We start from the raw sequence: 144,179 nt of genomic DNA on the forward strand, positions 1-144,179 counted from the left end.
TTTTTCAAGCTATACACTTAAATGAAGATGTTGTTCAAGATCAACGAACTCTCTAAATAGTATATCGTCTTTTAATAAGACATGAGATTCTCTTTTTGATATTGTTTTATTGAAATCTCCTGATCACAACGGGTTTTCTGTGAAATTATTTCAAAACTAGTGGAACGTGATAGAAGATTCCATTATTAAGATAATACTATGAACAACTCTTTGACGTTGGTTTCACTTCAGGCAACACCCATGTTATTATGCATCATATCATAATGCCAATGAAATATGTTCAAGGGATTGATAATTATTCTACTCCTTTTATACATAAGGGATTTCATTATTTTCTAAAAGTTTCAATGAAACAAATGCAAGGGAACATATTAGTGCAATAAAGTTACTGTTTCTTTTATTAGTATACTTAGCCGAAAGCCTGTCAGTATGAAGAAGCCAATCAGAAATTTTCAGAAATAATAGCATCGGAGATGACCAATCAATAACAAGTTTAATCAAAATCTAACACAAGGCCCCAGAAAAGATAGCTGATGTCCCACACTATTTAACCACTTTTAGATGTTAATTTTTTTTTACACCATTACTCTCACATTTTGGTTCACAAATGTGACTTGAAATAAGGTGTTGTCCCACGTTGAAAAAGAACCCTCTTTCAGCCGAGGAATGGTTAGAAAAACACACCATCCATTTGTGTTTATGTTGCTTTCAATGAGAAGAAAATAGCACAAGAATGATCCTGTTGGAGATTGTTGGGGGCGGGGGGCGGGGGGCGGAAGAAAACACATTTAAGAGATACCCATCTACCCTTTTCTATATCTCATCTTCTGTTCTTAGCTTGTCTCCAACCATGTAAAGCCAAGAAAAATAGTTGGAGTTTAAGAGCAAACAAATATGTATTTACTTAGTAATTGTTACAGAGGAATTTAATTCATTTTGACCATACATTGTCCTATCTAGAATAGCACTAATTTGAGCCTATTTTGTTTAGTGTTATTAAGCCTTTGATTCTTCTTCCTCCTTGTCCCAATGTGACCCCACTATCTTTGTTTTCATTTTTTAATTAATCAAAACTGTACTGCCAATGCCAGACTCTTCCTTCATTTACACCTTGTCCCGTTGCTTTCTCTCACAAGTCACAAATCACACACCACCATTTATACACTCCCAATCATTCCACCTTCCCCCCCTGAAACTTTCTTTTGCTTTCATTTTTCACCATGACTGTCTTCCTCTCATTTCTTCTCACTCTATTGTTTCCTTCAGCCAATGCTGGCTGGCCACCTTCTCCTGGTTACTGGCCAAGCTCTAAGTTTAGGCCTATGAGCTTTTATAAAGGGTTTCGAAATCTTTGGGGTCCTGGTCATCAAAGTGTAGACCAAAGTGCATTAACAATCTGGCTTGACAGAACTTCAGGTCCTTACTTTATACTAGTTGCTCATATCAATCTGGTATTTTGTTCCCTTATTTGATTGCTTTGTGTTTGGCTTTTTCAGGGAGTGGGTTCAAGTCAGTTAAGCCTTTTCGTTCTGGTTACTTTGGGGCATCCATTAAAGTGCAACCTGGTTATACTGCAGGAGTCATAACAGCTTTCTATGTGAGAAATTGAAGTAACTTATCTAATTTCTAGCTTCAAATTATTTGTTAAAGCACAGTTATTTAATTAGAAATCAAACAAATGGCAGCTATCAAACAATGAAGCTCATCCAGGGTTCCATGATGAAGTGGACATAGAGTTCCTTGGAACTACATTTGGGAAGCCTTACACTTTACAAACAAATGTGTATATCAGAGGGAGTGGGGATGGAAAAATCATTGGCAGGGAAATGAAGTTTCTTCTTTGGTTTGATCCTACCAAAGACTTCCACCACTATGCCATTCTTTGGAGTCCTAGAGAGATCATGTAAGTATATTGAAATAAGAATGAACATGAATAGTATTTGTATTCATTTGCACATTTCATTTTGTCTAAAATGTATTCTGTGTATTGATTCATATGATATTTGTATCAGATTCTTAGTAGATGATGTGCCCATAAGGAGGTATCCGAGGAAGAGTGCTGCAACATTTCCTTTAAGGCCAATGTGGGTGTATGGTTCAATATGGGATGCCTCATCATGGGCAACTGAAGATGGAAAATACAAAGCTGATTACAGATACCAACCATTTGTTGCAAAGTACACCAACTTCAAAGCAGGAGGTTGCAGCGCCTATGCGCCCACTTGGTGCCGGCCTGTCTCAGCCTCGCCTTTCCGATCCGGTGGGCTAACAATACAGCAACGTAGAGCAATGAGATGGGTTCAAAGATACCATATGGTCTATAACTATTGCATGGACCCCAAAAGGAACCATGCCTTAACCCCAGAGTGTTGGACCAAGTGAATGAACTTAATAACAGTTCAATCAAAATTCTTCTTTTTTTCCTTTTTACATCTCCATGTCAAAGAATTTTACTATTTGTCCGCTTGTTTTCTCGGTTTTGAGAGATGGATCCCACTTTGCCAACAATACTAATGCAAGGTTCCAAAAGAGAAAAAAGATGAAATAAATATGTATCTTTGTTTTGGTTGCTCTAATAAAATGGGAGAATGGGATGATGAAGCCATTGATATGGGGTCATGGGAGTATTGAATGTGTTGTTTCAGTAATCATTTCTTAATAAAAAGTAGAATTTAACTATATATTTTTTGTTATTTTTTATTTTTGATCAAATATGGATGACCATCACTCAACAAGTCATGGGCGTTTTTACCGAAATATCACCCGTACCACTAATAATTACCTGTCAGACACCATTTCCCCTAATATTACCGATCTAGCACCCTTTTTGACACGGTAGTAATAAAGCGTGGATCGTCATCCGCGCCTTCAAGGGGTTCTGTCCGAGTTGGCACCATGTAAGGAAAGGCGTGAATCGTAATCCGTGCCTTCGCGGAGTTCTATCCGAGCTGACGTCACGTAAAGAAAGGAGCGGATGACGATCCGCACCTTCGCGGGGTTTCTGACACGTACGGAAGGCGCAAATCATGATTCGCGCCTTTCCTTCAATATCCAACCATCCGCCTCCCACATTTATGGGAGCTCGTCTCCCTCCCTCCTCTTCCTATAAGTACCACACCCAAACACAACCTTCAAGCCACACCCAAACTACACTAAAATCTCAAATTCTCTCATTCTTCCGAGCATCAATATTTCTATTAAGAAGGTAAAATATTTTTGTTGTATTATAATTATTCAATAATTTATTATTTTATTCAATTTTATTATACTAATTTTCATTACTTTTGCAGTTATAAAATGGAAGGTGGTTTGCTACGTTTTTGATGGGAATCATATCTCGAGGCATTTCACCGATACGGTAACAATTTTAAATTCTGTTGTAATTTTAATTATTGTGAATTTTTTATTTATTTAATTTTTTAGTATTAGTTTATATTTTAATTTGTATAATATTTATTAAATTGGGAGAGAGACCGTATATTAGATCCATTCATTCGCAACCTTAAGTTAGAGATACCTACTAGTGTGTGGCCGTATTTAGTCAAGGTTGGATTCGGTTACGTAGCGAAATATGAAAGGCAATATAACCTTGAATCCAACCTTATTTCTACATTTGCTGAGAGGTGGAAACCAGAGACACACACATTCCATCTTTCGTGTGGAGAGTGCACAATTACGTTGGAGGATATTTCTATATATTTGGGGTTTTCGGTAGATGGAGATGTGATTTCTGGGGTGGCGGATGGTGACTGACATTCCTTGTGCGAGGAGTATCTTAGAGGTGTCCCGCCTAATTTCAATGGTGGTCGAATATCGTTAAATTGGTTGGATATAAATTTTAGACATTTGAGTTACGACGCCTCCGAGGAGTAGGCTAAAATTATGCACGAGCTTGCATATTACAGCTCATAGGAGGGATCCTGATGCCCAACAAATCGTGCAACCAAGTTCATTGTATGTGGATGCGTCACCTCGCAGATTTTCATCATGCTAGCACACTAATTTGGGGCTCGATAGTTTTGGCATTTCCGTATAGGGAAATGTGTCAAGCTACTAACTATTGAAAAAAAATGCTATTAGTGGATGTCCCCTTTTTCTTCAGTCTTGGGTGTGGTATTGCATGGTTTTCCCACTATTATTGAGGTAATTTCAATATTGATTTCGTATATAAATAATTTTGTTGAGTATATAATGAATTTTTTCATTTAATAGGTGGTCAAGTGCAAGAAAAGATCATCGTGATTTACTTGATGAATTGGAAGAAATTAGGCTACTCATTGATCAGAAGGTTGGTACAGAGGTATGTATTTAAATATTATTATCTACTTTTAATTATCGTTATATAATTAGAATGGTATTTTCATAAGAATTATATATATTTGTTTTAGTTTTAATGGGCTCCTTATTCTACTGAAGAAATGATGATTTGCATCCTACATCACTTGAGAGGCCTATTAAATGTCTGGATAGTGGTGGTCCCTTTGATATGTTATGTTATTTTTTAGTGGTATCCTATTAATTGCATGCTCCACCAATTTGGTTTTATACAATATATTTCGGAAGCACCTAAGAATCTTGACATGTGCATATCATCGATAGACGGGGCAAAAAAGAAGTCGACTGGCTGCTGAAGTACATTGAGTGGGTAATGTTATGAGAGGATCGACGTAAGCGCATTCCCCATTCGAAACCCATTTATGTGGATCATTACTCGATTATAGATGATTATTATGAGTAATTCAATACAAATGGGAAGCCGTTCTTACTTTTCGAGGAAGCACGAGGTGAGAGCATTCATCTAAGTTGACAAAGACATCCACCGTCACATAATCATCATCCCCCGAATAGTGGATAGAGAGCAGACGCTTCCGGTTCGTCCTCAGCTGTAGTAGCCAAACTATCATAGCAGCCATCGTCTACACCGATATATATTTTGCAACCATTTCAGATGGCACCACAGCCGTATCAGATGACATCGTAGCCATTTCATATGCCACTGCATCTGGGTTAGATGCCACCGCTTCCATACCAAATGTCACCACCATCGTAGAGTTTTATGACCCCTCATTGCAGATATTATACTTCCATGCTTGTAGATATAGTTTGGGGTTCATATTTTATGGGTGAAGGTTCACCACATACACATACACCTCTGGTGCATTTTTTGCACTCATCTATGTCAGTGTTTTCGTAATTTTCATAGTTTTTTGTGAGCAGTGGGATAGTGAGCCATACACTTCCAGGGTCCTTATTATTAAAAGGTGTTACATCATCATTTGTCCCTCACAACAAAATGTATCTTCTCTTGATTATGATGAGAGTGAGGAGGAAAAAAGTTATATGAAGAAATCCTCATCGACATAGACAACCACCACCCTATGGAACACATTCAAGGTACATGCATCCATAGAGTTTTTTAGTTTATCATATTTTTATTTAATTTTGTTTGTTTACCAGAAATTGTAAAGTTTTTATTTAATTATGGACTTTTTTATTTATTTGGTTTGTTAGTGTTTTTATTATTTAATTGTTTGAATTATTTTTATTATTTAGTTGTTTTTATTATTTGAGTTGTTTTTTTTCTTGTATTTAGTTTGTAATGTTTTTATTTAATTTCCACTTGAGTAGCCCATTACTCGGTGATGCTTAAATGACATTAACGGAAAGTAAATGAAAATTAAATAACAAAAACTTAGATTTCATAAACAACTACATCATCACAACATCAACGGTTACTTGATAACAAAAGAGATGAACATTTTTTCCTATTGTGTCCTACGTTTCTACAATGCCCACATCTTTTGTTTTCTCTGGACGTCTCCCAAATATCCATATCACAATGAATTCGAGTGGATTTTGGACGACCGACATCCCTTAATAAGGACAAATATGGTACAATCAGAAGCCAATACTGAACCTCATCAGGGTCTTTCTAATTACCCATGTCATAGTAGTTTGCTCTCATACCCATATGGGATTCCATAAAATGGTTATAGTCCTTATGGGTATGAGAGCAAACTACTATGACATGGGAGCATGGATACTTCATAGCATGAAAAAACCCACAATCACACCATCTGTCTTGTAGATTAACTCTAAATGAGTTAGCTTGAATCCCTTGAAGAGGTTGCAACATCTCTGTGACACGAAATAATTCATGGGTTCTAGAGAATATTGTTACAGATATTCTATTTGATGCAGTAGTTCTTTTTTGTAGATTTGTAACTAATCTTGAGTAATAGTCATGACCGTTTTGCATCCAAGTTTGAGCATGTCCCCCGAGATTGGAAAAAACGCTCCCAAATGAAAATAAGTCATTTTGACCAAAGTTGTTACTGGTAAATGGTGTGCCCCCTTTATGGTCGAATTGATAGCCTCAGCCAAGTTGGTCATCATGTGTCCATATCAATATCCACTATCATATGCATTTCTCCACATTTCTTTGTTGATAAGGCTGATGTAATTATATCATTCCTTGTTCTTTCATCGCAAATCTTGAATCATGTATTCAAATGTTTCAGGTAATAGTTCGTAACCTGAGCATCAAATGTAGAACTTACTGTTAATTTTCCATAAAAAATGAAAATGATTGAGAAATAAAAAGCAGTATTTTGACATACATGCGCACAAGTAATTGGCGCTCATCATTCTTCTTGAACTTTCCATGATAGTTAGAAGCAATGTGTCGGATACAGTGCCGATCTTGGACATTGGATGGTTTCCACATTGGACCCAAATAATCCATTTCTTCTTTGATACCAACTCCACGATATGAAATGACGTATGTCTTTTCCCTCGTGACAACATGTAAGCGTAAATTTCTAAGGAAAAAAGCTCAAGAATTTGTATCTTCTCCTTCAACAAGGCCAAAATCAGCATGAAGAATGTTACAATTACCATCTTGGACAATTTTCAATAGTAAAATTGCTTGTATTTTCCATACAAGAATGTCCCATCAATTTGGACCACGGGCTTGCAGTATTTCATAGCATTAATGCAATGTGGGTAAGTCCAAAAAAGCCTGTAGAATTGGTATCGATCGCGAAGAACTCGATCATTATGGTATGCATGACAAGTTTTGAAGTCAACAATTATCTCTGGATTCAATTTGTGCACTATCCTAAACCAACTTTGTATTTCGTTGTAATGCATCCCACTCGCCTTGAAGTTTTTAATGGCATTCTGCTTTGTCTTCCATGTTTTCATGTATGGGGCAGTATACCCATATTACAACTGTATAGCTAAAACCAGCACCACAATAGCTATATTAGAGCTTGCTTTGACCATGGGCATGATGGCTTGAAAAATAATGCCAGAGTCCAAGTTGGGATGATACTGGTTGATTCCACTAGCACGGCATGTGTGAGGACCGTTGTTTACTGTTAGATCCTATATTGTTTTTCCTCTTCTTTTTTGATACACAAACCATCCAGTTGCATCTGTTATCACATTGGACACAGCGAAACACATACTTTTCAGTGGTGGAACAGTCCACTCTTAATTGTCATATTTATTTCTTCTTTGCATGGAAACTCCATTCCTTTATATAACTCACTATCATTGACTGCTGAGTTAAATACGTAGTCACCGATATTAAGCATATCCTCAAATTCTAGCCCATACATTGCACCATAGTTAGCTTCATACATGTGTGCTAGAGGTTTGGTGTGTACCGTATTTATGGGAACTTCATCTACATCATCATTATTGGAGTCTATGTTGAATTGTGGTGATTCTAGTTGAACGAATAGTCTAGTCTCAACACCATCTGCACCTGGCTCATGAAGAGGTTCTTCTAATAGAGATGAGGGTTCCTTCACGATGCCGACATTTAGATCGAACAAGATAGTAGTTGAATGTCTTCCCCTTGAACTTGAAGGCATCTCGATATTGAGGTCGAATAATCTTGTAGTTGAATGCCTCCTCCCGGAACTTAAAGGCATCTTGTCAAATGGATACTGCACAGATTGATGCGTCGAGGGCATCTCCATATTCAGGTCAAAGAAATTGGCAGATGAATGCCTTTCCCTTGAACTGGAAGTGATGTTGTCACACAAATTGTTTGTGGAGCCACCTCGATACAGTTTATAACAAGTTGCTAATGAATATCCTCATTGAACTTGATAGGATTGCACCATGATGTGGATTTCCTATTAACGAGTTAAAATCATTACACATTACTTGAGTTCGGTTGTCAACTTGATCAACTTGTTGAGCCGACCCATAGTGGGAGCATAATGGCATACCATAAATAGAATACACTTCAATAAATGTCATATACATTTATGTATCGTCATCTGAATATTGATTCTAAGAATCAACCATCATAGCAGCATCATCATTGTTGGAGAGTTCGAATGTTGTATAATTTAACGGAAATAATGCTGTTGAAAATCTGTACTGAAGTGAAGATAGTCTTCTAGTATTTTCAGCATGAACCTTCCTTGAAATTTTAGTTATCAGCTTATCAAGAATGATGTTTCTCTTGAAGGATATTCTGACAGAATAATTTGACGGGAAGACGACGCCAGTTTCATCTTCCCAAATTTCTCGATCATAGTAAACAATAGTTGAAATATGCGTCATTTTGAGAGTTTTAAAGACTGTGAGTCTTATATCTGTAAAAAAAAATAGTTGAAATACGCCTAAATAAATAAATAATATATGAATTAATCTAAATAAATTTAAAATTTTCCACAATAATTTAAATAACATAATATTATATTGTTACTGTATCGACAAAATGTCTCGAGGTATTATCTTGTTTTCCAATTTTACAACTGCAAAAAATTATTTAAATAATTAGTACAATAAAATTTATTCAAATAATTAAATATAAAATAAATATAATATATTAAAAAATAATTTTACCTTATAAAAATAATAACAAAATCTACTTAGATTGATAAAAAAGGAATTGATAGAAGCGATAATAACAAGTCATTTTGGTTTGTTGAAGTTTGTATTCAGAGGGGTTCTTATTTATAGAGGAGAGGGAGGGTTTAAAAGTCGAGCTTTCAAGTTCGGGTAATTATGGATTATCAATAATTCAACGTGCATACATGATATGCACCTTTCGTACGTGTCAGAAACCCCGCGAATGCGCGGATCGCCATCCGTGCCTTTCCTTATGTGGCTAGCTCGGACTAAACCCAGCGAAGCATGAATGATAATCCGCTCCTTTCTTTACTTGCACCAGCTCAGATACAACCCTCGAAGGCATGGATGGCGATTCGTGCTTTATTTCCACCATGTCAGAAAGGGTGCTAGACCTGTAATATTAGGGGTGAAGGTGCCTGATAGGTAATATTGGTGGTACGAGTGATATTTTGGTAAAAATGCCACAAGTCATGTGGTATCCAAGAAGTTGATGTAAGAAGAAAAATTTTCCACAAAATAAATTTTTGGTTGTAATAATGCAGGCGCACATGATAAATGGATGAACATCAAGTCAAATCTTATTTAGACTTTTAGTTCCATCAACCTGACTGTTTCTTTTCTCCACTTAGTCCATTTCATTGGGTGGGAAAAGTAGTGATATCCAGAGCTTGTTTATGAAAACTGCAATTGCCAGAATCACATATGTCATAGTTTACCTTTTATTACAACAACTTCAATGCCAGTAAGGATTATGTTTATGGATACTTGTTACCATTCTTTTTTTATTCCTTTTCGAATTCTAATTCTGATGATTAAACACAAGCTTCTTATATCTATTTTCACGGACCACCAACCCATGACTGAGCCTAATTTGTTCAAGGTTGCCAAAGACTATCTTTGCCATGTTTCGGGCCTTCTAGAGGACTTTACAAAAGACTTTCCAGAAGACCTAGGAGATTTGGCCCATCCACCTTGGAGAATAAGATTAGGCATGATAATTATCAGTAATTATTTGTAGATAAATCCTACAATTATCACTTGTTTTTATCTTATAGATAAAGTAGGGCTCAAATCTTGGACATTGATGTAATTAAATCTTAACAATTGATTGTAGGGACTCCAACTATAAAAGAAGGCTCACTCCCACCTCATTTACATACTTCAGATTGAGGAATACAAGTTAGCATTCACTCAAAACTCTCTTTTCCTTTGAACGCCCATCTCATTTTTCCTTTGAGAGCCTATCTCATTGTTCTTCATTACTTTCTTTGTTTTTGCAATGTTCTAAACTTTCTTGTTTAGAGAATGTTTGGGAAAGCCTTGTGTGACATCCCTAAGCAGGATAAGTTCAAAAGGATAAAGTTCATCCATGATGTAGAGAATTTTCTTTGGGGGTTAGACCAATACTTTACAGCCATGGGCATCACGGAGGATGCCAAGAAAGTAAGCATCACTAGTGTTTATGATGTGATCTAGTTTAGCATCATGTTATTCCTTGCATCTCTAACCTTTCATAAGATTCAAGGAAGGAAACTTCCTATTTTTCTACACAATGATTCATATTTCGTTTATTATAACATAGTTATATTATATATATATATATATATATTACATTTATAGCTATAATGATAATAACTTACTCATTACTATGTGAGGCATAAGTTATCATTATATTCTATAGTCCACATCTTTATCATATACACATTTTTATTACTTTATAATAATTCATATACTTAGTTTTTATGTTTTGAATGTAGGTACATTCGGCCACAACTATGGGAGCTATTTTGAGCTAAATGGTGAAAACAACAATGAAACTTATATGAGGACACTTAGTAGAGCATAAGGAACATTTAGTGAAAATTTTTCTGGAGACCAATGAGCTCATAGCTGGGTTGAGCTGAAGATTTGAGCTAGAATATGACTTCAATTCAGTTGGGGAGCTGCACCAACATCATCACCATACAGGACACTTCAAATAAGTCCTAAGTCAATTTTTGTGAAATCGTACCTTTTCGTGAGTAGTTGTCATTCCAAGAGGTGCCTTTCGACAAGGAGCTACCATAACGTTCATCATGTTGCAACTCACCTATGGCCAACTCACCTCTAGCTCATTCACCTTAGAACTAGAACAAACATGAAAGGTTACCTTCCAATAATTGTGACCTTTCCTGAATGTTATTGTCCATGAAGATGCCATTTCATCAAGGTGCACGTTGGTGAAGACATCTCATCAAATGGAGGCTTAAATCATGAAGAGACATGAGGCAAGCAACATGTCTATTTGTCCACCACACACATTTCTTGCACATGAAAACTTTGGAGTCAAGATGAACAAACACATCATTATTCGGCCAAGGAATATAACTTTGGAGCCAAGATGAACAAACATATCACCTTCGCCAAGGGGATCTTAATTCATGCATGGTCGAAACATCATGACTCATTTGAAGAGATAGTCAAACCATCACCATGCCAAGTACTCATCCTTGAATTGAAGTATTATGTACTTTTATTAAAATTTTGTACTTAGTCGAAACATTAGGTGCCTATTCGGCCAAGCCCTCTCATTTCTATAAATTGAGAGGTTGCTTTCAATTTTACTCATCTCATTCATAATTATAAACAACTTGTTTGTGAGTTAATCTCTCTTCCAAGTTCCTTAAGAACTTTATCGATTAAGCAAGTATATTTTTATACTTGTGCGTCAACCTTTTCATCTTGATTCTTATAATTCCTAGATTTCATATCTAGTGGGTTTAAGACACCATTACCATCCCTCAAGCAAGTTTGTGAAGACCAGGGTTGTGCTCTAGCATAGCTTCTTCTTTGGTGTGTTTGGGATACACTTTCATCAACACTATCAACCATCTTCCATTGAAGACCATCAACATCATCATACTCAATTCCGTAACCAACTCTTTCTTATCTTTATTTTATCTTTTATTTTACTTATCCATTCCTTTATATCATTACTAATCCTCTTTATTTAATTTCATTGTTGCAGCCATACTTACAATTCAAGGGCATTATTTTTTTTCATTCTTAGATCGGGACAACAGTAAGGCTATCTATTCACTTCCATTGAAGAGTGTAGATTTGTCTTACATCAAGCGGTATTTAGAGCATAGTTGGATTGACACAAAAGTGCCATTGGCGTGCAACAAACAAAAATAAAAGAGAAAGAAGTTTAAAAGGAAATCAAAAACTCCTACATCAAACAAAGGAGTGCAAAACAAAAAGAAATATCAAAATGGAATAAAAGAAATTTCTAGAAAAAAAGTTAAAGCCAAGGAAAGTGCATTACCATTTCAAGTCAATCAAGGAGGCATATGTATAATGAGGAAGATAACGTTATTGTGTCTCGTGAAAGAGTACAATAAGTGTTTTTCTTGGGTTATAGTCACCCATTCCTTCTTCGCTTTCATTTTCTTGTTCTTAAATCATTTCATTCTTTTTATTTCCTTAAATCATTTATTCTATCTTTCCAAATCTTCTTTTCCTTTCTACCTTAACCTATATTGCATCCGACGCAAAAAGAGGAATAACTTGCTTTAATCTTGAGTTAGTTCTTAAAATGACCTAACAAGAGAGATAGAGTGGAAAAAAGGCATATTGAGTGAGTGAGATCAGAAGGGGAATCGTTAAAAGCCAAATTATATTCCCGAGTGTAAACACGAGCGTTGAGTTGAGTGACTTCTTATCTTTTCTTTGGAGTGAAGATTATGAGGCTTTCTGAGTGTGCTAGTAAGGTTTATTTTTTGTTTAGTAACCATATTTCAAATCATAGAGAAAATACAGGTCAACCAAACTTGCAAATGCAAGAATTAATTAGAAAAATGATGAGAATGTTTCGTGAAGAGTTTGATGCACTTCATGACAAGATAGATCAATGTCGAGATCTACCACCAGCTCGAAACAATGATACCCCTCAGAGATAACAACCTCTCCAAGAAGATGATGTCTTAGAAAATTATGATGGAGTAGAACCAGCAATGTTACAAGGACCTTGACGTGCCAATGTTGATGATAACATGAGTAACATAAAGATCAAGATTCCTCAATTCCAAGGGAAAACTGATCCCGAAGCCTATCTTGAATGGGAAATCAAGGTAGAACATGTTTTTAGTTGCCACAACTATTCCAAACTTAAGAAACTAAGATTGGCGGCCATGGAGTTAATAGATAATGCTTTGATATGGCGGGATTAACTTACTCTACCAAAAGGAGGAATGGAGAAAGGCCAATCTCAACTTGGCCTGAAATGAAAGGTATTATGCGAAAATGTTTCATTCATGTTCATTATCACTAAGACTTGTTTCAAATTTACAGAATCTTAAACAAGGCCAACGGAGTGTGGAGGATTACTATAAGGAGATGGAAGTGGCAATGATCCGAGTCAATATTGAGGAGGATCATGAAACAAGCATGCTAGATTTCTTGCCGGACTAAATCCAAAAATTGCCAACACTTTGGAGTTATACCCTTACATTGAAATAAATGAAATGGTGTAAATGGAGATGAAGATAGAAAGCCAACTACAGAGAAGATCTACATCTCGCAATACCATGCCTACACCTTCAAAATGGAGTCTAAACAACTTGAAGAAATCTTCTCCTACTCTTAGAAAAGAGCAAGCCGAACCTTTCAAGGCTCAACAATTGAACAAAGATAACCGAAGAAAGCAAACAACTGAATAATCAAGGGACATTTGGTGCTTTCAATATCTTGGGATGGGGCATGTCTCTATACATTGTCTCCACCGGAACACAATGCTTTTACTGGAAATGGTGACATTGAATTCGAGCCTGAAGAATAAGAAGAAGTACCAGCAGATGTCAATGAAGAAGAAAAAATTGAGGCTCTCGTTGAAGGAAAGATTCTGGTGGTTAAAAGAAGTTTGAGTACATAAGTAACAAAGGACAATGCATAACAAGAAAATATCTTTCATACATGATGCCATGTGAATGACAAGGTATGTTTCATGATCATAGATGGCGGGAGTTGTACCAACGTAGCTAGTTCAATCATGGTAGAAACATGGGGTTAAAAACCATAAAGCATCCAAGTTCATATAAGCTACAATGGCTCAACGAACGAGGAGAACTCAACGTCAACAAATAGCTGATAGTTCTTTTTCGATTGGCAAATACAAGGATGAGGTTATGTGTGATGTCGTTCATATGCATGCTAGTCATCTACTTCTTGGAGGCCATGGCAATATACAAAATGACTATCCATGATTGTTTCACAAACTAATACTCGTTTAACCATGGAGGAAAAGGAAATCGTCATCAAGCACGGAGGAAACTATTCAGAAACAAGTGCTTATGCATCTAAGTTCTTGATACAAAAATGCTTATTGTCAAACGCAAGATCGAAGAAGATTTTTCTAACTTTGAAAATGCAAAAAATTTCTTTGATTTGCAGGATGTTACAAGAGGCACAACTTGTGAAATTGGAAGACTAGGAGATACGACCTTTAAATATCCAAGAGATACGTCTAATGAAGGGTAAAAGAATCCATTTGATCATTCAAATGACGTGACTTATGAGGATTCAGGAAACATTTCCATTCCAAGAGTGATAACCATTAATGATTCATTGAACATATCTAATGGAAAGCCATGGAACATAACTTTTGGGATGCCAAAGGAAAATGTTCGAAGTAATATGTTTTCAACAGACATGACCTTTGACCATCCATAAAAACAAACAAGAGTACATTTTGCTTTTAATTATGTTTAATCATATTTTTACTTATGAAAGTTTTTTTCCTTTCAGATCATGGACATTCAAAGCATTTATTCAAAGGACATGAACCTTTTATAAAGGTATTTGTTGCATCTATTAGATGGAAGGAAACTAGGAAGAGACCACCTTTCGATTTGAGGAAAAAATGCTTAAAAGAAGGGGATGATGTGATCCAATTCAGTATCATGTTCTTCCTTACATCTCCAACCTTTCATAAGATTCAAGGGAGGAAACTTTCTATGTTTCTACATATTTATTTATTATCGTTATTATAACATATATATACATTTATAGCTATAATGATAATAACTCACTCATTACTATGTGAGGCATAAGTTATCATTATATTCTATAGTCCACATCTTTATCATATACACATCTTCATTACTTTATATAGTTCATATACTTATCTTAGTTTTTATGTTTTGAATGTAAGTACATTCGGCCATAATTATGGGAGCTATTTTAAGCTAAATGGTGAAAGTAACAATAAGGAAACTTATATGGGGACGCTAGGAGAGCATAAGGAACATTTTGATGAAAAAGTTGTCCGGAGACCAGTGAGCTCATAGCTGGGTTGAGCTGAAGATCGAGCTAGAAGATGAATTCAATTTAACTAAGGAGCTGCAAAACATCACCACTCAGGACACTTCAAATAAGTCCTAAGTCAATTTTTGTGAAATCGTACCTTTTCATGAATAGTTATTATTCCAAGGTGCCTTTCCACAAGGAGCTACCATAACGTTCATCATGTTGCACTCAACTATGGCCAGTTCACCTCCAGCTTATTTACCTTAGAACTAGTTAAACATGAAAGGTTACCTTTCAACAATTGTGACCTTTCATGAATGTTACTGGCCATGAAGATGCCCTTTCATCAAGGTGCACGTTAGTGTAGAGATCTCATCAAATGGAGGATTAAATCATGAGATATGAGGCAAGCATCATGCCTATTCGCCACCACACACATGCCTTGCACATGAAGACTTTGGCGCCAAGATGAACAAACACATCATCATTCGGCCAAGGAAGATAACTTTGGCGCTAGATGAACAAATATATCATCATTCGGCCAAGGGGAGGTTGATTCATGCATGGCCGAAACATTATGACTCCCTTAAGAGATAGTCGATCCATCCATACTAAGGGACTCATCCTTTAATTGAAGCATTCTATACTTTTATTAAAATTATGTACTTAGCCGAAACATTAGCCTATTCGACCAAGCCCTCTCATTTCCTATAAATTGAGAGGTTGCTTTCATTTGTACTCATCTCATTCATAATTATAAACAACTTCTTTGTGAGTTAATCTATCTTTCAACTTCTTAAGAACTTTATTGATTCAGCAAGTATATTTCTATACTTGTGGCGTCAACCTTTTCATCTTGATTCCTATATTCCTAGATTTCATATCTAGCGGGTTTAAGACACCATTATCATCCCCCAAGCAAGTTTGTGAAGACCGGGGTTGTTCTCTCTAGTATAGCTTCTTCTTTACATGTTTGGGATATACTTTGATCACCATCAAAACCATCAACCATCTTCCATTGAAGACCATCAACATCATCATACTCAATTCTGCATCCAAGTCTATCTTATCTTTATTTCATCTTTTATTTTACTTATCCATTCCTTTATCATTACTAATCCTCTTTATTTATTTTTTTTGTTTTAACCATACTTACAATTCAAGGTTATTGCTTTTGTCATTCCTAGATTGGGACAACAATATCTATTCACTTCCATTGAAGAGTGTAGATTCGTCTTACATCAGTTTACTTGTCTGAATTGCACTCATGTGGTCGCGACGTAGGTGCAATGATGTAAAGCATGAGAATGTGCTATCGAGACCTGGACATAGTATTAAGTTGAGTTCAAAGAATAGTTCTACCCGGAGTATACTGAAGAGGGCGCTGTCTAAGTTAAGGTCTCACGCCGGAAGGGTCATTAAGGGATCATGTTCGAAAGTTTGTCAAACTAAGTCTCTAAGTCCAAGTTTGAGTGAATATGATTGGTTCTTCATCTTCATGGATGGATTAAGCCATGGGTAAAGAATAAGCTAAGTAGACCAAGTGTCAATGAGTTCTTAGTTTCATTGACAACACCCAAGTCAATCATTGAGCTTGGTGTCAAATAGGTGGACTCCAACCCAAGCCAAAATTCAGGGCGATGGTGGTGATAGGAAAGGCATCCAAATCTGATAATGATTCGAGTGGCACCAATAATCCATTGAATGGTAAACACTTGGATAAGAAATACAATCAGACTATCCAACGTTACAACTGCAAAGGCTAAGGGCACTTGGTGAGAGAGTGTCTACAAAATAATAAACTCTCGGCCATCGAGGAGAAAGATTGGAGGACAGTAAGACTCTTAAGCTTGGCTCCATTCTCAACTATAAGGTAATGAAGGATCAAAGAAGGGTTGTTCGTGGACACTAACGTTGTTGGCCAAAAGTTAGTGCACTAGTGGACACATGTGCCTCAAGTTATTCATGTTATATAAGTTGTCAAGAAACTTGGCCTTTATGTGGAAAAGGCAAGTGGTTCCATCAAAACTGTGAATGCTAAAGAAGTTTTTGATTACGGGGATCACAAAGGAAGTTGAGTTAAACTTTGGTGGTTGGTCCAGTAATGAAGCTATCAAGGTGATTCCTCTTGATGACTTTGATTTTGTGCTTCAGTTCAGTTTCTTGGACCGAATCAACATTTTCCCTATTTCTTTTGCTGATTGTCTGTGAATTTTGGATCCAAAGTAGCAGTTCATTGTTATAGTGAATCGAGGTTGTAGAGTAGGGGCCAAAGTTTTATTCGTAATTCAGTTCTCAAAGACGATGTGTAAAGAGGAGCTAACCTTCTTAGCTATCTTGGTGTGCGATGAGCCAGCCACAACCGAGGAAGTTCCCAACGTAGTGAGTTGAGTTTTGACATAATTCAAAGATGTGATGTTTGCTGAGTTGCTTAAGAAGTTGCCTCTAAAAAAAGAGCTAGATCATAATATTAAGTTTGTGTCGAATACGGAGCCACCTGCTCAAGCCCCGTACCGAATGGCTCGTCAGAGTTAGAGGAGATCCGCAGATGTTGAAGGATCTCCTTAATGCTGATACATCCAACCATCCAATTCCCCTATGGTGCACTAATAACTCTGTAAAAATGCTACTTTTAAGGCCTTTTAACTTAAGTTATTATTTTTTAAGGGTTTATATAGTTCATTTAAATTCATGTAGCTGCATATAATTACATTTGTGGTGGTTGTTATTTATTTTATTAAGGTGTTGTATGAGGAGGAAGGTTTGGTTTTTAGTGATGTGCAGGAAATAACAAGCAAAAAGGGTGAGCTGGGAAGGAATATCATGACATCACACGTTACTGAAGCATATTGAAATGCCTTGGCATTTCTTGCACAAAAAATGACAAAAAGATATTTTCACAATAGGACAACTGGCACATCACGTGCTGATGTTGTAACTGCTGTTGGGGACCACTACCTGTAAAGATATACCTCACACACAAAAGATGACTCTAAGGGTATGATGGGTATTTGAGTGCAAAATCCCAAGAATACCTTAGATATTTTTATTATTAAAGGACACCTCACAAGAGAGAAAGAGGGATACGCACTCCAGCAGAAAAATCTTCATATTCTTCATCTTATTCAATTTTTCCTTCCTCCATTTTTATTGGTGTTCCTCCATTAACGAGCTCTAAGGATGGCGAGCTAGACGTCCGAGATGAGCTAACGAGCTAAGGTGGTTTGTGGTGGTCGAGATGAGCTCCGGCACACATTGAAAGCTTTTTTCTCCTTTCCCTTTGTTGGTATTTCTCATTTGATTTCAATTGAAAAGAAGAATGGATTTATTGATTTATTTCATGGATTATTCGAACCACCATTAACTGGCTTTATTTGGTGGGAGTTCACAATTGATGCTTAAGTTTTTTCTTTAATGGATGATTGTTCTTTTCTATGATTTTATTTGTTTTATTTATGTGTTTAATGTCTTAAGGTTGTAGGAGCTATGAGAGCAGCCATTCCTTAGGAACTTAGTGTTCGAGAGAAACTAAGTAGCTCATCTTTAGTATTCGAGAGAAACTAAGGATGATCAACATAAGCATGAGTTTTATAGTAACTAAGCTTAATCCACTTTTAAAATAAGGCTAGAATTTTAATTAACTAAAGGAGTGCTCGGTCGAGAGGGTAGACGTTAGTGCGAATACTTAATGGTATTGTCATGACATATTATGTTAGACTGATGAGATCATACATGCTAGCCAATAGGTATTGTATGGCATTCTCAACCTGTCAGTCCCTTGACTAGAAAATAGATGGGGCATATTTAGTAAACTATGTTAGGAAAGTAAAATATAGTGAAATCATCTTCAGAAGTTAGACTTAAGTTTCCTAAGCGATTCCTACCATTCATTCCCATAGTAGCTTGTTGTGCGAGGATTATCAAATCATTCTAGTCAAATCCAGTATTTACCTTTTTTTTCTTTTACATTTTTCATTTGATTTCACTACCAGTCCGTTCTCGGTGGGTTAGGGGAACATCTGAATGATTGCCTTCGTATATCACACTATCATTCCAATCCCCACAATAAGTATTGCCTTGACATTTTTATTGGTACATACCATTACACTAACTATACTTAGATAAAGTAATCATTTTCTTTGGTTAAACTCATAAAATTCCACCAATCCCTATGGAGATGATCTCACTCATCATTATATTACTTGTTTTGATTGGTATACTTGCACATTAATTACGTATAATTTTATAGGCCTCACAACATGAAACAAGTTTTTGGCGTCATTGTCGGGGATTGGCAACGTGAAGTTAATTAGTTTTACCTGAGCATTTTGTTTTTTCTTCTTTATTTTTGTATAGTTTACTTTTATTTTACTTTATTCTTTTTCAACTTATTTAGTGTATGCCTAGAAAATTTGATGATCCATTGGAGCCAATTGAACTTGAGATTGATAGCTTTTAGGCAAAGGAGATGTACTCAACGTACTCAAGAAAATATGTATCAAATTGGGAAAGCTCAAATCAATCATCTTTAACTTGATGAATTCTATAGGGTAGTTTGGGGTCATGCTAATTGAAGATGCTAGGCAACATATTCATAACTTTTGGTTTGTGATTCTTTCCTCCAACAAGGAGTGCATGAGGATGTGCTGAAAGTTATTTCCATACTATTTGCGTGACTGAGCAAGGGCTTGATTGAGTGGTGTTCCATCTGGTTCGATGGAATCATGGGCTTATCTTTACAAAAGTTTCTATTATGCTATAACCCACTAAACATGAACATTCAACTAAGGAATGACATAGCATCCTTTCTCTAGGGCGATGATGAATCTATTATGAAATTGGGATCGTTAAAAGAGTTTGCTTCGAAAGTGTTCAATCATTTTTAATACTATACTCAAGCAGTTATGTTTTATAATGGAATCAATGCACCCACGAGGATAATGATTGATGACTCGGTAAATGGGATATTATGGATAAATCACATACTAAGGCATTTTCAATTGGATAGAATTGCCAACAATGACTATCAATTCCCTTCCTCAAGGCTTAAAACTGGGAGAAAAACACCTGGGCATTCGAGTTAGACCATGGACTCGTTGCTTAACTCTCTATCACTAATATGTTGAAAAATTCCAACACTCCATTGAGGTAAAGGAAGTGAAAGTAGCTAGCTCGGCATGTCTGTTATGCCAAGGCAATCATCACGAGAACGAATGCCCAACCAATCATGAGTCCATAAACTTGTAGGTAATTTCAATAGAAATAATAGCAATCCCTATCTAACACTTATAATACAGGAACATCAATACCCTAACTTCTCATGGGGTAATCAAGGAACCCATAATGCTAGTCAACTACTCGTCAGCAGAATTACACTAAATCTCAAGGCTACCAAAATACTATGCCATGGCAAAATGCTAACAAGGGAGCCTCATCTTAAGCAGGCATTAGTCTTTGAAGCTACGATTCAAGATTTCATATACCACAAAGATAATACTACAAGACCATTCTACTTCAATTAGAAATCAAGGAGCTTTGCTTCATAGTCAAGGCGCCTTACTTTAAAGCCATAACTCATCTTTGAGAGCTTTGAAGGACAAGTTGGTCAGTTTTTGTGGCATTGCAAGAGCATCAGCAAGGACAATTGCCAAGTGATAGTGAAGTCACTAAATCTCTTGGAAATGAGCAATGTAACGTATTGAATCTTAGGAGTGGAATGAAACTTAATCAACAAGTCAAGTTTGGGGGAATAGAACTTGATGATCTTACCCCCACTGCTGAACAAGTTAATATGAATTACATGATAAAATCATTACCGAGAAGGTTAAGGAGAAGGGTTCCACTATTGAGACTATCAAAGCACTAAATTCTAATGCCAAGGCAAAATAATTATGACTCCCGCAGTTAAGGAAGTTAGACCCCACCACCCTTCCCGCAAAGACTAAAAAAGCACAACGATGAAATTCAATTCAAAAAGTTCGTGGACATTCTTGATTGGCTCCATATTAATGTACATTTCCTAGAAGCTATTGAAAAATGTCGACTTATGCCAAATTTCTTAAGGAAATTTGCACCAAGAATATGATAGTTGAGAAGTATGAGACAGTTTCCATGACAAAGAATATTGCTCCTCATTAAATAAGTTTCCAAAGCAAAATGATACGGACATCTTCATTATTCCTGTTCTATAGGAGCTAATTTTGTTTAAAAGGAACTATGTGATCTTGGTTCAAGTGTGAACATAATGTCGAAATCTATATTCTTGAGCTTGACATAGAAGATGCGAGACCCACCTCTGTGATTCTATAACTTGTCGACTGATCCCATGTTAGACCTGAAGGAAGAGTCGAAGATGTTATAGCGAAGGTGGATAAATTCGTGTTTCCAGTCGACTTCCTTATCCTTGATTGTGAAGTTGATTCCAAGGCACCAATAGTTCAAGGTAGGCCCCTACTAGCCACTGGTTGTATTCTAATTTATTACGAAAATGGTGAACTTACCATGAGACTGTGACTGTCAATGTTTTTTTTACTCTCAAGTATGTTTTTGACCCTGAAGAATGTCAAGGTATTTTTTAAATGAACTAATTGCTTGAAGAAGAAATCGAACAGCTTTTCCAGAACAATTTTATTCAGCTAGCAGACAAGGAATGTTCAATTGATGATGAAAGCATTAAGGAGAATGAAAAAAATCCAGCTGTGGTTGAACAATCTAACTACTACTAGATCAGGTATGAACTTCAAACCTCCTGAATTTGATGGATTTATTCCTCCTAAACCATCGTTATTGCATGCACCTACCCTATAGTTTAAACCTTTTCTAGGGCATCTTAAACATGTTTATTTGGGTAGTGATAATACTTTACCTGTGATTATTTTCTCTAACCTTACTACTAACTAGAGAAAAGTTTGTTAAGTGTGTTTGTCGCGACATAAGAAAGTGCTTGGTTGGACTATGATTGATTTAAAGGGGATTAGTCCTACAATTTGCATCATAAGATCATGCTAGAAGAATGCCATGGAAACTCAATAGAACCACAACGAAGACTCAAGCCCGTTATGAAAAAAAAATAGTAATGAAATAAATTCTTACATGGCTTGATGCTGGAGTGATTTACCCTATATCTAATAGCTCAAGGGTGAGCCCTATCCAATATGTGCCAAAGAAAGATGGCACGATATAGTTACCAATGAGGATAATGAGCTATTACCCGCGTACTGTCACTGGATGAAGATATGTATGGATTATCATAAGCTCAACAAAGCTACAAAGACTGACTATTTTATACTATTTATCGATCAAATGTTGAATGGCAGGTAAAGCATTCTATTGTGTCATAGATGGATATTCTAGGTACAATTAAATTGTCATAGCAACAGAGAACGGGGAATACTACATTTACTTGTCCCTATGGCACTTTACCTTCAGGATGATGCCTTTTGACTTGTAATGCTCAATAACTTTTCAGAGTTACATGCATGCTATGTTTTCTCCTTGAGATATTCATGGATGATTTCTCTGTTTCTGGGGATGTCGAGCAATGCCTTGGAAATTTGGCAAAAGTCTCAAGAGATGTGAGAAGGTTGATTTGGTTTTAAACTAGGAGAAATGTTACTTCACGGTGACTGAAAGCATTGTTTTAGGGCACAAGATATCTCACAATGGCATTGAGGTAATAAATAAAAAATTAAAGTAATTAAAAAATTGCTACCGCCTACCTGTCAAGGGCATAAGAGTTTTCTTGGACATGCTGGCTTTTATAGAAGATTATCAAGGACTTCTCTAAATCACTAAGCCCTTATACACCTTGCTTCAACAAAAAAACCCTTTGTGTTTGAGGAGTTATGCCTTAGGCGCATTCACTGAGCTAAAGCAACAATTGATCTCAGCACCCATTTTAGTTCCTCCCAACTGGACATCACATTTGAGCTAATGTGTGATGTAAGCGTTATGCCATAGGAGTTGTTTTGGGGCAACGCCAATGTAAAACGTTTCATGTTATATATTATGCAAGCGTACATTGAATGAGGCACAAATGAATTACACAACCACCGAGGAAAGATTACTTTCCTTTGCTTTTGCATTTGATAATTTAGACTATACCTAATAGGCACTAAAGTTATTACTCACACTGGTCACTCGGCTATAAAATACTTAGTTAACAAAAAGGATTCCAAGCCTAGACTAATTAGGTGGATCTTACTTTTGCATAATTCGATTTAGAGGTTGTAGATAGAAAAGGAACTGAAAACCAATTTACCAATCATTTATCTAGGCTAGAGAACAATTCTGAATGCCATGACACTTAGATATGCAAAAGGAATTCCCTGATGAGAAATTTTTATATGCCACAGTAATTACGTGGTACGCTTACCTTGTTAATTTTCTTGTTAGTTGTATACTGCCTTTTGATTTGAACAACCAGGGCAATAAAAAATTCAAGCACGATGCAAGGTTCTACTTTTGGGATGAGCCATATTTATTTAAACATTTTGTGCTGACCAACTCATTTGATGATGCATACCTGAAGAAGAGCAACGAGACATTCTATATCATTATCATACGACCCCAAGTGGAGGCCATTTTAGAGGAGAAAGGACCGTTGCGAAGGTTCTGCAGTCAGGTTTTCATTAGCCAACTCTGTTAAAAGATGCTCAAGCATTTACAAGTTCTATCGATATCATGCACTGGGAAAATATCCAGGCGACATGAAATGCCACTGCAAGGCATTTTGTAAATTGAGATGTTGACATTTGGGGTCGTTCCCATCTTCAGGTGGTGATTATACATTTTTCTTGTCGTGGATTACGTATCCAAGTGGAATGAGGTAATTGCGACATCAAAGAATGATTCCAAAATCGTGCTTAAGTTTTTGCATAAACACATCTTCACTCAATTTAAAGTATCTCGAGCCATCATTAGCGACGAAGGAACCCAATTTGATAACAACTTTGAGAAGATATGGAGTCTGTCACAAGATTGCCATGGTATACCTCCACATACGAATGCCCAAGCTGAAATATCAACCGCGAGATAATAGAACCTAGAAAAGGGTGAATCCGGGGTGGAAGGATTTGTCAACAAAGTTAGATGAGCACTTTGAGCATATGGAAAAAACTTTTAAGACTCTTCTGGGCAAGTTGGTGTATGGGAAGGCCTGTAAACCTCCTTGTTGAGCTATAACATAAAGCATATTGGGCCATTAAGAGGTTAAATTTGATGCTCAATTAATGGAGAGTAAGGATATACAAGGAAAAAAACTAAAAGTGGCATGAACCAAAAGCCGATAACAACATTTTCATGTGGCCAACAAGTATTACTTTATCCAGACTTAAGCTTTTCCCTGTAAAGTTCAAATCTCGATGGTCAAGACCATTTGAGGTGCATCATGTTTTCCCCATGGAGCAGTTGATTGATAAAAAATGTAGACGATGGGACAATCTTTAAGGTCAAGTAGCGGTTGAAATTTTACAACGGAGCTCTGATGTTATGTGACAAGTTGGTGTTATATATGCACGACGTCTGAGTGTGCCTGAACCATGAACAAAACTTCAATGCCATGGTATTGATCTGTTGATTGTGCATAAATAACAAATTTATTTTTCTTTTATATTTATATTTATTTTATTTTTATTATTCGTGGATATTGACAATTTGTTTTGTACTATAGGGACCCACCAGTATCCAAGGATATAAGAAGGAGCGGTTACCAAGAGGGAAAGGAAAAAGACAAAGCAATTAAAGGGGAAAATATTCTTTTATACCTTCTTCTTTAAATTATTTTATTTTATCTTTATTTCTCTCTCTGTCATTTCATTTCACGTCACATTTATTTTTACAGTTTACTTTTTTTTTTCTCACCTACTCATGTACCCATTCCACTCATTTTTAAACCATGCACTCACTCCATCTCTCCCATTATTCTTTTAACTTTTCCTTTTTGTATTCCTCTATCTCATTTTCATCCATAACTGACGCCATTGAGCAAAACAAGCTCTCAACGTTTGTTTTTTTCCTTCAAATGGTACAAAAATTCATATCTTTATTTCTCTCTCTGCATTGTCATTTCACGTCACATTTATTTTTACAGTTTACTTTTTTTTTTCTCACCTACTCATTTACCCATTCCACTCATTTTTTTCAACCATGCACTCACTCCATCTCTCCCATTATTTCTTTTAACTTTTCCTTTTTGTATTCCTCTTATCTCATTTTCATCCATAACTGACGCCATTGAAGCAAAACAAGCTCTCAACGTTTTGTTTTTTTTCCTTCAAACTGGTACAAAAATAGTGCATATGAGATCCACAAAAGTTGAAACTACGATTCCTCAGCAATTTGTAGACGATATAGCAAATGAATGATTTTAAAAGTTCAAGAATTATAAGCTTATATTCGAGTTGGGGTTCATCTTCACCAATGAACAGGACGTCAGTTTTGGGCCAGATGTGATGGACATTGTTTAGCCACTGAAATGATACAAGTTTGCAAGGTGTTGAAGATCATCATACAAACTTTGCGAAAGATGGTGACAATGCAACTTACGATAGAGTCCTGGAGAATTTCTTGGAATGGGTGACAGACTAACCGTTACTCCGTTAATCGGGAACAACTTCAACGATACGCAAAGCCTTGGAACCATTTCATGAAGTATAAGCTCATGCCGACCGCCCATAATACAACAGTAACCCTTCCACATTTAATGCTTTTACACTTCATTATGGTTACGCGTCCTATTGATGTGGGGAGCATAATTGTTGAAAAAATATATGAATGCTTGAGTAAGAAAATTAGCGTTATGGTCTTTCTGAATCTTATTACCGCACTCTGTCGAAAAAAATGTTTCTGAAACTAGTTTTGATGAGGTCTTTTCTGGGGTCTCGGGGATAACAAGAACCCGGTTACCAATGTTATTGGGTTTTTTTAACCCTAAATCTAAGGCAGCTACAACTAAAGAGTCTAAGGATGACAAATCATCTAATAACGAGGCAAGAATGTCTGCTCTTGAGGAAACTATCCAACAGACATGGACCCTTTTTTATGCTCTACACGGTGATTTATAAAAAAAATTGGGTATGTAAAGCACAAGGATATTGTAGTGGAATTCATGTTTCAAGAAATACTTCCCCACATCGAACATAATTTCTCGGGTTTCCCGGATGAAATTCTATTGGCATTTGATACCGAGGAATCTCTTGAGCCCGATGATGCTGATCCTGCCATTGCTGAGCCAGTCCCAAATTCTTCCCACCAGTCCCCTACTCTGAAGTCTCCTGTGGAACCATCCAAACCAACCCCTAGTTCAATTGCTGCATATGCACCTCCTTCCGCCCGACCAGCTGTCGCACTAAGATATCGGTAGGGTGTGTTAATATTGCTCACTATCATTCAACTTCTTTCGATTCTAGCCCTGCACCCCTCTGAATGAAAACAAGACGTGGAGAGACAAGCACTTCCACCGCAACACCGCCACCACCATAAAAAAGTGGAGGTACCTCACTTTGCACTCATTTTGCATTCTATAGCATTGCATTTAGTTTCATTTCTTAATTTTTTTTTATTAAGCATTGAGGGCAATGCTTATTCAAGTTTGGGGAGGTAGTGATCTTTGTAGAATATATGCATGATAATGTTAACATAATATTTTTCCATGGCATTAGTAAATGGTAGGACAGTTAGGCAAATTTTTTTGGTGATACCAGATGATGATGAACTTTTTAGACTAGAATTTGAATGTAAATGACTGTTGAGAATGATAGAATTGACTCTAAGGTTTGATGCTTTGTGAATTATTGTTGCACGATTGTATGTCCTCTATACTTAAGGAATTTAGGAAATTTTTATGAAAGAACTCAAGTTAGCCTTAGGATTGAAATTTGGAATTATATTAAAATGATAAATCAATGAAAAATCTCTTATGTATAAAATTGTGAATAAATGTTTCGGCATAGCTGTAGAGGGACACTCCTCTTTTCCGTGGTAGTGCTTGGAAATTTTCTTTAATAAATGGCAGCCATATGCATACAAGGGAATGAAAGCAGTCACGGGATGCCTCTACTTGATTAGCTTGGGGGTGGAAGGTATGCACACTTTCAACTATAGTGTGGGATGAAAGGTGTGATTGGCTGACTCTTCTCGTAACAGCGTTAAAAAAAGTAAGTAAAAGTAAAAGGGAGTATAAATGTGCTTAATGAATAAGTAAATGTCAGGACAAAACTAAGGAGGTTAATTAGAAATTACTTAAATTTGTAAGTATAGATTAGATACACTTACGCACACATACAACTACAAGAATCTTGACCTAGGGAAAAGTGCTTATTTTTTATATGTCTAGCTTGTTGAAGCCAACTTTTCTGAGGGTTGAAATTCTATTTTTGTCTTGACTATCTTGTTGTTGAAAATTGTCATGACATTTTATTTGTGTTAATTGTTATCCATTGCTTGAGGATAAGCAATAACTTAAGTTTGGGAGTGTGATAACTCCTTAAAAAGGCTACTTTTAAGGCCTTTTTAACTTAAGTTATTATTTTTAAGGGCTCATATATTTCAATTTATATGCATGTAGCTGTATATAATTGCATTTGTGGTGGTTGTGTTATTTATTTTATTAAGGTGTTGTGTGAGGGGAAAGGTGTGGTTTTCAGTGATGTGCAGGAAATAACAAACAAAAAGGGTGAGCTAGGAAAGAATGCCACGACATCACACGTTGCTAAAGCATATTGAAATGCCTTGGCATTTCTGGCGTTGGAAGGGACAAAAAGATATTTTCACAATAAGACAGTTGGTAAGGCGCGTGTCTGATGGTTGTAACCGCCTGATGGGGACCACTGCCACCATTAAAGAAAGACCTCAAGCACAAAAGATACTCGAGGAGTATGATGGGTATTTTGTGTGCAAAATCCCAGAATATTTTCACAATAAGACAGTTGGTAAGGCGCGTGTCTGATGGTTGTAACCGCCTGATGGGGACCACTGCCACCATTAAAGAAAGACCTCAAGCACAAAAGATACTCGAGGAGTATGATGGGTATTTTGTGTGCAAAATCCCAAGAATACCCTTAGATATTTTTATTATTAAAGGACACCTCACAAAAGAGATAAAGGGGATACGTGGTCGAGGAAAACTTTGGCAGCACGCGTCGAATGATTTTTCCTCATTCCTCCTTGTTATTATTTCTCATTTGATTTGGGTTGCAAGGAATAAATGGATTTATTGATTTATTTCACGATTATTCAAACCCACCATGAACTAGCTTTATTTGGCGGGAGTTCACGATGGATGCTTACGTTCTTTCTTTAATGGATAATTGTTATTTTCGAGTCCTTTGACTAGAGATAACATAGGGCACATTTAGTAAACTATGTTGGGCAAGTAAAACATAGAAGTGAAATCATCTTGAGAAATTAGACTTAAGTTTCCTAAGTGATTCCTATCTTTCATTCCCTAGTTCATTGTGTGCGAGGATTATCAAATCATTCTAGTCAAATCCAGTATATTACCTTTTTGTTTGCCTTTACATTTTTCATTTGATTTCACTACACACACTTTATTTTGCCACAATATCTCAATTGCTACCACATCACACTATCATTTCATCCCCACCAATACTATTGCCTTGACATTTTTCATTGGTACATATCATCACACTAACTATACTTAAAGTAATCCTTTGCTTTGGTTTAAACTCATAAATTTCCACCAATCCCTATGAGATGATACTCACTTATCATTATATTACTTGTTCGATTGTGTATACTTGCACATTAATTGCGTATAATTTTATAGTACTCATAACACGCAATATGCACCAATGTTGTTTCAGAAAAAGTATGATGGTTCTTTGCAGATGTGCATCAATTAACAGACTTTGAATAAGCTCACATGTCGAACAAGTACCCAACTCCTCTCATTGCGGACTTGTTTGATCAGCTTAGAGGTGCAAGTGGTTCACCAAGTTGGATTTTTATCGGGCAATTACCAAGTCAAGATAGCCGATGGAGATAAATCAAAGATAGCCTGTATGACGAGGTATGATTCATATGAATATCTTGTGATTCCTTTCGGCCTTACAAATGCTCCTGCCACTTTCTAGACCATGATGAATAAGGTGCTACAACTCTTTCTGGATCGATTCATTGTAATATACCTCGACGACATCGTTATCTATAGCAAGACGTTAGAAGAGCATGTTGAAAACTTTTGGTAATTGTTCTTAGTTTTATGATAGAATGAACTCTTTGTTAAATAAGAGAAGTGTTCATTTACCCAGAAGGAGGTTCCTTTCATTGGCCACATTGTTGGAGGTGGCAGGATCTAGATGGACAGGGACAAGATTCGAGCCATTGAAGAATGGGAGGTGCCAACCAGGGTGAATGAGCTGAGGTCATTCTTGGGGTTGGCAAACTATTATAAGAGGTTTATCAAAGTTTTCTCAAAAATCACTGCCCCGTTGACCGAGTTATTTAAGAAAGACAAGGTGTGGGATTGGGACCCGAAGTGTCAAAGTATCTTTGACGAGATTAAGCCTTCTATGGTAAGTTAGCCAATTTTGGTGTTGCCATGTCACACCAAGCCATTTGAGGTATTCATCGATGCATCTGACGTTGCCATTGGTGGGTTCTTGATGCAAGAAGAACATCCGATTTCTTATGAAAATTGAAAGCTCAATGAAACGAGATGATATGAGATACACGAACCATGAGAAAGAGATGACTGCAGTTGTGCACTATTTATGCACATGTCAATATTATTTGCTTGGGTCCAAGTTTGTGGTGTTTATAGACAATGTTGCAAATAATTACTTCTTAACCCAGAAAAAGTTGTCACCGAAGCGTGCTCATTGGCAAGAGTTTCTTACTGAGTTTGATTTTTCCTTGGAGCACAAACTAGGTAAAGTGAATTTCGTGGATAATGCCTTAAGTCAAAGGTATGATATGGAACTTGTAAGTTTACCGACGGGACGGATACGGAAACGCATCTAGGAGGGGTTATCACATGATTCGATGGCCACTTAACTGATTGAACTTTCCAATGAGGGCAAGACTTGAAAGTTTTGGCTTGATAGGGGCTTGTTGTATGCTCGAGGGCACAACCTCTATGTTCCACAGTTTGAAGGATTACGAAAAGAACTCATGAAGGAATATCATGATTCCAAGTGGGCGGGACATCCGGGGATCCACCAAACTTTGGCCTTGATAACAGAGCACTATTATTAGCCACACATGGGCAATGATGTTGAGGCCTATATGAAGACTTATCTTGTGTGCCAACAAGACAAGGTAGAGCAGAGGAGACCTGTTGGGTTGTTGCAGCCTCTACCAATCCCAGAAAGACCATGGGAAAGTGTTTCCATGGATTTCATTATCAGTTTTCCTATTTCTGACAGATTTTCTAGCATCATGGTCGTGATTGATAGATTTTCCAAGTATGGAAAATTTATTCCAGCATCCAAAGTGTGCCCAGCTGAGGAGGCAGCCTGCCTTTTTCTCATGTACGTGGTGAAGTACTAGGGTATTTCAAAGACGATTATCAGTGATTGGGACACAAGGTTTACTGGAAGGTTTTGGAAGGATTTGTTCAAGTTGATGGGATCAAGCTTGAACTTCTTGATGAGTGTCCATTCATAGACTGATGGGCAAACAGGGATAGTGAATGTACTCGTAGAGATCTACTTGAGGCACTATGTGAGTGTCACGCAACATGACTGGTCAAAGTTGTTGGATATAGACAAGTTTTCCTACAATTTGTAGAGGAGTGAAGTGACAAATCAGAGTCCATTTGAGATTGTTATCGGGAAGAAGTTGCTCACACCAAATCCAGTTGTGATCGGGCACAAGGGGTTGAATCCAACAACATACCAATTTGCCAAGGAGTGGCAAGAACATCATGACTTAGCCGGAGCTTGTTTGCACAAGACGGGGAAGCTGACTAAGAAGTGGGCGAATCAAAAGCGTTGTGATGTAAATTTCGAGGTGACGACCTAGTCCTTTCCAAATTAAGTGAGATCTTGTGTAACCCATACCACAAAGGGCTTTCGAGAAGATACGAGGGGTCGTTTAAAGTTATAGAGCGAGTAGGCACTATGGCCTATAGATTGGAGTTACCATCAACCATCCGAGCTCATCATGTCTTCCATGTGAGTTTATTGAAACTCTACCATCAAGATGAGGAGGATCTAGATCGAGGCAAGTCACACCGAGCGTCAGACGGGGTAATGATCTCTTACGAGAAAGAAACAGAAGCCATCCAGGCCGAGAGAGTCGTTCACTGAGTGGGATATCAACCAAGGCATGAATACCTTGTTTAGTGGAAAGGACTTCCCGAGAGTGTGGGAAGTTGGGAACCTGCTAAAGCCCTATGGCAATTTCGAGATAAGATAGACTAGTTTCACTCTAGCCGCACAACGAGGGCGTTGCTAGAACTAGTGGGGGAGAATGTCACGGACCGCCAGCCCATGATCGAAAATTCATGAATGACATTTTATAATCAAATCAAAAGTTTAATGATCATTTTATAATTTGTAAAAGTTCAAAGACTAAAATTCATTTCAACATAATTTAATCATCATTTATTTAATTCAACCTTATTTTTTAAAAAGATTACATGAATGCATATATATTAATATTAAGCCTTGTCAAATGTAGCTGAATGCTCAGTGTTTTTAGATGAAGGAAAAAGATTCCATGATAGTTGTGACACTGTAATGAATGGTTTTAATATAATTTTGAACTCACTATCTAATCAAGAAATTTGAGTAGCAACCTCCTAGAAAAGAATCTAAAACATGCGTGAAGTAACACTTAAATAATAGCAAAGACTTCGTTGTGTAAGTTATGGCAATTATATTGATTGGAATAATGAAAGAGATTTAGGCAACAATAATTCAAAAGAAAAACCCCATGATGATGAATGAAAAGGAATGGGGTCGTTGGTAAGGAGCTTTACAACTCTTATAAGAAAACCTTTTTCTTTTTTTTCCAAAACCCAAATCTACTTTTTCTCTGGGTCTTGCTTCTTTTGACATTTCGTGATAATTTTAATTCACTGTGACTTCTATCTTTTGGAGGTCTAGCTTTGAGGATCAACGATGATGGCCTCAAAAATTGCTGAGAAATACTGTTTCTTCTACGACAGACGGATCAGAATCCAACGTCTCTTAGATGCTGGAATTTCAAGCTTAACCACATCTGGACGTTACCAGCTACATATTTATGAAAATTCATCCCATGTAAACCTTATTTTTATTAATATTCAACGTTTAGAAAGGAAAATTGAAATTATCAAAACTTGATAACAATTTTACCATTTCAACCGATACAATGCAAGGCAGCACTCCATATGAAAACTTTTGATTCCGCTACCAATTATGATAAGATGATAGCATCCCCTTCTATATATAAAATGGTTGTCCCTTGTTCCCATATGTAATGGGATAAGGGGGAGGTAAGATAGTAGACTACCACCAACACTAGGTTGAGAGCAGCTTCCGTAGGAGACCTCCAAATTATAAAATACTCTCCATAAAACTCGATCTCACGACCTCAAGGTTAAGAACCTTGTGCTCTACCATGTGTATTGTTAATAATTAAGAACGATTCTAAACAAATACTACATTATAATCACCACATACTATTATATATATATATATGCATGATACAATTTAACTAAATCAATCAAATAGATTGCAAACCATAGCTATAATACAATAGTAGCAAGTGGAGCCGACACAAAAAACAATGCTCACCCTTGCTCTATAGTCAATATCATCCTGAAAGATAAAATATAATAAGCTACTTAAAAACTGACATTAAATCCTATTATTCAGGGAACAAACAAGCAATCTAGGTTGATCTCCTCTGGGAACATTTAGAAGCCTGCAATAACGTTCAAGGCACTCGTACAATATCAACAAAAGTTAGTGCAACCTTCATTGCAATAACTCTCAACCATCAGATGGCCCTAAATCTGGTTAATATATATTCAGGATCATCATTGTTAGAAAAGGAATTTTTTCGGACAGATGTCCATGTAGAATCCAAATCTAGTTTAGAGCATGAATACTGTAAAGCAACAAAATACCCTCACTTAAACAACCTAGCAAACCTCCTTCACAGGCATGTGCATACTTTACATCATAAATAGGCTGCTTTGGTGATTTAAGGCGCTGAACAACAGTAAAAGATGGCAACTCTTGCAAGAAATTCAGGGAAGAAGCCCAGGTTGCTTAAACAGAGATGGCTTCGGCTTCGGCTTCAACTTCAAATCAGGTTACCTCACCTAACTAACTATAATGTGTTTTCTCTTTTTATTATTAAATACCCTTACAAGATCCAAGGATCAAGCTTGAACTTGTAAGAGCTTATGAAGGAGTACTTGACCCTTGCCCACATTAATGGTTTATAAGATAACATTTATGATATTTAGATAGAGGTGTAGATCAACCTAATGTTCGATTAATTGTTTGTATAATGTCCATTTATGTTTGTTTATTAAGTTAAATAAATGAGTATTAATAAAATATTTATATTCATTTAATAAACGAACAAACACGAACAAATGTATATTCGGTTCATTTTTATGTTCACGAACAAACTCGTTTATGAACTCGTTTATAAGCTCATTCACTTTATATATATTAAAATGAACAGATGGTGACATTTGGAGTTCAAATTGTGAAGCCTAAGAAGCTTAAGGATTAGTGGCGTAATTTCACAATTTTTCAGAGTATATGAACAAACATGTTCGCGGACACTAAACAAACATATTGGTGAATATATAAACGAACATATTGGTGAATATATAAACGAACATGTTCATAGACGTTAAACAAATCAAACACAAACACCTTAAAAATAAACAAACGAACATGAATCAAACATGAACTTAACCTTATTTGTTCAAGTCCCATTTACACTCCTATACTTAGATTCAAAATTTTACATTGAAATATTTATTTATCTTTATATATTTTCAAGAAGAGATCCTGATGTAATTTGCACAGTCGATCTCTAATAGGTTTTGCAAGAGTTAGAAAGCTAAAATATGTTAATTTTTTCATTGAGGTTTTATATTTTAACAAATATATTTATAGGATGTATGTATTGTTAATAATTAAAAAAATTCTAAACAAAAACTATCTTATAATCACTACGTACTAATAAAAAAAGGTATAATGCTAAAAATAGCCTCCAATGCTTATCAAAACGGTCATTTTGGCCAATATTCTTTTTATTAGAGCATTTTTGCCCCAAACGTTTCACTTTGGGACAAAAAGCTCCCTCTATAGATGAAAACTATTAATTAACACACGACTAATGCTTCAAAATAGGAGCCTTTTTAACATAAAATGAAACGTTGAGGGCTAAAATGCTTAAAAAATAATAAGAGACAAAGTGATTATTCTGTCAAATGTTAGGAGTCTTTTTGCCCTAAAATGAAATGTTGGGGGCCAAAATGCTCCAAAAAATTGAATAAGGGACAAAATAACCATTTTGAAAAATGTTGGAGACTAATTTTAGCATTATGCCTAATTTTAACAAATGACCAGATGTAAAACAAAACAAATACTTAGGACAAAATATAAGACAAGACAATAACTACATGGTATATCTTGCATTCCCCCCCCCCCAAAAAAAAACCCTTTGCATTTATTTTTGAAAATTAAGATTAATTTAACATTACTTGTTAAAAGGTTTTTTTCCTGAAAAATGTTTTTCGAAAAAGAGTTTAATAATGTTTAATATTGATATTAAAAAGTAAGGCCAGTGTTCAAATCCTGGCGTTTGCGAATGGAGCAAATTGGATTGGAATGGTCACCCTTGCTTATGCGTACTCGATCTGGATTAGTCAGTCAATAGATCGGATACCGATTATTAATTCAATATTGATATTAAAAAGTATTTCTAAATATATAAAATATTTATTTTAGACTTGATATTGTAAAATAAAAATAACATAATTTGAGTATGGTTCAAATTCATTAATATAATGATATAGGAAATAGATCAATCTAAATTACAATAAAAATTATAAAAATTTATGACAGCTCATTTGCAATAGTTTAGTATATAAAATATAAATTTTAATTTTTTAAATATTTAATATAAATTATTGGTAAAATTTAGTTTAAATATATAAATTATATTTTAGATATTAAAATTAGATATGAACATAATCATTGTAAACTAATATTATGTCAAAAATATATAGTTTGAGTATTTTTTTTATTAAACCAAAAATAAAAATAGAAATGGATATCATTACATCTATCTTAAATATATAAAAGATACTTATAATATTATGTCAAGCCAGATCGCATTAATTTTGTTACTTTAAATTTAAAACTGACTCGACCCTTAAAAATTTGACTTGAATAGATCCAAACCTGATTTTTAAAATAAAAAATTATTATGACCTAGTCAAGTCGAATTAAAGCATGTCGGTGTTGATGAAAATCCCATCCATAAGTATAGCAGGCCAACAATAGAGCCGCGATGAATTTGACATGATATGTCACCACCACTCCATTTTTTTTATAATAAGCTAAACGTAATTACAAAATAGTATCTGTTCTAGATACTCTCAACCATTTGACAATAAACACTCAATCACTCTTACAATCACTGGTGCTCGAACCCATGACCTCTAGGAATAACAATGATTCCTTTTAACCACTAAGATAAGTTGGTTCATGCACCATCACTCCATTGTTAAATGTTAGTTTTCAAACATTGTGACATTTTTTTAATAATATATGGTGTTTATAAGTAGTATATATTTATAATCTTACTTAGTTATTGACAATGTACATATACTCTGTAGATGTAGTTGTTCGTACTAAGAATTTCAAGCGAGAACAATACTCTTTTTACCCTTGAGCTCACTCAATGAATTTAAACATACTTCATTATTATAATACATTAGTTTTCAAACATAGTAACTTTAATAAGGTAGGAATGGGAAATTATTATATAGGTCCATTCATAGTTTTCCTTTGATAAATTTTAAATATAATCATAATCCTACTTGAGGAAGAGGAAAGGGGAAGGGTAGATTCTAGATAAAGGAATGAGAATATTTCTAACGAGTCTAAAACCCATGATATAAGGAAATATAAAAGAACAAAGAGGAATATCTTGCTACTTAAGTTTTCTCTCCTAGTTTTTTCTTCTAGTTTTCTCTCATTGGTAAGTCGTTCATCCTTTTTTCTTTTTGTCTTTGTTAATCAACGATGTCACCAACTTTAATTGTCACACCCCAAATTTCTAAATTAAAATTTATTTAAATTATTTAATTTAATTAAGGGACCAAAATGGATAATTCTGGAAATTTTTTTTATCAAGTTTGAATATATAGGAAGTTTGGGGACTAGCCCTATAAATAACCAATTTTTTTAGTCAGTTGAAAAAAAAGGTTTAGGTAAGGCTAAGGGGTGTTGAACACGTGGCCCTAAGGTCATGGGCACCCACACCTTAGCCATTAGGCTAGGGCATTGTTTGTGATTATTCTTATTAAATATATATTTTATAAGTTTGGCCCGGGTTATAATACCCCAAATCCCTAAACATTTCAACCCCATCCATCGCCTCTTCATCTCTGATCATTGTTCGATCAGACGTGGCTTACACCACCACCATCAGTGTGCTCGCCATCGTCCAGTGACCGTAACCCAACCCTTTCTTAGCCATGAAGATCAACCGTTTGTCTTGGAGGGAGCTATGAAGTCTCATCAAGAAACTAATTGACCCACTATTTTCCTCATTATTTGGTCGATTTCATCGCCGTTGCATTGCACGATCACCGCTGTTGGACTCCCTGGGTAGTTCCAATCAAAACCCCCTATCCTTTCACCGAGTGGTCATGACATTCGTGGGAATTGATCGGTTGAAGCTTTGATGAAAAGAACCTCAACCATTTGGTTATTCACAATTTTTGGCCGCCTCACTCTTCAGTTCGACTCACTGACACTACCATGGAACTCTTCATCATCGTGTAACACCCCCAACCCGTATCCGACCCGGATACGAATCCAAAGTGTTACATTAACTTTTCAAATCATTTACTTTTAAAAGATAGTTAAAAACTTAAACTTTTATTTACATAAACGTAATGGACCCTTGATCAAAGTAAACAAATAGAATTCAATTAAATTCGAAAAATAAAATTTATTAATGTGCATAAATATGGAAAGGTTTGTTTACAAAGCTGTTCAGAGCATATACGATTCAAACTTTGAATTACATGTCAACTAGTTTAATAATACAAAATAATATACTGTGTAAATTTTTTCTGATATGATCTTCTTGTATGTATATGATTTCTTGTCTGATCTTAGCTTTGCTCTTCCTACTTCTCTGAACCTACGTCTGAAACACTCACACGCTAAGTCGTTGACTTAGTGAGGCATATAAAATGTATAATCAAATATTACATTACTTAATCATACTCTAAACATTCTATGCAATCATGTAAAGAAACTATAAAACATATCATATTCAAAAGCATAAGTACATATATATACATATCCTCATCATCATCAACATCATTATCATTTTCACTATCATTATCATTATCACTGTTCAAAACCATTAAACCATTTAAAATATATAATCTTTTACTTAACAATTATAAAACATCATATAATATATTTCACAAAGCAAAACACATCATCACACACTGTTTATTTATGTTATCTCTTTTAATAGCCCATGGCACACTTCTGAGAACTTAAGGTATGAGAGTGCATTGAGGTTGTGCACAAATATTGTCACACAACTCGTATAAATTGCAACGAAGTACCGCGTAGAATTTGCACCGAAGTGCCACATAGAAATATCCCGAAGGACCACGTAGAACCCTCGACTCTTGGCATGCCAATTATACCTTCAGCTCTTATATCACATACTGTGGGCTTCACCTTTTATACCATTTCATATAGTTTATCACAAAGGCATGTATTCACATATACCATTTTCACATATTCATATAATCACGTAGTTCACTTACACGTAGGGCATTTTTATATGATTCATATTCACATAGACATATAATCACATAAATCCTTGTCAAGTAGCTTATATCACATTCTCATGTAATCACATAGGTCAATGTTATTTAGCTTATCTCACTTTTCCATTTAATCAAATAGGTTAATTATACCAGTTCACACAGGTTATCACATAAGTAAATGTCACATGACTTATTTTACCTTTTTATGAAATCACATAACTCATATCACATTTTCATATAGTCACATATATCATTACCATATAACTTACATCACAAATACATATCACATAACATATAATATCAACAATGCATATTCATATAATACAAAGTCATAACTATACTTTTATTCATGCATTCATATATTCAAAACAGTGAAAATAGACTTATCACATGTAGCACCCATAACCCGTATAATTATACCTATACAGATTATAGATGTCACTCAAATTTCTTAAAACCATTCCAATTTTACAAGTGATTTAAAATTTATTTTCTTAAAATGGTAATTGATATTATAAAAATATCATATCATATAAATTATGTTTCATTATAACAAATTTAATTCAAAAGAATTTTTTATGAATAGTGATGAACAGTACCGTGAACAGTGGTGAACAGTGCACCGATGAACCAAAATTTCGAATTATATTTGTGCATCGATGCACTGCTACAGTGACTGTTACAGTAAATTCAACATTATACATATAATTTCATTAAAATTAACCTTTCATCAATATCAATTTATCAATTTGTTTCCAAATTAATTCACCAAAACAAATTTAACATTTTCAAATTACATGCCACTATCTAAATCAAATTTCATCGTAGGATGTCTTACTGATATTGAAATATACTCCTCGATGCTTGATGTCAATTTGAACTCTTTATTCCACTACTGGCTTTTTACCTACGCATGAAAATCATCACAAGCTAAGTATATACTTAGTGAGACAATTAAAACAATAAACAATGCAATACAATTCATGCATGATTTTCAATGTCAAAATCAAATTTCCATAAAATCATTTTACTAATATATCCAATATTTACCATGATCAATATAATATAAAATCTTTTACCATTTATCCCATAAGCTCGTAAGCTTATTTTACCAAAATACTTACTATTTAAATTCCATAAGCTCGTAAGCTTATTTTATCAATATACTTTCCATTATTCATAAGCTCGTAAGCTTATTTACATACTTACCATTCATTAACCAATAAACCATAACTCATAGCCCATAGTATAATTGTATGAGGAACCCGATATAGGAGTCAAATATTACACCGAAGTGCTGAGGTCGAGCTTTGCTCACCTAATAATGCACCGTAGTGCTTGTACCGTGTCTTCGCTAGACACTTTGAGGCCTGCACTATGTGTCTTCTCTAGACACTCTAGTACTATCTAATATTGCAGCTGCTAGACTCTATGGCATGTCATTAATACCACTGATCCTCAATAACATACTTGGGCATATAGTCAATTTTATTTGATCCATCCATGGCAAAGTATAATATCAATATTTAACATTGGGCAGTTCATACCCGAAAACATTCATGATAAATATTACATTTTTCATAATCTATGCATTTTGATTTCATCCCGTGACATTTCAATGTCATGTCAAAGTTATAAAAATGACATATATCATGCTGATATAAATAAGGTCGACTTATCGCAAGTCTTCGTGATGATGTATAAAACATCTATGTATAGTTTCATGCATGTAATGCACTCACCTTGACACTTTATAAAATCCACAATATGTGCCTCACTATGTTCCACAATAAACCCTTTTTATACTTGACTTGCTTCAATCACAAATCAATCATGATCTGTATATAAATCACAAATTCACAATGATACATATGTTAGTATTATACTAACATAAACATATCACATAATAACTCCATAATATATTTGAAAATCGTTATCTATCAAAATACTTATATCTTAATAATTCCTTTAACATTGGAATCAATTATTCCAATTTATTCCAAAATGGTCCTTCACCATTTTATTACTTAGATTCTTAATACCAATATTCCAGCATTGAAATTATTTCCATTCAAATGCTTTTACAAAAGCATAATTACATTTAAGTACACCAACTATACAATTGTTATACTTAAATCACTAATCTTTTCAAACTTCAAAAATAATCATAGTTCACATCTAACACTCATTTCAATTCCCAAACAACCATTTCCAGCATAGTACATCAATTATATAACACTTACACAACAACCCATCAATTTTCCAGAATTCAGACAACTCACACTACCTTTAAGGAATCGGTATTTTGTATTGATATACACACTGGAATTTAACTCCGTTTATTCCATTGAAAACTAGACTTGAATATGAATCTATCCATATAAAGAACTCCTTCTAATTCATTCTGTACAACTTATGGTGAATTTTCAAAGTTGATCAACAGAATCTGTTTTGTAGAATCTGCTGTCTGAATTTTCTGACCTTTACTCGGTTAAAAATTCATATCTTTTTGTATATACCTTCAAATTGACCCCCGTTTGTTTTAAACGAAACTAGATCGATATATAAACAGAAAAATATAAAAATAACCTCGAAATTAATTTTATATAATTTCTAGTGAATTTTCGAACCTACTGCCAGATTCAAAATCCAAACTGTTTTCTTTAATTTTATTCTTAGGTTCTTCATCAATTCTTACAACCAATTCTTTCAAATCACTTAACTCTTAAAAACCCATAAAACACAAGAAATCAACCATTTAACATCTCTACAATCCAATCCTTAATTAACTCCCATCAAAACACAAATTTCTCCAACTTATAATTTGGCCGAATTTTGAAGAATTAATTCTAGGAAGATTGAACATGTTATAACCATCGATCAAACTTGAAAATGAATCTACAACCTCTAAAACATCAAGATTCGTCATCAATTTCATGATCACTTATATGAACACAAAGCCTTAGATTTAGGATCTTTGAAATCCAACAAAATTAGAAAGCAATATTGGTACCAAATGATAGCATTTTTCGCTTAGATAACTTTCCTATCTCACGACATAACTCAAATTCCAAAGGAATTAGCTCAAAAATTGAAAATGAAATATTCTCTTACCTTCAAGTTTTCGCGAGAAGATGAATATTTAGCATGATATTTTAGATTGATATCATGCTTATCATCTTTTAAAATCATATTTAAATCATTAACTTGAGAAAATACCAATATACCCTTAACATAACTTTATAATTACCAAAGTACCTAGACACTTATTCTTATCACCATCCAAATCAGAGAAATATCAGCCTTATCATCTTATAATAGTCAAATATTTAACAAATAATATCTTAGTTTACCGATTTACCCATGCAATTTTCCAAAAATTGCAATTCAATCACTTTAATCAACAATTCAAATTAAACATAGAATTTAAACCATAAAATATTATTTTCCAACATTTTAAAAATGTGAAAATAATATTTTTATTTCTTATTTTCGTGACAAATTTGTAATTTTTCCAAAATTAAATTTTGGTCCCTGAACTTTTTAAAGTTTATACTTTGGTCACCAAACTTGACCAAATATATAATTTGATCACTAAATAAATCCATTTATGAAATAACATTATTTTTTTGTAAAATCACCACTTAATTCCTTAAATTTTCCCCAAATTTTCTACTTTAACCTTCAAACTTTCAAAATTTTCATTTTGGTCATTATCTAAATTTTTGGGGTTTTACATCTCAAGTCTACTTTCCATATAGAAATATACATAGTAATAGTATGCACTCACCTTGGCCTCACTTAGTCAAAGCAAAACACTTATAACTCTTGTACGTTTTTATAATCTCGAATCATCTGGATCTTGTCTTCGTTCAAAATATACACAATAATACGATCTAAATGAATATCGGAGTTCATATTACTATTAATCAATTATCATTTACTTAGGCTAAACAAAGCTCTTAATTTAAAATTTTTGAACTGAATAGTATATGTACTCTAATTCCAGTACAAATACTTCCTCACTAGTATGATACTATACTTCAGTATCGATACCCATTCGGTATTATGGAATTTAGTTTCTAAAAATAGTAATGATATTTTCCCATTGGTATCGATACCCTTGAATTGATGCTACTCCTTCGGTATCGATATTGTTCTTTTAATTCATATAATTTCATCTTATGGTATCGATATTGTTCTTCCAGTATCGATACTCAAACCCAGAATTCACATATTTTTGCTTTGAAGTATCGGTACTGTTCATTCGATACCAATTCACATATTTTTGCTTTGGAGTATCGGTACTGTTCATCTGATAACAATACCCTTGCCCAGAACTTACTCTTTTCAACCCAAAAATTTACCATAACTTATTTAAATCTTTCACTTTAACCTCCTTTCAAGCTTTTAAACTCAACTACACTTATTAAAACCAACTTAAAATACTTTAATACTCATTAATATCCAAAATCTCACTAGAACACTTGAAACCAAAAATCATACCAATTAATCAACTTTGTTCTTAATCCTTTCTAACACTTTAGATTGCTTATTCCTACTTATGACAAGTCAAATATAATTCCTAAATCCACTTACTAACCCTTTCTCATCAATTTAATCAAAAACCCTTTTTACTTAATCATTCATAACTTGTTCATCTTTTTGTTTTTACTTCTCTTTCAGCTTCCTTAAGCTTTCCTAACACCACCCTCAATGACCTAGAATTAAGTGGATGACTTGGATAAGTCTGAAAAAGTTGATGAACTTATATGTTGTACCGTCTATAAGGGTTAGAAACCCCGAATCAAGCACGTCGACATTTCTTGATATCGTTGCAATACAAAAATGAAATAAATACCATTGGACTACTTGTTCGTCTCCCTAAGATCCATTCAACGATGATTATGAAGGTGATTAGTTCAAATAGAGCAATCAATATTAAGAAGTGAATAATGGTGAAGTACCTCAGTCTAAATGCTTGGCAAGTATCGCAGTGTTGGGATTGGATAATTTAATTGGACTCGAAATCCTGATAATTCGATATAAATCCTAAATACTATAAATTGTTGTTTCACTCTCATTGGTTTAAATTACTAAGAATTCTTCAAGAAACCAAAATGTCTAAAATGCCTCTGATTGCCTGAATAATGGAATCGTTCTTGTCATATCTGAAATCTCAAGTAACTCTGATGTAAAAGATTCTGAATACCTTCCTGATTACTTAGTGCATCCAATAAATATCTGAATACTATATGATCTTGATAAATCACTTCTCGAATGACTGATGAATCTGTTAGTTATCAAACCCCATTCTTATAGGGATATTTGTTTCTGAAATCCTATCAATTTACAAAAGTTTTGTGGTTCTATACCTTATAAATAGCAAGTGCCTCCGGAAAATAAATGGATCATCTAATGTGTTCCATATGTACTATATGATTGTTTTATCTATTCTGAAATGTGATTTACCAAAGTTTATGGTTTATTGTATCTTTTAACTATTGATATTTTGATTTACTGATGTATTGATTTACTGTTTACAAACTATGGCTACATGATATGTGTTATCTGGTTACCTGTTTTCGCTGGAAAATATAATCGTCCTTGATTTATGGATCATGAAATCTACTATTTACTGTACGAACCATTTATTTGGATATTGTTGGCAGGATTATGGAGTATGGAGGTTCAGCTCTGATCAAGCTGGTAATTCCTTATGGACCTAAGGTATTCCTTGGGTAGACTCTAAGGCCCCAAGGCACTCCCTTAGTATGGGGACTGTATTTTGGTGTACGGATGGAGGACATTCATGTGATTTAAATAACTACATTGTCATTTTTACAACATTCTATTGGATCATGATTTTGATATTAAAATTACTGCTCAATCTTATTTCTACTAGATAATGTACGGGTAGGAGTCTGAAGTACGGAGGTTCAACTCTGATCAAGCTGGTAAATCCTTATGGACCTAAGGAGACCCTTAGGTAAGCCATAGGCCCCAAGGTACTCCCTTAGGGTGGATCCTTTGCTGTGTGCTTAGGGTAAGTCCTTATGGATGCAGCTCTAGGGAAACTGCATATCGGTGTTCGATTAGATGGTATTATTGTGGTTTTAAAATATATTTTAAACTACTAATGGTTTTAAAGGATCTGTATACATTTCTCTATTTTGTTGGAACACACTAGGCTCTCCAATTCAATATTCTGAATATGTCTCTCTCTGAATACTTCCTTCAGACTGTAAATTCCTATTTTGTAACTGAAGGCTTAACTAATGGAATATGAATTCACCGCTAGATTCTGATGATGACTATCCCGCTAAGGAATTTATGTTTTACCTTACACCTGATGGCCTATTGCATTCATCTAGTAGTTCTGTATTACTGAGCTTCCAAAAGCTCACTCTTTACTCACCATTTCAGGTTAAAAGAATCACTCCAGTGCAGCTATCAACTTCATTTTTGGGAGTTCCTTCGGCTTTGCTTGTAGAGTACGATACAATGTGTATTTAGGGGGCATGTAGGTTACATTTGGTTTTTTATATACCAAGTCTGAAACTTGTATGATCTTAATTATGTTTGTAATATATGAATGATTTTCTGAACTTGTAATTTTTTTATAAATTGTTGTAGTCTGAAACTTGTATGATTTAGAGATTTTCTCGGATTTGAGGGGTTTAAGTAAGTTATTCATTCAAAAACTTGAATTATGAGAAGTATTTTTCCAAAAAAAAATACATCGAAATTAGGCTCAATAAACGATTGATGTAAGCTATCTGAGAATTAAAGGTCGAAGTTTTAGATTGATTCTTGTTAACTTTAAGTGGGTTTCGTGGAAAATCAATTCAATTAGAAGAAATGAATGGGAAAAACATTTTAATATTGTTATTACTATGAATAACGACCAATGACATACGCGATTAACCGCGATAGTTGTCAAAGGAGTTGACAGATTTTTACTGAAAATGAAAAAATAATGATCACATTATCACTTCATTAATGATTTAATAGTTCAATAATAAAAATAATTCAAAAATACTAGTGACAAAATTGAAATAAGATATAGTTTAGTGACCAAAATTTCAATGCCTAATATTAAATTTTACCCTTAAAGTTATAAAGAATATCTATTGTTAATTGATATATTTGATATCAAATTCCAATCTATGCGTGATACACTTGGCAATTATTAGGTTACATTTAACAACGAAAACAAAACAATCCCAAAAAGGACAAAAACCTTCCTCTTTCACTATAGTCATTGAGTCCATTCACTCTATCTATCTGAAAACAGACACCACTTTTTTTTCTTTATAATCATCTATATTTGATTTATTAATCTACTAATCAAATCAAATATTGCAGAAGCGAAGACGACCCTTCAAATCTAGATTACTCCATTCACAAATGTTAGAATTCGAACCTCTAATTTTATTTAAAAATATAATATTTTATCTTACCAGACAAACTGATTGTTAATAACTTACGTAATTTTCGTATAGAACTCCCACCCTCTTTACACCATTATTGAAAACCCTAGCCCCTCCAGGCCACTAACAAGAGTCCTAAATCTCTGTCATTTTGCTAAGGTTGGGTTTGATTCACAAATGGGTATTTGGAAAGCTATATTATTCCGACGCCAGAGAGTGTTAAATCCGTATACGCACGCAATAAAAGTATACCCAATAATTAGTAAGGTCCTTTTCCAGATCATCATTCTTTCCTGTTTGAATACTGAAATTTGAGGTCAGATTTCAAACCCCAAAAGATAATGGTGTTGGGGGCTTGCAGTGGGGAATCGAAAGATATGATTAAGAGGGGATAAAAAAATACACCAATCAATAACGAATCTAAAAATATTTTTTTAAAATGAGCACATATATATTGATAATATAAATTTTTTAAAAATAAAATATATGCAAATAAAATTTCGAATAGATATAATGATAATCTAAAATTATAATTTAAAAAAAAAAATCAAATCTTAGAATAGATACTTGCCTACTCTAAATAAGTAGTGGATCAGCCACTGATGCTAGTAGATATCAAACGGTTATGAGTTGAATTGGGTAGGTACATATTGTTCCACATTACACGTGAATACGTGTTTCATATTTTCCACCTTAGGCCATTTGATTCAATCTCTTTAACTTGCCATTCAATTTTGTCGGTCCAAAAGTCATTGATAATCCTCATCACCGTATATAATCGCCAGATTTCATATGCAAACTATCAATGTATGTGACTTCGATTGTTGTTGTGTTTTCTTATAATTTATTTGATTAAATATAATAACAATTAAATTAAAACTAATATTTACGTGAAATGTTTGAAAACTTATCAAATAAATATAAAAAATATATATATATATATATGTATTTTCAGAATATAAAAAAATATTATGAAAGAAAAACCAAAACCAAAGTAATCTAAACTAAAATTAATTATCTAAAAATTTCAACAACAAAAAGTTGATCGAAGGAACTGATATCAGCTCAAAATCCATGGTAAAGGTGACATTGAGGTTTTAAGTTTCAGCTTCAAGATTAAAGCCCAACAATGATATGGATTCAACCCCATTACTTTATTTTATTCAGAGTTCAGTTTAATTTCCTTTTCCTCTTAATCAAATAATAAATGATAAAGTTTCAAAATAATTACTAAATTATCTTAAACTATTTTTTTAGATATTAATAGATATTAGTTTTTCTTATTTTATTATAAAATAAGTATCATATCAGTATAATCATTAATTTGTATGATATGACAAATTAAAATAAATATTATATATGAATTATTTTATTATATCAAAATATTAAATTCAAGTTTAATAAAATTTTGATCATGAAGTTTTATATCTAAGTGTTATTGGTGAATCTTGTTAGTCATATGACATATCATTTGTTGTCAATATATTAGTAAAATTTTAACTCTCGTCTAACTCAAAAATATTGGAATGAGGTTAAACATATTTAGTTATATTCAAGGCACAAAAGACAAGAAGGACACTCTATGAAATAAACTATTGTTGTCACTTCTTCTAATCGTAGTAAGATTTTGGCTATTAATGAGTACTCGTGAATGTGTGCGGTTAAGATTTGTAATTCATCATATACAAAAAGATTATGATTTATACTATAAAAAGAAATTTCAAAAGTCTTATATGAAAATAATACAATTTTCATTACACATATTAAGGAAGGATGCATAGAGGGTGATAAAACAAAACAATCTCATTGAAAATTTTCTTCACTCATTATCTACAAAAAAATAATGAAAATATTAATGTTCAACATATTCGTTAAATGAGAATTTGACAAATCTTAAGTGATACCCGAAAATTACTTACATGTGCTCATATTTTGTGTGTAGGAAGACTAATCTGAGAAAATATTATTGGAGAATGCATACTTCTCTAGTCTTAGACATGGTATCATATGTCTTTTTCATGTTTACATGTTAATGAGTCATTTGTGTTCCCTCTCGTAATTAGATAATTTAATTTCTTATTTGACGCGTAAATATATAATTATTTGAATGACATATTTTCTTAAATTAAATCGATGGCCAACAACTTTAAGTTGTCACGATATTCTGGACAAGCTTTAAGATATCGAGTTATTGATTGAGTAGAAATGAGGATTAGGGGTATATTTTTAGTAATTAGAATTTTCATATTTTTAGCGTGATAACTAGAATTTTATTTATTAATTTGTGTTTTGGTAATAAAAATATTGTTTTTAGTTCTAATAGATATCCTATTTAAATATAAAATTGATAGCTTGCATCCCACCCAAGTTGAGTGGTTCACTAGATGTATGACATGCGATTGTGCCTCATATCTGTTACGCTATTGTTGAGTAATAGGTTTCACACAATATGTTCCAGTATCAATCATTTACTTAAACAATTTACAAAATGTTAACACATGGGGAAGTCAAATGTTGATTGAGGGAAGAAGTATAGCGAGTGGCTAGAGATGTGGGAGACACGATATGATCGTATTATCGATCACAATTTTTTTAAACCTTGATATGATAATTTTGAGCAACTACATAAGATGGGTCATGCAACACGAGAAGCCATATCTATTGTTTGATGAGTAACGAATTGAGTTTATTCATCATCGTAGGAATATACGTCCACCGACACAATATCATCTTCTCCTAACTAATCAGGGAATAACGAACTTTTCTGACTTGTCCTTAACAGTGCCTTTCAAAACAACACAACATACACCATCGTCGGCACTAATGCAATATTCATCATATTATGTTCCATTAATGCCTAGTTCACCACAAGATTATTATACACTCGTAATATTTGACTCGATATTTGCCTCACATGCATCGTATTTTAAGAGTGTTACTCCTTTATTGCCACCACATTCGGTCCAACCAATACAATCGATCACATCATTTTTCCCAATTTTTTGTAGCTCTCATTGAGTAATAGGATAGTTGATCATACACCTCTGCGATCGTTATTCTATACATATCATTCATCATCAGCAACACACATTGAAGATGCCAATATTAGACATAACACCAATCAAGATGATAAAAATAGTGAGGATGACAATCATGTTGAAGAACGACTAATACAAAAAGATCCCAAATAAAATAGACGACCACCGCCTTGTAAAATTCATTCGCAAAAACTCATTGCTAGACAATACAATTTTTTTCTTCAATTTTATAATTTATCAATATTATTATTATTTTCTTTTTATAATGTCATATTTTTTAGTTATTATAAATATCTTATCAATGTTATAAAGATTTTGGTTTTATTTTGTATCCCCTATTTTGATTTTTTTTAAATTTTATCCCTTATTTTAATTTTATGCTTTCGTCTTTCATTTAATACATGCAAGTTGTTGACTGATTTCCACATTAAGGGAAAGTGTGTTTTATGAAATGCACATTCCAAAACAGTGTTTTGAAAATTGGATCGGATCGGCCGGTTCAAACGTGAACCGCTGCTTTGTCCGATCAATTCTACCCCGGTTGAATCGATTCTAGTGAACCGTAAGGAACCGTTCGAACCGGCTTTGAACCGCTCGAATCGGACCGGACCGTGAACCGGTTCAACCTAATTTTTTTTTTATTAAATGTTTTTAGTATTTTTATTTAATATTTAAAATAATTATGACTTCGTCCGGTTCTTACGACCGGTCTGACCGGTTGAACCAGTGAACCGGTAGCACGGCCGGTTCGCTGCCCGGTCTGGTTCTGAAAACCATGTTCCAAAATATTTAAATATAAATATAATTTTTATGCTTAATTTTAACATGGATAAACAACATTGATAGTCTTTTATTTTATTGGTTCATTCGATTTTAGTCATCACTTTAAAGAAAGTTTAGTTTTAATCACTTGCGCTATTGATTCAATACAATTTGATCACTCAACCATTAACTCTCGTGATCCTAATAATTGATGTCGAAGTTGATATTAAAAATATATAAAATCTCAACAATGATCATATAGAAACATTATCCATGATATCACCACACGACTTTACTAGAAACTGAAGTTCATTGTGAATGCCAACAACTTGTCTTACACGGTTGGTCACATAGATGGATTTTATATCTTTTCCTAGTGTCAAGTGAGACTTTTGTACTAGGGTAAATGGAGTAAACGGTAGAAGAATAAAATCGTATTAAACCGATAACATAAAGGATTAGAATCCAACTTTTATTTTTAATTCACAACTAAAATCAAACGAATCAAAAACATAATGGATCACCAAAGTTGTTTACCCTTTTAACATTCATGTACTATATGATGTTAAATATATATATATATATATATATATATATATATATATATATATATATATATATACAATTAGGTATTTAATTTTTTTTCTAATGGTATAGTAAGATACTTAACTTTCTTTAATTTTACAATTATGAATCTAATTTATTTTTGGTTCATATTTGTATTCAATTTTTATTTTAAAATGCAATTAGGTCCTTACTATTTTTTAATTATGTGTCTATACTTAAATTTTAATATCCTTCTTTTGAATATATAACATATATTATATATTTAATAAAACATATTAAAATTACAAGTATAGGCCAATCAAAATTAAGCATATATAATTGAAAACATTTGATACCTAATTTTATCAAATAAAAAAATAATTACTTAATTACATAAAAAAAATTATATAGTTAATTACATTTAAAAAAATAAGTACCATATTACACATAAATATCAAAATTGATACCAAAAGTTATATTTACCCTTTATTTAAAGATACTGTTTATAAAGGAATTTATTGCAATAACTTCCTCTTATTTTTCTAGGCTTCTTTGTCACTCGCTTCTCTCGCTCTTTCTCTGTCTTTCGACTCTTATATTTTCCCCTTTGGATTGGTTCGTCCATTTGATCGCCGGAACTTCACCGCCGTTATACGAGCTGCCCGCATTCCGGCGATCTGCCTTTTCTGACGACTCTTTTCGAATTTTCGATCAATTAATGGTGACAAGAATCCAACCATTTCTCGAGAAACAAACAGAAGAATCTAATGGAAATCCCCATTTTTGAATTTAGTTTCTTAGGGGCAATTATGTCATGTATTCCGATCTATTGAAACCTCAAAATCACCGATGTCGACTTCCTAATCCCTAGCTCCATCAGTCAACCTGATCGTTGTTATGTTTTTATTTTTTGGGGGTCAAAATGTTCAAGAAAATTATCAAAGGAAGCAAGAAGTATTCCAAATCGAATTCAACGGTAACGGATACTGGTTCCCGTCCACCAGGTTCCGGTAATCTCGTGTCGGGTCCAATCACAAATGTTGTCGTCAACCATGCTTCCAGACCCGGCCAGGGAGCACCAACCACGAATTCCAGCAGCCCTGTGGTCCAACTCCCACCCCCAATGACCACCATCGAACCCTTGCCGTTATTACGAGACACCCCCGTTTCGGAAAGACAAACCCTATTCTTGCGAAAGCTACAGATTTGTTGCTTCCTATTCGATTTCAACGATGTCTTAAAATCGGCCCGAGAAAAAGAATTCAAGCGGCAAACGTTGCTGGAACTTGTCGATTTTATTCAATCTGGGTCTAGCAAAATCACGGAGATATGCCAGGAAGAGATGATTAAAATGATTGGAGTCAACATTTTTCGGTCCCTCCCTCCAGCGTCTCACGAAAATACGGGGCAAGTAGCCTCGGATCCTGAAGAAGAGGAACATTATTTGGATCCCTCGTGGCCACATTTACAGATTGTATACGAGCTTCTTTTGAGATATGTTGTGTGCACGGATACGGATACTAGGGTTGCAAAGAAATTCATTGGTCATTCGTTCGTTTTGAAGTTGCTTGATTTGTTTGAATCGGAGGATATCAGGGAAAGAGAGCTTTTGAAAACGATTCTTCATAGGATTTATGGTAAATTCATGGTGCATCGACCCTTCATTAGGAAGGCTATAAATAATATTTTCTATAGGTTTATATATGAAACAGAGAGGCATAGTGGGATCGGGGAGCTTTTGGAGATTCTAGGGAGTATTATTAATGGTTTCGCTTTGCCTATGAAAGAGGAACATAAGTTGTTCCTTGTGAGAGGGTTGATTCCTTTGCATAAGCCGAAACCTATTGTCATGTATCATCAGCAGTTGTCATATTGTATAACACAGTTTGTTGAGAAGGACTATAAGCTGGCTGATACGGTTATCAGAGGGTTGTTGAAGTATTGGCCTATGACTAATTGTCAGAAGGAAGTTCTCTTCCTCGGGGAACTTGAGGAAGTACTTGAAGCAACGCAGTCTGCAGAGTTCAAACGATGTATGGTTCCTCTTTTCAGACAGATTGCACGTTGCCTCAATAGCTTACATTTCCAGGTAACTTTTAAGGGCTTTTATCTTTTGAATACTTTGCTATGTGTCTGCAAATTCCAATAGCTTGAGTTGTCAATCACCTTTAGGAACCAATGGTATTTTGAATAGTTATATCTTGAATTGTTTCTAGGATGTGATGATAAATCGTATGAACTTTTAAGACCTTTTTCTTCTAAACATCACTCCGAGTATGCTAATTCCAATAGCTCAAGTAGTCAATCCCCTTTCGAAATCAGTACTATTCTGAATTGTGGATTGTTAAAATGTTGCTAGCATGTGAAAGATAAATCATATGAACTTTTAAGGGCTTTTGTCTTTTGGATGTCACTCTGAGTATGCTAATTCTCCAATAGCTTTAGTAGTCAATCACTTTTAGGTACCACTGATATTCTGAATTATGGAATGTTGAAATGTTGTTACTTGCTAGATGTGAAGTTAAATCATATGATAGTAATTAATTTCGATCCCAAGTTGGGAGCTTATGCTATTTCTCCTTTATAAATTTATCATCCTCCAATGTAATTTCTTCTAATTCTGAATGTTGAATGGATATTGATTCATGAAAATTAATCTTTGGTTTCTTGGGAAGGTGCTGCAATGTGATGCATATACCCTTTTTTCCCTCATTCCTGATTTCTTTTCGGAAAGTTGTGCAAACTGTTGCCTAGTTTTAAGCATTATATTTGCATCTGGTTGGTTTCATTCTTTCTGTACCCAGAAGAAATAACTGTAGAGTAGGTCAATTCCCAATTATGTAACCTAGTCTCTACTTTCTCCCACAGTGTAGTTTATCTCAGCTTGTTCGAGTGTGCTACTGTGTCCTGGATTTATGCTGGTTGAGATTCAATCAAGCATCAATTGTTTCTTCTTTGTGTAATGTCTTGCATCATTGATTTTTCTATCCTCTTTGTTTGTAGATAATGTTTTATTTCTATGCTTTCAATTATTTTTAGATCTTATGAATAAATGATGATCCAAATTTCAACTTGTGGTTGCTTAGAAGTTCTTTCTGTTGTTTCATTAAGTGCGTTCTTTATGCTGGTTTCCAGATATCATACTACTCATTGCTTGGTTCCATAAATTGCCTTGCAACCCATTGCCTGTGAATTCTAGATGTTGTGCCCTCTTCATAACTCTCTTTATTATAAATCTTCAGTCTGGTGTTCCTTTATTGATTTACCTACATCTTTTTGCTGATTCATTTCTCTTCCATAATATGTTTGGTAGGAGAGAAAAAGTAAGGAAAAACTACTTTTTTTCCATCTTTTCCTTTGGTAGGAGGCAGTAGAAAGGGAAGGAAAATGGTGCATGTGTACCTTTCTCTTCAAATCCGAGCTGTCAAATGAACAAGTTTATTTAAAACTTTGCTCTTTATCTATTTCTTTCCTTCTATTTTCCGCCCTTGACTTCAAACTCAGTGATGGTTAACTGTACTTCATCTGCAGTTTTCTCTCACCCATTTCCCTTTACTTTATAACCGTTCCTATCATACATATTAAGTCTTGTAGTCTGCATTTTGTCTCTAATACCATATGGTTGGATAATGGATAGTTCTTAATTGATAAGTTTCACCGGACACCTGTGAGGGATCACCTTTTGTCAAGAAGGATAGGGTAAAATATGCCATATGGTTGGATAGTTCAAAGTTGGTCTTGTTCAGCTAAGTTTCTCCTGTGATGGTTACCATCTGGTGAGGATAGAATTTTTGGACTCCTTTTGGTTCACTTTATTAATAAGCTTTCTACTGTGCTAGTTACAATTTAGAATTGTTGGAGGGAGCCGGTTATAAGTATATTGGTTTGTTAACTTGCTTTTGATCTTTGTAGTAAGATAGAACTTTCTTCAGAGTTTTTACTAAGACCCTGTTGTGTTGCAGGTTGCTGAGAGAGCTCTCTTCTTATGGAATAATGAACACATTGTGAGCTTAATTTCCCTGAACCGGCAGGTGATATTACCAATCATATTTGAGGCATTGGAGAGGAATACCCGAAGTCATTGGAATCAGGCAGTTCATGGGTTGACCCTGAATGTGCGGAAGATGTTCATGGAAATGGATGTTGAGTTGTTTGACGAGTGTCAGAGAGAGTTTGCAGAGAAAGAAGCCAGAGCACAAGAGGTGGAAGAGAAAAGACAAATGACATGGAAAAAACTGGCAGATTTGACAGCGGAGAGAGGATGACGTGACATGGTAACAGTCTAATATTACTGTTGGTTTCTTCAGTGTGAGAAGTGATTCGTTTCGTGACGATGGCTCTGCTGAATTTCTCCGTTTTGGTGGTATTATTTTCCTTTTGCCCCCAACTTTTCATCTTTTTAATTGTTATTGTCAATCTGATCAATGAAGATACATTTCAAATGCATGGAATTTGTTAGTATCACACTGAAGATTAAGAATGATATGTGAGGAACGACTTGTATTTTTTTTGTCACCTTATTTGTTCTTCCAACAAAAAGAAAAAGTATCGGATATTTTTGTTTGTATCCTTGGTTCATGAGATTTTCTATAGTTGAGATAAAATTAGGATCAAATCATTGGAATTCAGGCAGTTGGATATCTCAACATCCTTGCCTTGGTTGGTTCATTTATTATTGTTATTGAAAACAGACAGACAGTATTCCCATTGCAAGTGTGCGACCTATATTGCTCGGATTCGGTTGTGGATGCAAGTATTGTGTATGAATATATGTTTGAAGTTGGTATGTTTAATTCTTTTTAACTTTTTATGCAAGAAAGTCCTTAGAGGATCATATCTTCATATTTATGTTAAAATACATGTTGTACACAAGTACTTAAAGAAAAATTGAAGTATTTCAAGAAGGGTGTAATATTATTTAAGAACTGTTAATGTTATCATTTGGAAGACAGGTTGGATCGATTCAGAGATGTTAGATTTTTTATATGTTAGATATTCAGATTACATAATGTGAGAAAACTGTCTTCAAGCCTGATGGAGGTTTAAAGAAAAAGAAGACTTATATTTTAAAACAAGATGTAAAATAAAGAAATTTATTGTGAAGTCTAATTTTATTGAACTAATGATGATTTTAAATACAACTAAAAATTAATTTTTTTCTTGGTAAAGCTTTTGTAAGTATCACCTACGGTTCAAATCAATCAACCCTTCATTATGTCTTCTCTAAGAGAAAATAATTTGATATTGAACATTTTGTTTTTCATGAAAAACAGGAACACTAGCTGCAATAAATTCAGCTTCTACCATAGATTGTGCCATCATATATATATTTTGCAGCACCATAATGTGAATCTTTTAAATTCCTAATTTGTACAAAATATGATTTCATACTCCAGTGTCCCTCCCATACATCTAAGGACTTTTTTAGCATTTATAAGATGTGTTTCAATTGCACAATTCATAAATATGGATAATCTACTTTCATAATATAAGATATCAGGCTTCTATAGAAGGTTTGTTGACTTTTTCTCTGCTTCGTCTTCTTTGTTCAGGTTCTTTTGACACATTAGAGTGTCTATATTCTTGCATTCATCCATTCTGAGGTTTTTTTTTCTCTTCAAATTTTGTTTAACATACTTCTTGTAATATCCTTAACTTAGTCTAGTCGTAAATTGGATCGACAATATTATACAGCTCATCTAAAGGTTCAAAGAAAACAAATTTGCAACATAAAAAACAATTTAAAGTAGCTAGGCGAGAGAGGCATTACAATAATAGATGTGCCAATATCACACATGTCTCGTTTTATCTCAACCTTACCAATTTTTCAATGTATTACGAACATGCCTTGGTCTTTTAATTTAGGTGGAAGTCTTCGTTGGAAAACAGCTGAGACGTGTTCTCCCAAATTCACCTTCTCATTCCAACAAGTCTTCTTTTTGTCATGCAGAGGTCCTTTAAAATTTTAGCATACCTTGGTACTTTTCGGATTACTTCAAGGAGAGATATATTGATTTTCATCTTCTGAAATACTTTCAATATTTACTTTTCCTTGACTTGTTTATCTGTTTTTACTAACCTTTATGGAAAAGGAGGTGGAACAACATAGAGAGATGACACGAGATCGAATTGTGATTCATCTATTTTTTTCTTTAGGGTCATGTGTCAATTGTTTTTTCTTCTTTATGGGATCCCGACTCTTCTTTTTCTTCTAAATTTTCATGTCTTCATCCTCTAGGACTAGTTGTGTGACAACTGTACCACTCCAAAGAGTGACGGCGCTAACATTTTCCCGTGGGTTCACCTCGGTTTGTGATGGAAGTTTACCTTGTGATTCTAAGCGTCCTACGGTCTGAGCTAGTTGACCAATCTGCTTGTCTATTTCTTGTTAATGGACTTCAGTGCGATTCTGGAATTTTTCTTGAAAAAGAGCCAACCTCTCAACGATTGATTCCAATGATGCCTTATGCGGTTGATGGGGTGGTAGAGGTGGCCTTCATTTATATGCTTGCTTAGGCCTCGAGTTTTGTGCATAACTGAAGGTTGGGTGATCTCTCCACCCTGGGTTGTAAGGCCTTTGGGGAGGTCCCAGAAAATTGCCCATTGTGTTCATTTGTGCGCCAACTTCTTCCTATAACATCGGACAATAACTTGTTGGATGATATGGCACTATGCATATTCTGCATAGCCTTGTTGTTCCGATTTTTTCCATAACAAGTAAATTAACTGATCAGTTAATTTATCGATTTTACTTTCAAGAGAAATAAAACTTATCTCATGAACCCGTCAATGAGTTCATTAGAGGGGTGAAACTGTTGAGAATTGGAAGTCAATGTAGAAAATTAAGCTTTTAGCTGCATTAAGAGTCATGTTCACCAGATCTCATTCACTGGTAACATCTATCATCTTCATTTTTAGAGGAGTTAAACCTTCGTAGAAATATTGAAGAAGGGTTTTCTCAATCAACACATGTTGCGGGCAACTAGCACAGAGCTTTTTAAATATCTCCCAGTAGTCGTAGAGTGACTCTCCATCTTTCTGTATGATTCCAAGAATGCTTCTTCTTAGCTCACTCACCCTCATCGCAGGGAAGAATCTGTCAAGAAAAATGCGAGTCATGTTAGCCTATGTGGTAACAGAATATGGAGGTAAATAAAATAAAAATCACTTAGCCAAATCGACTAAGGAAAAAGGAAAAGCTCAAAGTTTGATATGATCCTCATATACTTCTTGTTGTTTCATGCTGGAGCAGACCATGTGAAATTCCGTGAGGTGTTTATGTGGATTTTCATTTGGTAATCCATGGAAGGTAGAGAGAAGATGAATGAGACCAGTTTTTAACTGAAACGAAGTTTCGCCATGAGGGAAGACGATGCAAAAAGGTTTGATGCAAAAATGGGATTGACAATTGGAATGGGTTTTGTGTTATCGAACTTGAAGTTTCTCTCAACATCTGAACTTGATTCTGAATTCGAGTCTGGATCTGTTTGTTGATAATGCTCTTTTTATTGTCTCATTCTTTTTCGAAGCATCTGTGCGTGAGTTCTACGAGCTCGTGCTTCGATCTCCTAGTCAAAATCTACTAATTGACCCGAGTTCTTCTTGGTCATAAATCAAACAAACTTAAATTAATAATTTTGGTTAAGTCCCCAACAATGATGTCAATTCAACAAGCGTCGTTTTACTGTCAAATAAAATTCTTTCTTCTCAAAAATAAATAAGGAAAGAGCATAGTAAAGAGAAATAAGGATAATCCACAAGGACTTAGAAAATTTCCAAATTCGAGTTTGTGTTAACTATTTATCTAGATAATTTGCAGTGAAATAAAACAAGGGGGATTTGGTGGAATAAGGATTAAATAAGAGAAATAGTAAAGAGTGAAAATAAAGAATATTAAAAGCGTAAAGTTAAAAATAGCAGTGGTAAAAACTAGTCTCAAACCTCGCTTTGACTCAATTCATTTATGATCATCAAAATGGATTTTACTTTGAGATTCACGCTGACTACAGTCTACAAGGCCCAACCCTTATAACTTGCTTTTCACTTTGGTAACCAATTTTCCCAAGGTCAATATTTAAATTTCGACTTTTAATTGAACCAACTACAACCATCTTCGTTAGCACAAAATAATTTTAAGTTTTAGAAAAGCCCGACTTAGATCATGTTGTCTCACTGAGTATCGAATCCGATCTCAGTTTCCCTTAGCGGACCGTCGCTAAGTGTGTTCACAGGAAGTTAGATGTGCTACGAGCCGATCCTTCCTCCCAACTTTAAATCAGAACAACATCCCGACCAACATCGATATTTTAAAATGAAAGAATTTTTATTTTCAAAGGTTAGGTCGATTACTTATCCAAATTTCCAGAAAAATGAGAATGACATCCTGAAGATGTTAAGTGCTTTTCAATTCTCACATTTTGAATTGAGTCATCGCTTAGCCTTTGACTTATGAGAAAATTAGCTAAGCATGACGGAAGTGATACTTAGCATGTTTTAAATAAAACTTAAAGTAAAATAGAAATGAAAGCAAAATAAAAAAACTTCTATAAAGCAAAGTAACCAAAACTAAAAAAATAAAGTCTAAGCAAGTGTGTTCAAAGCTTTACCCCAAGGGGTATTTATAGCTTTCTAAAACCCTAAAGATAATATGAAAATTAAAAGATAAATAAATCCTAAAAATAAATCCCAAAATTTTCAAATTCAAACTTAAATTTAAAAAATAACTCCTCCTAAGATAACTATGTTCGTCCTCCTTCTAGGAGGTACTGACTGGATCTTTTAGAAACTGTTGTTGATTGGATCTTCTAGAAACTGCCACGTCGGACCGTACCATGTCTAGTGTTGTGCCCATGCCTCCAACCATAATCGAAAAATAAAAAATGTAGATTGCGCCCTTCTTACTTCTAATTTTGGAAAACATGCTTCTATATGAACATAAGCACAATAAAACCAAATCAGTAGTAATAAATTCATAACACGAAAGAATTAACAAGTAAATATCTTCAATTTAGAACACTCATGGGTGAGCCCAAAGGCTCAAAACCCTTTGTAAATCTCTTTCCTATTTGGATTCAATCCTTCACAAATCAAACCCAAACTTGGTCCATCAATTCTAATTACTCAATTATTCCACTCCATAGATCTCTCGGGTCAATTCATCTTCGTTGACCCAAAATCTGAAAATATTACATATTGAGTCTCAGATCAAATAAATAGATTCAGGTAATTATATTATGATCAAATTTACCATATCTAATTACACTTTTAAAAATGCATATTAAAAATTCTAAAAAGAAAAAAGAGCATAGAAAAACAAGAAAAGAGCATAGGAAAGCAAAGAACAAATTTAAAGAGAAGAAATTCCGTTTATTTTGAAGTAAATCACCAAACAACTCCACAAATGCATGAAAAGAAAATGGATGTGAGTTGTTGTGATGCTTTACTTTAGGTCATAAACTGTGTATATACACAGTGCTGATGGTGGCGTTTGCTCAAACGTGACACTCACAATCCCACAATAATTCCTCACGCCAAGAATCTCTCCTCCAACTCCACCGCCGTCATCGGATTTTCCCTCACATTATTTCTTTTATAGATTATTGGTGCTCGGTCGGTTCATGCTTACAGGTTGCTTCCTTCACTCTTACATATACCAGCTGCTTTTATTCATTAATTAAATATGTTTCTTATCTGTTATTCAATTATTATACTCATTTTTAATTTCTCTACTATAAAGAAAAATTAATATAACTCTAAATTTTTTTTGGTTGTACTTCCGGCTATTAAGGTTTTGTTTTGATTATTCTGGATCGACTCGGGTCGTACACCTGATGTTGTGGGTGAGTCTCCCAATAGATATTTTTTACATACACAAAGACTCGAACTCAAAATTTTGTTTACCTCTTGAACTAACCCTCGTTGATAATATAACTCTAAATTTTAATTGAACAAAAAGAATTAACAAATGATGAATGCATAATGCATGATGTTTTATTCATATAAAGAATTCTGTTCATATATATTGCTGAAGTCAACTGGTCCGTTTTAGACAAATGAGTCATGCCGATTCACACTATATTATTGTATTACCAAAACAAATCTCAGGTTCTACACTAAACTCCAAAGCTGTTTAAATAACAAATAATGACTTTTTTTTTTTTTTACATTTTTAGAATGTAATGTTACTTTGCTTCTGCATGTGCTTCGATGGCAAGGCTTTACCCACTCCTAATTATTGGAGTCTAAAAAAACGAGTAATTCATCAAATTATTGGTTATGATATAACCGGTATGTTTTTGGGTGGTTTACGTAAACATGATATTATATTAGAGATGAACTTATAACATTTTAAAAAAATAAAAACATATTAATAATAAAAGATATAAAAGAATATTTAAATTATATGAAAATTTAAAATTTTAGAAACAATCGATTTATCTGTGAAGCTGCTTAACGCAATACCCTAATTAGTGTAAACCCTATACATAATGAACAAAATTCTTAGCGTAAACCCTATACATAATGAACAAAAATATTATTATTTGATCACTATTTGTGTTTTCTGAAGAAAGAAAAACTCATCTAAATCCAATATAGACTGAACTACGATTAAGCTTGATAGTAAAAACGTTTTTTTTTTTTTTTAAATTTCACAAAATAGATTAACCATAAGTTTACTTTTCAAAATATTATTGAACCTTATTTCTATAGATTTGCTTCCTAATGTTATTAAAAATATTGACCTTATACTAATTACCTTTTATTTTAGTAATACAAGATGTTAGACTCCTTAAAAAAATCAATAGTTTAAATCTTAATATTATGATGAAATAAATTTAGTTAAAAACGTCACCCTATAATAAATCTTTATAATAATGGATCCAAATTAACCGATCAATTAATTAGATATAATTGATCTATGAATTACTTAATGACTAATTTAAAGGGAGATCTAAATGGGTTAGACACCAATAATATATTAACATCAGGGATGGATTAGGGGAAAGCTAATAGGGGTGGTCGTCCTATGAAATTTTCAAATTCTCGTATAAAGTTTTTTTTATCTCCTATTGATAATTTATTTTTGCTCCCTAATTTTTTTTGGATAATTAAGCTTTATTAACCAAAATAACAGATCCTTGCTACAAAACGATACAATCAGAGTATCAAAAGAATGGGGAACCTATGTACAAACAAAATTAAACTATACCCCAATTGCTACATAAAACTAAATTTATGCTATCATTTCTATTAATGTTCCTATTACTTAGAACAGTCCTTACAATCATCTTAACGTTGTTGATGATTTCTTCAGCACTTCGGCTTTTCCCTGTAAAAATCCTTCGATTTCTTTCCTCCCAAATAGTGTAATTAAAATCGCACCACGAGAGCCTAAAAATAGTAGAAATCATGGACTTGCCCTTCCATGAATTTGCTGCTCACTCCAACAGACTGGACCAGGAGGTGAAATGCATGTTCAAACTGGACAGATGGAGCAGAGAACTCCAAATAGAAGCTGTATACCTGCAAGTGGCAAAAAGATGGTCTCTAGTTTCAATTTCATCATGGCATAATATACAAGCAGCATTAGAAATAATACTGAAATGTTGTAATTTGTCCTTGGTTGGGAGACGATCCAGTATGATCATCCAAGAAATTATGCTATGCTTCGGGACATGGAGAGAAAACCAGATCAGATTATGCCAAAAGACTTTGTTATTTTTGGGCCGAATCTCTTCCCAAATTATTTTAGTGTTAGTTGCAGAAGACAACATCAATGATCTGGCTATGGTTCGTATTTTCAAAATACGCTTAAAAATCTAGCTTGAATTATGTGGTTCTGTCATGGTCCAGAAATCCTGGTTCTTGATAATACTAATTTGAGTCCAGGATACCTAAAGTGAACCTTCACCAGCAAGAAGTTTTCTGGTAAAGTGAATCAAGCGCGCACTATTCCAGGATTTAATATCCATATGACCTAAACCACCTTCAAACTTTGGATTACAGATTTTCCCCCAACTCACTCTTGTTCCTACAGCTTTTGTGTCCGAGCCTTTCCGAAAGAATCTTGAACACAGTTGTTCAATTTTCTTGATAATAGAAAGAGGTAAGAAAGTTGCCTACACCAATAGTTTGCAACGCTACAAAGAACAGTCTTGATGAGCTCCACCCTTCCTGCATAACTCATCTTCTTTCTTGACCATTGGTGAAGCATGTTCTTGATGTTGTCTATAAGGGCTTGACAATCCTTTTCAGTTAGTTTCTTGGTGACCAAAGGGACACCCAAATAACGAACAAGAAGTCTTCCTTGTTTAAAGCCAATAGAACTTATGATAGTTTCAAGGGTGTGGAGAGAAATGCCAGCTGGTAACTCCATAAAAAGGTCATATTTGGGACCTTTTCACTTAAGTTATTGACTGTCTTAGAGCTCATATAGGATCATATAGAGGCATTTAGGAGCATATAGTTGCATGTGGTGAAATTCTGTTTGTCGCGGCATTTTATTTTGTAATCAGTGCTGCTTTATTGGGAAAGTGTTTGTCTGGTGATGTGAAGGATTTGGGAGTAAGGAAAAGCAAAAGGGAAATGCCATGACATAAGGAGACCGTTGAGCAGAATGCAAATTCCGAACTAGTTGGTATTTCGAGAGCGATCAGAACGAAAGAAGAATATTTTTAGTAAGAGCCAATTGTCATGGCATAAAAAGTGCTTTCTGCAATCAGCCATAATGGAGGGGCCAGTTACCATCTTTGCACCGACTCTCACATAAAAGGAATGAACTTTAGGGTACTAGTGTAATTTTAACACAAAACCCTAGGTTCATTCTCTCCTATAAATAGAAGATGAAGCCTGACTTTTTGCAGGGACTTTGGAGAATTTTAGACAGCCGCCAAGAGCCTAAAAATTCAGAGAAAAATATCTCTCTTTTTTCCGTCAATCGTTTTATTTGTGGCATTCCTCCGTTGACAAGCTATAGGGAGTGGCGAACTAGGTGTCCGAGAGGAGCTAGATCACTGGGACTATTCGTGGTGGTCGAGGGAACCTCCAAAAGTGCACGTCAAAGGCTTTTCCTCCTTCCCTTTGCTCTTTTCTTTCGTTATTTGTTATTTGGGTTGTAAGGAACGTATTAACTTGCTTTGTGTTTGGTTATTTCGAACCCCACCATGAAATGATCTTATTTGGTGGGAGTTTATTTTGGATATTTAAGTTTTGCTTTAATGAATGATTGTTTTTCTATGTTATAATCTGTTTTGCTTATGAATTTTAATGCCTTAAGGTTGTAGGAGCTATGAGAGTAGCCATTCCTTAGGTGATTACTTTACCTATGTAGTATATCCTTAGATTCGAGAGAAACTAGGAGGAACCACATAAGCAAGGGGTTCTAGATAGTAACTAGGCCTAATCCACATTAGAGATAAGACTAGGATTTCATTCGACTAAAAGGAGTTGTGCATGAGCGATAGGTTAGATGTTAATGCTGCCGCAAAAAGGTATTGCCAAGACATATCCTGTTATTGGACCAATAGGATCCCTGCAGTAGCTAACGCCAATCGGTTTTTCCAAGGCATCCTTAATTTGTCGAGTCCCTTGACTAGAGATAACATAGGGCACCCTTAGTAAACTCTGTCGGGCAGATAAAGCATAGAAGTAAAACCATTCTGAGAAGTGAACTTAGATTTTCCTAGGTAACTCCTATCATTCATTCCCATAGTAGCTTGTCGTGTGAGGAGTCTAAAGTCCTTATAATCAAATCCAATATTTACAGTTTATTTTGCCTTTACATTTTTATTTGATTGCAGTACACACAATTCCTTTGCCACAACATATCCATTTGCTACCACATTGTCATCGTTCCATTTCCATACCATCCATTCATTTTGACACAACATTATCATTTGTATATATACCATCTCTAACTTTACTTAGGTGACAGAGTAAAGTGTCGTGACAAACTTATTTGATTTCCTCCAATCCCTATGGAGAATAATACTCACTCATCACTTTATTACTTGTTCGATTGTGTATACTTGCACACATATCCGCACCATTTATAGTACTCACAAACAACAGACAAGTTTTTGGCGTCGTTGTCGGGGATTAGCATCTGGAAGTTAATTTGTTTTGTCATAGCATTATTATTTTACTTGTTTATTTATTTATTTTAGATAGTTTTACTTTTTATTTTCCTTATCTTTTTCAGGTTTTTCGCGGTGTATGACCCGAAGACATTCGGATGAGCCATTAGAACGGTTGAACCTGAGATCGAGAGGCTTTTTAGACAAAGAAGACGTGCTCAACGTGCATATATATCAAATCGGAAATCAAGGCATTGGTCATGAGGATGATCAAAATGCCGAGGTAAATCTAAATACTGAGAATGCAGCCCGACCTCATGCCATTCGTGATCACTTAAACCCGATCTTAGATGACTTAAATCCTAGAATAGTGGCACCAGAAATTCAGGCAGCCCACTTCGAGCTCAAACCTGTCATGTTCAATATGCTGAATTCCATAGGGCAATTCGGGGGCATGCCAAATGAATATGTCAAGCAGCATATTCATAACTTCATGGAGGTGTGCGATTCTTTTTGCCAACAAGGAGTGAACGAAGATGTTCTGAAATTAAAGCTATTTCCATATTCCTGTGTGACCGAGCAAGAGATTGGTTGAGTGGCGTTCCAACGGGTTCAATGGAGTCGTGGATTGATCTGTGCAAAAATATTTTGCTACGGTATAATCTTCCGAACATGAAAACCCAACTAAGGAACGACATTGCTTCTTTTCATCATTCGTCAAGCTGATGACGAGTCGATGTATGAGTGCTGGGATCGATACAAACCATTGCTTTGCAAATGTTTAAATCATGGTTTTGAAGATTGGACGCAAGTGGTGATGTTCTACAATGGAGTTAATGCACCCACGAGGATGATGTTAGATGCCTCGGCAAATGGGACATTACTTGATAAATCACCAGCATAAGCATTTGACATTTGGACAGGATTGCCACCTACGATTATTTGTTCCCATCCATAAGGCTTGGACTTGGGCATAAATCATATGGAGCTTTCGAGCTAGACTCTAAGGATAACGTGTCCACCCAACTTGCTACTATCACCAACATGTTGAAGAATCTGCAAAGGCCAAGTGAGGTGAGAGAAGTGAAGGTAGCTCATTTAGCATGTTTATTATGCCACGACAATCACAATAAGAGTGACCGCCCGACTAATCAAGAATCCATCAATTATGTAGACACTTCAGCCGAGGCAACAACAATCCTATTCTAACACATATAATCATGGATGGCGTCAACATCCAAACTTTTCGTGGGGAAACCAAGGAACCAACAATGCTCATCAACCAACTCGACATCAGAATTTCAATGACTCCCAGGGATTTCAATCGAATATGCCATGGCATAATTCCAACAAGGGAGGGCCATCTTCATCTAACACCAGTTCTTTGGAGGCCACAATGCAAGAGTTCATAGCAACAAAGACAATGCTGTAAGACCATGAAACTCCATAAAAAACCAAGGGCTCTGCTTCAGAGCTATAGTTCGTTGTTGAGGACATTGGAGAATCAGGTTGGTCAAATTGTCGTGGCATTACAAGAACGACGACCAAGACATCTATCGAGTGACACTGAAGTCACAAAACCTCATGGAAAAGAGCACTGTAGTGTGCTAACTCTACGAAGTGGTACATGAATTAATGTCGAAGACAAGTTTGGGGAAGATCGAAGGATAATTCACCCCCTAAGACTGTACAAGGTGATCAAGAAGTGCTAGAAGAAGCACCAGAGAAAGAGGATAAAGATGAGAGTTCATCAAGTAAAGTGACTGAGGGAGCAAACAAAAATGCCAAAGCAAATTTTGTTCCCACCCCGTCAGTACAGAAAGTCAGACCCTACCTCCTTTTCCGCAAAGACAAAAAAGCATAACGAGGATATTCAATTCAAAAAATTTGTTGACATTCTGAGTCAACTTCAAACCAATGTTCCTTTTCTAGAGGCTATGGAACAAATGCCTACATATGTTAAGTTCCTCAAGGAGATTGTGACAAGAAAAGAAAGGCTGAGTAGTGCGAGATAATTGCCACGACAAAAGAATTTTACTCATCCTTAAGCAAGCTGCCACCTAAGAGACATTATCTGGGCAGTTTTATCATCCCATGTTCGATAGGAGACAAATTTATTGGGAAGGCACTATGTGACCTTGGCTTAATCGTGAACTTGATGCCTAAGTAATTTTCATGAAGCTTGGGATAGGAAATGCGAGACCCACATCTGTCATCTTGTAATTAGCTGATCGATCACTTGTGCATCTTGAAGGGCGAATTGAAGATGTCATCGTGTGGGTCGACAAGTTCGTTTTTTCCTATTGATTTTCTGATTCTGGACTGTGAGGTAGATGCCACAGCACCCATCATCTTGGGGAGACCCTTCCTAGCTACCAGGCGTATTCTCATTGACTGCGAGAGGAGCGAGCTGACCATGAGAGTGGCCGATCAACATGTCACTGTGAATGTCTTTCGATCCCTCAAGTACATGGATGATTCTGAAGAACGCCAAAGCATTTTAGAAGTGGATACAGTAATCACGAAATAAGCAGATCAATTTTGTCAGGACAACTTCATTCAGCTGGGACCTGATGAGGGGTTATTCGAAGACTTAAAGGCTGGAGAGCCTAATGATTTTTCTATCGAGGAACAATAGGCTAGCTTCCTCAAAGCTAGCCTAGGTACGCATTTTGAACCTTTGAATTTTGAAGAGTTTGTTCCTCCTAAGCCCTCATTACAGCATGCTCCTACCCTAGAACTTAAGAATTTGCCACAACATCTTAAATGTGCTTATCTGGGTAGTAATGAAACTTTTCCTGTGATTATTTCCTCTGCCCTTACTCCTAACCAAGAATCTAGTTTGTTAAGTGTTTTGTCACAGCATAAAAGAGCGTTAGGATGGACGATGGCAGATCTGAAGGGAATAAGTCCAACTATCTGCATGCACAAAATCCTGTTGGAAGAATGACATGGCAAATCCATAGAGCCACAGCGAAGATTAAATCCAATCATGAAGCAAGTCGTGATGAAAGAGATTCTCAAATGGCTTGACACTGGAGTGATTTACCCCATTTCAGATAGTTCTTGGGTGAGTCCCATCTAATGTGTGCCAAAGAAGGGAGGCACGACCGTGGTGGCAAGCGAAGACAACGAGTTGCTACCTACACGCACAGTCACCGGGTGGCGAATGTGCATGGACTACCGCAAACTCAACAAGGCCACCAAGAAGGATCATTTACCTTTGTCGTTCATTGATAAAATGTTGTATCGACTTGCTGGCAAGGCATTTTATTGTTTCTTGGACGGATACTCGGGGTATAATAAAGTTTCCATCGCACTGGAAGACCAAGAGAAGACAGCGTTCACGTGTCCCTATGACATTTATGCTTTTCGAAGAATGCCTTTTGGACTCTGTAATGCCCCAAAAACTTTTCAGCGTTGCATGCAAGCCATATTTTCAGACATGGTTGAGGATTTTCTGGAAATTTTTATGGATGATTTTTCTGTTTCTGGAGATGATTTTCAAAAATGCCTCGGTAATTTGCCGAAGGTACTGAAGCGATACGAGGAGGCTGATCTCGTGTTGAACTGGGAAAAATGCCACTTTATGGTGACCGAAGGCATTGTTATAGGCCATAAGATTTCTGCAAAGGGCATTGAGGTTGACAAGGCCAAGATCGAGGTGATCGAGAAGCTACCGCCACCAACTTCTGTCAAGGGCATTCGGAGTTTCCTTGGACATGCTGGATTTTATAGACGATTCATCAAGGACTTCTCCATAATATCCAAGCCCTTGTGCACCTTGCTGCAATAGAACCAACCGTTTGTATTCGATCAGAAATGCCATGGCGCATTCGAAGAGCTGAAGCAAAGACTTATCTCTGCACCGATCATAGTTCCCCCAGATTAGACGACACCGTTCGAACTAATGTGTGATGCAAGTGATTTTGCCGTGGGAGCTGTGCTTGGGCAACGTAGAGGTAAAATCTTTCATGTTATATATTATGCCAGTCGTACCTTGAATGAGGCACAATTAAACTATACCACCACTAAGAAAGAATTACTTGTCGTGGTATTTGCATTTGACAAGTTTAGGCCATACTTGATAGGCACCAAAGTCATAGTTCACACTGATCACTCAGCTATAAAATACTTAGTGAACAAGAAAGATGCCAAGCCTAGACTCATTAGGTGGATATTACTATTGCAAGAGTTTGACTTAGAGGTAGTTGATAGGAAAGGTACAGAGAACCAGGTTACAGACCATTTATCTAGCTAGAAAACATTTATGAATGCCATGACATTTTTTATATTAAAGAATAATTCCCTGACGAGAAAATTTTATATGCCATGGCAATTCCAAGGTACGCTGACCTCGTTAATTTTCTTGTTAGTGGTCTTTTTCCATATGAATTGAACAGTCAGGGCAAAAGAGGTTTCTGCATGATGTCAAGTTCTATTTTTGGGACGAGCCGTACTTTTTCAAGCAATGTGCTGATCAAATGATTCGACGGTGTATCCCCGAAGAGGAGCAACGCGATATCTTACACCATTCCATATAATACCCTGTGAAGGGCATTTTGGAGGTGCGAGGACTGCTGCCAAGGTCCTCTAATCTGGCTTCTACTGGCCATCGCTATTTAATGATGCCTATGAATTTTGCAAGGCCTGCGACAGATGCCAGTGTACTGGAACATTTCCAGACGATATGAAATACCGCTACAAAATATTTAAAGATAGAGCTATTCGATGTTTGGGGCATCGATTTTATGGGATCGTTCCCATCTTCTTTTGGAAATTTATACATTTTACTCGCGGTGGACTACGTATCCAACTGGGTTTAAGCGATTGCAACACCAAGGAATGACTCGAAGACGGTGCTCAAGTTCCTTTACAAGAACATTTTACTCGATTTGGAGCACCAAGAGACATTATCAGTGACAAAGGCACCCACTTTGACAACAAGCTAATTACCAAGGCATTACAGAAATACGGAGTGCGGCATAAAATTGCCACGGCATATCACCCACAAACAATTAGGCAAGATGAAGTGTCTAATCGTAAAGTCAAGCAGATTTTTGAGAAGATGGTGAACCCCTAAAGGAAAGACTGGTCCCCAAAACTCGATGAAGCGCTCTAGGCATACCAGACGACATTTAAAACACCTTTGGGAATATCGCCCTTTAAGATGGTATATGGAAAAGCCTATCACCTGCCAGTTGAGCTAGAACATAAGGCATACTGGGCAATCAAGAAGCTGAACTTCGACGCACAACTAGCTGGGGAGAAACTATTGCTCGATCTGAATGAGATGGAAGAGTTTCGAGAACACGCATATGAAAATGCCAAGCTCTACAAGGAAAAAACGAAGAAGTGGCACGACAAAATTATTTTGCCACGACATTTTCATGTTGGACAGAAAGTGCTCCTGTTTAACTCTAGGCTCAAACTCTTCCCTGGCAAACTGAAGTCACGATGGTCGAGACCATTCGAAGTCCACCATGTTTACCCGTATGGCACTATGGATATCAAGAACATAGACAATGGGTCCGTCTTTAAAGTCAATGGCCAGCGCCTGAAGGCATACCAAAGAGTCCTACCATTGCATGACAGACTGCACTTTTCTTGCATGAAGTTGATACTGGCCCAACATCTTAAGATGCCGTGACATTTTTGATTTACTCTTGTTCATAAATAAATGTTTATTTTTTTACTGTTTATTCAGTTTCCTTTTATTTTACTATTTTATTTTTCTTTGCAAGGTTAGGGTCCATCCATATTTCAACTGTACCAGCATCATATTCTGAACATTCCAGCCCCACACAATTACAAAAGTGCACACCTCGCACGATCGCCGCACCACCACAAGCATGAAGTCAAGGTACCTTGCATTGCATTGAATTTCATAGCATGTAGTTTAGATTTTTTCTTAGTTTTTATTTAGCATTGAGGATAATGCTTCTCTCAAGTTTGGGGGAGGTAGGGTTCTTAAATCATTGCATGACAGTATTAGTAGAATGAACATGCCATGACATTAGTAAGTTGTTGAATTGGTTTTCTGGAATAAATTAAGGATGCCCGATGATGATGAACTCTTGATGGCTAGGATTAAATGTACATGACTGTTGAGGATAATAGAACCAACTCTATGGCTTGCTTCTTTGAAACCCTTGAATACATGATTGTATGCTTTTTCATGCTTAAGGAACTTAGAAATTTTTTATAAGAGAATTCTTTATGTCTTGTCATAAACGATGAAAACCCCACTTTGTAAAAAAAATTGAAGTTGTGAATAAATGCTTCGACATATCTGTAGAGGGACACTCCGCTATACATGGAATTTCCTAGAAACTCCAAATAAATAAATGGTAGCTATGGTATATGAGTGAATGAAAGTAGTCATGGATGACTCTACTTGACTAGCTCGGGGGTGAAAGGTATGCTCCCTTTCACCTAGAGTGTGGGATGGTAGGTGTGATGGGCTGACTCCCCTCGTAGCAGTGTTAAAAAAAGCAAAAAGGAAAAGAAAACAATGTGGGAGTAAAAATTGTAAATGTCGTGGCAAAACAAGAAAACTTGTGTAGAAAATTTTTAGGTTTGTTAAGCATGGACTTGATACAAACACGCATACACCCACACAAAGAATCTTGCCGTAGGGACAATACTTGATTTCTAAAACCAGTCTAGCATCTTGAAGACAAATGTTCTAAGGGCTAAAATTCTATCCCATATAACTATTATGCTTCTGAATTTGCTTAATACTATCCATTGCTTGAGGACAAACAATAGCTTAAGTTTAGGGGTGTGATAACTCCGTAAAAAGGTCATATTTGGGACCTTTTCACTTAAGTTATTGACTGTCTTAGAGCTCATATAGGATCATATAGATGCATTTAAGAGCATATAGTTGCATGTGGTAAAATTCTGTTTGTCACGACATTTTTTTTTGTAATCAGTATTGCTTTATGGGGAAGGTGTTTATCTGGTGATGTGCAGGATTTGGAAGCAAGGAAAAGCAAAAGGGAAATGCCATGACATAAGGAGACTGTTGAGCAGAATACAAATATCGAACCAGTTGGCATTTCGAGAGCGATTAGAACGAAAGAGGAATATTTTTAGTAAGAGCCAACTGTCATGGCATAAAAAGTACTTTCTGCAATCATCCATAATGGAGGGGCCAGTTACCATCTTTGCACCGACTCTCACATAAAAGGAATGAACTTTAGAGTGCTAGTGTAATTTTAACACAAAATCCTAGGTTAATTCTCTCATATAAATAGAAGATAAAGCCTAACTTTTTGCAGGGACTTTGGAGAATTTTAGACAGCCGCCAAGAGCTAAAATTCAGAGAAAAATATCTCTCTTTTTTCCATCAATCATTTTTGCCGCGGCATTCCTCTGTTGACAAGCTATACGGAGTGCTGAACTAGCCGTCCGAGAGGAGCTAGATCACTGGGACTGTTTGTGGTGGCCGAGGGAAGCTCCGGCAGTGCACGTCGAAGTCTTTTCCTCCTTCCCTTTTCTCTTTGCTTTCGTTATTTATTATTTGGGTTGTAAGGAACAGATTAACTTGCTTTGTGCTTGCTTATTTCGAACCCCACCATGAACTAATCCTATTTGGTGGGAGTTTATTTTGGATATTTAAGTTTTGCTTTAATGAATGATTGTTTTTCTATGTTATAATCTATTTTGCTTATGAATTTTAATGTCTTAAGGTTGTAGGAGCTATGAGAGTAGCCATTCCTTAGGTGATTACTTAGTGTTCTAGAGAATGCCTAAGTAGCATATCCTTAGTATTCGAGAGAAACTAGGGAGGAACCACATAATCAAGGGGTTCTAGATAGTAACTAGGCCTAATCCACATTAGATATAAGGCTAGGATTTCATTCGACTAAAAGGAGTTATGCATGAGCGATATGTTAGATGTTAATTCTGCTACAAAAAGGTATTGCCAAGACATATCATGTTATCTGGACCAATAGGATCCTGCAGTAGCTAACGCCAATCGATTTTTCCAAGGCATCTTCAATTTGTCAAGTCCCTTGACTAGAGATAGCATAGGCACCCTTAGTAAACTCTATCGGGCAGATAAAGCATAGAACTAAACCATTCTGATAAGTGGACTTAGATTTTCCTAGGTAACTTCTATCATTCATTCCCATAGTAGCTTGTCGTGTGAGGAGTCTAAAGTCCTTATAATCAAATAGTATTTATAGTTTATTTCATTACAGTACACACAATTCCTTTGCCACAACATATCCATTTGCTACCACATTGTCATCGTTCCATTTCCATACCATCCATTCATTTTGCCACAGCATTATCATTTGTATGTATACGATCTCTAACTTTACTTAGGTGACAGAGTAAAGTGTCGTGACAAACTTATTTGATTTCCCCCAATCCCTGTGGAGAACGATACTCACTCATCACTTTATTACTTGTTCGATTGTGTATACTTGCACACATATCCGCACCATTTATAGTACTTACAAACAGCGGACACCAACCGTGAAGAGTTCACATTTTCCTACATTAAGTTTCAGTCCAGAAAACTCGTAGAAGCAGTCCAAGACTGTAATGACACCCAAACAGACTGAAGGTTACCTTTGTAGAAGATTAGTAAGTTGTCAGCAAAAGACAAGTGAGTGAGTCCAAGATTCTTGAATTTAGGATGAAAAAAATATCCCTTTATAAGCAGCAGTGTTGAGAAGTTTGGACAGAACATTCATAATCAGAACAAATAAAATAGGGGAAGTGGATCTCCTTGTCTTATCCCCTTAGCACCCTTGAAATAACCAATCAAGCTTCCATTGAAGGCAATTGAGTATCGAGCATTCAAATAGCAAGCAGTAATCCAGTCAATGACTTTAGTTGGAATTTCCAGAGCTTTAAGAACTGCCGAAATGAAATCCAATTTATGGAGTCAAAAGCTTTTTGAAGATCAATTTTCAAAGCACACCTTGGTAAAATAGATTTCCTCCCATACCCTTTGACAATCTCTTGAGCAAGAAGGGTATTGTCAACTAAACTTGTTCCCTTGACAAATGCAGATTGATTTGGAGCTATAATCCCTGGAAGCAAAGGAGTTATCCTATTTACAAGGATCTTAGTAATTGCTTTGTAAATCACTGAACATCATGATATAGGATGGAAATCAGAAACTTTGCTTGGGTTTGGAATTTTAGGAATTAACGCAATAGTGGTCGAGTTAAAAGCTGGGTAAATAAAATATTCATGGAAGAAGTATTTGACAGCCTTAAGAACATCATTACCAACCACCAACCAAGTTTTTTTGAAGAATAAGGAGGATTACCCATCGGGGCCTGGAGCCTTGTCATTGCCTTGATTGAAGATGGCTTCTTTATCTCCTCATTGGTAACTTCTTTAGCAAGCATTTCTTTGTCTTCCAAGGAGGAAATTGGGTGGCCAAATCTTTAAGGAGAGAAGAAAGGCATACTTTGGTATTAGGATCTTGAGAGCCTAATAAATATTTGAAGTAATCGATAATTTCCACTGACATATCTTCAAAAAAATCAAGTCTATCCCCCTTATTGTTGACCAGGACTCTTATAGTCTGTCTTTTGTTCTTAGTAGCAATGATTGAATGAAAAAAATTTGTACATCTATCACCTTCTTTAATCCAATGTACTTTAGCTTTTTGTTTTAAAAACATCGATTCAACTACTTCTAACTAGTTGAATTCTCTCTGCAGTTCAAGTTCTTTCTCCAAGGGACCATCACCTTTTAAGGTAAGAAGTTGTTGCAATTCAAGTTCAACTCTATTTTGAATGACTCAAGCAGAAATGTTACTAAAACAGTCCTTGTTGAGATTTTTAAGACTAGTTTTGAGACGTTTAAGCTTTGTGAATAAGATCTTCATTGGGTTGCCTTCAGTCTCCAAATTCCAGAGTAACTCACAGTTTCAAGAAATTTTGGGTGGAGTGTCCAACAATTAAAAACTTTGAAAGGTTTGGGTCTATTAGCATGGACCTCCTTACTTAAGTTCACCAAAGCCATGCAGTGATCAGAAGGACCCGGAGCCATGAATTCTACATAAGAATGTGATACATGCACCAGAGTCCATAATACATGCTTCTTTGGACTAATGTTTCTACTCGAACCTATTAGAAGAACAAAGTCTCGAAGATTCAAAGCATATCTATTCGGTAAGTATAATGTGAATGAATCATTAAACTGTTCTAATGTTGCTCCCTTTAATGTTTTAGATTCGAGGTCGAATCTTTTTGAAGAAAGGGAGGATGATACATGCATCACAAGGCTCACATCAAAGGAAGAAGTAATAACTCTTCCAAATGATCCACTCGTCCAAGCATTGGAAAAGAAGATCAGAATAGAAACAGACTTACGACGACTTTTGAATGGGATCCTGATCTTATTTAGTCAAGATGTCTTCTGGAGATACGACCTTCTGTCTCTTATCTTTCCAACGGTTCTTGAATCGCATCAATCCAATATTGGTAACTCAATATATGGCTATTTTATTGAAGACGGTGCATGCAGAAAATCCTATACGGGATTAATACGGATTTTGTAAATATTACGAATTTTCAATATTTTTATTGATTATTTGTAATATAACTTAATATAGGATGATGCATTATCTTTTAGGATTAGATTTATTATTTTATTATGAATTAAGGTCGGGTTAAAAGTATTATCTTTAGTTATTATTATTTTATTAGGAATTAGAGTTAAGATATGTTTAGTTTATTATTATTTTATTCATTAGTTATTTAGGACCTTTAGAATTCAGCCCCTATATAAAGGAGACTTCATTAAACTTTGTAATTGAAGATTTCTTTGATTAATAATACAACGAGAGTTCGTTTTTGCAAGTGCTGATTGCCTTGTGCCTTCGAAGCTTCTTCTCCTGGAGTTCTTTCAAGTTCTTGTGAGGGAGATTAATCTTCACACTCCAATTTGCCTTTTCATCGCGACTAGGAGGGTTGGTTAGAGCCATTTATCGTGTTTTCCTTTTCATTGCGACTAGGAGGGCTCGATAGAACACTTATCCATCTATTTTTCCACAAATCCATCCACACCATCAATCATCTTTACCGTTCACCTTCATAAGGGAGATCTTTTGATTTCTTTATTATCTTATTTCATCTTTCATTTATTTATCTTTTGTTTATTTTATTCTAATCGTGTTGTCTTGATTCCATCACATAAAAGAAACCCTAAACAATCCTAGCAACTGCCGCCATCTCCCCATATTCATCACCTTTGTTCTTCATCGAGTCTAGATCTTTCTAGGTTTGATTCTTCAACAAGAGCAACGTTCATCAATCCGCCACCGCTTCCCTATCAGAATGGGGGAAAGATTCAAACCATGAAGGGTTGATTAAAACTCTATCTAATTTCTGAGCCAAGTAGTTTTCACTTTGCTTGTTACTCCATGAAAAGGTAGGACCAAAATAAGGATGATCTTGTAATTGGAGGTCTTGAGTTTTTTCTTGAAACTCTAGCATATCTGAAGAGTTGATCAATACCCATTAGATCACAGTCTGAGCTCTCGTAATTGTGCAGAATCACATTGAAATCACCTCCCAAGATCTATGTGAGGTTACTAAAATTGGATTCAATATGCCTAAGATCATGCCATAGCTGTCTTCTAAAAATTCCATTATTACCACCATAGATTGCAGTAATAATGAAAGGATGTTCCTTAAACATTCCTTTAACAGTGATGGTTTGAGCCGAAACATAGCATAAAGAGAGATCGAAATCTTTTCTCCACAGTAACCAAATTCTTCAATTCTCAGCAAAATCGTAGTTGGTAATACAATTCCAATTTTCAAAGGAAGTAGCAAGAATATTAGTAGATTTATCCACTTTCAATCGAATTTCCATCAAACAGAGTATTGCAACATTATTTTTGTCAGCCCTTTTAAGGACATTACCTTGTTTAAGAGAGTTGTTTAACCCTCTTACATTCCAAAAGCTAGAATCATTTCCCATGTGACGAGGAGCCCATGTCTCCTCCCTTACTATATATTGTAGATACTTTGTGTTTTTCTATGTGAGCCTTTTTCTTTAATTTGAGATCTTTAATCACCTCAGCAACCCAGAAGCAGCAGCTCTAGATTTTTTAACTTGGTTATCAATCGAGCTAAGTAATTCAAATCTATTGGAAGATCCTGTAAAGGCTTTTTTACTTTAGATGGTCTATCCTGCCCCTCTTAGCTTGCGTTGTAGGATTAGAAGAGGAATCAATTTTCTTGTCAAACTCAGGATACTTAATTATACCTTTTTCTCTAAGTTCAAGAGGAGTTTCTGGATCTTTAACAGTGAGAGAAGAATCATTGGGAAGATTATGAATACCAGAATCGACCAAATTAATAACTTGAATGTGCGAGTCAGAGCCTAATTTAATACCTTCTTCATTATCCTTACAGGGAATAACGAAAGATATATCATGATTAGAAGAATTTAAAATTTGATTATCATCAGCACTATTAACTTTGGAGAAAGATAGGAAGAAATGGCATATTCTTTTTTCCTCAAGACAAGTGATAGAGCTTGAGAAGAGCTAGGGAATTGATTGCATCCTTTTGTACTGTGACCAAACACGTTACATTTCTTACAACAAGAAAGAATCCACGTCACTTCAACAATAATTAAAGATGTTTGGCCATTGTTTAGTATAACATCAATATACCTAGGAATATAATCATTTACCCCAATCTCTATACAGACTTTAGCGAATTCAAGCCTAGTTTTGGATGCTGTGACAGAATCCATAAAAAGAGGAAATCCAACAGTGCTAGCTATGTAGCTCAGACCTTCATTTGAGAACAATTCAAGAGGGACATTATATAAATGTACCCATAAAGGAATTCTAGAAAGATCAAAATCTAACTTAGACATGTTTGGCTCCCATTTCCTAAGAATCAAGGGTTTGTTGAAAATATGCCAAGGTCAATTCTCCATAACCCAATCCCTAGCTTTCTCTGAATTAAAAGAGAAAAGGTAAAGGTTATTACCTGCATAATTGATCTGCACCGAAGCACCCTGTAAGGGTTTTTTTCCACAGATTTTCAATAATCTGTTGCAACGCAGAACATTTAGGTGTTGCTCCGAGGAAGTGTCCAACTAGTGAGAGTCTCCATTTAGAAATTCCATCTTCGAAAACTTCAGGAGGTGGGTGAACGGTCGGCGTTCCATCGTGCAAATTAGGAGGAAAATACTGAAGCTGATTCCCAACAAAGCACGAAAATAGTTTTTTCCAATCCATCAGAAACCCGAGGCAACCTTTGAACACTGATGAAGAAGAGATAGATGATGAAAAACGGAGAAGGAATGATCGAATCGCTGGGAACGCAAGGTCTTGAGTTGTTTCTTGAAACTCTAGCATATCTGAAGAGGTGATCATACCCATTAGATCCGCTCCCTGAAATTTTAATTCATCCCCTAAAATTTTATAAGTTCACAATCTAACATAAAATCACGCTTCTATCTCCTATTAGCATGATTGTATTCGATTTGCTTACGAAGATAATATTATTAAATAATTAACTAACAAATTGATGAGTATTATTAGTAAAATTTAGTTAAAGGAGAGGTTTATTAATTCCCAACAAGTGACAACAACCATTCAAAAATGTAAACTTTGGGCAGATCTTAGCAACCTCTAAATAAAGTGTGTATGCAGTGTTAAAAAAACAGATTACTAAAACTATGAAGAGATAAAAAGAGTTCAGAGAAATATAAGTTTGGTCCAAGCAAGGAAAAGGCAAAATAAAGGTGGAGAAGCGCAAATTATGTGGTTCCAGTCTTGCAAACCAATTCTTCAAGTAGGAATCGTTGGGAAAAAGTAATGGGTTTGCTTCAAAGCCAACCGAATCTCACTCCTTTCCTCGCCTTCTCATTGCATCTTCTCTTTCCTCCTTTCTTCTCTCTATATATAATATTTGTTTATATATGATTTGTAGCTTTCTGGGTTGGGGAACATAATATATTTGTTTACAGGAGTGCTTTCCTTCTCTTATCTGATATTTCCTCTTGTTTTCATCACCCCGTATTGGAGTTGAATTGGAGATGATTATGATGATGATGGAGAGTCAAGAGGAAACTGTTGTTTGTAACGATCAGTTGCAGATTAACAAAGGGAAACATAGTAAGCGCTCGAGGCAGCTGTCTCCTCTGAGTTTGGCGATGGCTTCGAGCCCGACGACAACGGTGACGACTTCTAGTGGAGGGGAGAGTGGGAGGAACAGTGATGATTCGAGAGGGTTTGCATCTCCGGTAACATCTGTTGCGTTTGCAGAAAGCACTGAGGAAGACGAAGACATGGCTAATTGTTTGATACTTTTGGCTCGAGGTCAAACAAGAAAATCAACACCCCAACTGGTTTCTTTGGCGACGACGAGCAAGACAATGACCGGGGTGTATGTTCACCAGTGCAAGACGTGTAACCGGTGTTTCCCTTCGTTCCAGGCGCTTGGTGGACATAGGGCAAGCCACAAGAAACCCAAAGTTGTTAACGATGAAGAGGACAATAAAGGGTTGATGTTTGTGAAAGAGGATGTTCATCAGCCATTCAATAACATGAATACAACACTTTCACTTCAGATAACGAATAAGCCTGTTTTAGGCGATAGCATCAAACCCAAAGTTCACGAGTGTTCGATCTGTGGAGCCGAGTTCTCATCCGGACAAGCTCTTGGGGGCCATATGAGGAGGCATAGGTCATTAAATAATGTTCCAATTCCGACTCCGACAACAACGACGACGACGAGTGTTGGAACAAGGATTGTGAGATCTGAATCAGAAGATAAGTCCAAGAAACCAAGAACTGTTCTGCAATTAGATCTTAACCTTCCAGCACCAGAAGATGATCATCAAAGGGAAACCAAACTTCCATTAGTTTCCAAGCAGGAAAAGCTACTGCTCTTTCCGGTTTCTTCTATGGTTGATTGCCATTACTAGAAGTGCAAACTCCAAGTGTTTAGTCAATGTTGTATCATTAACTTGGATTATTTTTCTCATAAAATATCATTCATAATTGTTCATTAATTTAACTGGTTTCATGTCGGTCAAAATTGAAAAATTCTTAATTTGGTGAAGTATGTTAACTTTTTATTTTCTTTTCCATGGTAGCATTTGATCCATAGAAAGATAATTTTCATTTCTTCCTCTTTTGGCCATGAGTTCTCCACCACCAATTCCACAAATCGAAAGTGGTGGATTAGGTTCTCTTGTTTGGTTTGCAAGAAAGTTAAAGCTCCATACTTGTCTTTATCATTAACATGACAAAAATATTTAAACAGATGGTAACCAACCCACCTAGATTAAGTAATCTACACTACATATACTCCCACACTTGGCTTTAGAATCATAGTTGTTAATATAGTGACCCATGTGAAGGAAGGGGAAAAGTTGGCCACTTGATTTAGCTTATTAATAAGACAAAGCCTAATCTCATAGCTAAACTTTTAATTAAGAAACCTGATCATGTTGTGTTGTCAACATGGATGGATCAAGGGGCGGTTAGGGCAGTCGCTTCCCTTGAAAATTTTAAATTATAGTATATTTTAGATTTTTTTATTTGCAATAGGCAATTCGTCCCACTACTTTAAAAATTAGAAGGTTGAGAAACCAACCATGATGGCATTAATTACAATAGTTTGAGATTGGATAACAGGTTTTTCACTGCAAAAAAGATCCTTTATCTCTCAGTCTTATCAATCCATATTCATATACTGATCTTCAAGTGAACATGTGAACGTGTGCTGCCATAAATATGTATATAAGAACTCCATGAATAAGAACAAAAAAGGGACAAGAAACTCATACAAATATACCTAGTTTTTCCTTTTTTGTCTTGATCCACTTGCCATGCAAATAGCAACCCTCTACTAAAATGGAACTAATGAACATATTTGGTGGGCACTGAGAGGCCACGCCATGTGAACCACTTTGCTTCACGACTTTCAAATCCATGAGAGAGAGAGAACATCATATGTATGGTGGTCTCACTGACATCAAAGAAAACAAAAATCCAATCCAAATCCTCTAAACTCTTCAGTATTCACTACTTTACAAATTAGATTGGTTCAAAGTATTTGCTGGTTGTTGAAAGCAAAAGGCCTGGCCAGGCCAGGGACCACTCAACTGATAAGAGGAGCAAATACAAAGTGTAGACCTTGAAGTGGAGATGAGTTTTTTTTCCAGACGTGACAAGCATGCAAAGATCAGTCATCCAGGTATATTATGCCTGCGTGAATAAAGCAGAAAATGCCTGAATCAGTGAATCTTCTCGCCCGCACTTTCCCTGTCCCACCAAGTTGGCCCCTGGAGCCACTAGTAGTGGCAATGTCACTATAGTTAGTAAAATTTTACGAATCTTTTTCTATGGTTTGCTGCTCAAACATGCCCACACATGGTTTCAAGGAAATATGACCAGTGTGGGGTAGAGAAAAATCCCAGTTATGCCTTGTTCCTACTTTTCCCTTTCAGGCACCAGTGAAAGAAGGCTAATTTTAATGTATGATGCTGATATATACACTCCATCGTGATAATATTCTTTGATGTTTTCTGTGGTTTGCAATTAAAAAAAAGGTGTTCATGCATAATTAGTATTTCCTTTTTAAATTTCAATTTTTTGATGAGACTAAATAGGTTACCATGTTATAGGCAGTTCACCTCTTCTCATTTGGATGGAGTGTCATAATCGGTGAGAAATTGACCATTAGTTGGTGTTGATGTACTCTGTCTCTATGAGGAGGGAGAGAAGTAAGTGAAGTTGAGTTGGCTTCAGGCTATTTGACATAACTGACACCCTTTTTTTTAAATTTTCCCTTTCTGACACCGTTTGACCAATATTTCCAGAAGTAGCACCCTTTCTGTTGAGTTGGCAAAGGCGCGTCCCCGGGGACGCGCTTTACCTGTGTTTTCGCTGAGTTGGATGCCACGTGTGGAAGGCGCGTCCCCGGGGATGCGCTTTGCCAACTCAGCAGACACGTGTGGAAAGCGCATCCCCGGGGACGCGCCTTCCATTAAATGTCATAAATGCCCCCATCCGTTTTTCCTAACTACCCCTCCTCCTCCCCTATATAAACCCCCTCAACCCTCCCTCATTCTTCACACCAAAATCATCTTCTCCTCTCTTATATAACTCAAATTCTCCAACTATTTGAGTTTTAAATTTGTTATTAGTGGTAAGAAATTTATTTTTATGTTAGTATTTTTTTAAATAGTTATTATTTTTTATATTAATATATTATGTAATATTATATTTTTATTAAAATAATTTATATAATTATTATTTATTTAGAATTATTAATTTTTTTTCTAATTATATTGTTTTGTCTACATTATGATGGAAAACGAAATGCTGTTGCGATTGGATATTGATCATATCTCCAGACATTTTAGCGATATGGTAATATTTTTTATAATTAATGTTAATATTTAAATTTATTTTTATTTTAAAGTTATTATGAATTTATATTAATTTTTATTTTTATAATGTATATTATTTAGGATGCTGATCGTATTTTAGAGACTTTTATTAAAAATTCACGTATACCGACACCGGAACGTATTTTTCCATATTTGGCTTCTGCCGGGTTCTGGTATATTGCAACAATTATAGGCGGTTGCAAACTCGAACCTGTCCTAATTTCTGCACTGATTGAGAGGTGGAGGCTCGAGACACACACTTTTCACCTTTCATGTGGAGAGGCGACAATTACATTGGAGGATGTCTCTATGCATATGGGGCTTCCCGTCGACGGAAATATGATGTGTGGTATGGCGGATGGTGATTGGCAATCAATGTGCATTGATTATCTTGGAGCTGCTCCGCCAGAGTTTAATGGAGGTAGAATAGCTTTATCTTGGTTGAAAGCTAATTTTGAGGTTTTAAATGAAAATGCTTCAGAGGATCAAGCAAAGGCATGTGCTCGGGCATATATTCTACGAATAATTGGAGGAATATTGATGCCCGACAAATCTCGCAACCAGGTGCATTGTATGTGGTTGCGGCATCTGATCGATTTTGATGAAGCTGGAAGAATAGTTGGGGTGCTGCAGTTTTGGCATTTCTCTTTAGAGAAATGTGTCGGGCGACGAATTATAAGAAAACTGCTATCGGTGGATGTCTTCTGCTTCTACAATCATGGGCATGGTTCCGCATGCCTTTCTTATGCTCGATCGTGAATGAACCATACGTATTCCCCTTATTGTTGAGGTAATTTTCGAACTAAATTTTGATTTAAATATTTTCAATTAAATAGGGTGATATTTAGTTTATATTATATTTCATAGGTGGTCGATGAAAAGAAAGGACCATAAAAGTATACCTACTGGTTAGAGGAAATTCGTTTACTTATTGATACGAAAGCTGGGTCTGAGGTATGTTTTTAAATTTGTTTAATTATTAATATTTTAATTTAAAATGTTAGATATAATTAGAATATTTTATTTATTTGAATTGTATATTTATATTTCAGTTTTAGTGGATACCTTATGCGAGAGATGAAGTGAAAGCTTGTATCCCACCCCACCTTAGTGGGTCATTAGAGGTATGGATATCGGTTATACCTCTTATATGTTATGCTATTATTGAGTGGCATCCAGTTGATCGCGTGCTCCGTCAGTATGGTTGTACGCAATATATTCCTGGAGCTCCTAGGAATTTAGACGACGTGCATAACATAGATAGACGAGGGAAGAAAGATGTTAACTGGGTGGTGAGACACAGAGATTGGATTGCGCTTTGGGAGAACCGATATACACTGGTGGCCCCTCGACAATATTACGCTGAAACTGGTCATATGGTTACGGATAACTATATGGACTGGTTTAATGAAAATGGGAAGCCGTTTCTACTTTCGGCGGAAGCACGAGGGGTTAACATTCCTAGGCGCCGAGAAAGACGTCAACCGTCTCAATATCATCGTCCCCCAACGCGTGGACGGAGAGAAGGCGCTACCGGTTCTGCATCAGTCCCACCACAACATCCTTATTCGTCGATGCCGCAGGGGTACATGCCTAGCCCTCCACTTCATATGCCAAGCCCATCAGTTTATATGCCATCTCCGCAGGGTTACATTTCGAGCCCGCAGGGTTACATTCCGAGCCCGCAGGGTTACATTCCTAGCCCGCCAGGTTACATGCCTAGCCCGCAGGGTTTTATACCATATGGAGGTGCATATACGACTATGTTTAATGATCCAGCATATGGTTCATATGCATCTTATTTGGCTGGTGGTGCTTCTCCGCAGACACCTCAATCTCCATCTGGATCACATACATCGATGCCAATGTTTCCACAGTTTTCACAGTTCCCGGGGAGCGGTGGGATTGTTACTAGCACTCCTCCAGGGTCGTTATTTTATACAGGCCCTTCAGCCCCTTCAGCGTCATCTACACCAAATGAAGAAAATGTTGCTGATAATGATAGTGAAGATGAGGAGACTGAAGAACAAGTTCCACGAAGAAATCCTCCACGAAATAGACAACCACCGCCATGTGGAACTCATTCGAGAAGACGACATCGGTGATCCAGTTATATTTAATGTTATTTAAATAATTATATTTCAGAATTTTATGTAATTTGGTTATGTTATTTAAATGTTTCATGGTTGTTACATACATATTTTTTAATGTTATTTTTTATTCACATTTAACATTAAATGTTTGATAAATGTTTTTAAAATACAAATTATATTATTCAAAATTTAAAATAAAAATAAAAATAATATTATTCAAATTTAAATTTAAAATATAAATTATAGTATTCGAAATTTAACATTAAATTTCAACTTAATATTCCAATTGTATTCGAAATTAAAAGTTATATTCCAATTATAGTTCACAATACTTAAATTGAAATTAAATTTATCCATACATATGATTTTATCATTAACATATATATTAAAACGTATACATTAAAATCAACTTATGTTGAGTTCATCGATCGACGGAATCGGCCAAGAGGGGGTGAATTGGCAATTTATTCAATGTCACATTTCAATGCTCATTCCATACAATTTCAATGTCACAATCAACTTATCACTTCACATTTATTCAATTTATCCATAACATTTTATCTAATTTATTCAAACTTCACATAACGTTTTAATTTAAGTTATTCTTAACTTGCTGAACTTTCAAAAGAAGTTAAATTTTGGTTATAATTTACCTGATTTACTGATATATCTAGTATCCCCGAGGGACATGAGTGACATAATAGGGCAATGATAACATATTCTATGACAAAATAATGGAAGGCGCGCCCCCGGGAACGCGCCTTCATGTCCCTTGAGAAATAATAGGTACTGATATATCTAGTGTCCCCAAGGGACATGAGTGACATAATAGGGCAATGATAACATATTCTCTGATGAAATAATGGAAGGCGCGCCCCCGGGAACGCGCCTTCATGTGAATAGTGAAATAATAGGTACTGATATATCTAGTGTCCCCGAGGGACATAAGTGACATAATAGGGCAATGATAACATATTCTCTGATGAAATAATGGAAGGCGCGCCCCCGGGAACGCGCTTTCATGTGAATAGTGAAATAATAGGTACTGATATATCTAGTGTCCCTGAGGGACATGAGTGACATAATAGGGCAATGATAACATATTCTCTGACGAAATAATGGAAGGCGCGCCCCCGGGAACGCGCCTTCATGTGAATAATACTCCGATTATAGACATTATTATATGCAACGTATTATAAACTTTCAAAACAAACTTCAGTTCACAATCTTTCAAATTCTCAAATTCCCAAACTATAAATTCTCAAATTCTCTGAAAATGAGTCGTCTTTCTGTGTTGTTTTGTATGATGGAGAAATTAAGGAAGCTGAAGAGGGGGTTGTTTTTGAGTCAGATCATTATATCCCCTTAACCTTGAAGAGAAACATCACAATTGAGGAGTTAATCACAAAAATTTCGTACTAAATTTCGTGTAGCAGGCCAGAGAAGACTATCTTCACTTTAGTACAGATTTCCTACTGAACTTTTTCCGCTCACGTATACATCATTTCAGCTTTCAAACGATGATGATGTTTCTATGATGGTTGATACTCATATGGGGAGTTCACAATCTCTTATTGAAATGTATGCCACTTTTATTGAGGTTCGTGCAACTCGTGGTCTCTCATATTCCTCTCACTTTGGCATTGCATATCAAACTGATCAAGTTGATAGCCCGACACAACTGATCTGTAATGATTTCACATCATTAATGGCGGATCCAACGCCATATACCATGCCATCAAGTTCAATAGGAAGGCATTCATCTGCAACTGCTTATGATCTCAACCCACGTGGCTTCACCAATAATCCATATGGCAACATCTCTTCTACTTCAAGGGGCAGACATTCATCTGCCAATGTTTTCGACTTACATATGGAAATGCCAACGAGACGACAGTCTATTCACATCCCACATGATACAATGGCGTCAAGTTCAAGGGGAGGACACGCAAGCGGGAACTTATTTGACCTCAACATTGGATTATCGGAGTAACCCTCATCTCCACCAGAAGAACCTCTTCGGGAGCCAGGTGCAGATGATGCTGAAACGGGATTATTCGTTGAACCTGACTCACCACAGTTTAACGTACATTCTGATGATGACGAGGATGACGTTCCGATAAATACAACACCAGCCGAACTTCCTGCACATATGTATGAGGCTGATTATGATGCAATGTATGAGCCTGAATTTCCAGATCTTCCTGATGTTGGCAACTATGGACTTCAATCATCAGTCAATGACGGTAATTTACATATTGGAATGGAGTTCGCATCGAAGGAGGAAGCAATGATGGCAATAAAGATTACAATATTCGTAACTCAGTTCAGTCCCGAGTTGATCGATCTAACACGGAGAAATATGTCTGCTACTGCGTCCAACGTGACAACGGATGTCAATGGATGGTCCGTGTATCAAAGAGGAAGAGGAAGAACAACTTATGGGAACTAACCAGATACAACAGTCCTCATACATGTTGTGCAACAGGTATAAACCAGGATCATCCCAACTTGGACTCCAACATTATTTGTCAAGCAATCATGCCCATTGTGAAGCAAAGCTCTCATATAGCTGTTGCAGTGTTGATTTCTGCTATACAATCACAATATGGGTACACTGTCTCATATAAAAAAGCGTGGTTGGCAAAACAGAATGCCATTTGCAAACTTCATGGAGAATGTGATTCCTCTTACAACGAGCTGCCCAGTTGGTTTCATGTTGTGCAAAGACTTAATCCCGGGACAATTTTTGAGTTCGAAATTCAACATCATTACGTGAATGATCGAATGGTTCGCGATCGCTGCCAATTTTACCGAGTCTTTTGGACTTACCCTCAGTGTATTAATGCAGTCAAGTACTGTAAACCAATTGTCCAAATTGATGGTACTTTCTTGTATGGGAAATACAAGCAAGTTTTATTATTGGCTGTGGTCCAAGATGGAAACCGCAATATTCTTCCTGTTGCGTTTGCCCTCGTTCAAGGAGAAAACACTGAGTCTTGGGCTTTTTTCCTTAAAAATTTACGTTTACATGTTGTCACCAGGGAACGAGTATGCATTATTTCAGACCGAGGAGCCGGGATAAAAGCAGCAATGGACTCTTTGGGTACAATGTATAGACCTCCACATGTCGTTATTGTGTCCGTCATATTGCTGCAAACTATTACGGAAAATACAAGAAGAACGATGAACGTCAGTTAGTCGTGCAGATGGGTATGTTACTTTTTCCCAATTTTTCTATCAATTTCTTATTACTTATTTATACTTTATATTAACTATTACATATTCCTAATGGCTTAGGTTACGAACTCTTACCTCAAAGGTTTGAGTCGATGCTACAAGAGCTGTTTGGCAAAAATAAGAAGGGGTATGCGAGTACATTATGGACATCAGCAAAGAAATGTGGACAAATGCATATGACGGGGGTATCGCTATGGTCATATGACAACAAACTTGGCTGAAGCAATAAATTCAACCTTAAAGGGGGCGCGTCATTTACCAGTCACGGCGTTGGTTAAAACGACTTATTTTCGTTTGGGTCAACTCTTTGCAAAGCTCGGTGGACAAGCTCTTACTTGGATGCAAAACGGACATATTTACCACCCAAGACTAGTAGTTGATTTACAGAAAAAAGTGGCTGCATCAAATTGGATGTTAGTTACAATTTTTTCTCGCACCCGTGAATTGTTTCGTGTAACCGAAATGCCACGTCCCCTGCAAGGGATTGAAGCTAACTCTTTCAGAGTTAATCTGCAAGAGAGGTGGTGCGATTGTGGTTTCTTTCAAGCACTCAAATATCCATGCTCTCATGTCATTGCTGCTTGCTCACATTCGCATTTGGACTACAAAAATTATGTTGATCCCCGTATACCAACTTTCACAAGTATTCAAGGTATATGAATTTGAGTTTCCGCCCATAGGAAACGAAAGAGACCCAAATGAGATTCAAACTTGGCTTACAATTGTACCAGATCCATTGCTATTGAGGGACTCAGGTCGTCCAAAATCTACTAGAATACATTGTGATATGGATATTCGGGAGAAGTTAACAGAACAAAAACGATGTGGGCATTGTAGAAACATCGGGCACAATAGAAAAAATGTCCAGCTCTGTTATCATCATATAACCGTTAACTCTTATGTAATTAATATTGTATTTAAATGAATGTTTTTGTTTCTAATAATTTAATGTTATTGCATTTATATAATTTGTCAATGTATGTACACCTAAATAATTTTTTTAACTTTTAAATACATAAATATATTTAATATATTTATTTAATATAATAATTAATATTATTAGTTATAATTTTTTTTAAATATAATAATAATTCCACCTTCTAAGTAGAGAAAAATATTAAATTAAACAAATTAAAAGTTATTAAAAAATTTATGTATACGATGACACATTTCATGTTCTGATTGGAGGATTAAATTTATTAAATTAAATTTTCAATAAGACTAATTTTATAAAATATGTAAGTCTTGAATATTAAATATGTAATTATACTAATTTATTAACTTATACGTCAATATTTTTTTGTTAAATATTGATATGAGATGACTAGATTGATAACATTTAAATAATTAACTGATAAAATTAATAGATCGATAATCAAAATCAAAAATAATAATATAACCATATGTGTAATATTATAATTTCATACATTTTTCCTATAACACACATTAACAAAATACATTTGATAATTCTTACATTATAATCGAAACATTTTACATAATATATTATTAATTTATAATAATAATAAAAATAAACTATTTATTATTAAACAAAATACGTGTCTGCTGAGTTGGCAAAGGCACGTCCCCGGGGATGCGCCTTCCACACGTGGCATCCAACTCAGCGAAAACACGGGTAAAACGCGTCCCCGAAGGACGCGCCTTTGCCAACTCAGCAGAAAGGGTGCTACTTCTGGAAATATTGGTCAAACGGTGTCAGAAAGGGAAAATTTAAAAAAAAGGGTGTCAGTTATGTCAAATAGCCTTGGCTTCATTAGTTCGTATCATGTCTGCCAGTCATGCTTGAGAGGATTTATGGTGGCCCTTAGTACGTGTGTCAGCAGTAGAGTCATTATGGCTACTTGTAGGCTAGCAAGCTAAGTGAATATAGTCAGGTGACAGTGGATTTGGCTCTAACAGGTCATGTGTTCCTATTAGGGGTCAAGTCAACTAGTCTTGACTTCCCGAGAGATGTTATATATTTGAGTCTCATCTTTCATAAATGTTTTGTTTGTCTTTTGGAGTACCCTTGGTACCAGAGAGTTGGAGACGATTTGGGATCCTCTGGTGATTGTGAGGCGCGAGAATGATGTGTGCAGAGGACCTTTAGCGGGAGTATAACATTTTATCCCTTAATCGAGGAAATGTCATAAAATGATTTCGAGACTTGACTGTGTAACGTTACAAGGTTTTAATAGGTTGTTTTTGAGAAAGTATCCCAATTATTGCATCTCGCACGACTCAGAGGCTTAAATGCATGATGCCTTGTGTTTGACAAGGTGCAGTGACGCGTCATTTCGATTGTTGTATACATATCATTTCATCTTATTGTACATAAGGAGGATTTGGAGTGGTAATTGCAAATCCTCTATTGTTTTTGTTTTCTCTTTATAAGATTGTATGTGATTTGCATTTGAGTCTGCTTTTGGGATGAAAAAGAGTGCTACGAGAGTTGAGGATAAGAGAGAAGAAAGGATAGAGGCTAATCGTTGATGTTAAGTGGATGACGGTATTTTGGAATGTATAACTCGCCAATTTGAGGCTAAGAATCTGCTACTTAGTCGAGGAATATTGTGGGAGAACTATGGGTTTGAGTTTAGCATTACATTCAGTTTGTATCGTATGAGTAATCACAAAGATGGTAGCGATGAGAATCTGGGATGGTTTTACCTTCTTTTTATTTTAGAGGTTGGGTTTCACCTTATGATGCATAGTTTCGTGAGTGAGGTGTTGGGTCATTACAAAATAGTATCGAGTCAATTGGAGCATCTTACTGGATCCACACAGGTTATTTCATCTTTTGCCAGGAAGAGAAATGAGTGTCCACGGTTTATGTGTTGTACAATATTTTCTCCCTTAGTAGTGTGGCTTAGCAGGACTGCACAAGGCTTTTACGCTTTACATGGAGGCCTGGGAAAATGTTCAAGATTGGGGAGCTAATCATTGGTTGTACCAGAAAACAAGGGCTAAACTTGGGTTGTTCGAAGTTTATTAGAATGGCTCAAAAGTTACCCAAAGGGTTCAATTTTTCTCTCCGATGGAGAATACTTGGTGAGTGCGCGAGGGTATCTATCCAAACTTTAAAGGAGGATCGAAAGAAATTTGATCAGCTGAAAAAGGCGGGTGGTTGGATATCTTAGAGACAATCTATGTCCAGAGTGTTTTCAAACATTGTCTTCGAGGAAAAAGCCCCAACGAGTTTAGGGTTGGTAGTGAAATGTTTGGAATAGAGTGTCTATCAAGAGTTAGGGATAGAAGAGAGGCGTGGCTCTATGAGGACACAGATAAGCTGGCGCATATTTTATTGGGGGACAGAATTAGAAGATGTGGATAGACTATTCGTCTTCTGCCAGTCCTTTTAGGCCCTGGCCGAACATGCAATTTTCCCAGGGATATGCCAACAATTTTGGGCCTGATGATTAGACTGTGTCGGAGGATGATATCAATGGAAGGTTGGTGGACTCACCCAACAATGATTTTAGTGATATTGGTAAGTATGGCGCCGACACTTCGGAGTTGTGAACGATTCAGAGGTGGCTAGCTGAGTGTGGGAATGTACGATTGGACGAGACTGTCTAGGAGGACGTTCTTGTGTCCTCTTCTATTACTTCAAGTTCCTGGGGAATTTTGAATCTGTCTTCAGACGATGTTTCTGAAGTGAACCATGTTGCGGTTATAGGGTTTAGGGTCAGATTGCATGGTGGTATGTGGTTTGACAAATACGGAGTTGTTAAGTCTAAACCATACTACTTGTTCTGTGTAGTTTGGGTAGAAAAAGAAAACGATTCTTCCCGATTTGATGGGAAAATACGAGAAAGAATTTAAGATCATGTTTCCTCTGATGAAGGGGACCAAGCGTTCAATGAGGTTGTTGCTTTTATGTCCAGAGCCATCGAATCCTTTCAGTTGACGTAAGAGAAGCTTGATTCTACCCTCGCGGGAGCTGTTCGGGAAGAGAGTAATCCAGTAGAAGTACTTGCAGTTAAGAAAAATAATTTACATGAAACTATTACTGTGATTAAAGAATTGAGAGTTGGGCTAGGTGATTCGAAATAAAAGTTTTCCATTAAAAGGAACGAGGCTCAGACAAGTAAAGAAGTTCATAGAGTTGACGATGCTAGATGGCAGGGGAAAAAGGCTTAATATGAAGCTTCTGTTTTGAGGCACTAGAAAAAGAAGTTTGCTGCGGAGATTCGACGGTTGTTGTCTACAAAGACTGATTCAGATCATTCTTCGCCTTAATTCTGTTGTTAAAAGTATGGGGCTTGGTGTCCTAATATAAATAAAATTTGATTTCTACTTTTGTCATTGGGGTTGAGCTCATTATTTTACCCCCTTTCCTTATTTTGGTAATTTGTAGTTTAGATGGAGTTGTCTTGAGACATGTATGTATTTTGTGGAGGTTAACGCTCAAGTATAATTTTTAGTCGGTCGGAGTTTGGCTCTTGTCCTGCGTTCATTTGTATGTGATACTTTGATGTTTGTCGGGGTGTTTTAGTAGACTTAAGATGGACATAGTTGTCTCCTGGCCTACACATATTCCCCGCGAAAGAGTCTCAATGCTTCATTAGTATGTTATAGTATTTGGGTGGAGTTTAACTCTAGCCTCATGTCTATTGTCTCCGGAGAATGTTCAACACTTAAAGAAATTTTTGAGTTGATTTCTGTAAAGCTTTTCTTCATTATGTGTATAAGTCTCCTAGCAAAGTGTCCTCAATGCTTTTAGGAATCTTCTCTGTGTTTCATAAAAGTTATGGACAAATTTTCTTGTCTCTAGTGCAGGCATTTCTATCCGATTTGGCTGGTGAAAACATTTTGGTGTAGTATTCACGAGAGATATCTTTGCATTGTTGATCAATGGAGGAGACAACTCGTCACACTCGGAAGCACTTCTGGTTTAATGGATGGATACTTCTTTATCGTAGTAAGTGCCAAAGGCATCACTACGCCTATGGTAGCAACGGAAAAGATCATGTTGCTAGGCGCAGACATCCATATTCTCGAGAGGGTTAGAAGGCAACTTCAATGCTCACCTGACGCCAGTGCTCTTTGCCTCAACCTATGTTTCTCTTCCCCTTTTACAATTTTACTTGATTCTTCTTTGTTTTAGCTTTGGTTTAATGTTGGTATGGTAGTAGTTATATCTTATGAATAAAAATGGAGACTTCTTGTAGTCTTCGTTTAGAGGATTCCAACAGGATGAAGGCGTTCATATAAATTGATGAGCTGATGAAGTAAATGAGTATCTTTGATGTTGATCCAAGTTTGTGTATGTTTATGTTAGTGGGTGGTTAATTAATATATTCATTGTAATTAAGAATGACAAGCTTTGCATATACAACTCCATTGGAAATTGCAGTACACAATATTGAAAGAATTTAACATTTACATTATTTGCAAATTGTTCACAATATGTTCAAGGTAGAAAACTTAGAGCCACCAACATGGTTGCCTGAGCTTTCTATAGTGATGCACGTCGTCCTTTCATGTCCGGGCTTCGATTTCGCTTCAACTTAAGAGCAACAAGCACCTCCAGGAGGAGCCTGGTAATCTGGTTTCTGCTTCAAGATGTTTCTCTTTCCCACACCAGCCCCTTCTTCCAAAAGACTAGGAGCCTCCATTATCTGTGTAAAAAAATGAAGAGATTCTTTGCACATGGTATGAGTTCAGATTGTAAGAAAATCCATATTCTATTCACTTGTTGCTACTATCATGATTCATGAAGAATCATTGTGTCGGTATAAAAGTTTGGGAACAACCGTTATTAATGACTGACTAATATATAAGATAACCCAGCTGCATGGTTACACATCATTCGAACTGACCCGCCACCCAATAAAAACAAATAATATTTGTTTGGTGTCCTTCAAATTATGTCAGGAAAATGTACCTTGAATGCAAGCTCTTCAAAGCATTGGTCCACATTATTTCTTGTTTTAGCACTGCATTCAAGAAACATAGATCCAATCTCTTTTGCAAGCTCTATTCCTTCTTCTCGACTTACAGCCATTTCAGAGTCCTGGAATTTAAACAAATTGAATATAATAGTAATGCTGAGGGAAAACTGAAGATGAATCCATAAGTTGTAGTATTAAGTAGAGTTTAATCTGCAGGAAACACTGCAATCCTATGGTATTTTTTTTTTTTTTTTCATGAAATCTTTTAGACTTACTATATCAACTTTATTCCCAACAAGCATCTTCACACAGTCCTGATTGGTAGAGTAGAGCTCCACTTCTTTGGCCCAAACATCAGACAAATTTGTGAAAGTCTCTCTCCGTGTTACATCATACACTATAACAATCAAAGCCAACAAATAATTCCAATTTTAGCCATTCAAACCATGAGCAACAACTATCAACTTACCAAGAATGATCCCTTGGGAACCTCTATAGTAAGAGCTTGTCATGTTCTGAACTTTTCCTGTCCAGCTGTTAAAATCCAAAAACTCATCTCAACTGGTTAACATTATCATCAATAATATACTTCTTTTTGCCATACATGATGCTAATGAAACTTTTAAAGTACAAACGAGGCCTCTACGATGAGGACGGAATATTAAGATTCAAACTTCTAACCATTTTTGACAAACAATTTAAATTTGAGTTTCATACCAGTATCCCAAATAGTGAGCTTTAGCCTCTTCCCACCAACTCTTAGCAACTTGATCTTAAAATCCACACCTACAACATGAATTCAAACAAAACCCCAAATTAGAATTTTCATAAGAAAAAAAATCTAATCAAAGATCCAGTAAGAAGAAAATAAAGAGAAAATGAACCAATAGTGGGAGAAAGATCTTCTGCAGAAGCTGAAATGAAGCTAACAAGCAAACTACTCTTGCCGACTCCCGAGTCTCCAATCAACAAGATCTTGAATGAAAGATCACAGCTTCCACTACTTTTCCCTGAAGATGATCCCATTTGAAAATTCCTATCCAATAACAAAAACCCAAACTTTAAAAAACTATTGTCTCGTTTTTCAAAAGTCTCTGTTGTATCTAATAAGCCAAAAAAGAACTTGGGTTAGAAAATGAATGGCTTTTTCTCTCACTGGTTCTTATTCAGCATACTTTTTGTGATAGATGAATTATAATCGTGCACATGTGTATGAAACAACATTATTACTCGTATAAATTCATAATATTATAGAGCTAATGGGTCCTTTGAAGTTTCAGTAAAGTAAAATAGTTTACTGTAACACAAACAATTATATAACAATAAACAAGTATAATAGCAATAGACATGGAAAATGGAGTGAGAGACAGAGTGGCCTGGCCTGCCTGTTTAGATGGCTTGTATTGGATGTAATCATTATGTGCACTTTCCTCATCTACAAATCAGATTAAGTAATTGACCAGATCTTTAAAAATTGTTTAAGTGAAAGACAAGCGTGCGGATTATAATACTAATAATATAAAGTTATTGGGAATTGAGATCAAATTAAGCAAAAAGGCTACTAGTGATTAGCAAGGAAAATGAAAATGCCCGACTATTATATGTGTATTATGGATTGAATAGGCCATAATAAGCCAATGGGTAAACTACATGGATGGTCTCCTTTTTTTGGTTTATTCTATTTTGGTAATTGATTTTGAAAAAGTTTAGTTTTGATCGTGTATGTGTTCAAGTTATAACATTTTGGTCACTTTGATATTAACTTCCGTTAGATTATTGACATGACACATTAATAAAAATTGTTAATTTCTAATTTGATCTCTGAATTTTTGGAAGTTCATTCTTCCACTCCTTAAACAAAAATCTTAAATCTTTTTTCTCCTAAAATTTCTCTTCTTCTCTAAACCTCTCTTTATTGTTGTCGTCAACTGATTAAAAAATTATGAACAAATATTATTTTGTAATCATCACATATTATTAAAAAATGTACTATAAAGCTGCTTTGCCTGGGTAGAGAGCTACTCTAACCTCTTTCTGGTATGTTGCTTCATATTCATAGGCAGCCACCACCAAAGACGTCGGTATATGAGAAGAACTTGAACTCCAAACAAAGATACGAAGGTCCCTAACACCATCTTCAACCTTATGATGAGCTCGATCATTAGGCTTCTTTGCTTTGAACCTATTCGATGAGAACATAGTTGGATTAAGAGCCGAGTAATGGGTTGCACTGACACTACCTGGTGCGTGGTAATAAAACCTTGGAGTTGTTGAAATCAGTGTGATTAAAGCTAGAGCCTTTCGGTGTCGAGTTTTCTCGATGATTACAAAGATGAGATCTTGATATTGGTAAATTCGAAGGGCGTGGAGTTGTTGAAGAGAAGCCTTGGGACCTTTTCGAGAAGACATCTGATCTTGAGGCAATGGATTTCCTGAAAATAACATAAAACTTACCATCTTCTTTGATCTCAGCTTCCGTTTCCATAGATTGTAGACCGTCAAGTGACATGTTATCCAGGTCTACATGGACTGAAACAAAAGTACCAATATTGTCGAGTCTATATGGAACTTGTTTTAATTAATCAACTATTTTTCGCATAGAAATGAATAAATATTGGGTAAACTATGAATCTAGTACCTAAACTATCAATTAGTTTCAGTTTTTTCAAAACCATGCATAACGTTTAGTTTTTGTTTAATTTTAGTATTTGCCGTTAAAAACTTAATGGACGAGCTAGGCGGCCACCGCGTCTACAGTCATAGACTGTTGCATCTGTCAGTCGATGAAGTCAAATTTTTTAGCCCGCACGATTTCGACCCCTTGAACACGATTTCGACCTCTGTTTTATCGATAAACGCATCAATCTCTCCAAATCGACAATAGACTATTTGATTACTTCATTCTCTGATTTATATGGTTACATTATATAGGTCTGAAATTGGACTATGTTGGTCGACTTATTATTCTCTTGTAGTCCATCATTCAAATTGGTCGTCTGTCTACCATAGCTATGCCATGTCAACCCGTTCGTTAAATTTTTAAGGCCGGGGTACTAAAATGAAACAAAAACTAAAAGTTAGATATAATTTTGAAAAAAATAAAAATTTATATACTAAAACTAATCAAAACTGATAATTTAATTACTAAATACTTAGTTTACCCTAAACAAGTTTACATGGAGGCAAACGAACTTTTTAAACCTTTTTAACGTATATAGCCCCCAATTTAAAACCTAACAAAGATGAACAGGGATATTCTAAAAAAACAAAGAAGATAAAGGCAAAGGAAGAATCTCGAGAACCATGGATAGAAAATGGGGCTCCAAACCTGGTTCTGGAGGTGTGGCCTCCGCCCAAATGGAAGCCATGGACCGCCGTGAGCAACTCTGTCGACTCACTCTCGAAACCATTGATCTCGCCAAAGATCCCTATTTCATGCGCAACCACCTCGACAGGTACTAACTTATCTACCAAAATTTCCTTTGTTTCTCCTTAAAAGTTAGATTTCTTTTGGAAATTAAAAATGCTTTATGTTTTTGGGTAGTTACAAGTGTAAGCTTTGCTTGACGCTACACAACAATGAAGGGAACTATTTGGCACATACGCAAGGGAAGCGACACCATACCAATTTATCTAAGAGAGCGTTGTGTGAGGCTAAGGAGGCTCCGGGTCAGCCTCACAAGCGTAAAGTTTATGTTCGTAAAACATGCATGTATCTTTCTACATCCATTTGTTCATTTTTGGAGTTCTTTTTGTTAGTTTATTAAAAATTTAATAGAAACTTAGTGTCATGGATAACTTCATGTGATGCATTAAGAACCTTTTTGGCATCCACTTTCGTCCTTTTGGATTGGCCAAATCTTTTTCATTACAAGATCTCCTTCATGGAATACTCTTGGGCGCACATTCTTTTTGTGTGTTCGGATCATTCGTTTTTGGTAGAGTTGACCATGGTGAATGACTTTCAACTTCTTTTCTTCTATTAGGTTTAGTTTATCATATCGAGTTTGCATCCATTATGCATCATCCAATTTAACTTTTGACAAAACCCGGATTGATGGGATCTCTACCTCAATGGGCAATACCGCCTCCATCCCATATGTTAATGAAAATGGGGCTACCCCAGTCAAAGTTCGCACCGAAGTTCGGTAAGCAAACAAAGCAAAAGGTAACTTCTTGTGTCAACCTTCGTATGTCTTAGTCGTTTTCTCCACTATTTTCTTGATATTTTTATTTGCTGCTTCTACCGCTCCATTCATCTTTGGTCGATAAGCAGTAAAGTTGTGATGCTTTATATTAAATTGCTCACAAGCAGCATCCATCATCTTGTTGTTCAAATTTGTTGCATTATCGGTAATGATTCTTTATGGTAAACCATATTGACATATGATCTTCTTTTTCAAAAATTTACAAATAGTGGATTGAGTGATGCTGGCATATGATGCAACCTCTGTAATATTCCAAAAGTCGGGTCAGTGGCTAAAATGTAAATTTTGGAAACTTTGTGCTTAATTTTGAAATAAGCTAAAAGTTCATGGACTTAAGTAAAGGATTTTGGATTAAATAGTAAAGATGGATAAACTAAAGGGGTAAAATGGTCTTTTCATAGGAAAGATTTTTATCTTCCCTTTGAGTAATATAAAACGTGGGAAATGTGAGAAACTTTCCATACTTCTCTTCTTCCCCTTTCTTCTTCATGTGGAAGCCAAGAGAAAAGGTAAATTTATTATTGGTTGATATTTAGTTGAATTTAAGATTGAGTTATGATCATTAGATGATAGAAAAGCTTAAGGAAGGCTTAAGTTAGCTTTTAAACAAGGAATGAAAGAGTTATAAGAGATTAAAGGTTTGGAGTTTTTGAATGAAATCTTGGAAAATAGTTAGTAATTGAAGTTGGAAGTTAAATTTGACTTGTCATCAGTCAAAATAAGAAATTCAAAGTATTGGAAACGAATTTAGAACATGTTAAAAATTGGTAAGATTCTTGGTTTTCAAATTCAAGAAGGAATATTAATGTTAAGGTGAGTTATAGTGATATAAGTTGTCTAGAAGAAGCGTAGTTAAGTTTAAAGGTCTAAAAGGAGGTTATATAAGAAGAATTAAGTAAGTTTGGGTGATTTTTCATTCTTAAAATGTGAATTATGGGCAAGGGGTATCGGTACCCATTCAACAGGTATCGATACCCTCTCAAACGAAAATTTTACAGAATGCAATGAGGGTACCGATACCCTAAGGAGGGTATCGATACCCCCTAAAGGAAAAGTGAATATTGGTTTATTAAGTTCGTTTAAGTTGTTAGTATCGAATTACAAGGTGTAGGCATCTAATAATTGCCTTAAAATGTGTAATTATGTAGATACCGAGCCTAAACAAGTTTCGGAACCATAGGCAAGTAAGATCGATCAATGGAAAGATAAGAGATCGAATTGACTAGTGAGACCAGGTGAGTGCATATTAGATATTATATGATATTTAATGGAAGTAAGACTTGCGACAAGTCTGTTTCTGATAGTATTATGCATGAATTCATGAACTTGAGTATGTGTTTGTTATGGGTGTCTGAATAATATGTTATTGTATGTGTGACATGATTTGTATGAATTTATGTTAGTGTGATAAGATATAAGAACCGATATAAATAATATATATGTTTACATAAATTATATGATGATATAAGAATAGATATGAAATTATATGAATATAAAGGATAAGTCATGTGATAAGATTTATGTAATTTATGGAAATGAAAATATATGAATATGAAGAGTTATAAGAGAATAAATATAAGTTATATGATAATGAAATACAAGATTATGTGAAAATATGGTTATATGATAAAATATGTAATAATAGGAGAATATGATGAAACTGAATTCATTATAACAATAGGAACTAAGTAAACATGTGTAAAGGTTATATGAATAATGGAAACATGAATTAGACAAGTACATAGTGATATGATCAACTAGGAGAATTAGTGTATTAGATATTATATGAATTATGAGAATTTAAGAAAACTAGACAAGATTGAATTAAAAAATGAATTAGTAATAATATATCAATTAGTAAACTTGTATATAAAGTGATGATATACACATATAATATAAGATATATGTTTATAAATATGACATATGTTACGTAATATAAGTGAATACCAAGAAATAAAAATAAGATAGATGATACGATATAAATTATATTATGAATTAGTGATGTAGGAATGCGATATAAATATGCAATAAAAGTTATGTGTTATATGATAAATATAAACATATGAGAACGAGAGATAAATTATATGAGGAAGATTTATAGGCTTAAATGAAGCCATGGGAAGATTTTATAGGAGCTATTTGATGATAATTTATGAGAATACATGTATATGTGATAGACTATGTGAAACTGAACTAAGGAAATATATGAAATTAGTATATAAATGATGTCAGTATAAAAGTACAAACCATAAGTTATATGATATACGATAAGTTATTATATGTACATGATGTATGTTATGAGATGTGATCTATGTGATTACAAGAGAAATGATATGATAAGAAGATATGAGTTTATGTGATGTATGAGAAACATATGTGAACAAAAGATATCAATGATATATATATGTTATATGAACACAAGAGAAGTATTATAAGCTAAGTGATATATAATTATGAAATCATATGAAAAGTGAAAAGTACATGTGAATATGTGAAATTATATGAAAGATAATGCCCATGTAAATGTCAGGAGAGCTAGAGGTATAGTTGGCATGCCAAGAGTTGAGGGTCTATACGGTCCTTCGGGACATACTCATAGGTCCTTCGGGACATACTCACAGGTCCTTCGGGATATATTTTACATGCCACTCAGTGGGACTTATATGAGCTGTGGTGACAGCATATGTGTACAACCTTAATGTACTCGCATATCTTTAGTTCTCACTAGTATATATGGGCTAACAAAGAGATAACAATAAATATGTTATATGTAATGTATATACTTTGGTGATATGAATTGTATTATATGATTTATATGATGATGTGTGTATTGCTTGGTTAAATGAATCATATGTTGATTAAAGAATATATATAAGAGGATATGATTATAAGATATAAATAATAAGAATATTGATAGTGGAATAAGATTAAAGATGGAAATAGTGTGTGATAAGTATATGTGTATATTACATTGTATATAAATATATGTTATATTGTTTTGGTGTGGCATCATGAGATGATATGTTCATGCATTTTTAAATAATTAGAGTTCTTTTATAAGTTTAATGTCTCACTAAGTCATAGACTTAGCGTGTGTTGTTTCACACGTAGTTATAGAAGCGAGAAGATAAGTTAAGAGGAGCAAGATATGTCAGCATCTTCCTTACAAAGTTTCATATCAGAAAAAATGATTTTGATGTATTTGGTTATTTTAAATATAGTTGGCATGTACTAATTGATTGAGTTGAACATGCTCTGATGTTTTGTTAACCAATTGCTTTGATTAATGTAAAATATTCATTTTCATGAAATGTGAATTTGAACTTTTAAACAGTTTGTAAAAGAAAAAAAATGCTTTGAAAAATCAATGTGACACATCGGACTCGGATATGGGTCGGATACGGGTTGGGGGTGTTACAACCTCCATCAATTTGGTAAAATAGTCAATTGCCACAAGAATGAACCGAACCATTTGAAGTTTTTGGATGGATTTGTCCAATGACATTCATACCCCACATAGAAAAGGGTTACAGTGTCGTCATCACATAAAGAGGATGTGGCAGGACATTTATCTTACCCCCATAGACTTGGCACTTATGACATCGTCTGGAATTGTTGATGCAATCGCTCTTTAATGTTGACCAGAAGTATTTGCATCGCATAACTTTTCTTACCATCATATATTCGTTTGCATGAGTTCCACAAACTCCATCATGTACCTTTTCCAAAATCATCTTTGCTTCTTCTACATCTACCCATCTTAACAAGACTTGATCATGGCTTTTCTTGTACAATATTTCCCCATCAAGAACATATTTGTTGTCATTCTTCTGATTTTTCTTTTGTTAGTTTTAGTGGCTTCCTTTGGATGTTTTATTTTTATTTTATTACAGAATGTCATGGTATCAAGGTTTGGTGCTTTTTACCTCTTCGATTTGATAGTAATGAGTCGGGTACTCGTATGACTGCATTCGATTGGCATCATGTCAGATTCCCCACCAGCCTTGAATGTTTCTACTAAGGTAGCTAAGGCATCAACCATTTGGTATTCTTCTCTAGGAACGTAATGGAAAGTGTCTTCGTCAAACTCTCTGAGTAGATTCAATATGACCTTTCTGAATTCCACCAGCTTGACATCTTTTGTTTTCCACTCTCATCGGAGATGATAGATCACTAAGACATAATCTCCATATACCCAAAAGTCTTTATATTTTGTCCAATTGCAGCTCAAATCCCTAAAACACAAGCTTCATACTCCGCTATGTTGTTAGTGCAATCAAAGTTCAATCTACTAGTAACCAGGTAATGATTTCCTTTGGGTGAAACCATGATAGCCCAAATGTCATGCCCTAACGCATTTGATGCACCATCGAAATGAATTTTCTAAGAGTCATATGTGGAGGTGCTTACTTCTTCTAAAGATATGACCATCAAGTCTTCATTTGGGAAATCAAAGTCCAACGGCTCATAATTTTCAAAAGTTCTGCTTGCTAAGAAGTTTGATATCTCACTTTCCTTTATAGCCTTTTGTCTCACATATTCAATGTCGAATTCAGATAATAGCATTTTCCAATGGGCTAACCTTCCAGAGAGAGTCGTCACACCCATCATGTATTTTAGCAGATATAACTTGGAAATCAATCAAGTGGTATGGTATAGCATGTATTGTCTGAGCCTTCATGTAGCCCAGACTAAAGCGCAACAAACGTTTTCAATGAGTGGATATATAACCTCGCAATTAGTGAACTTTTTGCTCAGGTAGTAAATGACTCTCTCTTTCCTTCCAGACTCATCATGTAGGCACAGGACACACCCAATCTAATTCTGAAAGATGGACATATAAAGGAATAACGGTTTGCCCGAGATGCGAACATTAAGACATGAGTGCATGAGAAATAATCTTTTATTTTTTCAAACGTAGTATGGCAGTCGTTATCCCATGTTCCAAAATTATTCTTCTGAAGAAGATGAAAAATTGGATCACATTTGTCTGTCAACTGAGATATGAACCGAGCAATGTAGTTTAGTCTACCCAAAAAACCTCTGACTTCTTTTTGTGTTCGTGGGGTACGTAATTTCTAGATGGGCTTGACTTTGTCTGGATCAACCTCAATACCTTTTTGCTAACAACGAAGCACTAAAACTTTTCAGATGTTACTCCGAGGGCACACTTGTTGGGATTCAGTCTCAACTAAACTTTATTAATCTTTGGAAGATTTTTCTCAGATTCTCGACATGTTCATCTTTAGTTTGTGCTTTGACAATCATGTCGTCAACATAAACTTCGATCTCTTTATACATCATGTCATGAAATAAGGTCACATAGCTCTTTGGTATGTTACCCCAGTATTCTTTAATCTAAAGGGCATCACCTTGTAACAAAATATTCCCCATATGGTGACGAATGTGGTTTTCTCCATATCATCTAGATGCATTTTAATCTGGTTGTATCCTGAGAATCTGTCCATTAATGAGAATAAAGCATTTCCCGCCATGTTGTCCACCAGAGTATCTATATGTGGTAAGGGGAAGTTATCTTTAGGACTTGCCTTATTGAGGTCTCAGTAGTCGATGCACATGCACACTTTTCCATCATTCTTTGGTACCAGCACTATGTTAGCCACCTACTCCGGATACTTGGCCACTTGAAGAAAGCCAACATCGAACTGTTTCTTGACTTCTTATTTTATTTTAAGGAGCATTTCAGGTCTCATCCTCCTTAGGTTTTTGTTGTACAGGTTTGCATTCTGGCTTGATGGATAGGTTTTGGACTATCATATCCATGTCTAGCCATGCATGTCTTGATACGATCATGCAAACATGTCTTTGTACTCCTTAAGTAAGTCTATTAAGCTTTGCCTTGCTTCAGACGAAAGTGTCGTACCAATTTTCACTTTATTATTTTCATCTTCCGTGCCCAAATTCAAAACTTCGATTTTCTCTTCATGTGATAATATTTGTTTGTTTTATCTCTCCACCATTCTTAATAATTCAGAAGGTAAGTTGCACTCTTCCCATTGATTTTCCCAAGACACTTGAGCTGCTCAAAATCCATCTGGGTCAAATCATTATCCACTTCATTAATATCTAAGGGCCTGAAAAGAAAAGATAAATATGTATATGCGAGAGGAAAATATCCCACATGAAATGAAGAAATAAAATTAAATATGAAATGAAGAAAATGAAAAAGGAAGAAATGTTTTTTGGTAAAGAAAATTGCATCTTTTATTGAAATATGAATAAAAATAATTTATTAACCCTTACAAAAGATCATCTATTTCCCCGAGTATAGGCAAATAGGAAAAATGTTATCAATGTTTTCAATGTCATCCGTTGTTATAGCATTGATGCTCAACTCTTTCAGAGCTTCTCCTATATCATGTAAAGCCATCATCGATTCTTCCTCAAAAGCATAACCACGAACCTGAATGTGCTATGAAGGGGAGGAAATGACATTGGCTCCCCTTGAATTTCTTCCCCATTCAATCTTGCCCTTTTTCTTTCTTGATATTTTTGAATCTCCTTTCTTCTCTGTTGATGATTGGGCTAAAATCCAAGTCCAAATTGATCTAACTTTAAAATAGGAAAAATGAAGCTGACTTTTCCTTGTAAAGAACTCCCAAAGCCTCTAAAAATCTTTGCACCTTTCCACAAAGTTTGCTTGATTTCTATTTTGGTGCATTATGAAAGCCTGGGTTTGGAAATCTTACCCCTTTCAGCCACAAATATTGCATTAACAAACTCCAATAATTGGAATGAGCACTCCAGGGCCTCCTCATTCACATATATGTAAGGGGCTTTAGTGGTCACTCTTGTCACTATATCTTCTTCATCATTGATAATTATCAGAGTTCCGTCGATAACAAACTTGACTTTCTGGTGTACTGTTGATGGTACTGCTCCAACTTGATGAATCCATGGCCTTCCTAAAAGGCAGTTGTAAGAAGATATAATGTCCATTACCAAGAACTCAATGTTATAAGTGGCATGCCCAATAGTCAATGATACTTCAATTTTGCCGAGCACCTATCTATTTGTCCCATCAAAGACTCATACCACGCTCTGGCATGTTCTCATGTGGGAAGTATCCATTGGCAACCTCTTAAGATTGACCAAAAGCATTACATTAAGGGCAGAACCATTGTTAATTAATACGCTTGGCAAGGCATGCCCCTTGCAATAAGTAGTGATGTGTAACGTTTTAGCTCGATCCCTTCCTATGGACGGAATCTCATCATCGGAAAATGAGATGAGGTTATCAACTTGGATGTTGTTAACCAATCGATCCATCTTATTGATTGGTATGTCTTTTGGCACAAATGTTTGATTTAAGACATTAAGAAGTGCATCTCTGTGTTCATTTGAACTTAGCAGTAGTGCCAACATTAAAATACATGCTAGCAGACTATGCAATTGTTTCACAATGATGTACTCACTGTGTTTTAGAAATTTCAGGAACACCACAACCTCTTCTTCCTTTATTGGCTCATTTATTGCTAGCACGTACCCTTTGAACTATTCAAGTGGTCTCTGGAGTAAGTTAGACTTTTGGGAGTAGTATTTCCCACTAGTATGCCTCACTTCATTAATATCTTCTTTCAAAGAGCTCACTTGGCATTCATACTTCCAAGGCACTTGTTTGTTGTCCTTGTAAGGAAAAGGTTTTGGTGTCACTATCACTACCTTTACTGGTGCTTTATCAGTTGCTTTTTCCATAGGGGTGATTATCAAAGGATGGTCCGTGCCATATCCCCTATCAGATGAATCTCCAGTCACACAAACATCAGCTTCTGGAGTGTCCTTGACTTCCTCATAGAATTCCAGCTATTTCTTATCCATCATGAGCTAGATCAAAGCTTTAAATTCTGAACATTCTTGCACATCATGTCTTTCTTGATCGTGATAACAGTAATAGTTACCACCTTCATATTATGGTGTGCTAGAATGTGAAGCAAACAATTTTTCCTTCACCATCTTCCTCCATACCCAGGCTAGATGAGACTTTACTCCGGAAATGCTTGTTTTAACCCTCTTTCCCCTCTCCTCGATGATTACATTAAAGCCATTTTCCTGGTGGTTAGGCAGAGGGTTATGTGCAACATTAGGCGATTCTGAATTATTGAATTGAATCCAGTTCCAGTTGCACATTCATTGCACGATTCTCTTGAAGGTGATCCAGTTCTCGATGGCATGCCGGGGAACTCCACCGGGATATTCACAATGTGTATTTCCATCATACCGCTTGGGGTATGGGGGCTTTAAAGGTTCCATTGGATAAGGTGACCCCACGTGCATGTTAAAGAGTTGTTGCTAGAGTTCCTTATAAGTCATGGGAATACGATCGAAATGTTTCCTCTCTCTTTCTTTCCTTGGTTCCCTTGAGTCTTGTTTAGAAGTACCTAACGGTACAATTGAGGTTAGTTTTGAGTTGGAGATCGTAACACCTTTGCTAGTGTTGAAAGCATTAATGTTATTAATCTCTCAATCTCTTTTCTTGATAGGAGGTCTTCTGCTAGACTCACCCCTTCAATATTTCCTTGTTTAATGGTTATTTCCACCATCTCTCTTCCATAACCAAATCGGAGAAGTTCTCGGACATAATTGCAACTAAATGCCCGAAGTAAGGAGCCTTCAAGATATGTACGAAGAGTTTCCTTGTCTCTTTTTCATCCAAATACGGATAAACCTGCACAGTTAAATCCCTCTATCGCTGTGCATACTGTCGAAAACTTTCATTATGCTTCTTTTCCATGCTCTTTAGTATAACATGATCCAGTCTCATATCGTTTACATGTTTGTACTATTCCAAGAAAGGCTTGGCAAGATCTTTCCATGTCCGAATGCGAGCGGTTCAGCTAATTGTACCACCTGATAGCTGAACCTGCCAAACTCTCCTAGAAGCAGTGAATCAGGAGTTGGTCATTCCCTACATATCATGTAATTTTCGACAGAACATGGTAATGTGAGTTGAAGGGTAATTGTTCCCATCAAACTTCTCGAAGTATGGGACTTTAAATTTAGGAGGAAAAATCAAATCAGGACTAAGCTTAATTCTAAAGAATCAACTCTATAATAGTTGATGTCCCCTTTAACCATCTTCATCTAGTCTTCCAACTGCTTGATTTTTTCCTCCATTTTCTTTGCCTTGTCCTCTTCATCAAAATCTGGTATATGATAGTTATTCGAATTATTCTGAGGTTGGATACAAAAGCCTGTACTTTAACAGCATACGAAGTTTATGCTTTCGTAGCGGATGAGTCTCCTTGAAGTCCTTAAAAGATTCCTGGTAAGATAAACACCTGCATGGTAGCTTTGCGACGATTTGATCAACCAAAGACTCTTGGCTTTTAGTGATTGATTCCAAAATGCTTTGATTATTATGACTTATTTTTTTAAGCTTCCTTTGTAACCTCAACATGTTCTCTTCGAGTTGAGCAATCTTAGCTTCTATTTTCATCTTCTTTGAACGGGTATTGTGAGGATGAGTGTGTCTAATGCTTGAGGTGGTATGTCCAGCGCTTGTTCCATTTTTTTATGAGACATTTTCTGTTAGTTAATGTGAATGTAAAGAAATGAAAAGAAAAATAAAAATGCTTTATGTTTTTGGGTAGTTACGGGTGTAAGCTTTGCTTGACGCTACACAACATAAAGGGAACTACTTGGCACATACGCAAGGTGTAAACACCCATTTTTGTCCGGGTATTTTCTATTTAATTTTAATTTTATTATTGTTATTATTATTATTATTATTATTATTATTATTATTATTATTATTATTATTATTATTATTATTATTATTATTTCATTAATATTACATTTACATATTTTGCAGGCCCACTAGAGCCCAAATTACAAGCCTACCCGAAGCCCAGCATATACAAGTCCCAAACCCGAATCTGACCCAAGATCTGGCTCGATTTACCTTAGGGTTTTAAAACCCTAAAAGCTATTATCAAACATCTAGCCACCACCGCCGTTTAGCCTTCCATCTCCCAACCATGCTTGAGCCATCGATGGTGAATCCTGAGCCATCGATATAAGCTACAGTGACTCGCATCCATCATCAACAGTGGATAGAAATCACACCAAGTCAGAAAACAGAGAAAAATCAAAACGAATCTTATCCTATATTATAGGGTATCATTCCCCTATCAACTGGATTCAAATCCATCTTTCAATCAACACATGCAAGCAATCATAAAAGAGACGAGGGATTCGGGGGTTTGAAGAAAAAAGTAGAGAACATATTAAAAAAGGGGGACCATTCGGACGAAAAATAAAAGAAAAAAGAAAAAAACAGAGAGAACCAAATAGAAAGAAAAAACCATAGAGAAATTAGAGGAAAAGAGTGCTTATCTCAGTTTGGGTTTCACCAGGAGGCCAACGGTCGCTGATTTCGAGAACCTTCGAAAGGTAAAGAATCATATATGGGGTGTTGGGTTGAGTTTTAGGCTACAGGGAGGTTGTATTTGGGTTGAGGGTAGCAAGAGTGTTATTTTCGGGTCGTTTTGGTCCATCCGGCAGCGTACGCCGTCGTGCTGAGCGGCCCTTTTCGTCCCCGATGAGGGAACTTGAGAGAGTTCACATACCTCTCTCTTCTCTGGTTTTGGAGATAGGAAGCAAACGAGAAGGTTGATGAAAAATAAGCCTTGGATTTGGGTATAAATACCCAAGTCAAAACACAGTCGTTTTGCCTCCCAACCCCATCCGTGTTTTCGAGTTATGGGATAACTACACTTTTAATCCCTTTGGCTTTGTAAACTCAGCCCGTGTTTCTCATATTTAGGGTAAATCTCAGTTTAAGTCCCCCATATTTGTAATGTTCTGTAACCAGTCATTAATGAAATTTTGTAATTTTTGAATTTGGGACTCATGTTTGCTATCATTGTATTTTAGTCCCAGCTTTATATATTAAATACATGTATGTTGATGTTTTACTTTGAGCACATAATTTTTAAAAGTTTTCATTTTAATCACTGATTTTATTTTTGTTGATATTCGAAATGACCCTATAATGTATCATGTTTCATTTTAATCACCGTTTAATATTTGTTGTATTTAGGGCTAATTGTTATTTGCTACTCTATATTTCTGATTTATTTTAGTTTAGCCCATGAATATTATTTTTGGGATATTTCCATTTTTGATGCTTATATTATGTATTGTATGTTGATTGGGGACCCTGTTTATTATTATTTGTGTTCTAGACCCTTTTGTTTATGTTTATTTCATTTTAGTCCTATTTTATTTTTGGGTTATTTTCATTTCTAATACATGTATTTTAAATATTTTTTTTATTTGTAATTACTGCTTAGACCTTCAAATGTCTGTTTTTATTCTTTTAGCCCTGTAAATTTCTATTTTTACTATTTAGTCCTTAGGTTTCTGTTTTTGATACTTAAGTTCTTGCACCTTCTGTTTTTCCTATTTTAGTCCTTGTGATTTTAAATACTTACTTGTTGGCCATTATATTTTGGTGCATAATATTAATTTTTTTCATTTCAGTTATTAATGTATGTACATATTGTAAATGTTATTATTTTATGTTGTAAATATTTTATTATACATTGTTATTGTTTATATTATCTTTCCTTAAATATTAATACCATTCGAATGGTTTCGATAATGGTATTTGTAGAACGGGCATGGAAAGTATCACTTGTTCGAAGTGGTACAATCCGATACGACATTCGAACAAATGTGAACTTGAAATAAATTGATTTTATTTTGTTAATTAATTCATCTCGTATTTTAATTCGAATAACATTATGCAAGTTATTTCACGCAAGTGTTTATTTTCAATTTATATTACATTCGTGTTTTATCGAAGAGGGAATATCTTTTACGGATAAGAAATAGTCGAAATAGATTTCCCGACGGAGGATTGCTAATCTCAAGATTTCTTTTCAAGTTAAAAATTTTCCCTAATTAATTGATTTGAAGCAAATTAATTAACTTTAATAAATGGATCGTAATTTAACTTTATATTCGATTTGTAATTTCCACTACTACGACAATGTATAAGCGATTCAGTACCAGTTTTTGGGCGTTGTGGGGGCGCTTACCCTTCCCCACACATAATCGACTCCCGAACCTGTTTAAATAAATCTTTGGTAACGCATACCAGCTTTTTTGTCTAAAAAATAATTTTTCTTAAAAATATTTTTTAAAAGACGTTTTTAGGTATTCGGCCTACCTGACCCTAAGGTCGATAGCGACTTCCTTTTTCAATTTAATTCCAATTAATCTAAAATCACCCATTTTCTAAAATAAAAGTCACAACTGTTTTTTTAAATAATATTTAATTATTTTATTAAAAAATGGTTATGACACAAGGGAAGAGGCACCAGACCAATTTAGCTATGAGAGCGGCGCGTGAGGCTAAGGAGGCTCCGGCTCAGCCTCAACCTCAACCTCACAAGCGTAAAGTTTCTGTTCGTAAAACAGGCACGTATCTTTCTACATCCCTTTGTTCCTTTTTGCAGTTCCTTTTTGTTAGTTTTATTAAAATTTTAATAGAAACTTAGTGTCATAACTTCATGTGATGCATTAAGAACCTAATGCTGTGTGTAGTGCATACTAGTAGCAGGTTGAAGGGTTGCTTTTGTAGTCTACGATGAATTGAGATTAAGCAGAAGTGGTTTAAATCCGTTATTTATTGCCATGAAAATGGGTTTTAAAGAAATTGAAGTTCAAACCATGTTTTGAGTCACCTAACTATTACATCTGTATGTTTGTAACCATGTCTAGTTGTATTAGACGAATGCTTTAATTTCTGAATGAAATGTGCCAGAACAACTGTTTACACATCTATTCGTCAAATCGCTTTATTTGTTTCTTAACTTAGGAAAGTTTGCTCATTTGTTATTCTCAGTGTAGTTAAAATTGGTAGGCCGGTGTATCGTGTGACAAAGCAATATGATCCGGAGACAAAGCAGAGATCTCTTCTCTTCCAGGTGCATATAATGTACAACAGCAAATGAATTGCATTATAAAATTATTTTTTTATTCCTTATATTTATTTTTGAAAAATTAAATGTAGATTGAATATCCTGAAATAGAAGAAAATGCAAAGCCAAGGCACCGTGTTATGTCGTCCTATGAGCAGGTTTGGCTCTATATTTCCATTTCCCTTTTGACTTCATAGGCTTCTCACGATATGATAGATTCCCTCAGTTCCTTCTCTAATTTACAGTTGCACTTAAAATCGTTCAGATTCTCATGCTGCACTTTTATTCATGTAATTTTGGTCCATTGCAAGCAATAAAATCTCAACTTCTAATTTCCCCAAATCATAAATTCAAAACTCTATTCAATCATAGGCTCTTCTCAGATTCAAACTGTAATATGTCTATGTTTATTGTTCAAGGATGCAGAGAGTGCAACCATTTGATAGGAGATATCAGTATCTCCTGTTTGCTGCAGAACCCTACGAGATCATAGCTTTCAAGGTAAGTCAATGATATAGCACTTACCATTCTATTGATTCATTTGAATTATGCTTAGAATTTGTGCTTATATATTTAGTTTTCCTTTACGGGTCCCAAGCACTGGGATTGATAAATCCACACCTAAGTTCTTCTCACATTGGGATCCCGACTCAAAGATGTTCACGGTTTGTTTGTTTAACATGAGCTATACTGCTTTGTATGTTTATCTCTCTCCCTTCTACACTCGCCTTTGTTGACATTAGATGAGGACTATCTATGAAGCTGAACTAGCTGGCTATGCTCTCTTTAATTGTTTCTAATTTCGCATAAATAAATCAATTTGTTTTCAAAATTTTTGTAGATAGGCTCTTAACTTTTTTTTTGGGGTGTGTGTGTGGGGAGGGGGGGGGTTGGTGCTATTATAAACATGCATTGCAGGTATCTTTTAAAACCAAGCCACTAGAGGCGAACAAACCTCCCCCTCCTGCAGCCAATGGTACTACGGCTCCAGGTGCTCCACCTAGGCCACCACCTCTTGCTCCAGCACCACCACCTCAAGGGCTGCCAAACCCTCCTAGAGGCCTTCCACCTCCTGGCTCATTACCGCCGCCACCTCCTCCTATGGGAAATGGTCCTAGGCCTATGCATCCTGGCGGCAATGCTATAGCCACACCACCACCTCCTGGGGGTAGCGCTACAATGGGAAATTTCACTCCTAGGCCTCCAACCCTCCTAGACACCCGTTTTTGTCCGGGTCCAAAAAAAATTGATATTATTATTATTATTATTATTATTATTATTATTATTATTAATTTTAGTTACAATGTTTGCAGACCCACATTACAACAAGACCCACCACTACACCAAAACCCAGCAGATCAGGAGCCTATATCAACAACCCAGATGCCAGATCCAATACAGCAAGACCCGAGACCCACAAACCGACCCGAAGCAACCATACCTGAATCCCACAAACCGACCCGAAGCAAATCGGGTCCAACCCAAAACCACGAACCAACCCAAGCTTATCAAACCTAAACTAAATTAGGGTTTTAACCCTAAATGGTTCCCAGCACCGCCAGTGACACCAACCATCGCAACAGTGAACGCCGACCATCGAAGTCACCTGTCGTCATTGCATGTGTCAAAAACAACCAAATCAGTATCAACCAAACCAAATCTACTGAATAAATTTTTAAACAAAATCAAATCTATTGGAGAAATCATTACAAATAAACACCCGAAATGCCACTAAAATCCTACTAAAATACCACTAAAATCCCACTTAAACACCATTATTTGGGCACTAGTGGAAGAGCCAATACTCAGCAACCAAAAATATGTTATAAATGGGGGTGATTCAGAAAACAAGGGGAGGAAGGATTACATTTTCAAGGGGTTCTCGGTTTTCACCAGGGGATTCATCACAATAAAAGGAAGGAAACAAGTTGTAAGGGTGGGGGTTTTTCATCAGACAAGTGGGGTGAAAAATAATTTGAAAAAAAGGCAGAAAATTTTTAGATCAACTAGGGGGGAATTTTCATTGTAACAGAAAGAGGGGGTTCCTTTTTCGATATATTTTCCAGAACACGAAAGTAATAAAACATCAAAAATTTTCAGGTATTTTGTTCTTATTTTTTTATTTTGATTTCGAGCATAATAAAAAAAATCAAAGAACGAGAGAGAAAAATAAGGAAAAAAATAGTTTATCTCGGATTTAAGGTTATCACCGGCGACCAAGCGTTCGTCAAAGTGTTCAAGGTGCATTCTTTGTGTTAGGTTGCGGTTAGGAGGGATTTTGAAAGTTTAAAGGTTCGGTTTAGAGAAAATAGGGGTTTAGGATTGGTATTTTGGTTTGTTTTGAAGGAAAACAGTCCCTCGTCGGGGTGGCATAGGGTGGTGGTTCATGGCCGCCGGTAGGATTCATATAGAAACAAAGTAACAAACAAAAAAATTGAAATGGGGAGAGAGGGAGAATCTGTCGTATATTAAATGTTTAGGTTGTTGGGTGTCTTAGTTTAGGTTTAGGATCTAATTAGTTTAAAATAAGTTTTTTATATTAAATGTTTATTGAAAGTTCATGTGCATTTATGCTTTAGGTACTGTTATCATATTGTTTTTCATTTTATTTCATCTTTTTGGTGTCTTAATTAAGTAGTTTTGTAGCTTTTTATATATTGATTATTTATATAGGCTTTTATTTGGAAATAATTAAGTTTTAGTCCTCAAAAAACATGTTTCATGAACTTTTAATTTCATCTTCATATTTTACGAATATTTTATTTTGATCCTTGGTTGGAGTCAAGTTATTTTTTTGTTTGTTTTTACATTTGGTTTGTCATTTTGAATTTTTCCATTATAATCCTATACATGTTTAGGGATTTATTTTTTATTTCAATGTTGGTAATTATTTTAATTTATATTTTGGTCCCTTGCATTTTTTCTGTGTCATGACTTATGGTGGTTTACATGTGACTTAATATTTATTTAGAATAAATTTACATACATGTTGTGCATATAGTTTATTTCGTGTTTACTAATTATTGTACATGTACATCATATTATAATTAATATATGTGTAAATCTATGTTTATTTAGGATTTTGTTATATATGTTATATATATATATATATAAATGCTTGTTGTACAAATGATGTCTTATGTCTTGTGTCACGTGTAATACACTAATTATTGTACTAAAGTGGCTTTACATTTAATATTACATATAAAATCTTATTATATATATGTCTTATATGGAATCATTAAGTGTTCTCCACGTGTAATATACTAATTATGTGTGCTAAAGTGGCCTTGCATTTAATATTATATATACAATCTTATTATATATGTTTTGTATGGAAGCATTAAATGTTTTGATATATGTGTTACTCCATGATTAGGGTTTTATTTAATTAGTTATATTATTTTGCATATTAATATGTTTACATATGTGCAAGTATACAAGTGATTAATTTACAAATCGTATGACATTTTTTACATTCATTTTCGCATGTTATCCTCGCGTGCATATCTCGACATTATTACATAATTGGATTAAGGGTAATACCCTTTTAATTTAAAATTGTTTTAAGTGTGTTGTCTTAACGTATTAGATATCCGCTTTTGACGATTTCAAATTAGAAGTATATTCCATTAGTAACACCTAAAAATTGATTCATCACTCTAAAATTTGGGAATGGAAGAAAAGAAATGTTCGACTATTTAAATTTGTTGAGAAAAGGTTGTTATACCTCATTTAAGATATGGTATCGATATTTTTAAATAATCGAATATTCTTTATATTTCTAAAGGTTGGGTAATTAATTTAATCTATTTTGGTGTTTTTGAATATTGTAAAATTCGTATGTTATTATTTTGTTGGGGATCAAAAATCAAATTAAAATCGAACTTGTAAATTTCATTGCAAAGACGTTAATTAATCGACTAGGTACCGATCTAGGGCGTTGTGGGGTGCTAGTCCTTCCTAACGCGTAACTGACTCCCGAACTCAAATTTCCGTAACGCAGACCCCAAGTTTGTTTTTTTAATTAAAATTAATATTTTATTAAAATGACAAATTTATTTTTGGGTGCCCAATCACACCCTAATCAAATATTAGTGGCGACTCTTCAAACTATATGTTTTTTTATCGTAAAAGAATTTCTAATTTTTCGAAACGAGAGGTTTTCTAAATCACATTACTTTTAATTAAAATCAATCATACATGGATAAATTAAAAATAGTGCGGTTTTTAAAATTTCATCCGAAAAAAAACCGTTTCGACAGTGTAATGTCACATTATCAGTTTATATATATAAGACTTAACACGTTAGTGACGAGCGTTAATTGTTGTTTAATTAATGATTTTTATTCTACTAGTAAACATTTTTCCTCAAAATAAAATATTGGGGGTGTAAGTGACTATTTAATAAAAAATTAGGAATATTTTTTAGTATTATGCCTATATTTTGCTAATACCTCAATCCTTTTATTGTAGATGTGTCTAAATCCATGTACCATAAAGTAGAGAAATATTTATCTATAGTATAATATTTAATACCAGTTTAAATATGAGTAATATTATTTTACAAATTTAGAAAGTAAAGATTATAAAATAAAACAGTATTTTATAATAATCAAATTAAAACTAGTGTTTGAAAAAATTAAAACAATATTTTGATGGTTCAAGTCTTAACATATAAAATAAATTTCTAGAAAATTAGTAATATAAAAATATTTCTAAAATTAAAACAAATTCACTCTTAAGCACTAATGTATATGTTTCAATAGTTTTCACATACGATTTCATCTTATTTCTTAAATAAATGTATCACACAGCTTTCACTGGTCCTTTCAAATTTCTTAATCCTTGTAAGTAATTCGAGACTTAAATTGTAGAACCAAAATTAATGTATCATGTATTCTAACCAACATCGACCATATTTGAATCAAAGTAAATATGTGATTGAATTATCTTTCTTTTCAAGTCAGCTTTGAAACTTGAAACAGTCCTTCCTTAAATGTTTCTTTTTTATATATAAAAAAAATGAAGCCTTCTTTGTGTCAGCTTGGGCTGCATTTTAGCCTTCCCCGGTTACTTGGCTTGGGTTGTCTTCTTTTATTGAGTAACAGTCAGTGCACCCTCCCTTATCTCCAATATCAGCCTAGGTTCTTCTTGATTACATATGACAACAATTTCATCGATACACCATTTATCCTTATGTGAGTTATATGAGCTTTTAAATGGCTCATATTAAGACGAAAGTGTGTTCAATATAAAGTACAACTGGAAAGATTCAGATATTTCAACTTCAAGTGCCTTAAGTTGAGTTGTTAAATCTCACATCTTGTTGATGTGATTAGGAATGCTTATCGAGCGAGTCGATCATGAGTTGGACAGTGATCGACTCGTGCTCGTTAAAAAGGTTTATTGCTCGACTCAACTCGCACTACAAGAAAATATACATTTAATGACACGCTAATTTATGACTTGCAAAATAGGCGTGTCATAAAAAAATGTCATGTTTTTTAAAATCTGAACGATTTATGACTTACAATAATGTGTGTCATATTTAATAGTCATAATCCAAAAACTTTACAAAAACACGGAGTACACTTTTAATTGTGTGTCATCTGTAAAAGTCGTATTTTAATTTCCCCCCATTATTTTCACTCTTTCCCGCTTCTTCCCCTCGATAACAAAGTTCACGCCTCTTGCTTCCCCATTTTTCAAGTTTCTCGGGATCCAAACACTATCATAACAATGGTGCTTTTTCCATGTTTTATTCTCAATCTTGTTTAGGCGGACGTGGATGCTGATGTTACTGCACCAGGGGTACCGAAGAAGAGAACGTTCAAGAAGTTCAGTTTCAGAGGTGTCAATCTCGATGCTCTCTTGGATATGTCCACTGATGAACTCGTCAAGCTCTTTCCTGCTCGTGCTCGTCGAAGGTTACCATTAGTTGTTTTCTCTATTTGATTTTTTTCTTCTTCAATGGCTGTTGATTTTGAGATTTAGAAATTTCATTTATGCTAGTTTAGGTTTCAGAGGGGTTTGAAGAGGAAGCCAATGGCTCTGATCAAGAAATTACGCAAGGCTATAAGTATTCTTCTATTTTCCTTCTTTTTCAACTATGAGGAATTAATTGATACTTTAGAGTTTGTGTGTTTTCTTAATGTGTGGATCTGCATATGTTCTAGTGTTGAGATTGAAAACGCAAAATGCCTAAGATTTTGGAGTAGTTTCTCCTAATGTTCTTCATAGTGTTGTTGTTGGTTGTGTATTTGCTTTCATATGTTAGACTAGACATAGATAAATTGTATTGATGACATCTACGGTTTCAAAATGCTTTCTAGATTCAATACCTAGTGGTCTATTGTTTGTAGTAGTTTTCGATATCCACTTTGTTTATATTGCACATCCGGTGATCTGATTTTCTGTGACTCCTTTTGGTAATGGATAACCATATAGTTCTACAGTACAGTTGTTGTTCCCTCTTGCTTGGTTCGCTTGATCTGTGTACATAATGTAGTTCCATGTTTCACTAGCAACCTTGCTGGGAAGCTTATGATGCCAGGGGCTCATGGCTGTAATAGCTAGCTATCGTTTTTTGTCCTATCGTTTTTTGTGATATCACGATACATAAAACTATCATGAAATGATTTTCTTTCTTTCTCCTTTGCCCTTATTTTAGCTAGTGTAGTGTCATTTTAGCATATCTCTGTTGCAAATTTTGCTAGTGAAGTAGGTAGCTTTGATGATTCATTGGGATATTTAACTGATTTCTTGTTTGTAATAAAAGTTTCCCTTGAACTATTTTTATTTATGATGATCCAAGTAATTTTTGATAGCAACTTATATCGAGAATGCTATTCTGCTGTCTTGAAACAGAAACGGGAGGCTCCACCTGGTGAGAAACCCGAGCAAGGTTGCTAGTGAAACATGATTATAGTTCTTGAAATGATTGGTAGTATCATCGGTGTTAACAATGGAAAGACCTTCAATCAAGTGGAAATCAAGCCAGAAATGAGTAGCCACTATTTGGCTGAATTCTCAATCTCATACAAGCCAGTAAAGCACGGAAGGCCTGGTATTAGTGCAACCCATTCATCCAGGTTTATTCCACTCAAGTGAATGTCTTCACTCATAGTTTTGTTGGAATGTTGTTCTGTTATTGAAGCTTGATCGGAGTGTTTATTGTTTAGTGTTGTTGTTTCTCTATTGAGTATTCAAATTTAGAAAAAGACTTCGTTAAGCTTTGCATTTCTTTCCTATTTCCTCTTCCCCTTCTGAATTATTTATTACCATCACCTGGTCTGGCCCAGCTTCGAAGTTTATGACATAATTTTGATACCACTTGTTCCTCTTTATTTATTTTATTGATAGATCACGCTGATAACCTTGATTTAAGATAAAGAAAATTCATTTATAAAGGTTTGGTAATTGTCATAAGATTTAAACAAACAACAAATTTCGGTATGTTTTAGAGAATCTGACATTGGATTTTAACTATTCGAAGGGAGCAAATTTTATGTAGCTGATCTCACTAGTTTGAACTTGAAGTTAAGCTGTGGACTTTTTGACAGGTTGTTTGTTAACTGAAAATCTATTGTTTCCTTGTTACATTGCTTTTTTCTGACGCTCGTATTCTGCAAAAGTATATATTATGTATGCTATATGAAGAAGTAATTGTTAACATTTGATTCTCATATGTTTTCAGTATCATAGTTTACTTGAATGCTTAGAAACTTAAATTTATGTCTCCTAGAAGCTTGTAGTTATTTTTATTTGAGGAATTATTTGTTTATGGTGTTATGTAAGAAACTATATTCTTAATGCACTTTTTTTCTTTGTTCTGATCCTTCACCTTGAATGTAAGTCATATATGTTATTTTTGCTCGAAACCTATGATAATAAACATTATGTAGACGCTCTTTTTGTCCGGGTTATAAATATTATATTAAAATTATTATTATTAATATAACTATTATATTATAATACATTATTATTATATATTATTATTATTATTATTTATTATTATTATTAATGTTACATATTATATTTTACAGGCCCAAAGCCAGTCACTGCTGAGCCATTCTCACCACTAAATCTGCACTCAACAGCAAAACATAAACAAGTCACATGCCAAAGTCAAAAACAAATTCTACCAACCCAAACCTAAACCCATCAAAATTTAACCAAATGCAAGGAAATTAAAGAAAAAGGACAAGAGGCTTTCGGTGGAATGAAGGAAATAAAGAGAAGACTTGGTGATCATTCGAGGAGAAAAAAATTGAACAGGGGACTAGAAATCAACAAGGAAAGAAACCAAAAACAAAAACAAAAAGAGGAGAGGAACGAAACCAGAATCAACAAACGTCAACCAAAAATTAACCAGAAAAGGGTTACATTCGAAGGAAGCTCATCCATAATAGGAGATAGGGTTCACAAACAAAACGCAACCACAGAAACAAGAACAAGGGGAACTCCATCAAAAATTCGATGTAATCAGGGTATTTCTAAAACTGGGAAAATAGGTTGTAAAAGGAAACTGACCATTGTATGCAAAAACTGAGAAGTAATAGAAGTACAATTTGGTTCGAGGTATCCTCCTTCGTTTTTTTCTTGTTTTCCAGTTTTCTTTATGTTCAATTGTATTATTTTAAAATCAAAATAAATAGGAATAAAAGGAGATTTGTCTTGGTTACCTTAGTCGGTTGAGTCGTGTGGCGCTACGTGGATATGGTGAGAGAGGAGAGTTACGAGTGAAGAGAGAAGGTAGAGAGATGGGTTTGAGAGATGTGGCTAAAGCTTGTCTAGGGTTTCATTTTTACCTAATATTTGGTATATATGTTAGATCCTTAAAACGACAACACTTTGGAAATAACCGGTTTGCGTGGGCTTTTCATCATCTGGGCCATTTTAACTTTTAGTTTCATGCATGTTAATCCTTAAATGATGTTTTCGTATTTCTAATTTGGCCTTTATATTTTAAGAGTATTTAATTTCAGTCCCAGTTATGTTATTTAAATTCTGTTATTTTAGACTTTTGACTTTCATTGTGTTGCATGCTACGTTTTAGTCCTAGAATCAAGTCTTTTACGTCTTCAATTTGGTCTCTTTATTTTATACACATTTGATCTTAGTCCTAAATGTCTATTTATTTAATTCTTGCTGTTTAGGTATTTGACCTTTACATTTTTTGCATGTTTCTTTTTGGTCCTATGTATGTCTAGGGTTCATTTTAATTTTAGTCTTTCGTGTTGGTGTGGCTTTATTTCAGTCTCATTGTTTACTCATACATTCATTTCAATTATTATTTTGTTTATGTTTTAGATAATAAAATTTGGTTTAATGTGATTTGGTCACTAGTTTAACATGTATAGTTTTTCTCATAGTTTGGTATGTTATGTTTTTACTTAAGTCTCATTAGTATGTGATGTATTAATATATTAAGTAATTTTATTGCATGTTAATTTTTCATACATTATTTATTTGTTAGATAATTTTTAATGTTGAATGTTAACCTCATGTGCATGACCTGACGCCGTTACATAATCGGGTTAAGGGTAATACCCTTTTAATTTAAAACGGTTGGAATGGCTTCTCTTAACTTACTGAAGGGTCGTTTCGATGATTTTAAATTACGAGTGTATCCCGTTAGTGACACCTAAATATATTTTGGTTCTTCACCTTAAAATTTGGAAATGGAAGAGAAAGAAATGTTCGTCTATTTAAATTTGTTGAGAAAAGATTGTTATAACTGATTTAAAACCTGGTCTCGACATTTTTAAATAATCGAATATTCTTCATCTTTCTAAAGGTTGGGTAATTTTAATTTAATCTATATTGGTGCTTTTGAATATGGTGAAATTCATATGTTGCTATTTTTTTGGAATCATAAATCAAAGTAGAATCGAACTTGTAAATTTCATTGCAAAGACGTTAATTAATCGACTAGGTACCGATTTAGGGCGTTGTGGGGGTGCTAATCCTTCCCCACGCGTAACCGGCTCCCGAACTCATTTTTTGATAACGCAAACCTCAATTTGTTGTTTTAATTAAAATTAATTTATATTTAAAATGACAACGTTTTTGGGTGCCCAATCACACCCTAATAAAGGATTGGTGGCGACTCCTCGAACCTACCTTTTTTTTATTTAACAGAAATCCCAAAATTTTCAAAACGAGAGGTTTTTTAAAATCACATACATTACTTTTTAATTAAAAATCAATCAATTAAGAGGTAAATTAAAATTGGTGTGGTTTTCAAAATCTCACTCGCCCTTAAGAAAAAAAGACAGTTTCGACAGCTTGGCAACTCCGCTGGGGACTTTTTTTTAGAGAGTCTGGCCGATCGTCGATTAATTAATTTTATAAGTTCGTTTTAACTTGGTTTTTTATCCTTTTTTTAAAATTTCTTGTTTGCATGTTAATTTGTGATTTGGTTAACGAATAAATAGTTGTACTAACGTGTGATTTACATGTTTCAGTTTTCTGACATTCATTTTAGTTTATTGATTTTCTTGGATCGAGGTAAAGGATTATGGGTTTCCCCTTACTGTCGCTACAACCTTTCGATATTTAGAGCCTTTTAACTGTGCTCTGTCCCGTTAGGTAGGGGTGAACGCTACGCTTAAATGAGAAAAATTACTTTTCTCCACATGGGCTTTAGCAAGTAACCTCTGGGGTACATGCCTTATGTTTACGAGCGAAACATTGAGTTTCCTCGCATGGACATAGGGAAGTGTATCCTCTCAAATTGAACTTGACTCTTTTAAGCCTATAATGGTGAGGGTCGAGGGTCTGGCAAACCCAAAGGGGCACCAGCAAAGGATAATTCGAGGACCCTGTTAGTGAAACTTAAACTTTGCCCGTTTTATATTGAATTTCTGTCTGCAGATATAAAGGGGAAACTCATTCTAACCTTTTCCTCGAATTCATTTTTGCAAGTATGAGAACTAGAAAAGCATGCGGTTAGGTTTTATATTTCCGTACGAATCATGTGAATTAGATACCATGCGGTTAGGATTTTTTGTGAATGACAGAGCATGTGGGTAGATATCATGTTGGGTAGGATTTACTAAAGCATGATTGGGTAGCCAACATGTGAGGGTAGGTTTTATTTGATGTTTACGGTACCCACTATCTTGTTATTTATCTTATGTGCACTAACCTATTTTTTTCCTATGTCTATTTTATTGTGATTTTATTGTATTTGCATCCTCATGTCATCGAGGGGTGTTAATTCGCAAGTGACTGACTAACAAGAAGACTGAATATATTGAGGCAAGAAATTCTCCACCATGTAGTCAAAACCGGGAGACATGAAGACCATTCATAAAGACATGAAGACCCTTCATAAAGACATGAAGACCACTTCGCATTGGAGGTAAGAATGAAGATTTCAAGATTTAATTTAAGTACATCCGACGTCATCAAATGTGATGAAATACTCCGACAACTTTGGGTGTAATGTTAGATTCCATGAAGAGTACGGCTCAAGGAAATGAAGAGATGAAGAATCACAGATGTATTTTGACTACATGGTGTACTTACTGAATTCTTGTTGTCTAAGTGAACGGTTGTTCTATAAGTGGTCACTTTTGGGATTAACACCTCGTGCATTTGCATTTGCATTTGCATTTTTCATTTTGCATTGCATGCTTTAATTTAAACATTTTTACATGCATCGATCATGAAAATTTGAGAGTAACTCGTGAAGGATAATGTGACAGAAGCTCTAAAAGCAAATTGAAGTTACCCAAGACGTGTTTCTGGAAAGTTAGAGAGCAATGAATGAAATGTTAGCACGAGTTAGTAAGATCGAGGAATTCAAGAACAACTCGTAAGGACCCAACAAGAAATAATTAATGAAGCAAGGAAGTTTCAAGTGGAATCCAGAGAACAGATGTCCCAATTGATGAGCATGATGATTACAATAATATATGGGGAGAAATCATCAGAGGACCCTATTATGAAAGAAAAGATGAAGACTTCGAGTGATAATTTGAATGATAGTGGTATAGCCAAGGCAATGGCAGCAAATGATCAAGAACCTATTAGGGGATGTGGTAATTCAAGTCAACTCCAAAAATCAAGTATGATTCCAGAAAATGCTACAGAGATCATACTGAGGAAATTAGAAGCTAAGGGTGAAACTTCTAATAAGGAAGTTGAACAGGACTCAAAGAATAGAAGCCTAGAGGAGGTTCAATTACCAGTAAAGAAGGCCAAAAAGAATAGAAAGAAGAAGAAGATGACACCTCTGATTCCGATTCCGATCTCTATTCAGACTTGTTACCCTTTCTCTTTGAAAGTGGGCTCCTAAAGCCTTTTCCTCCAAGGTACAATACTTATTTGCGTCCAGACTGGCAAGGTGTCAAAAAATCATGCGGCTATCATTTTCAAGAGTTTAGTCACTCTACAGAAGATTGTACGATCCTGAGATTTAAAGTTCAAAACTTCATCATGGGAGGGTTGTTATGCTTTGAAAATGGAAAACCTAAGCTCCCGGAAGCTCAGAACTTATCGATGAAGGGAGATCTGCAAACCAATGTCTCTCCCAGGATCCTGGTCAAACGTTAAATCTTTAAAGCGAACGTTTCAGTGGTCAGTCACAAGTTCTCCAATATGATCATAAAAATGGCAAGGAAAAAGTGGGATCGAAAGAGCTTCCATATAGCCAGATATATCCCAAGTTGCTCCAAGCCCAACTGATTGTCCCACGTCTGGCCAAGCCTTTGCAACCCCATTTTCTGTGTTGGTATAATGAGAAAGTTTCCTGTGAATATCATGTTGGAGCCCGAGGACACTCCATCGAGAATTGTAGCAACTTCAAATGACAAGTCCGAGATCTTTTAGCTCATGGGGTTATAGAGGTGGATGGTAAACAGTTGAAAGTCAATCCCCAGAATGGAGTTGACCCAAGTGAAGTATATACGGAAGAGAGTGTTAAAAAAGAGAAGAGCAAAATCAGTGAAAGCAAGGTATGTGAAGCATAGATAAATGACTCAACTCTTGATACCTCTCTAACGCTAAAAAAGAAGATAAAAGCGGGAGATGACGAGAAAAAAGTCAAAGGCGAGGTGGTCCGAGATTGGCCACAGAAGATGTTTTGGGAAAATACAACCTTCAAGATTTTTCAAGAGCCCATTTTTGACTTGCTATCCCCTTTAGTCAATAATCAATATCTCACTCCAAGGCCCTTAAGAGTGAAGACTATTCCATATGCTTATGGATATGACCCAAATAGTGCTTGTGACTTTCATCTAGGGGCATTGGGCCATCACACTGAAAAGTGCATACCATTGATGGAAGAGATAGAAAGGCTCGGTGACCAGGGAGTCTTGACAAGAGACTTGATCGAGAAATGGGGAGTAAGTGGGGGTAAAAAATCCTAATCCAACTGGACACCCATCATTCTTGGGAAAATAGGGCATTCAGGCTTAACAAGAGAATGTTGTGTTCCACCAAAATCGCATTTTCCATTTGTGACATCTTGTTTGAACTTGTTTTTTGTACTTTCTCATCTTTTTGTTTGTAAGGATAGTTTAAATGAATTCATGTTACTTTAAGGATGGTGAGCGTTGAATCAAATTTACGACTTGAAATTCTTTGAATATCAATTGAATTAAAAACTCTTTAATGATTAGAGTTATAATTCTTTGACAAAATGACAAGGTTGAAACCTGATAAAACAATAACCTTGACTTTATCCCCAGAAGATACAATCGAACACCATACCTTTTTATTGCAGGGACCAATATAACCTTCTTCTATCATAAGGGAATAAACCATAAGCTTGGTATTCAGGTATGCATATGAGCGGACAACATGGGGTATCTTTTGTGTATGACATCACAAAATTGTCTAGACCATACTTTTGTTGACGACGTTCAATGATGATTATGATCTTCACGGATGGAATAGTCGAGTATGTGAATCTAATTTAGGTCAGTTGCTTGGAAATTGAACTCTAACGATAAGATTTTCTGACTTTCAACAACACCTAGACTATGACAGGTTCTTCTTGACAAGCTTAAGAAATTGGATCTGTATACCCAGATTATAATATTATATATATAATGAAGTCTGATAAAGGTGGTTATATTATGTGTATACAATAAAGCTGAGCTATTCCGCTAAGGCAATTGGTTATAGAGGAAACTCGAAAGCCCTGGCTTTATGAATAGATTATATTCAAACCATGACCTTGATCGGGTACCTGGCAATTCGGTGTATGCTCCACTGTGATTGTCAAGTCAAAGACTTTATGATGAGATGAACCCTTCAGCCCGATAAAGGCAAATTACAATAAAGCTGATTTCAGCTAGCCAGAAAATGACAAATTAAATCAAGTTTATCTAAATAAGGAGTTACGGTAAAGATGGACTAAGGGAGTTGAGGAACACCTGTTATAGTCAATTTCACACGAGCACTCAGGAATTTTGTTTTTAGATTGATATTTTTACACTGCCTTGGTTAGAGGAGTCTACGAAGCTTGAACAAATGGAAGATTTCAGAGAATTAAAATGGAAGTGTTCTAGAAAGTCTAGTAATGGATTATACTAGTTGCGTCATTTTGTCCGCATGCGATTAAAATACCAAGCTAAGAAAAAAGGGCATGTTGCGATATTCACAATGATCAAGAAAGAAATGACATTCTGGTGGTCGAAACCTTAGAAAATAGGAAGCTAACCTGAATTCAACCCCTCAATTTTGACACTTGTCAAAGAGCTATAACCCTGAAAACATTAAAGAGTTGTTGATTCATTTGATATTTTGTGAACGCATGTTTATAATTTGATTTGATTGTGAGCCTGAATTAAGGGGCAATGTTTTATAAAATTCTTTCATTCGTTGATCCCTAAAATAAGAGAAAGGGGAAAACATTTTCAAACATGACAGTTCAAATGTGAAAGGTCATTGAAGCTGGTGAGACTCATTATGCCTCTATTGGAGAAGAAGAATAAGCAATGTCAGAATACGAAGCATTCCATAATCTTGAAGCAGATGGTCTAAGAGATCAGAATGGATGAAGAACCCTTTCTTGGGATGTCATCGGGAACCCATCAAGAAGAATATGATCTCATTATTCAGAAGAGACGCATATTATAGCTTGTATAAAAATGCAAGACAATTTGTTAGAAGAGTTAATCGCATCTTAAGTGTTTGGGGAAAAATGAAGAGAAGCCCTCAAGATATTCGACTATTCTGTTGTAAAGTGACACCAGAATGAGAACATTCAAGTTAGGATATATTGGGGCACGACTGAGCCCATCATGTTGAGATGATAAGATTCAGACCAAGTAGGCATGAAGAATGAGCCTTACAATTTGAAGTGATGGGACATTTTAAAGACTCGTACCGATATAAGTTAATGTTGGGGAACGGCTGAACCCACATCATGTTGAGATGAAAAGATTCAGACCAAGGAGGCATGAAGAACGAGCCTTACAATTTGATAGGGCATTTGAAGGCACATATAGATAAGGTAATATTGGGGCGTGACTAAACCCACATCATGTTGAGATGACAAGATACAGACCAAGGCCTTGAGAATGAGCCTTACAATTAGGGTTGTGGCATTTTGAAGGCACGTACCAGTATAAGTTGACGTTGCGGCACAGAAGGCCTTGAGAATGAGCCTTACAATTAGAGGTGTTGTGGCATTTTGAAGGCCGTACCAGTATAAGTTGACGTTGCGGCACTAGTGAAGGCATGTTTCAGCTAGAGGTGTTAATGTGGGGCATCTTTGGAAGCCTATGAAGACCTATGGAATGATCATTGAATTGAACAAATAGTTCCAATGAGGCATGAAAATATGAAGAGTGAAAATGGAGAAGCAATGATAGTGGGGTTTACTGTATATGATCATTTTGTCAATCATTAGTTGCATGACTCTTGTGATTTCTACCGTGTTTTGGTATCATTGTAATACCATACAAAACTGTGAAGACTATGCAAAGAGCTTCTCTGGTTGAAAGATATGAGCATAAACCACATGAAGAGATGAATGTATTGTCGAATGTTTTACAGTGAGTATGGTGATGAATCAGTGTTGCGATTATGGATTGTTTCCATTACCTAGGATGAAGATTATATTCTGCAACCCCAAGGTTAAAAATAAGAAATGATGAAGATTTTTGTCCACGGAAGAGGTGATAAACTTTTAACAACAAGAAACTAGTGGAACCAACTAAGGTTGAATGATGAGTTGTTGATAAACCTCTCGACATGATATGGTATAAATGAGCTTTGTTTGATATCTGATTAGATGTGGTGACATGAAAATCGAGATAGATCCTCCTTGTGATATGTTGTAAGAGTCAAATCAGAATAGATACATCACTCCCTTTGATGTTTACAGAGTTTGGCCTAGTCATATGCATATTCTCTAAAAATGGGGGAACATAGTCATATTTCTGACTATAACAAGAAGTTGAGAGAGAAAATGTTTCCTCCGAAATGAAGACATAACACGAAGACAAAAAGAAAATAGAAGAAGATTAAATGGATCTTCACAAGTGCAAGTTGGGAATTATGAGTTGCTACATCGATATTTGAGTAGGCTTTGAAGGAATGATCAAGTAGAATAAGATCGAGATCACCACTCTACAGCCAAGTGAAGATTGATTCAACATTTATACATTCATGAAAACATCATTTGCATAAAAGAAAATGCATTACACTGACACATTTAATTGCATTAGTGTTTTATGCATAAACACATGATTTTGACAGATTTTCCGGTGAAAAGAGAAGATACAGGATGTTAAAATCCCAACGATTGAAATGAAGATTTCAAACCTCAAACGCAAGGAATTGCATTTAAAGAGGCACACCCTGAAGAACAGAGAAGTCTAATATATAGATAAATTGTTTCTTTGAAGTGAAAACCATCAGATGTAGAAGAAAAACAAAGATTTTCGTGTATGGAGATAGGAATCAATCGATTAAAGTGACTTGCACACATGAGATTGGAGCAAAGTCAATCTTAAGCCTTCACTGAAGAGTAGTGAATCAAAACCATCTTAATCCTTCACCAAAGAGTAGTGAAGTAAACCATCTTAAGTATTCACTGAAGAGTAGGGAAGTAAATCTATTTTAAGCCTTCTCAGAAGAGTGTTGGAGCAAACCATCAGATTATCAAATGTGGAAGGAAATCGAAAAGTTCTCGAGTACAAGGAAGATGATCAAGTGATTAAAAGGAAACGCTCGCGAAGAGTCATTAACAGATTCAAGGTCCTAGGAAGGGAGAGGTTCAAATGGCAGTCAAGTAAAGGATGACTCTAGCATTTAGTTACGGCAAGACAAGTTCTCATAAGAGAAATGGATTCGAAATGATTCTCTTAAATTCTAAATTTTTGAGTATAATGTTTTTTAAATCTTCAAGCATACATTCATGATTGATAATGTTTGATTTTCAGGTTCGACATTATAAGCAAATCAAACTTAAGCCTTCACGAAAGAGTAGTGAAGCAAATCATCTATAAGCCTTCATAAAGAAGTAGTGAATCAAGAGAAGATGTTCGAGTTCCATACTCCCTAGAGAAAGAGGGAGCGAACCCGTTTGCATAAGATTATTCGAGTTCTATACTTCCTGAAAGAAAGAGGGAGCGAACCCGTTTGCAGAAGATTATTCGAGTTCTATACTTCCTGAAAGAAAGAGGGGGCGAACCCGTTTGCAGAAGATTATTCGAGTTTTATACTTCCTGAAAGAAGGAGGGAGCGAACCCATTTGCAGAAGATTATTCAAATTCTATACTTTCTGAAAGAAAGAGGGAGCGAACCCGTTTGCAGAAGATTATTCGAGTTTTATACTTCCTGAAAGAAAGAGGGAGCAAACCCGTTTGCAAAAGATTATTCGAGTTCTATACTTCCTGAAAGAAAGAGGGAACGAACCCGTTTGTAGAAGATTATTCGAGTTCTATACTTCCTGAAAGAAAGAAGGAGCGAACCCGTTTGCAGAAGATTATTCAAGTTCTATACTTCCTGAAAGAAAGAGGGAGCGAACCCGTTTGCAGAAGATTATTCGAGTTCTATATTTCCTGAAAGAAAGAGGGAGCGAACCCGTTTGCAGAAGATTATTCGAGTTCTATACTTCCTGAAAGAAAGAGGGAGCGAACCCATTTGCAGAACATTATTCGAATTCTATACTTCATGAAAGAAAGAGGAGCGAACCCGTTTGTGGAAGATTGTTCGAGTCTTATACTCTCTGAAGAAATAGGGAGCAGACATGATTGTTCGAGTCTTAAACTCTCTGAAGAAATAGGGAGCAGACACGATTGTTGAAAATTGTTCGAGTCTTATACTCTCTGAAGAAATAGGGAGCAGACATGATTGTTGAAAATTGTTTGAGTCTTATACTCTCTGAAGGAATAAGGAGCATACACGATTGTTCAAGATTGTTTGAGTCTTATACTCTCTGAAGGAATAGGGAGCAGACACCATTGTTTTTCGAGTCTTATACTCTTTGAAGGAATAGGAGGAGACACGTTGAAGATTGAGTCCTATACTCTCTGAAGGAATAGTGAGCGGACACGTTTGTTGAAGGTTGTTCAAGTCCTATACTCTCTGAAGGAATAGGGAGCGAACATGTTTGTTGAAGATTGAGTCCTATACTCTCTGAAAAATAGGGAACATGCCTATTTTATGAAGATTGTTTGAGTTTTACACTCTCAAAGCAAGAGGGAGCGAACCGCTGGTCGAAGATTGTTCAAAGAAGAGGGAGCAAATCCCTCATCAAGTTTCAAGCACGAAGAAATAACTGGACAAAAACGCACTATCTTTTTATCTTTGCTCTATTCTTGTTAACACAAGATGGGCAAAGAGAGGCAGTTGTAGACGTCGTTTTTGTCCGAGTTATAAATTATATTAAATTATATTTTTATTATTATTATTATTATAATTATTAAATATATATACATTATTATTATTATTACTATTATTAATGTTACATATTATATTTTACAGGCCCAAAGCCAAGTCACTGCTGAGCCATTCTCGCCACTAAATCTGCACTCAACAGCAAAATAAACAAGTCACATGCCAAAGTCAAAAACAATTCTACCAACCCAAACCTAAACCCATCAAAATTTCACCAAATGCAAGGAAATTAAAGAAAAATGACAAGAGGCTTTCGGTGGAATGAAGGAAATAAAGGGATGACTTGGTGACCATTCGAGAGGGAAGAAAAAAATCGAACAGGGGACTATAAATCAACAAGGAAAGAAACCAAAAACAAAAACAAAAGAGGAGAGAGGAACGAAACCAGAATCAACAAACGTAAACCAAAAATTAACCAGAAAAAGGGTTACATTAGAAGGAAGCTCATCCATAATAGGGGATAGGGTTCACGAACAAAAGGAAACCACAGAAACAAGAACAAGGGGAACTCCATCAAAAATTCGATGTAATCAGGGTATTTCTAAAATCTGGGAAAATAGGTTGTAATAGGAAACTGACCATTGTATGCAAAAACGAGAAGTAATAGAAGTATAATTGGTTCGAGGTATCTTCGTTCGTTTTTTTTTTGTTTTTTTGTTTTCTTTATGTTCTTGTATTATTAAAAATAAAAAAATAGGAATAAAAAGGAGATTTGAATTGGTTACCTTAGCCAGTTGAGTCGTGTGGCGCTGGTGGATCTGGTGAGAGAGAGTTACGGCTGAATAGAGAAGGTTGAGAGATGATTTGAGATATGTGGCTAAATCTTGTCTAGGGTTTCATTTTTACCTAATATTTGGTATATATGTTAGATCCTTAAACGGTAGCACTTTGGAAATGGTCGGTTTGCGTGGGCTATTCATCATCTGGGACATTTGAACTTTCAGTTTCATGCATGTTAATCCTTAAATGATGTTTTGTATTTCTAATTTGGCCTTTATATTTTAAGCATATTTAATTTCAGTCCTAGTTATGTTATTTAAATTCTGTTATTTTAGACTTTTGACTTTCATTGTTTTGCATGCTACGTTTTAGTCCTAGAATCAAGTCTTTACGTCTTCAATTTGTCTTTATTTCATGCACATTTGATCTTAGTCCTAAATGTCTATTATTTAATTCCTGCTGTTTAGGTATTTGACCTTTACATTTTTGCATATTTCTTTTTGGTCCTATGTATTCTAGGGTTCATTTTAATTTTAGTCTTTCGTGTTGGTGTGGCTTTATTTCAGTCTCATTGTTTACTCATATACATCATTTCAATTATTATTTTGTTTATGTTTTAGATATTAAAATTCGGTTTAATGTGATTTGGTCACTAGTTTAACATGTATAGTTTTTCTCATAGTTTGGTATGGTATGTTTTTACTTAAGTCTCATTAGTATGTGACGTATTAATATATTAAGTAATGTTATTGCATATTAATTTTTCATACATTATTTATTAGATAGATAATTTTAATGTTGAATGTAACCTCATGTGCATGACCTGACGCCGTTACATAATCGGGTTAAGGGTAATACCCTTTTAATTTAAAACTGTTGGAATGGCTTCTCTTAACTTACTGAAGGGTCATTTCGATGATTTTAAATTACGAGTGTATCTCGTTAATGACACCTAAATAAATTTTGGTTCTTCACCTTAAAATTTGGAAATGGAAGAGAAAGAAATGTTCGTCTATTTAAATTTGTTGAGAAAAGATGTTATAAATGATTTAAGACCTGGTCTCGACATTTTTAAATAATCGAATATTCTTCATCTTCTAAAGGTTGGGTAATTTTTAAATCTATATTGGTGCTTTTGAATATGATGAAATTCATATGTTGATCGAATATTCTTCATCTTTCTAAAGGTTGGGTAATTTTAATTTAATCTATATTGGTGCTTTTGAATATGATGAAATTCATATGTTGCTATTTTTTGGGATCATAAATCAAAGTAGAAACGAACTTGTAAATTTTATTGCAAATACGTTAATTAATCGACTAAGTACAGATTTAGGGCGCTGTGGGGGTGCTAATCCTTCCCCGCGCGTAACCGGCTCCCGAACTCAGATTTTGATAACGCAGACCTCAATTTGTTGTTTTAATTAAAATTAATTTTTATTTAAAATGACAACGTTTTTGGGTGCCCAATCACACCCTAATCAAGAATTGGTGGCGACTCCTCGACCTACCTTTTCTTTATTTAATAGGAATCCCAAAATTTCGAAACGAGCGTTTTCTAAAATCACATACATTACTTTTAATTAAAAATCAATCAATTAAGAGGTAAATTAAAATTGGTATGGTTTTCAAAATCTCACTCGCCCTTAAGAAAAAAGACAGTTTTCGACACATTCTACATTATCCTCTTTAATGTTTCTTCCTTCTTAACTTTGGGAATCCATTAGAAGATAGATGCTTGGATGGGATGGGCAGCTGCACTACGTAGTATTTAGTGGATAGTCAATACTAGTTTCTATAAAGTTTACCTGGCTGAATTATGGCATCTACAAGCCTAGGAAATGGAGGAGTGGGTAGTTCCAGATCTGTTAATGGGATCAATACTTTTTTGCGAGTCGAAGCTAACTATTTTCTTCTCTTTGTTTTTGATTTTTTTAATTCTTCAAGGTTATTTGTTTCCTTTTTTAACTAATTTTTTTATTAAATCAGATAAGCGGAAGAAAAGTTATTTTGGAGTAAATAACTTAACATTTTCACTTACATATTATCCATTCAATCTATTTGTGGTAAATAAATAGACTGCCTATTAATACTATTTTCCTGAGTTTGAATCCACAATAAGTTCTCTGTTAATGCTAGGTTATTTGGAAATGGACTTGTTTTAATTGAGTTCGAGTAAATGAGAATAGTGCTAACATTTATGCTTTTCCTATGAATTATTATTTATTCCTCTAAATGGTTGGTAATCATATACGAGATGCCCTTATTGTTGAAGTAAATGGTGTGGCAAACCTTGTTGAATGTTGGTCACTATATGGTAGAACTTGACTTTATTGTTCCTTATAGTGTGTGTTAAGTAGTTCCCCTTCTTGTCTAAGGTTCTTAATTCTCATGTAAGGTTTCTATATATTATAGAACTAATGTGACCTTGGTAATCAGGTTGGTTGTGGTGCTGGAAATGTTGTATTCCCTGTAATTGCTACATACCCAGAGGTTGATATATGATGTTCCGAGACTATGATATTGGTGACCTTGCTCAGGTTGATCTATGAACATATCGTTTAGCACCATTTTAGTAAAATTAATGTGTGCTAAGATCTTATAAAATTTTAGTATCTTCTTGTGATAATCTGATAACATACTTGGTTTTTTGTTTTCAAATAGCCATAGGTGATGGATATTATGTTTGTAACTTAATGTGAATATATTGTATGCAAATGGATTACTTTTATATAATATGATATATATAGTATTATGAGGCATTAAATGTGATTTAGTTTGATTATTTGTCAATCTACATATATATATATATATTATAACAATAATTAACGAAATACAATCACGACACACGAATGTGTGTCATCTTTTTTAATGACGTGTGCTTCAATGACACGCAATGTAAGTCATACATGTGTATCATAAATTTATGACACACAAATGTGTGTCATCTTAATTTATGACGGGGGCTTCAATGACGCTCAATGAACGTCATAAATGTGCGTCATAGATTTATGACACACAATTGTGTGTCATCTGAGATTCATGTCGGTGGCTTCAATGACAAGAAAATGTGTGTCATCCGCACCCATAGATGACGCGAAATGCGCGTCATTAAAGGGGTTTTTTCTAGTAGTGTCGTTGCTAGTTAAGCTTGTTAAAATTTTGCTCAGCTTGCGCTTGTTAAAAATATTTGTTACTTGACCCGTTGCCCATTAAGCTCGTTGCTCGCTAAACTCACTGGAATTTTTACCTTGTTCTTTTAACTATAGGTAAAATCTACTAATACTATATAGAGCTTAATATAAACATAAGTTAACAATTTTATCCAAAAAAATATTAAAAGGATGTATGAATTAATTTCAAAGTCTAAACTCAAAAAGTAACAATTCACAAATACACAAAATTAACATATTAAAACAAAATAACAATCCACAAATAAATCAAACTAACATATTAAAAACAATCTTAAAAAAAGTTCAACAACACATAATCCTGAAAATAAAGAAATCAACATTTTTCACTCCATTTGTTGTTTCTTGCGGTCACTAAACTACAAAGTTATAAAAGAATTACGAGTTGCTCATGAACTTATTGAGTCGAATTAGACTTTGCTCGACTCAACTCGTTAAGGTCTCGAGTCGAGTTCGAGTCAACCCGAGTCAAGTTTTAATCAAGTATTGACCAAGTCAAGTTCGATCTGCTCACGAACTGGTCAACTCATTAAACGCCCCTAGATGTGATCATATGCACTTTTTTTTTACAATAAACGTGAACCTCATAACTAGAGTACCAGCTAATAACTTTTGAGAAGTTTTGAACTACTTTTCAATAACTGTTAATAATTTTGGACATTCTCAGAATACTCGGTCGAAACACAAACATCATCAAGAACCTTGTCCTTTGTGAACAAGATTCTTGAGCGTTGGTTTGATAAAACTGTAAAATTAATGAAATATGCTTTAATAAAAGTTGAGGAAAACATAAATCATAATTTACTAAGTAAATTATATATATGAATCTAATGACATAAAAATTACATGTTGGCTAAATATTTAGTTCATTTAAATCCATTTTATGGTATAATTATTTTCTATCTATTTCATAAAATTTATTAAATTTATTTTCATAACACTTGTGGCTAATTATGAAAAGTAATCTAATAATTTTATCTTAGTAAATTATATAATAAGATTTAATATCTATGTTTTTCTTATTATTTTATTTATTTATTTTATAACTTTATTTAATTAGAGATGTTGGCTAATCTTTAACTAAAGAAAATAATAAAAACAAATTATATTAATTATCCTAAAAATATAAATACATTATATTTTAGTTATCGTATAATATGTTGTTTAATTGAAGTTGTTGTAATAATTTTTTAATTAAATAAATTACTTGGATCACTAGAAATAAATTCTTAAGATTATTATTAAATACCTTATGCAATAAGTCAACTTTTTATGTACCTAAAAGTATACGTAACCAAATAATCATGTAATTTACATATAACATTTACTTCATAAAAATAAAAAATTATTTTTCTACAAATTATTCATGATATAATTAATTTTAGAAATCTTACTTTAATAAAATCTGATGATTTTTTATAGCATTATGAGACGATCCTTCAACTCAATTTTCCCTCCAACGTCAAAATTCAAACTCTCGATCTTAAGAAATTTAATATCTCGTCATTAGACTAATTGATTGTTGGTTTTTTGTTTTAATGTAAAGTACTTTGCCTATTTTTATATTTTTAAAATTGTTTTATTGTCAAATCCGCACTTAACATTTAAGAAAGTTCATGGCCTGACTTGTTTTTCTTTAATTATAATGGCTAGAGTCTATTACCGATAACGCTGGGTCAATTTCTTGTTCATAAATTTTATTAGAAAATTAAATTAGGTTGAAGAGTAAGCAACTCTTTCAAAGGCTTTTTATGCATTTAAGAAAAAACGAGAACTTCTTTCATGCTTCACGTTGCCTGTTATTTGCCTCATGCCACACATTTCCGACACCATAATTGGATTGACAAATCACGTGTAATGAAATAATGATTTTTCAAATGTTATCGAAATTTGAAATTATCAAATTCTAATTATGGGAATGGGAATTTTATGTTATCGAAATTGAAAATTATCAAATTTACCTAATTATGGGAATGGGAATTTTTTATTAATTATAAATACTTAAAAGGTTTTTATTTTCAAGTGTTTTTACCATTTAGAGCAGGTAGAACAATTATACCGAAGAAAAATTTTATCAAACATTTATTCCTTCCGGCTATAAAATTGTATAAGTATAAAAATAATATAATATAAGAGGGGATAATAATCTTTTATTGTAGTGATGAAGTGCCAAAGCGAATTTACTTCCCCATGAATATATCATAAAAAACTCTGAATGACATAGCACAATGTTAAAAATAACTTCTGAAATGTAGTAGTATGAAGTGCCTTAGTAAATATATCTTTCACATTTTCACTTGAGCAAATCTGTTGGACATTAATGTCCTCATTCTTTTATAGATCATGAGTGAAAATGAATTTAGGTAAGATGTGTTTTGTTCTATCACCTTTTATGTATCATTCCTTAAGTTGGGTAATACGACTCTGTCATCTTCATATAATAATATCATAGCTTTTCTTCTGAAGCATAAACCATAATCTTCTCGAATGTGATTATAGACCTTAGTCACACATATTTACGACTAGCCTCATGGATAAACAAAATCTCAACATGATTAAAGGAAGTGACAACAGTTGCTTGTTTCATAGAGCGCCAAGAAATTGTAGTACCACCATATGTAAATACACAACTAGTTTGTGTTCGAGCATTATAAGGATTAGATAAGCACTCTACATCTGCAAAATCAATTAATTATGTTTCAGATAAATTAAAGAAAATAATCTCATATCTCTCATACATTGAAGATAACAAAATATATGTTTGACATCATTCTAATGTATTCGAATCGGATGAGTTAAATATTGTTAACAAGTTGACAACAAATGATATATCCACTAGTGTATGGCTAGAAAGATATATCAATACACCAATGATACTTAAGTATAGTACTTTTCGAACAAAACAAATTCATCTTTATTTAGAGGACAAAAAATATCTTTATTTACATCTAACAACCTGACAACCATTAGGGTGCTCAATGGGAAATTTATTATGCATGTAGGATTTATTTAGTACCTTTTTATGTAAGTTGGTTGATATACAATGATTTCATTCTTTTAAGTGCTCAATATGTAATTCAAGACAAAATCTTGTCTTTCAAATTCTTTATTTATGTATTCTCTTGTCAAAAAAATCTCTTCATGAATTCCAATAATATTTAAATAATCAACGTATACAACAACAATTACAAATTCGAAGTTGAATTTCTTTGTACATGCATCCTTTACAGACTCAAAAATCATAGATTACTAAAATCACATGTTACAATAATTAAACTTTAAACGTTGTCATACATTAATTTTCATACATTAAGTATGAAAGGTGAAACATTAATGGAATGAATATAAATATCCACTTAATATATATTATTTATAACACCTCCATCTCACTAAAGTAGTAAAATTTTGAACATGTAAAAAGAAATCCAAAATTATTTAAATAAATTTCAAATTGAATTAATTGATTAGTTTGTAAAATTAATCAATAGAAAATAACCTGTATAATAAAAGAACACTTATCACGAACGACATTTATGAAATGCTTGCAATGTGCTTTTTAGACCCATTCCTGGATTAATGTTATTGGGTAAGTGTTTGAAGTTTCTATCTGAAATAGAGCACTTTGGTTTCAATATTTTCAGCCAAAGGTGCGTGTCACATGTGGACACAATTAAAGTGTCGAAACATCCAACAACTCGTCTGTCAGTAGGTTCGGCCTATTCAAATTTAATACTTTTTCATTAGTAAGACGTGATTATAATTTATAAGGTAATATATGTTCGAAAGATTTAATTATTCGACAATAAATGTTTAAATACCATATAGTTGTCATGCTCAAACTCATGACCTCTAGGGATAAAAACAATCTATTAACTATCGTTTGGTTCCTATTAATTATTAAATATATACATATTATCATAAAAAATTAAATATTAAATATTATTTTTATTTTACTTCTATTCAAATTTACTCTAGAGAGAGTTGACAACAAAAAGGAGATGCGTGATAACTACAAAACAGGTCAAGCTTAACAACCATGGAAGACTGTTTTGTTAAGAATTGCAAGGAAGGAGGCAATTTAATAAAGATATTTGACGAAATCATAGGAAACTTATATCTGGTGATGTAATTGTTTGAAGAATGTATGATTTCTGGAAATTCCATCACATCACACTGATCTAGATAAAAAGAAGGGTAAGCTACATCAGATACCATCAAATTTTAGGCATTGTATCGTTTAAACTACTAAAGTTTCAATTTTACAAATTATAGCACAAAACTTTGATTTTATTACAATTATATCACTAAACCGTTAAAGCGTTAACAACATACAACGTGGCTGCCAACTATCGAATTAAATACCTCACCAAATAAACGTCGTTTTGATCGACTGTTAACAATTTAACGGCCTAGTGGTATAATTGAAATGAAAATAAAAGTTCAAGTTATAATTGGTAAAATTAAAAGTTTAGTGGGAAGACTGTTTTGTTAAGAATTGCAAGGAAGGAGGCAATTTAATAAAGATATTTGACGAAATCATTAGGAAACTTATATCTGGTGATGTAATTGTTTGAAGAATGTATGATTTCTGGAAATTCCATCAACATCACACCTGATCTAGATAAAAAGAAGGGTAAGCTACATCAGATACCATCAAATTTTAGGCATTGTATCGTTTAAACTACTAAAGTTTCAATTTTACAAATTATAGCACAAAACTTTGATTTTTATTACAATTATATCACTAAACCGTTAAATCGTTAACAACAATACAACGTGGCTGCCAACTATCGAATTAAATACCTCACCAAATAACGTCGTTTTGATCCGACTGTTAACATTTAACGGCCTAGTGGTATAATTGAAATGAAAATAAAAGTTCAAGTTATAATTGGTAAAATTAAAAGTTTAGTGGTATAAACGATACAACACCTAAAGTATTGTGGTTTCTTATGCAGTTTACCCTAAAAATAAATATCAAACCTAAAGAACCTGACCAACCAATCATCAGACCGGAGCCATGCATGATTTTGGTTTGTTTTAAAATCTTTTATTACCGTGGGAGCTGCGGTAAACTTTATGTGCTTGACCCAGTTGGCTATAGACTTAATTTTTTTCAATTGAAAATCCAAGTCAATTTTTATTAATTTTAGTTGAGACAATTCTAGGAAAGTAAACGATACAACATATTAAAAAAAGAAAGGCATAATAATAATATATAAAAAACCTTAATGTTTGATTAAATAATAATTTTGACTCTTATTTTAAGTATTTTTATTTAGAGCATTTTAGCTCTCAATTTTTTATTTTTGGGTAAAAAATTTCTCTGTGAATGAAAATCATTAGTTAACAAACAATTAACGCTCTAAACTAAAGGTCTTTTTATCCTAAAATAAAATGTTAAGGGTCAAAATGTTCCTAAAAATAATAAGGACTAAAATGACTATTTAATCGAATATTATGTCAATTTCCCTAAAATGAAATGTTAAAATTCAAATACTTAAAAAAATTAAATGACTTAATCAAATGTTAGAAGTATTTTTGACATTATACCTTTAAAACAACAAATTCGAGTTTTGTTTTTAATTCAAAGTTTGGCTCATCTTTATAAGTCTTGTAACCGGTGCCACTCCTCATTGCAAAAACGTTTAAACTTTTTTTACATTCTTTCAAGCATTTTAGGTGACCGAATCCATCCATCCTTGGCATCATTTTCTTTGTTTCCCATATTTGTACTATGGCTTCAATAATGGCTAAACAACTACACTTTGTGCTAATACCGCTAATGGCTCAAGGTCATGATATCGGGGCTACGGATTCGGCTAGTCAAAATCCCATTCCCATGCCAAGAAGTGGGACTCCCTATCGGATGTGAGAATCTCGACACTTTATCTTCTAGGGACCTACTGAAAAAGTTCTACAATGCACTGAGATGTGGCGAGAACCATTGGAACAATTCCTGGAACAGCAGAAACCGCTACCAAGCTGCATAATATCAGACAAGTGTCTTTCCTGGACCTCAGAAACTGCCCAAAAGTTCAATGTTCCGAGGATTGTTTTTTTCACGGGATGGGCTGCTTCTCTTTGTTGAGCTCTCTCAATGTGAAGCTGCATAAGGCTCATCTCCGTCGCTTCCGATTCGGATCCCTTTCAGGTCCCGGGACTCCCTTACAAGGTCGAGATAACGAGGGCTCAACTTCCAGGATCGTTTATTAGTTTGCCAGACTTGGACGATACTCGCAACAAGATGCAAGAGGCTGAAATGAATGCTTATGGAGTTGTGGTAAACAGCTTCAATGAACTAGAGCATGGATGTGTTAACGAGTACCAGAAGGCTATACAGAAAAAGGTTTGGGCCATTGGACCAGTTTCTTATGCAACAGAATGAACTGGACAAGTTTGAACGTGGAAACAAAGCATCCATCAACGAGCAGAAATGCTTGAAATGGCTCGACTCAATGGAACCAAGGTCAGTTGTTTACGCTTGTTTAGGTAGCCTATGCCGTCTAGGTTCAGCACAACTGATGGAACTGGGGTTGGGTCTAGAAGCATCACAACAACCTTTCATTTGGGTAGTCAAAACAGGCAATCAACAAGCTAATGATGAGTTAGAAAATTGGTTTTCAAAGCAAAATTTCGAGGAGAAAATCAAAGGGAGGGACTTTGATCAAGGGCTGGGCTCCCCAAGTTCTTATTTTATCCCACCCTGCAATAAAAGGCTTCTTAAGTCACTGTGGCTGGAATTCAACATTAGAAGCCGTATGCTCGGAGTGCCTGATAACATGGCCCCAATTCTCAGAACAATTCTTTAATGAAAAACTCATTGTTGAAATTCTAAAGATGTGGGGGAGTTGGGTCCTGTTAGATGGGGCGAAGAAGGGAAAATGGGGATGCTGGTTAAGAGAGAACAGATTGAGAAATCCATAGACATGTTGATGAATGGCGGAGAAGAAGGCGAAAAGAGGAGAATGAGAGCTCGAGAGCTTGAGGAAATGGCGAGAAAAGCAGTGGCAGAAGGAGGATCATCCAATCTCCACATGTCATTCATGGTGCAAGACATTTTGGAGCATCTCAATCAACAATAGCCAGGCTAATTGATGAAGCTAATTTACAGTTCGTTTCTATGCGAAATTGGATTTTCATTTTCACTTTTCTTCTCTAAGTCATTTAAATAATTTTATGAATAGCAGGAATCAAGTGATTTCGTGGTAAAAATGAATTGTTGTTATTTTTTGAGGTCTAAGTTCGAACATTATGTCAGGAGTGAGAGTGTTCAATGTCAAATAATTGATAGTTATATTTGAATAGATATTACCTTGTACCTATCCTAGATTAATAAAAAATATTCAAATTCTAACCGAGTTAAATTTAATAACTCACGAGTTTTTCAAATTTATTACATACCCCTGCCGTCAGCTCCCATATTTTTTAATTCCCTTGTAAATGATGAAGGCATTCATCCAAATAAAATAATCACTTAATAATGGTTACTTAAAATACATATAAAACCATTAAATTTATTATAAAATTAATTACCACTGAATATGCAAAATATTTTTTTATACAAAATTTTTAACAATTTCTATCTTAATCTGAACTTTATGACGTTATTTTCAATGATAATTTTATTAAACGATATATGTTTAAATAAAAGACTAAAATCATGTGAATTATAATGATAACAATAACTTGAAATATGGGGTGAATATAAGATATTATTTGTTTAAAGACTCTTAATTCTTTGACAATAAACATTCATATTCCTACAAACGATGCTCAAATATAAAATCTTAAGAAATAATAACAAATCTTTTAATCACTAAAATCGCTTTATTCATTATAAATTTTACTCCTAAATAACTACACAACCAATAAAACATTTAGTTAAATAAAATAATCAATTAATTGCGATTAATTTAAATACATATAGAATTTATTTAATTATAAAATCAAGGACCACTACATATATAAAGTATTTATTTTTAATAATAAATATTTTAATAATTTCTCACTTTATTTGAAATTTTGTAACACTATCATCAATAATTTTATGTAGGGTGTAGTAATGGAAGAATAGAAGTATAGAACTACAGGAATCATGACAGTAATTCCTCATCTAACCTGAAAAAAATATCTTTTAAATAAACTTATAGGGGAATTTACTATACGAGAAAACATGTTCCAAGTCAAATCAAAACGTTTATTTCATTTTAAAAAAGGCAATGTGCACAATCAAAATGAGAATAAATTTCTTCCCACGCTGAAAACACAAGTTATGGTTATATATTTTATCAGGTTCTGCCTCTGATTGCCCTGGAAATTAGATGGCTTTTGCACTGTTCCCATAGGTACAACATAGGTTTCTAAGGACTAGTTTAGCATTGCTAGGAATTTAAGAAATATATATATAATCATGAACCAAAATACTTTAATGTAAAGAAATTGTTGTTATTTTTTAAAGTTTTGGATTCGAGTATCATGAATGTTAAAGGTGTGATCGTTTAATGTCAAATGATTAAGAGTTATTTTGAAAAAAATATTGTATTGTGCTTACTCCAGATTAATAAAAGAATAAAAAAAATTAATCAATTGACAATAAATACGCACACGCCCTGTATATGCAATTATTTAAACTTGAGACTTATAAGGAAAACAACTCTTTTATCGGTCGCTCAATAACTTATAGGAGTAGAAGTTTAAATATTGTTCCACGTGGTATTGTAATCACCATATTTTTACCCGACCTTGTTGCTATTATTAAAATATTATTATTATTGAGCTTAATAAACACACACACATAATTTGGTTTTCTGTTTTCACTGAAAAATATAATAGTTCCTGATTTATGGATCATGGAATCTATTGTTTTATTGGGACATTATCTGGGTAGAATACCGGAGTATGGAGGTTCAGCTCGGTCAAACTGGTAATTCCTTATATAGGCGCAGACCGATCAAGTTGGTAATTCCTTACGAACTTAAGGTGACCGTTAGGTAGGCTCCAAGGCCCCGAGAAATTTTCTTGGGTAGGCTCTTAGGCCCCAAGGCACTCCCTTAGGGTGACTCCTTTGCTATGTACTTAGGGTGAATCCTTATGGATACAGTTATGAGGAAACTGCATAAAGGTGTTCAGTTGGAGGGTTCTACTATGGTTTTAAAAAATATGTTTTAAAATGTTACTGTTTTAAAAAGATCTACATCTTTTTACTGGTTTTGGTTAGAACACACTGGACATCTTTATCCGATCTTTTTGAAACTTGGTACTCTGAATGTTTCCTATGAACTGAAATCCTCATGGCTTTTAATCGATAAAATATCAGTGGAATCTCAACTCATTAAGAAAATCTGTAGACGGTCGAGTCAATAAGGAAAACTTATGATGTTCATTTTATCCGCATGTCCTTTAGCATCACTTGGTAGTTCTGTATTATTGAGCTTCCCAAAGCTCACTCTTTTACTCACTATTTCAGGTTAAAAGAATCAAACCAGTGCAGCGATCGACATCAGTAAAGGAGTTTCCACCAGCGTTGCTTGCGGAGTACGGTGCATGTGTTTAGGGGGCATATAGATGGTATTCTGGTTTTATATCCGAGTTTGAAACGTATATGATTTTGATTCTTTTGTAGTATGAATGGTTTTCTGAATTGTATTTTAAGTATAATTTATATTATAATTTTACACGTTTTAACAGAAATTTTAAAATTTTTCGGGATTTGTATTGTGAGTCGCTCCGGTAGCCCTAATGTGACACCTCAGATCGGATCGGGTCACCCTCATTAGTCTGTGGGTGTTAGATTAACTCGTTAACTTTTCTTTATCCAAATATTTCAACAACCTTGTGGGGACCCGCCCTGGGATACGATTCACATTATTTATGGTCTGGGTAAAAATGCTAAAAACAACCCCTAACTTTTAATTTATGCAATTTAATATTTCTGTTATTTTTAAATTTCTCGCACTTTAAATTTCAGTATTTTGACTTCTGCCCCTTTAATTTCCAGTCTTTTATGTTAGTCCTCTAAAATTCCAGCACTTAATTTTTCTGTATTTTTGTTCTTGCATCTTTATTTGCATTCCTTTTATTCTAGTCATCAATATTGCTTGTGGTTTATTTATTTCCAACCCCTATGCTTTCCATTATTTATATTTCAGCCTTATTTATTATTTATTATGTTTATCTCATGTTTTCTGGCTGTTAATTTGCAAAATATCCATGTTAGTCCCTTATTTACGCTATTAGAGAACAAATAATTGGTTCGTATTTTAGACTAAAAATGGAACTTGCCTACCTTTATTATTGTTATTTGTTATCCTTAGTTAGAAATAGGAATCTTCGTAGGCTTATGGCATGCTTGGGCCCTGGTATTTTTTTACTATGTTCGATTAAATCCTTAATTAATATTTATTGACTTAGTAATTTAATCATTGTTTATTATATATATAGATATGTATTATTATTTGAACTTTATTTTATTATAAGTGATAATATTTTTTCTCATTACAAACGATGAATTTTGTTGCAAGAGAAATTTAAGAGGACATTTCTCAACTACAAGGGAAGCGTGTCTTCGAGGATGTTTCGCACAAAAGTCTTTTTATATTCGATTGATTTTTACTTTATCACATTGCTTATTTTATTTTGTTTTGTCCCTTTTTATTTATTTATTTATTTATTTATTTTTTAAAAAATGTAAGGCAATGACTTTTTGTTAGGGGAATACATGGAAAAATCTCCTAACTATAAAGGAAGTGTATTTCCGAGGATCGTTCCTACAAAAAGCGTTCATTTATTCGAGCATTTTCTTGAAAATTAACATGATACTATATATTTTTTTTAAAAATTAGATATATTATCAATAAAATTAAAGAAACACCATTTGTGTGGGGAATATGTGAAAAAATCTCCTAACTTTAAGCGAAGTGCATTTTCAAAGATTGTTCATACGAAATGATGGAATTTCTCATTTTAAAAAATAATAATAATCTTTTTGGTAAATAAATGATTTTTCTTACAATAGTTATTAATTATTCTATAAAAACATGTTTGTGCTTTTTAATTTATTGCAACCATTGTATTTATTATTTGACATCATATTCTTATTTTCTTAATTTCAAAGGTAACATTGTCCTGGTTTGGGAGAATTGACAAGTTAGTATCCTAACTTTAAAGGATGTCAATCTTTGTTGATTTTCTTGAATCGTACGGACATCCTTTTAAATAATTTCAAATGAATGAAAGGATCACAATTTAAATATATATTCAAGTTTGCAATTTCAGAGCTTAGACAACATATAATTGTTTGGGTACCAAGTTTGGACACTATGGGGTGTTTTTACTTCTCTATGCAAAATCGACTCTCGAATTCTTAAAAAATGAATCTTTGGTAAAATGCATACCGTTTTTTTGTCTTTTAATGATTTTTTTCTAAAAATCATTAAAAATATATTTTTTTAGTTATTCGATCTACCTAACCTAAAAGTTGATGGCGACTCCAAAATCAATTTTTTCAAACCTAAATTTAACCATCTTTTCTTGAATTAATTTTTAAGCCAAACCGAATCCTACTCCTCGTTG

The 144,179-nt window shown here is 34.8% G+C and overlaps 5 protein-coding genes and 3 pseudogenes across 5 annotated transcripts; 6 read left to right on the plus strand and 2 right to left on the minus strand.

Annotated features, from left to right (window-relative positions):
* Positions 1 to 1,197: 1,197 nt before the first annotated feature.
* On the plus strand, positions 1,198 to 2,537 carry LOC120180874 (probable xyloglucan endotransglucosylase/hydrolase protein 32). Its single transcript, XM_039186162.1, has 4 exons — positions 1,198 to 1,416; positions 1,497 to 1,597; positions 1,686 to 1,903; positions 2,013 to 2,537. Exons 1-4 carry the CDS (start codon positions 1,221 to 1,223, stop codon positions 2,380 to 2,382), a joined length of 885 nt encoding a protein of 294 aa, XP_039042093.1. The 5' UTR covers positions 1,198 to 1,220; the 3' UTR covers positions 2,383 to 2,537.
* Positions 2,538 to 50,504: 47,967 nt separating this feature from the next.
* On the plus strand, positions 50,505 to 54,519 carry LOC120180985 (serine/threonine protein phosphatase 2A 57 kDa regulatory subunit B' beta isoform-like). The gene is made up of 2 exons (XM_039186243.1): positions 50,505 to 52,041; positions 53,915 to 54,519. Exons 1-2 carry the CDS (start codon positions 50,875 to 50,877, stop codon positions 54,215 to 54,217), a joined length of 1,470 nt encoding a protein of 489 aa, XP_039042174.1. The 5' UTR covers positions 50,505 to 50,874; the 3' UTR covers positions 54,218 to 54,519.
* Positions 54,520 to 56,834: 2,315 nt separating this feature from the next.
* On the minus strand, positions 56,835 to 62,328 carry LOC120180960. The gene is made up of 3 exons (XM_039186227.1): positions 62,104 to 62,328; positions 61,372 to 61,475; positions 56,835 to 57,048 (listed from the first exon to the last, which is right to left on the minus strand). The coding sequence occupies exons 1-3, from the start codon at positions 62,326 to 62,328 to the stop codon at positions 56,835 to 56,837; spliced, it is 543 nt and encodes a 180-aa protein (XP_039042158.1).
* Positions 62,329 to 77,724: 15,396 nt separating this feature from the next.
* On the plus strand, positions 77,725 to 78,989 carry LOC120180888 (zinc finger protein ZAT5-like). The gene has a single exon (XM_039186172.1). The coding sequence runs from the start codon at positions 78,074 to 78,076 to the stop codon at positions 78,962 to 78,964; it is 891 nt and encodes a 296-aa protein (XP_039042103.1). The 5' UTR covers positions 77,725 to 78,073; the 3' UTR covers positions 78,965 to 78,989.
* A 13,126-nt stretch (positions 78,990 to 92,115) lies between these two features.
* LOC120180851 lies at positions 92,116 to 93,815 on the minus strand (annotated as a pseudogene).
* Positions 93,816 to 95,969: 2,154 nt separating this feature from the next.
* Positions 95,970 to 111,352, plus strand: LOC120180961 (splicing factor 3A subunit 2-like). Its single transcript, XM_039186228.1, has 9 exons — positions 95,970 to 96,121; positions 96,211 to 96,309; positions 109,242 to 109,321; positions 109,754 to 109,830; positions 109,917 to 109,982; positions 110,251 to 110,324; positions 110,414 to 110,487; positions 110,735 to 111,046; positions 111,138 to 111,352. Exons 1-9 carry the CDS (start codon positions 95,970 to 95,972, stop codon positions 111,350 to 111,352), a joined length of 1,149 nt encoding a protein of 382 aa, XP_039042159.1.
* Positions 111,353 to 115,544: 4,192 nt separating this feature from the next.
* LOC120180890 lies at positions 115,545 to 116,937 on the plus strand (annotated as a pseudogene).
* A 21,405-nt stretch (positions 116,938 to 138,342) lies between these two features.
* Positions 138,343 to 139,754, plus strand: LOC120180866 (annotated as a pseudogene).
* The last annotated feature ends 4,425 nt before the right edge of the window (positions 139,755 to 144,179 follow it).

Source organism: Hibiscus syriacus, unplaced genomic scaffold (assembly GCF_006381635.1).
Source record: "Hibiscus syriacus cultivar Baekdansim isolate YM2019G1 unplaced genomic scaffold, ASM638163v2 tig00112503_pilon, whole genome shotgun sequence".
Taxonomy (NCBI): domain Eukaryota; kingdom Viridiplantae; phylum Streptophyta; class Magnoliopsida; order Malvales; family Malvaceae; genus Hibiscus; species Hibiscus syriacus.

Excerpts from the sequence above, each read along its gene's own strand:
- LOC120180874 (XM_039186162.1), top strand. The coding sequence starts at position 1,221 with ATGACTGTCTTCCTCTCATTTCTTCTCACTCTATTGTTTCCTTCAGCC. Across the intron at positions 1,598-1,685 it reads GAGTCATAACAGCTTTCTAT|CTATCAAACAATGAAGCTCA; the intron begins GTGAGAAATTGA and ends AACAAATGGCAG. Across the intron at positions 1,904-2,012 it reads TGGAGTCCTAGAGAGATCAT|ATTCTTAGTAGATGATGTGC; the intron begins GTAAGTATATTG and ends TATTTGTATCAG.
- LOC120180985 (XM_039186243.1), top strand. The coding sequence starts at position 50,875 with ATGTTCAAGAAAATTATCAAAGGAAGCAAGAAGTATTCCAAATCGAAT. Across the intron at positions 52,042-53,914 it reads TCAATAGCTTACATTTCCAG|GTTGCTGAGAGAGCTCTCTT; the intron begins GTAACTTTTAAG and ends GTTGTGTTGCAG.
- LOC120180960 (XM_039186227.1), bottom strand. The coding sequence starts at position 62,328 with ATGGAGTTACCAGCTGGCATTTCTCTCCACACCCTTGAAACTATCATA. Across the intron at positions 61,476-62,103 it reads GGGTGGAGCTCATCAAGACT|GTATACAGCTTCTATTTGGA; the intron begins GTTCTTTGTAGC and ends TGCCACTTGCAG. Across the intron at positions 57,049-61,371 it reads AGCAGCAAATTCATGGAAGG|ATTCTTCCCTGCGATGAGGG; the intron begins GCAAGTCCATGA and ends TTTTCTTGACAG.
- LOC120180888 (XM_039186172.1), top strand. The coding sequence starts at position 78,074 with ATGATTATGATGATGATGGAGAGTCAAGAGGAAACTGTTGTTTGTAAC.
- LOC120180961 (XM_039186228.1), top strand. The coding sequence starts at position 95,970 with ATGGATAGAAAATGGGGCTCCAAACCTGGTTCTGGAGGTGTGGCCTCC. Across the intron at positions 96,310-109,241 it reads ACCAATTTATCTAAGAGAGC|AGCGGCGCGTGAGGCTAAGG; the intron begins GTTGTGTGAGGC and ends TTTAGCTATGAG. Across the intron at positions 109,322-109,753 it reads AGTTTCTGTTCGTAAAACAG|TTAAAATTGGTAGGCCGGTG; the intron begins GCACGTATCTTT and ends TTCTCAGTGTAG.